Raw genomic sequence first — 118,950 nt, 5'->3', positions numbered from 1 at the left:
TCACAGAAAGTGCTACCATCTGGTGATAATCAGGTCCCCAAATAGAGTGAAGACAAACTATCTTCTGGGCCATCAGTATTAACACATGGGGTCCTCCACGGTGCCTCTGAGGTTGGAGCTAAGATACAGATAAGCAGGGGCAGCTTTTTCAAGAGAATGATCATCTAAAAGTCCCAAGAAAGGGAGACGATGGGAACAAGACGCTAGAGGTACTGTATGAGGATTTTCTAGGACAGACAGCTATGTTTGAGTCTCAGGCCGGCTTAGATATCTGTTTATTTACTGCCCTACTTACCTCTGGATAGAGTCCCAATGCCCCAACCCCTTTCTAAAGCCGTTCTTTTCTTCTCCCTGTTTCCTGGTCAGGAAAAAAGAAAAGCAAAAGCCAAACCCAGAGAACTATTGTCCTTCTTCCCCTTGGGTCAGGCTCCCCGCCGCAGCCCCTGAGTAGAAACATCAAGAGCTGGACAAATTGATTTTGCTCAATGTCATGGCCTCCGCTAGCCAACAGAGAACTAAGCTGCAGGACTTGAGGTTTTAGCCAAGAGGAGGAGTGGGGTGATGGGAGAAGGCAGGAGGGGGTGGAGGCCTTCTCTCAGAAACTGGCCAGTGTCTAGAGTCAGTTAGGCACTATGGGGCAAGGGGAGATGATGGAGGTTTAGGCAAACAAGCCCTCAACCTCCAGGAATCAAGTGAGCCAGGCCTCCGCCACTCACAGGGAACTGGAGGAGAAGGAAGTTGAAAGCTACAAACAAGAGTCCAGGATCACGGTGATGGAGGCCAAGGCTTGGGCAGAAGCCAGGAATGAGGATGACAATGAGTTCCTAACTCCGGAGCTCTACAGTCAGCTGCCTGGCACTATTCCTGAGGGTTGCAGCATCTTGAAAGCTCGGGAAATATACCAACATCCGGCCTCTAGAGGTAAAAAAAAAAAAGTGGCATCCTTAGTGAAATGGCTTCAAAATGCCAGTCTATAGACACTCACTGGTCAGAGACAAAAGTTCAGTGGGTGTGAGCACACGGGTACATACTTACACTCACACACTCACACACACACACACACACACACACACACACACGCACGCACGCACGCACCAAGTTTTTATATAGCTGTGTCAGTCAATATTCAAAGCACTGCCTTTTATTTTAATTTTTGAGATGGGGGTCCTCTCTACATAGCTCAGGCTAGCCTGAAACTTGGTATGTAGTCCAGGCTGTCCTTGTCTGCCTCAGCCTCCCAAGTGCTGGGAGTATATGTATATATGAGGGCATCGCCAAGTCTGGCTTGAGAACTTCCTTTTATCCTGTGTATGCCTTCCTATTTCTTTCTTTTCTTTTTTTTTTTTTTTTGAGACAGGGTTTCTCTGTATTGTTTTGGAGACTGTCCTGGAATTCATTCTGTAGACCAGGCTGGCCTCAAACTCACAGAGATCCGCCTGCCTCTGCCTCCTGAGTGCTGGGATTAAAGGCAACGCCCGGCTTGTCTTCTTATTTCTCTACTAGATAACGATGGCAATAGCACAGAGTAGATTTATACTTCTTTTCCCCCTCCTCCTCTTCCATTGTTGTTTCAGGACAGGGTTTTTCTGTGTAGTCCTGGCTGTCCTGTCACTCGCTCTGTAGACCAGACTATCCTGGAACTCAGCGATCTGCCTGTCTCTGCCTCAAGAGGGCTGGGACTAAAGGTGAGCACTATGTCTAGTCTTCTCTTCTGTTTCAAAAATGGGTCAGTGAGAAGCCAGGCGTTGGTGGCGCATGCCTTTAATCCCAGCACTCGGGAGGCAGAGGCAGGTGGATCTCTGTGAGTTGGAGACCAGCCTTCAAAGCCACAGAGAAACCCTCTCTCAAACCTCCCCCCCCAAAAAAAATGGGTCAGTGAGATGGCTCGGCAGGGAAAGGGGCTTTGTCAACAAACCATGATCTGAGTTTGATTCCCAGGTTCCTCCATGGTGGGAAGAAACAACAGACAAATGACAGTTGTCCTGTGAACTCCAGACTCATGTAGAGATAAGTGCTAGAGCGCGCGCACGCGCACGCGCGCGCACGCACACACACACACACACACACACGCAATAAATAAATAAATAAAAGTTCAATCAAGTAAATTGAATTAGTGTTTCTTTGTCATGTATATACTTGGCAAAGTGGACAGAGTACCTATAGTATGGCTATTCTCCAGCAGGGGTTGTCAGCCTGGACACAAAGCTACTGTGTGCAAGGTCCCCAGTTCAATACCCAACACTGAAAACTGAGTTCTAGGACACTTGGGCGAATCCCTCCTCCTAATTTCTGGAGACTATTAATGAAGTGATGACCACCACGAAGTGTTCAGTCAGACTTGGAGCCATCATTTTTTCCATTTAGATTTTCAAATTTTGGAAAAGAATCCATAAATAGCATACCCAGACAAATTTGAATCTCAGATTATTATGTGCATATCACAGCTATAATAAGACACATGCTTTTGTGGTGTTTTTTTGTTTTTTCAAGACAGTTTTTGTAGCCTTGGCTGTTCTGGAACTCACTCTGTAGACCAGGCTGGCTTCAAACTGCCTGTTTCTCCCTTCCGAGTGCTGGGATTAAAGGTGTGCACCACCACTGCCCGTCCTGAAATTCAATTTTTAAAAAATTCTTATTAGTATTATGTATCTAATGTATATGAATGCCTTGCCTGCATGTATGTCTGTGCACCACGTGTGTCTGGTGCCCTCAGAGGTCAGAAGAGAGCACTAGGAACCGGAGTTATAAATGACTGTAAGCCACCATGTGGGTGCTGGGAATCGAACCCGGGGGCCCTGAAACAGCAGCCAGTGCCCCTGACTGCTGAGACATTTCTCCAGCTCCTGAAATTATATATATATATATATATATATATATATATATATATATATATTTTTTTTTTTTTTTTTTTTTTGGTTTTTCGAGGCAGGGTTTCTCTGTATTGTTTTGGAGGCTTTCCTGGAACTCGCTTTGTAGACCAGGCTAGCCTCGAACTCACAGAGATCCGCCTGCCTCTGCCTCCCAAGTGCTGGGGTTAAAGGCCTGCACAACCAACGCCCGGCTCTGAAATTATAATTTAACTGGGGGACCCTCTGCTTTGTCCGGCAGCCCTCATCTGAAAAGACGGTTTCCCTTTTTTACTAAATCGTAACTGTTGTTCACAACGCGACGAGCTGTGTGATTTCATCGAGCCCACCTCCAGATGTTCGGAGGTAAGAATTATGCAATCCCTTTCGGAGTCTATTAAAAATGATGGAGAATAAGCTGTACGAACTAGCTCTCCCTAAGGTGTGCTATCGTCGTTCCCAGTCCCAGCCCCAGAGGCCCGGGACTACATATCCCACAATGCCACACGGCGTCTCCTCGCCATTACCTCATTCCCCGTCGCTCGCACCAATCCCAGGCTCTCTAGGGGTGTGGTAGCCGGCCGTCCTCGCGACTTTTGCCGTACCCTTCTGCCGGGCGATTCCTGTCGCGAGACTTCCTGCTCTTCTGCCGCTCCCTTTACCGTCGCCTTAGCCGGGGACTCGGACCCAGCCTCTTCCCCCACCCGGTCACCGGCCCCGGCTCCACCGAGGCCTCGGTCCCCCAGCCCCGCCTCGCCGCCGCCATGGCGGACCCTAAATACGCCGACCTCCCCGGCATTGTGAGTACAGGGCCGGGCCCGGCTCCCCAGACCGCGCCCCCGATCTCCCAAGGACCCCCAACAGAAACCAGCCCGCCAGCCCTCCCGCTGGCGGCCCCTTCTCCGCCCCAGCGGTTACTGCCGCTCGCCCATCGATGGCTGCAGCACCTTCCGGACTGCTGACCCGACTGGGCCGGGCCGTTGGACTCCACGTCTGGCCCCCATTTTACGGCAGTAGCCGGTTTCTCCGCCCAGGAATCGCCTCCGGGCGCCCGCCACTTGTGCTTGAGTGTTTGTATCATCCATGTCAACACTGCCCCTGGTCGCCCCAAATGTCCTGATTGCCCACCCCCGCATCCTTGCTCCAGCCATACTCGCCAGGCCACTTGATGAGGGCCTTCATCTCGCCAGGGAAGAGGTTACTGTCGCAGAAAACCTTGTGCCAGTGGGGAGCTCTGTCCCTTGGGAGCACCTGTGCCTGCTCCTCAGGCACTAGGGGGCATTTAGGATTCGGTGGTGTTGGCCCTGTCCGTCTGCATTCTCAAGGTTGGGGGATTGGCCCATAGGACCTTGGGAGCTAAGGACCTGAGTCACTCAACCCCTATAGCAGTGAGGTGGTATGCAGGACAAAACAGTTACCGAGGACGGGCCTCTCAATCGGGCACCTTTTCACATTGGTCCTTTGTCCCAGGTCCCAGTGTGTCCCTGTGTTTGGCCCGCTGAGTTGTGGGAGCTGGCACACTGTTGACAGGGGAAGTGGAGAACGGCAGCATCCTTGAATCACTGTCGGGGCTTTGCATTAGCTTGCTCGTAGGAAATGGGGACAAGAGGTGAACGCTGGGATTAGTGAGATTGGGTCCTCACTGCTTCTACCTGCAGGCCAGGAACGAGCCAGATGTTTATGAAACCAGCGACCTCCCTGAAGATGATCAAGCCGAGTTCGATGCGGTAAGACTATGTGCTGCCTCAGGACCCCTCTCCCCCAAATAGGCCTTTTCCTTCTCTGGCAAGCCACAGCAATAAGTGAGTATGCCAACCCCAGCCTGGGTGGTATGTAGGTCTCAGGGCTTTCAAAGGCCTTGCTGAGGGGGCAGCCACCAACGAACAATGCCAGAAAGGAGGGGCATGCCAGTGGGACTACAACTAACAAGACCTGCTAATAAAACCCAAGTCTTAGGTTTTCTAAATACAATTGAAATATCTCAAAACAGCTACTTTCCGGATTAGTGATTAATTAGGTTCTAATCCATGCTTGAACATTAATAAACAGCTTAAGGTTGGAGTAGGTAGGCCTTTTTGTTTTAGAATATATTTCACTCAGTGCATTCTGATTAGTGCTTGCCAGGAACTTGAATTTCAACTACTAATAGCCATTATGCAAAGTGTAAACAAATGACTTGGAGACTTCAGACAAGTAAGAGGCCTGGTTAGACCAAAGTGATTTTAAAGGAAAACATAAATCTTCTAATCAGTGGAGAAAAGACCTAGGTTTGCTCAGTGAGCTCTGAGGAGTCCACGTGGACCATGTTAAGCAGGAAGGAAATTATTTTATATCCTTTAACGGCTTATGTTCGTTCTGTTGTGATTTTTGCCCAGTGCAGAGGAAGAGGCACCCCTGCCTAAGGAGCCCTTGACTAATGTGACAATTAGGATGCGTACAGGAAATAGGGGAGGAGTTAGGATACATGTGGGTAACATAAGAAGAAGCCTATTGGGAATGAACAGAACTAAGTATAGTGCTATGGAGACAAAGGCCCAGCAATGACTTGAATAGATCATGGTTTTTTATTTCCAAAGAAAGTTGAGCTGGGCCCACACGGATGCTGTGAGACCTCAGGGGGGTGTGGCCAGAAGTCATGGGGACGTCTCAGCAGGCCCAGTACGTGTGTGTGTGTGTGTGTGTGTGTGTGTGTGTGTGTGTGTGTGTAGTCCCGTGGCCGTGTCTGCGGGGCCGCGTAGTTGTGGGGAATGTTGGTTGCTGGCTTTTATGAGGATGTGGCTTGGTGTACTCACTTATGCCTAGTTTTACTCTCCCCTGGGGAGTGTCTCCTGCACTGTGGGAATAGCTTCTCTGCCCTTCCCTCAGCAGTGTGCTTTGTGGCTTCTGTATTGGCTAGCATGTCAGTCCACCGTCCCTCCTCCCCCCAGCTTCCGTATCTGGAGGTACCTGAATGGAAACCTGTCCCTCCAAGAGGTGTCATAGTTAACCCTGTCCTCATAGAGTAGGAACGTATGTGATGAGGAGTTCCTGTACTACATCAATCAAAGATGGCTCAAAACCTGCCTATAAAATATCAAGGCCCCAAAGGGGAGATAGTGAATAGAACACTGTCCCTTTTCGCTTACTGGGATGCAAGTGCACAGTAGTACCGCAGCAACCGTGTCTCCAAACAACAAATGCATCATTGTTTTCTTTTTGGAGTAGAGAGGTAGCTCTTAATCATAAGAAGACAGTGTCCATTATAGGCGTGATGGGCCCTGAATTTAAAGCTCCTATTGGCCCCTTTTCCTCACTGAGCCTGAGCAGCCTATTGCTGTAGCAGCTAATGACTGTAGAGGGAGGACACCCAGAGTTTGTTTCCTGCAGCATATTGCCCAGGAAGCAAGCATCTGTGAAAGGGCCTGGGAGCCGGATGGTACACTCTGGTGATTTGAAGCTGCTCTCATCGCCATGGCTCACCTCAGGGGTCAGAGAGGAGTATATGTGGAGACCTTCAGTCCTTCAGGAGCCCGAAGAGCCAAGTTATTTCCTGATGTCAGCTAATGTCTCTGGCCTCCACATGTCCCTGTGGGCCTTAGGAAGGCAGCTTTCGGGAAGTGAGCTGCATAATGGCTCTGCTGCCGCTCATAACACTGACGTAAATTGCAACATGAGGAGCCCCGCAGCTGGAGGCCTCACCTACCTGGAACTGTGGCTGTCAGGCTTGGGTGCTGGCTGGAAGCCTGCTCATTTCTCATCTCAGCCTCTGCTGGAATCTCCAGATTGTTCTCAGCTTTAATTTTATTTGTATTTAAATTAGGTCGTGCATGCATGGAATTTAAAAAAAGAACATTTAAGGCCATGTAGTGAAAAAAATCTCCCACCACTGCCTGTCACTCAGTAGTCTCTGAGGACAGCCAATATGGCCAAGTTGTAAATAATTTGGGGGATCTGCAAAAGCTAATTTACTTTTTATTTTAATTTTTGAGACAGGATCTTGTTATCTCACCCTTTCTGGCCTAGAGCTCCCTTTGTAGACCAGGTTGGTCTAGAATTCAGAGATCTACCTGTCTTTTTCTCTGCTTCCCAAGTACTGGGATTAAAGGCATTTGCCACCACTCCCAGCTTCCTGGCGTTAATTTAAAGGAGTATCAAGTAGAATGGCCCGTCAGAATCTTTAACCTTCCTCTGATTTCTCTACTGCCAAAAAAAGTTACCGTGGAAGGAAATAATATTCTTTAGACCTTGATTGCTAGTTTGACTTCACCATTAAAGTGTTAGGATTCCCATAGTGTGAAGGGTGGGTGGGGCAGGAAAGAAGTGGGAGATTTGGTTTGTTTGTTTTTTTCCAGAGGATCCCAGTTTTTCTTCTATTCCTTGAAAACAGTTTTAACAGGAAGCAAACTCCTTTACAGCAGGAATGGGCCGGAAAACAGCAGAGGCTAGCAGCCCTTCCCTTCACAGTATGGGGAGCTCCATCTCAGCCACTCCTGGGTTGGTTAAAACAATGTTTGGAAAGTTACTTCCCAAATGGAATGCCCTCCCCTGGGCCCACAGCCTGCCTTGGGTCTGTCCTCTGTACAGCATTCCGCTCCTGGCTGAAGCAAAGAAAATTCAGAAAGCCACAGTAGAGCAGGACCCAGTTTTCCCTGTGTAATAGGAAGGAGGGGTTCCTGAGTCTCGTTAATGGGGCCCCAAGGGGCTGTCAGAGTATCACAGAACATGCTTGATTGTGTTTATTGACTGTTGGTGCACTTGAACTTACCCGAGTTTTTCCTAATGCTTCCCCTTCCTCCCTCCTCACCACCCTGCCTGGACACTAGTTTGCACAAGTAAGGCCACTCGATGCTCCTTCTCTGCATGCTGTTCTTCTGCCCTCCTGCATGGATGCTCCCTGCTTTGCTATCATTGTAGCTAATTGTTTCAAAGTCCAATGAGTCCCTCTGTGGCCTGGCTGACCTTACGTCTAGAGATCATTAATTAACCAAAGTAGAAACACAACTGATGCACGAATCATTGTGAATCATTGTCTCTTCACCTTGTGAGGTCTGCAGAATAAAACTGGAATGAAGGGGGAGTAGAAACATGGCGGCCTTTAGACGTGAGGGTGTAAGACTTGACGGGTTGCAAGAAAGATTTTTATGAACTTGCCTTCCGCCATTTTTGACAAAGGTGGTGAACAAAGGGGAAAGCCAAACCCCACCCCACTTGGTAGTTGTTTGCTAATAACTGGAAGAGAAGGCACTCATTTTAATATTCTCCTGTGCCAGACCCTGGAGAAAAAGCAGAGTGGGAGGTGATATATGCAGGGTTAGGTGATCATTTGGGTCATTTCCGAGCCTTTGTTTCCGTCTTTTAAAATGAATGGGTGGTCAGCATTACGTTGGCCCATCCTGGACAGTTTTATTCTACAGCTCTCTCCGTGTTTCTCGTCACCATGGTTCTGAAGTCCCCCTGGCTCAAGTATTGGCATAGGTCCTGAGCAACCTCAGAGGTGGTCACCTTCCCTGTCTGATTTAGAACCTGGCTTATTCTCTGAGGCACAGCCACTAACAACCGTCTACTAGGTCAGCTGGTACCCAGGCTCAGAGCACCTAGAATTTTCTAATTTTGGTGGTATATTAAATTTCTATGGTAACTTACTACTCCATGTTATAGGAATTATGCCCTAAGCCTCACCATCCCCCAACCTACTCATAGCATAGACTTGATATGTACTGTGTCTGTCTGCCCCTGTCCTGCCCTTCCCTTGTGGTGTAAATTTAACTTCATGGCCCATTGTCTTTCTCCCTCTCCTTGAGTTTCTCCCATGCTACTCTGAGCTTGCTGAGACCAAGTCAGACACAGGTATAATACCTGATTCTCTTGCGTGCACATGTCACCTGTGGGTACACATGCCTACTTGTGTACAGTGACATCTTAGAACCTGGAGTCACTTCACATGTGGGCTAAAATAAAAGGAGCCATGCCTGGGTTGTATTCTGGGTTTGTCCAGTGTATCTGGATGAACCGTTGGGAAGGCCCCTCTGTCATTCACCATGAGTTTTCTATATGGATAATGGCGGACAGCCCCCTACCTGTCCATCCACCCACCCCTCAGTGCTAAACAGGCAGAGCACACCATTGGAGTTTCCCTCCTGGCAATACGGAACCCACCTGTCTGGCTGGACATAGAGCCTTGTCTCTGTGGCCTGGACTGAAGTAAGACTGTTTTGAAGTGTTCTCATCCTTCCCCGTGTCCAGCTCGTGAGTCTGTGATCATGTCTGGCAGCTGTGGATCTTGGGCTCTTCTGGGCTCTTGTGCTGTCAAAGAGTGGCAGAATCACCTTGCGTCATTCAGAGCTGTAGCCGGCCGAGTGCATTGCCAACCATTCAAACAGAGAAGGCAGGCTTCAGCCCTATGAACTAGTAAGGGAAATCCCCCCTTGACAACTATGGGCCCCCAGTTGGTGACAGACCACCAGAGGCATCACATTCTGCCATTTCTGCAGCTTCTCCCTGCACTTTTCCTGTTTTACGCCAGCCTGTAGCATCTAACTGCTCATGCCCCAGCCACTCCTGTACGACCGCTGTCAAGTGGCAAAGCCTCATGACATCTTCACCTCCAGAGAGGAAAGGGTCTCGTGGTCTTCTTTCTCTTGGGGCATACTCTGAGCTCAGCAAAAATTCTTGGCCCCCAAATTTTGCTAGGCTTCCCTGGGGCCCTATGGCACAGTATTTGAAGACTGTCATGTAGTGCATGTGACAATTGCTAATAACAATTTTGTCTTTTTTTTCCCCCTCCCTCATCCCTGTTCCCCACACCCTTTCCTTTTTAACCCTTGATTTTCTCACCTCTGGGGAAACCACAAGGAGCTGGTAAGAAGCCCTGCCTTCCATCTGCTTTCTAACGGGGTGTGCTGTGATGGGCAGCTGTCCTCTGTCCTTTTGTCTCCCCTGAATCTTTGGACTTCTAGCCTGTCTCACACTCAGCACCCTTTCCTGTCTCACAAGTGTCTGTGGTGGCGTGGCAGATCTTTGAGATACTGGTGGACTAGGTGCCGCCTGAAGAACATCATGGATCCAGCCTGGCCCTCCTGGGGCCACTGCCCAGAGAGGTGTTGAGAAGATGCGGCGTCGGGTGGTCCTCCTGGCCCAGGACAGTACTCAGAACCACTGAGACTTCCTTCCCTCCTTAGTACTGATCCTTTGTTGCTCCTGTCTTCCCTGCTTAAGAGCAGAAACCAGAGAGTAGCCTCTCCCTGGCGGAGCATCCATCAGCAAGGGCCGAGTGGGTGTGGGCTGTGATTTGACTATCCTTATTCTTCAGATTATGCCCCCCCTGCCTTTTTCTTTCTTTTCTGTGTATGTAGTACCAGAGGTCAAACTTGGGGCTTAAGCATGCTAGCTTGACACTCCACCACTTGGTACATCCAGCCCTTCATTCTCCTTTTTTTAAATTAAGATAGAGTCTCACTATGTAGACCAGCCTGACCTGGAACTGACTGTGCCTCCTGGGTGCCTGGATTAAAGGCATGTGCTACCACATCAGGCCATCTTCTTTTTAAGAAAATTTTTTGGTCTGGCTTTCGTTTTTTTTAACAGAGTCTTGTTTTGTGACCCTCAGTGGCCTGCAACTCACCACTCCCCCCCCCCACTTGAGCCTCCCAAGTACCAGGCCCAGTTTGTATTTTTATTGTATATAACTTATTTTATTAATTCATTTCTTTGGAGACAAGGCCTCACTGTGTAGCTCTGGATGTCCTGGAACTCACAGAAATCCACCTGCCTCTGCCTCCCGAGTACTGGGATTAAAGGTTACAGCACCCATCTCCTGGCCTTATTTTTATTTTTTGAGACAGGGTCTTGCTATACCACTTTCTAGTCCAGCTGGACATGGTTACCCTGCTGGGATCACAAGCATGTGCCACTATGCTTGTGTAAAAAGGAAATTTCTACCTTGTTGGCTCTTATAGAGAGAGGTGGCATGCTTCCGGAGTCCGTGTCATAGGAGGCGCTTGCCTTCCTTGAGCAGGCATCCTCAGACAGTTTAGAGACCAGAAGCCACTGAGGACTTGAGAGGGAAAGAGGGTGGCTGGAATCCACAGGTCTCTCTTCCATAGGACTTGTGTGGGGGCCACTGAGCCCTTTTGTTTTCCCTTGCTGTGAGACTCCTGCCCTCCCTTCTGCCTAGCAGTTGCCTGAAGAAAAGGTAGAGAAGGGACCTGCTGCTTCCTTATCACGAGGTCCCAGTCCTGAGAGCTGCCACCCACTCCTGTGACTCAGCAGAGGTGAAGGACACAGCCTCCTCTAGCTGTTGCTTTCTCTCCAGTCCTGTTCCTCCTCCTCCCTGCTCCCCACATACCCCCACACAGCAGAGGTTCTGTCTGGGATACAGATAGCAGTGCCTGGGTAGTTAGCGTTACCCCAGAACAATTACTTTAAATCAGCACCTAAGAAATGGGCCTGGCCCTTGTTTTTCCCCAAGAAAGAACGACGGAAAGCTTTTCTAAGGAACTCTAATGTGTAGCTAGAGTGTTGAGTCCCTTTGCCCAGATTCAGGAATGAGGCCTGGCTTTGCCTTCCTTCTGTGGAATAGGGAGGTGTTAACCCCTAACAAAACAACACTTCTAGGTCCTCCCTTCAGCAGCCTAGTGGTCTTCCCTGGTTGGAAGAGGGACGCTTATCCTGAGTGTCATCTTGATGCAGTTATTGGAAAGCAAGCTAATGTGTAAGGAGAGAGCCTCTGCCTCAGGTCTAGGGTACCGACGTCCCCGCTCTGCTGAGTCCCCTACTTGAGTGCTTGGGTGCAGCAGAGTCTGGGAGAAGAGCAGATGACACACTGATTTATGATGGGAGCTGTGCTCTCTCCATTGCCCAAGGTGCTCCAGGGAAGCAACCGCTTCTGCCCATTAGTTATAAGGTAACCCTTAAAACATAACCCACTGAGCCCTTGAAGGAGAGCCCTGAACCGTCTGACTCACAGTTGCCAGCAACCAGGCTTCTAGGCACACCCTCTGCCAACCTGCATTTACATCTGAGAGCTGGTGTCCTACCTTTAGCAAGAGTAAAGCCTGCAGTTTTACACTCGGAGTGTTGGCCTTGCTGGCGGCTTTCCTTCCTCCCTTCCAGCAAGGATGGGGAGTCAGCTTTCTGTGCACTTGCTCTGCCATGAAAGGAGACTTACTCTTGGGATGGGAAGTTAAGGGAAGTCAGGATGGTTTCTTTCCCTGAGTGCATGGTGTGTGCCGGATACCTGGGAGGGGTGGAGGGGGGGTGGCTTGTATATATAGAGTGGGTGGGGGAGGTTACACTGCCTCTTTCCTAGCTAAACCAGGGTGCTAATATTTATACTGCTGAGGCTCCAGCTTCATCAGGAAGCCCACCCTGTGTGGGCAGCATGGAATGGAACCACCCTTCTTTCCCCTTGAAAAATAGGGCCCTGTGTCTTCGTAGTCTGGGGTCATTATGGGATAGTGCAGTGCTGAGGTGGGAATGGGGCTCCCCCTGACCTGAACCCCTGTCCCCTCAGGAGGAGCTGACCAGCACCAGTGTGGAACACATTATTGTCAACCCCAATGCTGCCTATGACAAGTTCAAGGACAAGAGAGTGGGGACAAAGGGGCTCGGTGAGCCTGGGCAGACATTGGGTGGGAATCCTAGAGAACAAACATAAGTGGTTTCCTGTCCTCAGCACTCAGTGAGTGTGTCCCGTCCCCACCCCCCACCCCGTGTCCATCCCCTTCCCCTCCCCCCCTGCCCATAGTCACCTAGGTCTGTAACTGCAGTGGGCCTAGGCCAGGAACTCAGGCCAGGCTTCTTTTCTTGGCAGATTTCTCGGATCGCATTGGGAAAACCAAAAGGACAGGATATGAATCTGGAGACTACGAGATGGTTTGTAGTCTGTGTTGGTGCATGTGGGGTGGTGAGCTGGGGAGGGAGGAAGGGTAAGTTTTGTTTTGTGGTTTGTTTTTTTGTTTTTTGTTTTTTGGAGACAGGATTTCTCTGTATTGTTTTGGAGGCTGTCCTGGATGGAACTCACTCTGTAGACCAGGGTGGCCTCGAACTCACAGAGATCCGCCTGCCTCTGCCTCCCGAGTGCTGGGATTAAAGGTGTGCGCCACCAACGCCCGGCTTGTGGCTTGTTTTTTTAAGAGTTATTTACTTTTTATTCTGTACATATAAGTGTTTGCATATATGTATGTGCACCATGTGTGTGCCTGATGTCTGGAGAGACCAGAAGAGAATATAGGATCCCTTAGAAATAGGGTTACAGATGGTTGTGATCTGCCATGTGGGTGCTGGACTGAACTCTGGCCTTCTGTGAGAGGAGCCAATGCTCTCAACTGCTTAGCTTAGGGGAGATAATCTTGTTCTGAGTTTATCCGGTTGAGTTCCTGAGGAACCAAGCAGGATACAGTTCAGGGTGTGTCCCGTCCCCCCCCCCCAATGGATGCTGTCTGGAGTCTCCAGGCCTCTGGCCATTCCCCTTTCTTCTGTGCTAGGGCACCAAGAAGTCAGGAGTTGGCCAGATGCCTTCTGATGTAGGTCTAAGATTTGGATCAGTTCTCAAAGCCCCATCTAGTGGGAGACATAGCATCTTCTGTGCTTACTCTGTAGCTTGGAGAAGGTCTAGGCGTGAAGGAGACCCCACAGCAGAAGTACCAGCGACTCCTGTACGAAGTCCAAGAGCTGACGGCTGAGGTGGAGAAGGTCAAGGTAACTGTGCACCCCTAAACTGTGGACTTTGAGGGTGAGCTACAAATCTATATTTAATGCTGGTTAATTCAGTCTGCTGTGGCAGAAGAGATGGCTCAGAGGTTAAGAGCACTGGCTGCTCTTCCAGAGGACCTGAGTTCAGTTCCCAGCACCCACATAGCAGCTGTTAACTGACTGTACCTGGAGATGTAGAGGATCTGACACCCTCACATAGACATACGTTCAGACACAACACCAATGTACATAAAATTAAAAAAAATTTTTTTTCAATCTGTGGTTGTAAACTCCATCCTTGGAGTATGGCAGAGGACTGGAAGTATTAAGAGTACTGGCTGTGTCAGGGTGGCCGAGTGGTCTAGGGTGCCAGATTCAAGCTCAACTTTCTCAAAAAAAAAAAAAAAGTACTGGCTGCTCCTCCAGAGGACACAGGTTCAGTTCCCAGCAACCACATAGGTCCTAGGAGTTGTCTGAACTCCAGTCCCAGGGAATCTGATGCCCCCTTTAACACCCATGGTCACTGCACGAATTTGGTACAGGGACACACATACAGTTGCAGCACCCATATACATACATGCATATGTGCATGCATACATACATACATAAATCCACCTGGCCAGAGCTTTACTTGAGGGTGCTTTCCTGATTCACTGCTGCTGCCCTCACTAGCGCTTCTTTTCCTGTCAGACAGCAGTGAAGGAGTCCGCCACCGAGGAGAAGCTGACCCCTGTGGTGCTAGCCAGACAGCTGGCAGCTCTGAAGCAGCAGCTGGTGGCTGCCCACCTGGAGAAGTTGCTGGGACCAGATGCCGCCATTAACCTCACTGACCCAGATGGAGCCCTGGCTAAGTGAGCACCCTCCTTGTGGAGAGCCATTGCTGAGGGGAACTGTGGAGGACCTCAGCCAGGCACAGACAGCAGCAGGAGGCGGGAGGAGTTAGGAGGCAGAGGAGACGAGTAGTCCTCATCCCCAGGTCATGCTGTTAATGTTCTCCTGACCCAGGCGCTTACTGCTGCAGCTGGAAGCAACAAAGAACAGCAAAGGGGCTTTAGGGGAAAGGGCCACAGGTGGGACCCCCCCAGACAGCAGCCTGGTCACTTACGAACTACACTCTCGGCCTGAACAGGACAAGTTTTCGCAAGCTGCCAAAGTAAGTATAGTGTCCCTTTGGAGGATCAGGCCTGGGGACAGTTCTGGGGATGCCTTGATTCCCCTTGAAGTCTCACTCTCCTTGTCTCCCTTGCATATCTGTTTTTTGAGGCAGGGTCTCATATAGCATAGGCTAACTTGAACTCAGTACCTCCCAAGTGGTCCATCTAATTCAAATTTAAATTTAAAACTGTGACTAGGGATGTGTTCCAGGAAAGGAGTTCCTCAGAGCAGGAAAGCAGGGGCTGGGGGTGGGCATGGGGGGAACCTCACCTCCTCCTTCTCCATAGGTTGCAGAACTTGAGAAGCGCCTGACAGAGCTGGAGGCCACTGTCCGCTGTGACCAGGATGCTCAGGTCAGGGACTGTCCCTCAGGTCCAGTGCTCCCCAGAATCTGAGGGGTCAGCTAGGGGGTGTCAGCTGGAGCCAGGAGTGATGGAAGAAGGCAGTTAATCCTATGAGGTATGAAGACGCTGATTTCTCTCCTCTGTTTCCCATCAGAATCCCCTCTCTGCAGGTCTACAGGGAGCCTGCCTTATGGTGAGTGTGCGAAGAGCTGGAATGTTGGGATTCCAGGGGTGATGGGAATGAATTACTTGGGAGAAGTACTTTGGGGGTCTATAGTGGTATATTAATTAGCTCCTGTGAAATACATCAGACCTTTTCCTAGTCTGATTCTTTTTCTGGTGACGCTTGTGCAAACCCTTCCCCCACCCTCTAGGAAACTGTAGAACTGTTGCAGGCCAAGGTAAATGCCCTGGACCTTGCAGTTCTGGACCAAGTAGAGGCTCGGCTGCAGGTATGGAGTGGAGTACCACCTGGATTCTAAGTAGCCGGGACTTTGGAAGCCCTGGGTGTCCACTCACCCTTAACCACCTGTGCTTTCAGAGTGTCCTGGGAAAGGTGAACGAGATTGCCAAGCACAAAGCCTCTGTGGAGGATGCAGACACACAGAGCAAGGTCAGGGAGACCCTCCCAGCGCTATGCAAACCCTGCTCCCCCAGGGGCCTCCTCTGAGTGCTAACATCAGTGTGAAGACTTAGCAGAGTCTCGGGTCTTACCAGTTAAGAGAAAGTCAAGGCAGTATTTCTCTTCCTGATCAGTCTGTGACCTCAGCATCCTTTCTGGGCCTTGTCTTCTTCCAGGTGCACCAGCTTTATGAAACCACACAGCGCTGGAGCCCCATTGCCTCCACCCTCCCCGAGCTGGTACAGAGACTAGTCACCATCAAGCAGCTGCATGAGCAAGGTGTGAGCTACTCCCTAGGCATGGGATCCTCTGTGCCCCTCTCAGCCTGGCCTCTGCGCTCAGCCGAGCCCCTCTTCGCTTCTCTTGTAGCTATGCAGTTTGGTCAGCTCCTGACACACTTGGACACCACTCAGCAGATGATTGCCAGTTCCCTGAAGGACAACGCCGCTCTGCTGACCCAGGTGTGCCAATCTTTTGTCCCACCGAAGACCTCAGAGATTCTCTAGCCCTGCCTCAGGTGGCTTTGTCTTAGGCCTTTGAATGTCCATTCTGCTTTCCTAGTCTTAGGACCTTTGTGCCCAATCAAGTTGACTCAACCGCACAACTAAACAAGCCTTGCTGCTTTAGACTCCAGGTGCTGGGATTAGGCCTGAGCACAGCCTGCTTTAGTTTCACCTTTGTTATGCATCTTTTGGTTCCTAGTGGTCGGTCTCTCTCTCTCTCTCTCTCTCTCTCTCTCTCTCTCTCTCTCTCTCTCTCTCTCTCTCTCTCTCTCTCTCTCTCTCTCTCTCTCTCTCTCTCTCTCTCTCTCTCTCTGTCTCTCTCCTCTCTCTGTCTCTCTCCTCTCTCTCTCTCTCTCTCTCTCTCTCTTTCTTTCTTTCTTTTGGCTTTTTGAGACAGGGTTTCTCTGTGTAGCCCTGGCTGTCCTGGAACTTACTCTGGAGACCAGACTGTCCTCAGACTCAACAGAGATCTGCCTTCCAAGTGCTGGATTAAAGGTGTGTGCCACACTAGGTGTTGATGGCTCACACCTTTAATCCCAGAACTCGGGAGGCAGAGGAAGGGGGTCTCTGAGTTTGACTTCAGACAATTGTGAGCTTCTCACGTCCCGATGTTTGCACATTAAACGCATTATTCACTAAATCGCCCCCAACCCTGTTTCTTTTGAGATTATTGGATTTTATATGTAGGAGTGTGTGCTGACGCTGTGGAGGTCAGAAGTGTCAGATCCCCTTCAACTGAAGTTACAGATGGTTATGAACCACCATGTGGGTGCTGAGACCTGAACCTAGGTCCTCTAAGAGCATCCAGGGCTCTTAACTGCTGCACTCTCTCCAGCCCCAGACAATGCTTAGCACATAGCTAGTGCTCAGTTCCTATTGGACAGACTATTCTTCCAGCTATAGGGAGGTCAGCATCACAGGCCACTGTCAAAACAAACAAGCCCAGTGTGGTGGCTTAGGCCTTCCTTTAATCCTAGTACACTTCCAAGACAGAGCCAGGCAGACTTCTGAATATGATGCCAGCCTGGTCACCGTAGTGAGTTCCAGAATTTACATGAGACCCAGTCTCAAAATAAATAAACGAAATGAATGGGGAAAAGAAAAGGCCAGATATGGTGTTGCACACCTTTAATCCCAGCACTCAAGGCAGAGGAAGGGAGGTCTCTTGGGTTTGAGGCCAGCCTGCTCTACATAGCTAGTTCCAGGACTGCAAGGGCTCTGTGTGTGTTTATTTTCCCTCTGGGTTTCTAAAATTCTGAACCAGTGAAAGTCTTAGTTGTTGGTTATCCTTTCATAAAACAAGTTAACAGCTCTGAAGGCAGAATGAGTAGGGATTCTTAGTCATGCAGCCCCTGACTAAGTCCACAGTACTCTGAGGGTACGTTGGAAACTGCTGCTATAAACATTCCTTCCTTCTACACACCCACCCACAACCTGAGACCCAAAGTTGTGACTCCATTTCTTTCTTTACTGTGTCCTGGAACTCGCTCTGTACACTGGGCTGGCCGCATTCTCCTGCCCCTGCCTCTACCTCACGAGTTTTGGGCTTACATGCCTGGTTTATGCTTGTTAGGCAAGCACTCCACCAACTGAGATATTGTATGTCTTAGCTGCTCCCATTTCTTTTTCTGTTAAAGAGAATTTCTTCTGGACACTCTTTATCACCAGACCAAACAAAAGTAAGACTTCTCTTCCCCCTTTGCAGGTGCAGAAAACTATTCGTGAGAACTTGGCCACAGTTGAGGGGAACTTTGCCAGCATCGATGAGCGAATGAAGCAGCTGGGGAAGTGAGCACTTGGGGAGCTGGAGAACAAACGGGGTAACCCTTGCCCGAGCTTGGTGAGAAGCTTCCACGGGGCTGCCCTTCGTCATAACTCACAGCCCCTTCCCACTGCACAAAGGGCAAGGGTTCTTCTTGCATGTGGGTGTAGACCCCTCCCTGCCCTGACGAATAGCGTGGTCGCTGGGGCTTTAGATGGGAGCCTGTCCTCAGGCTCAGTGGATGAGGATGTGGGCCCAGCCACATGCCAGCTCATGTCCAGTAACTGCTTCGCCTGGTGTGGGGAGGACTGGACCCCGTCCTCTAACACAGCTTCTGTGGTTGGCTGTAATACTGTACAACTGTTTGTGACCATTAAATACTGTTGTACTGTGGAGCCTCTGCTGTGTTTCCTGAGTTTCCAAGAGGTAGCACTGAGCCAGACATGCAGAGCACAACAGCCTAAGCCACACTATTCCAACGCTGTTTCAGCTGCAATCGTTCTTACCAAAGAACTAAATAAAAATGAGTACAGAGTCAGTACCAGAGTTTCAAAATATTCTCATCTGTTAAATTAAGAGTGTCTCCCATAGAAAAGCAGTGGAGGCCCCACAGGGCAAGTACAAAACAGAATTAAAACTCCCAAGGGTCTTGTCTTTACAAAAAGGCAGGAGGCAGCCCCTGGACAGCTGGTCGTGCTGGCCGCTCCGGTTGGACCACGTTGCATAATCCTCAGTCGCATCATCATCACCACGTCTCTGAGCGTTTTGATGGGGAGAAGGGGCAGTGTAGTGTGTATGGGAGGAGAGATCCGAAAGGTCCTCCGTGCCCCTTACCCCTTCCTACATCCCAGAGGAAAGCGGAGGGAACCTGGCTACACTTTGAAATGAGGCTGTGTGTTTCAATCCTGGGGTCAGGGGTCAGAGGGGTCTGTGCTTTGAGCAACCTGAGCCAGAGGCAGAGGGGTGCTAGAGGGTGCTAGAGGGTGTGGGAAGATGCATGGTGCTTATTGCTTTGTACCTTTCACTGGGAAGGAGGCAGCAGCCAACAGTAGCTCAAAGGTTTGTAAACTGAGCCTGCTGGCTTTAAGAAGGGAGGCAATGAAGTCGAATTAAATATAAAAGAGTCATTTGTGCAAAAATAACTTAAACAAATAAAAGACCTGGGGAAGGGATGTTCCCCTTAGCGCCTGATGGGGAGAGGGCCATATACCACCCCCCCCAGGCCTCTTCAGTGACATGGCTTTGGGGGGGAGGGGTGAGCTTCCCTACCCCCTGCAATGGCTCAGGATGGGATTTGTAGGGGAAGGGGTTGCATTTGTGCTCTGAGTGGGGAGTAGTGCCCCCACCCACTGTCCACAGGTGCACGTGGCTGGCAGGGGCTCCCAAGGCTCAGCACTCAGCTCTCCCCAGTCAGGGTCAGATCCAGCTCCAGGTATGGCTGCTATGGGGCCAGTTTCCTCCTCTTATTTTTGGCAGGACGTCCAGGGCGGGCCCGGGGAGGCAGAGGGACAGCTGCCTGTACAAGAGAAGTTAAGAGAAGTGGCCATTAGCTAAGGTAACAGGGGTCTTGTTCCTACACCATCTCCCTCTTGGCTCATCTCCCCATGCCTCTAACCACGCATCCATCCCGGCCCACACTCACTCGGGTTGTAGGGCTGGGTTCCAAGGTAACGTCCTGGCGGGAGCTACTGCTGTTCCGGGCAGGGCTGCAATAAGGGCACAGATGATCAGGAACAGCTCCCAAGCACCAGGTGAATTTCAGAAGGCTGGGTGAGAAACTGTCTACATTTGGATAGTAAAGGCATAATATCCTTATTCATATTCATATTCAAATATCTGCCAGTTTTGAAAACCAAGCCACTATTTGGGGCCAGGGGGTATAGCTCAAAGGTAGAACACTTGGCCTAACATGCACAAAGCCCTGGGTTTGGTCCCCAACACCACAAAAGTAAAATGACACCAAGCCACTATGTGGACATTTCTATAGTCCCAACAGAGAGGTGGCACGGGGGTGAGCCTCACACTCACTTGTATTTTCTCCTCCGGCCACGACGAGACTTTCTGACTGTCCCCGGGGCCACCTGAGGAGAGACGGACAGTGTGCATGGGAGAGTAAGAGCTCTGCACTGGTGCCGGAGCCTGAGCCTTCATCGTCCTTCTTACCTTCAGGTCCTCAGAGTGGGGCCCAGGAAGGGGTGGATCCTTGGGCTCAGCGCCCCCTTCAGCTAGCTCCCCATTATGCTGCCAGTGGTGGGTCCTTCTTGGGGACCGTTCCATTTGTCCATTGAAGCCCCCACGTGTCCCCCACTTGAGGGCCAGTCGGCCAGGCTCTCGGCGGCTGCCAGGCTTTCGGCCTCTGCCTGGCCTGGTCTCACCATTAATGCCCCTAAGTCCCCCTCCTCCCCTCCGGCCCCGTTTCCCTGACCCCCTCCCAGTGAGCAGCTCAGGGACTGGGGGGTCAGGAGAACCATGGGGTGGGGCTAAGGCACTGAGGGGAGGCCGGGCAGGCTCCGGTTCGAGGGCTGAGGCAGGACTCTCGGGGGGCAGACAGGGGGCATCTGGCTGCTCTGGAGGGATCTGCTGGCAAAAACATCTTCATTTCAACAAAAGTCCTCTGTCGTCGTTGTTGGAAAACCTTCCCAGCTTTAAGGACATTTTCTCCTGACAGACCCACCCACACCTGCTCACCTGGAGACTCTGTAGCAGGCAGGCTAGGGGACTAGAAGTCTCTGACAGGGAGGGAGGAGCTCCCCCCCCAGGGAGGAGCTGCAGTCCTAACTGGCTGGAAAGAAGAGGGCCAGGAGGCTGCAGCAGGCTGGGGAGGGGTCCAGGGCTGCTGGTCAGTGAAGACAGATCACCTGTTGAGAGGCTGTGGTCAGGGGCTCTCCCTAGACAGACAGAGCTGGGTTTCACCCCATGGTCAGTTTCTTCCCAGTTTTGACTGCTCTCTCTCACCACTCACCCAGCAGGCTGGCACTCAGCAGAGGGCTGAGAAGTTGGGGGGGGTCTCCCTGAGTTGGAGGGGGCCTTGCCCAGAGTGGAGGCCCCCGGGTCAGTAGTTGCCGTGGTGACACTGGAGGTAGGTGGTCCAGGTTGGGGGGCACTCAGGACACAGGGCTAAGAAGAAGAGGATTACAGCATGCGGTAGTGTCTGACTGAAACCTCCAGTGAGGCAGGCCACGCACGCTCACGAAATACAGACTCCCTCTTGTACCCACCCTGCCCCCTGCCGAGAAAGTCCTCCCTAGGGGCCTCAAGGAAGACCTCCCATCCTCATTTACCCCTCCTTCTGCCCCCACCAACTCATACCCTAGGCCTTACCTGGGGGGGTGTCCCCGAGGGGGGGTCCAGGCTGGCAGCCAGCAGCGCAGAATTTAAAGCTATGAGGGTAGGGGGGGCCGAAAGTGGGGGGAATAGTAGGGGGGGCAGGTCTCCCAAACCTGAAAATGGCTCCCCACTTGGACCCCCGGCCACCTCTGCAGATCCTTCCCCGTCTCCAGCTGTGGGGCCCAGGGCCAACAGGGGCAGAAAAGAAGCAAGAAGATTGCTGGGGGGTGCGGGAGGGGGCAGGAGGTCTGCAGGGGGTGGCGAAAGCAAAGAAGCCACCAAAAGCGAAGGCCCTTCGGGCTCGCCCGGGGCTAAGGGAGGGCCAGGTCCCCCTGGTGGGGGCAGCAGAGGCTCAGGGGGAGGCTGTCCTCCCCCCAGCCAGCACACCAAATAAACTGTGGCTAAGTAAAGGAGAAGGTGGAGGCTGTCCCAGACTCAGAGGGAGAGGCAAGGCTCCCAGCATCCCTGGGAAGCCAGTGCCACTGAGTGCCAAGCCCTGCTCGGGACTGGGGAAAGGGAAAGCCTCCCCACCAGCCAAGGGAGGCAGAGGGCAGGCTGGGCCTGCCCCCATCCCCAGCCCATCAGATGGGCTTTGAAGCACAGGACTGGGGACTACAGGGGCTTTGGAGGCAGCTGGTGGGGCAGGGGCACCTGTAAAAGAAAAGAAACCCAGCTCCAGGGAAGCCTCTTCCTAGAGCCAACCTCCCCGACACAAGCCTCCCCCAAGAGCGCTGTAAACTTTCCCCACAGTGCCCCAGATGACTACACCCACGCTCAGAAACCCCACAGCACTCACCTGGCACACTGCTGAGGCTGCCACTGGTGGTCCCAGGCACAGAGGGCTGAATGGGGTGCCTGGGCTGGGGAGGGCTCCCTGAGGAGAGGGTTGGGGGAGGAGGAAGGTGTGCATCTGACCCCAAAAGGTTAAAGCTTCCGTCAGAGTGGGAAGGGTCAGGGGTGGGGAGTCCCAGCAGGGACAGCACAGAAGGGAGAATAGGTTGGGACGGCTCTGGGAGAGGAAAGGCCTGGGGGACAGGAGCAGGGGCCCGAGGACGGCTCCGTCTAGGGGTCTGAGGGCCTCCCCCTTCTAGCAATCGCAAGACAGTTGGGGGCCGGCGAGGACGACGCTGAGAGGGCCGGGGTGATGAGTGGGAAGCTGAGGGTGCCTGGGCACGGGGCCTTCGGCCCTGTAAAGTGCTGGGAGGGGGCAGCGGGGGGTGCTGTGCCTTGGCCGCTGCAGAGAGTAGGCTGCTAGCCAGGAATGGGGGTGCCCCAGGCCCCTCCACTGCGGGGGCCCCTCCCAAGGATCCCAGGACCAAGGGCAGGTGCATAGTGGCTGAAGACACTGGTGGCTGAGTGGAGGGACCAGGGGGACCAGGGGGAGCTGGGAGATTATTGCTTGGGGGCAGGGGAGGAGGTGTTAAGGCATCACTACAGTGGAAGAGAGGAGAGTCTGAAGGTGGTGAGCAGGAGGCCTGAGGGGCTGGAGGAGAGCTCAGGTCAGAGGGCACCAGGTTGGAGCGGAGAGATGCTCTCCAGTTGTATGAGGGAGCATTGAGGCTGATAGCAGGTGGAGGAGGAGGGGCTGGAGAAGGAGCATTGCCTCTTGGGAGGAAACAAGGGCTGCTGCCGCCCCCAGAGGGAACTGGATCAGGAAGCCGTGGTGGTGGGAAGAGCCCTGCAGGGCCTGTTAGAGGGGGGAAGGACTGCGGAGCTGAAGGGGGTTCTTGGGGCAGGGAGCCAGGACCCCCATTAAGAGGAGTTGTAGGAGGAACTCGACAAGGAGGGCGGACAGAGGGGGGCCCTGGGGACACAGTGTGGAACATTTGGGGGCTTGCTCCCTCTCCTGCAATAAATGAGAAAGGAAGAGTCAGCTTGTGGGTCCCTACCACGAATGTTCTCCAGCCCCAACTCCCCCAGGTCTCCAAGCCTGTGTCTCACCAGGCAGCTCCCCACCAGCCACTCCCAAGCCCTCAGATTTCCTCACTCTCCTCTAAAGTGGCAGAAAAACTCACCAGGAGAAGAGTGTGAGCAGGTGGTCTCCATGCTGCGGTACAGAGTTGCCATGGCAACAGCTTTCCGCCTGTGGTTGCACAGCTTGGTCATGTCCTCCTCTGATGCGGGCCCCACCCCAGCCCCACCCGGGGTCACCGGGGCCAAAGGGTCAAAGTTGAAAACCTGTAAGGTAGGAAGCATGGACAGAGACACTGAGGGGGTGGAATCTTAATAAGGTACCATGGTCAGTAATTTGGATTAAGTCTCCTGGCTTATGTCTATAGGGACAGATGCCAGGACTCTGACCTTGGGGACATTGAGTGGACACTCCAGACCGCACTTGCAGGTCCCATCGCTGAGGAGGTAGCTCCGGGTTTGCTCCAAGGAAGACAGCTCTGTGCCACTTGGGCTGGGGAAAGGACAGAGTCATGGGTATGGGGTTAACTGTCAGCCAGTTTGAAGGAACTTCCTACAGTGCAGTTAAATGCTTTCCTGGGAAGCACAAGGCATAAGTGATGTGAGAAGAGACAAAGAGTGAATGACTTCAAAGACCCAGAGACTGAGGGGACAGACGAGAACAAGGGCGCAGACACTCAAGTTTTGAGAGGGGTGAGGGAAGGAAAACTCAAGCAAGCAAAGGGCAACCGGGCTAGGACAACTCCAGGGTCCCTGAGAAGTCATACCTGACATAGAACACAGCACCTTCTCGCACACAGCGCTGCCAACCGATGGGGACAGATGTGGCCACAGGGCCCCCAGCTCTGTCTGCTCCACTGCTCTCATTGCCCCCATTCATTGTGTGTAATCAGCTCCCGTGCGCCTGGTAACACAGACATGCATGTGGCACCAGCGTGACTCAACTGGGCTGGGTACCTGAGGGAGAGCTCCAGGGAGGCAAAGGCGGTGGGAGACCCAAGGAAACTCAGGATCCTGAGTGGCAAAGGGAGCCCCCACGAGGAGCTGGGAGGGAGGAAGCCTCGGCCTGCCGCGCCACCATGGCTACCTGAACATCTCTGCAAACATTGTGGGATCCAGTCTAGAGCCGGGGCCACCAGCTTAGCCCACACCTGCAACACAAGGAAAGGGAACGGCCTCTCAATAAAGCACCACTGCCCAGAACACGCAAGCAAGGGTCCATAAATAACATGCCGTGTGCCTAAGGACCTCGGGTTTGCTGGCCATGTCCACAAATGTCCTCTCCAAGTCCAGTTCCCTAAGGACCAAAGGAGTTCAGTGCCTCAACTCCCAAGGACCACAAAATCATACCCTAAGTTTCCTGACATATGAAGGACCAGTTCCCTTTGTCTAGGGACAGAAGACTTCAACAGGAGTGTGGGCTAATTCCCATAATGCCAGGCCACTAGGAAGTTTCCCAGTGTCTGGCCACTGCTGTCTCCTCCCCCAGAAAGATCATATAAAAAGTACAGATTGCCCCACAGGTCACCAAGCAATTGCCCAACTGCCTGGCAGGGTGGTACCAGCGGACACCCCCCCACCCCGTGCCCACTCCGTCAGACAATCTCAGATCTAATTCATTTGGAGCTCCAGAGAGGCTGGAACCAAAGCCCTGCCTTCCTCCAGGATCCCGAGACGCTCCTGGTCCTCTCTCATGTCGAAGAAAAGGGGACCCATAATGAACCCCTGGCTTCCAATGAGCAACAAGAAGTATTCTCTGACACATAGGGATGACCCTCAGCCCTGCAAGCGTCCTCACCAACCTCACCATCGCTCCCACCGCACACTGACGGCTTCCAAACTTTCCCTCTCATAACAAGGCGCCCTGTCACCCAGACTGCTTCCTTCAGCTTGGGGAGGAGGGGAAGGCAGGCGCACGAAGTAGGAAGGAACTTGGGGAGAGGGCGGGTGGAGGGTGGGCGAAGCACCGGAGGGAGGGAGGTCAGCAAGGCACAAGTCAGGCACCGAGGGGGAGAAACGGCGGGGGCAGGTGAGGGTGAGGGGCCGTGGATGGGGCCGGGGGAAGGGGCCGGGAGGACGGACGGACGCGGAGGGGGCAGAGGGTAGGGACAGAAGGGGAGGAGAGAGCGGGGAGGGGGAGGGGCGGGGGGGCCGGGCCCCGCACTCACCGCGGCCCATGGTTCGGCTGGCCCCGCCCTGCGCAGTCGCGGCCCAGAGGGTGAGTGGGAGGGGGGTGGGAGGTGGGTCGGTGGAGCCCGAGCCTCCGGTACGGCCCCGGCCGGTCTTAGCAGGAAGCGCCGCCGCCGCCGCCGCCGCGGATCACCGAGCGGCCTCCCGCGCATGCGCCATAGGGGCCAGGGGCAGCCCTGGGGATTCCGTTCCCAGAAGGCACCGCGCAAGCTGCTACCGCCGCCGCCGCCGCCGCCGCCGCCGCCGCCACTGCCGCCGCCGCCGCCGCCGCCGCCGCTGCCCGGACGGGAGAGGGGCGGGGCCGGGCCCCCGCCCAGCGGACAGCAGCGAGCCAACAGGAGGGGACGCAGTGCGCATGCGGGAGCGCGCCTACCCCTCCCCCACAACCCCCCATTAATCCCCAAGAGAACAAACACCCCACGCGGCCGCCGCCCCCCCCCCCCTCCGCGGAAGGATCTGGGCCTCTTCCCAGCCACTGGTGGCCAATCCCGGTCCTCCCTGGGGAGGGGCCCCTTCCGAAGCCACAATCTGTTGGGGGAGCCAGGAATGTCAGGTCCGGGAGGGGCCAACCCTAAAAGATGAAAGTCGCGACTTGCCCTGCCCCGCCCCAGAGGCTTCCCGGGTAGTGTGCCGAGACTTGACCCGCCTCTCCAGGTCAACATGTCACAACACGACCTCTGCCTGTCAAGTCACATGACCCCTGCCTGTCACTGACAACCTGGTCCGTCTCGAGGCCAGGAGAGACCATCTGGTTCAACCCACCCCCACCTTTGCCAACAGAAGGGCAGACGAGGGTCTGCAGCAAAGGGGCAGTCTGGCTGGCCAAGGACCTGTCACTGTCGCACCCTCCAATAGCAACCGGTGCTGGTGCAGTTTCTGCTCAAACTCTGGCTTGCCTCTCTGAGCTCATGACAGACTGTGCTAGGCCACCACATGGCCTGTTTTCATGGCACAAAATACACGTTTCGCAAGGTGTTTTCTACTTTCGTTCGAGTTGCCCCCACAGTGGTCTTTCCCTCCACGACTCGTTCTTTAATTTACATGTTAAGGTAGAATTTGTGTTCCCTCTGGTAACCCAGTCCAGGGCAGGCATGCGCTCAACTGCATGAACGTCCCAGTTCCTGCTATAGGTCATGACCCCCAGACTCCTAGAGGCCAGCTGCTCAGCGGGAGTCACAGGACTTGCTGTCGGGGAGAAGGGAAAGGGTGGGCGCCGAGCAGGGGTGGGATAAGTAGGGAGTGGGACTCGGGTGCACGCTACAAAGAACTGGAATTGTGGCGTGCAATGGGCGACTCAGAAACAAACGCCAAAGGTGCTCCCCCGAAACAAACGGGTGGACTACCATGGAAATGCCAGGACCTCAGCCTCTGGGAAGCGTTACGAGGTTAAAAGAGGTGAGACCCCTTCTAAAAGGCTGGAGAAGATGTCAGTCCAGGTGGGACTAAAGGAAACTTTAGCGCGGTTCCAGGGCCTCGCACGCATTAGCTGGGAGGGGCCGGGGAAGCTGGGAGTCTGGATGGAGGAGCAAGGTGGAGGTGACGGAGGTGGGTGGGCAGAGCCGCAGCTCCTGGGCAGACAAGTTCAGGAAGGACAGCCGTTGGGGCCGTTGGATACTGGGAGCTGGCGCTCCGCCCTCTTCCCTCTCACCCCCCCCCGCACCTCCCACCACCATCGGCGGCCCCTGCGCGTGGGCGCGCGCGCAGACACCGGTTGCCAAACATTGCATCATCCCCACCTCCGTCATCCCTCCCTTGCATTTTCCTTCGCCCGCCTGCACGCGCGCGCTTGCGCGCGCGCATGACTCACCTCCTCCGTGGAGCCTCGTGACCCAAAGCCACTTCCGGGTCCAAGACAACGTAGGCTCTCCAGCCAGAGGGCGTGGCCGCGGGGCTCCTGAGTGGCGGATGTGATTGGTGGGGCGGGGCCAGTGCCAGCGTGCCGCTTTCTGATTGGCAGGCTCCTGGGCCCCGCCCCAGGAGGAGGGGACAGATCCGCGTAAAATATCTTCACGCGGCGCTCCAGAGGTCAGTAGCGTGAGTCTCACACTTCGGTTATATCATGTTGAAGATGAACGGGTGGCAGCGACAGAGCCAAAATAAAAGCCGGGACCTGAGGAGCGAGGCGAGTACCGACGCCATTTACCCCTTCCCTCCCCATCCTCGCCAGCATGGCTAGTCCATAAAGTTGGGGGCGACTGCTCTGGAGGATGTAGCCCCACCCCTTTCATAGTGGCCCTGTAGACGGAGGGAGGGATGATGAAGGCGGGGAATCCCCGACCCTGGAGTGGTGTTTACATGACCCCTCTTCAGAGATTGCATCATCGTTCCCCTGCCTCGTTGGTCTGTGCCGTTAGGCAGAGGGACTCCAGTTGTCCTCCCGAGATCCATCCTCCTCCTCTGTACGACGAACTGCGGGCCATCTTAGGCCTGTCCAGGAGAAGGCGGGGCAGCAGGACACACCCCCATATAGAGGATTCTGGCATTTCCACAGCTTCATTACCCCCGGCTCTCCGAAGCGTCTGGGGAGCCAGCATAGTCACCTTAGTCGCTGACCCTAAGGTTCGAGAGAATCCTAAAACTGACAGACTTTTGCGGGGGGGGGAGGGGGGAGCTGGTGGGAGGAGCACAGATGGGTTTTCTCTTATTTCCCCATAGGCTTCTATACAAGAGAGCAGCCCGGATCTTTAACCGTGGGACATTGTTTGGGCTCTCTCCAGGGTCTTGTGCTGCTCGCAGGATTGAGTTCTGTCTCTTTCCCCAGTCCGCGCCTCACTAATCTCTGTAACCATTGCGTCAGGCCAGCCCACTGTTTGTCTCTGCGCCCTCTGACCTGGGGCTCCACTGCTGATGAAAGCCAGGCCTCACACACTGGAAGACCGAGGGAGTTTCCCCTAGAGGACAGCTCTGCAGAGAAACACTCAGGGCAATATTGCATCTCCAGTCCCTAGAGATGGGCAGCACTCGCTATCCATTCTCTGTAAGGGAAATTGGAGGAGTGGCTTTTTCCCTATTCATTCCTAACAAATGCTTAATAAACATCAACTGTGTGCCAAGCATTTGAGGACCCAGGATATATTAGGAGCAAAAGATAAAACTGCTCTCAATTCAGCCTACATTTCTGCAGAAAGCAAGAGCTGACAAATAGAGAGTGCTCGGGATTGTGGGTAATCAGGATTTGCCTCACTGGGGTTTAAAATAAAAGATCCAGAGAAGGCAAGCCTGTGAGCCATGCAGATAGAGTGAACGAGCTTTCCAAAAGGAACGGTGGGAGCAGAAGGGTTAAGATAAAGCATGCCTGGTACAACAGGACAATGGGCTGGATGGGAGTGAACATGAGAGGGAAACCACTGGAGAGATCAGGGCAGAGGAATGAAATAAGGCCCAGTGTCATGGCATATGTATTTAATTCCAACACTCAGACAGGGGCAGGCAAATCTGAGTTAGGAAGCAGCCAGGGCTACATAGTGAGACCTTGACTCAATAAATGAATACAAAAATAAAGGGATGGGGATGTAGCTCGATGGTAGACTGCTTGCCTAGTTTATAGAGGGCTCTATGGTCAACCCCCAAATGTGAAACTAAAGTAATAGAACAGAAATGGGGGATCTCGCCGGGCATTGGTGGCACATGCCTTTAATCCCAGCACTGGGAAGGCAGAGGCAGGCAGATCTTTGTGAGTTCGAGGCCAGCATGGTCTACAGAGCAAGTTCCAGAACAGCCTCCAAAACAATACAGAGAAACCCTGTCTCAAAAAAAGAAAAAGAAAGAAATGGGGGAATCTCACTATAGTATGGCGAATGTCTTTAATCCCAGCACTCAGGAGGCAGAGGCAGGTGGATCTCTGTGAGTTCAAGGCCAGCCTGGTCTACAGAGTTAGTTCCAGGACCCTGTCTTGAAAGAGAGAGGAAATACTAGGCTTTAGGGAAGAAAGAAAATACTCAGGCTTTAGGTACTAACAAGATGCATTAAAGCTGCCCGTTCTACACTGAGTTGTGGGGTTAGAGGAGGAAGCAAGGACACCTTGGAAAGAAAAGACCAGCAGGAGAGTGTTGTAAATGTCTATCAGGCATTGGAGATTGGCGTATAGCAAGTGCCACTCTATTTTTCTCTTCCCTGTAGTGCAGCCCTCACTCTGGCAGATTTGAGGTCTAGCTGGAATTTAGAGAAAGCTTAGTTGGCTGGGACTTTGCTATTATGTAATCAGGACAAATGTCAGAAACTAAAAATAAAATCAAGCTTGCTTCTGTCCTTGAAATTGGCGTATACTTGTGTGTGTGTGTGCACAAAAAAAATTACAGCCTGGTCTACAGAGCTAGTTTTAGGACAGCCAGAGTTACACCCTGTCTTGAAAAAAAAAAAGGGGGGGACTAGAGAAGGAGCAATGAGTAAAAGGCTAGAGGTAAAGAACCTGTTTCCTTGTCTTCAAACAGTAAACATGTATCTCTGTTCTCCACAGTGTTCCAGAAGGAAGTGTATCTTCATACATCACCATACCTGAAAGCAGGTAAACTTCACTAACTCCCTTCTCAAAGTCAACTCCCAGGGCTGCTCAGGGAGGCTTTTCTGAGACAGTAGTTAAGATTTTATTTCAGCAAGCTTTTGCTGTCAGACTGTGTCTTTATCTCACCCCATTAACAATATTTTTAGAGCATTTCCCAATGAAAGTAGGCTCTCATAGCCAGTCTCAACAATGGCAATTGGTTTGTCTTTACGATTCACAGTCCATACCAAGGTTAGACAAACCCCAAGGACCTTTTGCCCAAGCTTCCCACACAAGAGAAAGGAACACAAATGGCTTGGTAATTGTTCCTGGAATTCACCAGTTTTCCCAAGTGAGTTGAATACTTCTACTGTAATCTTCTACTGTAATCCCGTAAGACTATATATGCATAGCCAAGTGTAATGTCTCATTCCTGTAATCTCAGAATTTGAGAGGCAGAGGCAAGAGGTTCATAAAGTTGAAGGCCAGCCTGAGCTATCTATAGTAAGACCTTATCTCAATAAAATGTATGCTCTTAGGAGCTGGAGACATGGCTTGGTGGTTAAGAGCACTAGCTGCTCTTGTAGAGGACCCAGGTTCAAATCCCAGCACCCCCATGGCAGCTTAAAACCAATTATGACTCTAGTTCCCAGGGAACTCATTCCCTCATCTGGCTTCTGTGTTTACCAGGAACACACACAGCACAAACATACATGCAGGCACTTACACATACGTATACACAGTCAAGTAAATACATCTTTGAAAAAAGAATGTATGTTCAGGCTAGACTGAGGGTATAGTTCAGTATTTGGGTATGAGGCACTGGGTTTGATTGATCCCCAAGAGCACACACAAAAATGTATTTCATGTTTTTTTTTTAGTCCTGGTAGTGTGGTATATTAGCGTAAATACAAGGCTCTGTTTCAATTCCTAGCACAACAAATAATGACAAAACGAAAACAAAAATGGAAGTAGAGGCTGAAGAGAAGATTCATCAGTGATGCACACTTGCTCTTCCAGTAGACCTGAACTGGGTTCTGGTATCCACATTGGTGGCTCACAACTGCTGAACTCCAGCTCCAGGAGACCTAGGCCTCTGGCCTCACAGACACTGCACTCATATGGGCATATGCATACACATAAAACAAGCTTTTTATAGAGACTAGGTTGTAGAAAGATTACTAAGTAACATTTTATTTATATTTATTGATTTTAGGGGTGTTTATTATTTTGGTTTTCATTTCTCTGTGTAGCCCTGTCTATACCATTACCTGAGTCTGTAGACCAGGCTGGCCTCAAACTCAGCGATCCTGCTGCCTCAGCCTCCAGAGTGCTGGGATTAAACACCACTGCCTGGTGGCAGGTCTCGCTTTTTTTAATTACATTTATTTTGTGTTGTGGGATGCTAGCCATAGTGTACATGGATCATTTCTGGGAGTCAGTTCTTTTCCCTTACTAGGTGACTTTGGTGAACGCAAACCCCCATTGCTAGGTTTGGTTGGTGGCAGGCACTTCTAGTTATTCAGCCATTTCCCGTCCCTACATTTACTTTCTGTGCTGCCTGTGTGCAGTGGTGTGTATGTGGAGGTCAGAGGACACCTGTGGGAGTTGGTTTTCCCCCACCCATCCCCTGCCAATGTGACTTCCAAGGATTGACAGTCCATGCCCCTACCTGACCCACAAGTCTAGTAAATTTTAAATCCAGTGTTTTAAAACAGGAATGAGATTGGCTCACCGACCGTGACAAGAAGAACCTTTACCCTGTGTGTTCTTTTCTAGAACCCAGTCCAACTACAGACATGGCAGCTGAGTCCCTGCCATTCACCTTGGAGACGGTGTCCAGCTGGGAGCTGGAAGCGTGGTATGAGGATCTGCAGGAGGTGCTGTCCTCGGATGAAAATGGGGGTCCCTATAGCTCATCCCTTGGAAAGGAAGAGGTGAGTGAGAATACTAGTCTTTTTTTTGTTGTTTTTTTGTTTTTTTTTCGAGACAGGGTTTCTCTGTGGCTTTGGAGGCTGTCCTGGAACTAGCTCTTGTAGACCAGGCTGGTCTCGAACTCACAGAGATCCGCCTGCCTCTGCCTCCCGAGTGCGCCACCAACGCCCGTCGAGAATACTAGACTTAAAATGGGCAAGCAGGGGGCTGGAGAGGTGGCTCAGTGGTTAAGAGCAGTGACTGATCTTTCAGAGGACCCCGGTTCAATTCCCAGCACCCACGTGACAGCTAAAAACTGTCTATAACTCTAAGATCTGACACTCTCACACAGACATACATGTAGGCAAAACATCAATGTATATAATAAAATAAGAGTAAATAAATTTTTAAAGGGCAATGGTACACAGTGTGTACCATTCAACGTCTCCAGTCCCCTCAGGCCATAAGCTTCATACCTGTTTGGTCACCTCATCCATCAGCATTTGTATCTGCTGTGGCCCAGCTGCTGTAATCCCTGGTGCACACCTGTAATCCCAGCAGTTGCCAAATGGGGGCAAGAGGCTCAGTTCATGGCCAGCCTTAGCTTGGTGAGTTTGAGTCTAGCCTGTTTCAAAGCACAAGCAATAAACCCCACAAAACTGGAGAGTATGTTCGCCTCTCCACAACTAATACCTATCGCCCTTTCTCCACTTCCTTAAAGGGGGAGTCAAAAACCTTCACTACCCTAGACCCTGCATCCCTAGCTTGGCTGACTGAGGAGCCGGGGCCAGCAGAGGTCACAAGCAGCTCCCAGAGCCCCCACTCTCCAGATTCCAGTCAGAGCTGTATGGCTCAGGAGGAAGAGGAAGATCAAGGACGAACCAGGAAACGGAAACAGAGTGGTCAGTGCCCAGCCCGGGCTGGGAAGCAGCGCATGAAGGAGAAAGAACAGGAGAACGAGAGGAAAGTGGCTCAGCTAGCTGAGGAGAACGAGCGGCTCAAGCAGGAAATCGAGCGCCTGACCAGAGAGGTAGAGGCCACTCGTCGCGCTCTGATCGACCGCATGGTAAATCTGCAACAAGTATGAACAATTGGGACTATCATTCCCCAACTTGAGTGACATCCTGTCTCTCCTGGACCATCATGTCAATGCCAAGGATGCTGGGTAGGGAGAACAAAGGTCTCAGCTTGTGTGTATATATATTGTAGATTCTTTATTATTTTATTGTCTGTACCCGGTAAAGTGACTTTGTATAAACATGGCCTCTCACTTTTTCTTCTTGCCTTTAGGAGTTTCAATGGGTTTCCCCTCAGCCAAAGCCAACTGTTTCTTTAGATCCAAGAGTTTAGTCACCTGTGCAGCAACCTGGTTCTTGTCTGCCTTTTGTGCTTTCAGTTCTCGGACTATATTGCCCTGAGAGAGGAATAGGAGATGAGGGGACCACAGTGTACCATTCAACATCTCCAGTCCCCTCAGGCCATAAGCTTCATACCTGTTTGGTCACCTCATCCATCAGCATTTGTATCTGCTGTGGCCCAGCTGCTGTAACTTCCTCCACAACTGCTGGCTTGGGGGATCCTTTAGCCTGGAGAAGAGCAGTAGAATTACTACTTGCTGCCATAAATCCCTCTGGCATCCAGTTTTACACAACAGCTCAGAGAAAATGGTTAGGTTACCTTTAACTCCAAGGACTCTGCTAGCTAAGATGGGAAAGAAAAGCCCAAGTGAGGAAGCAGTGAGGCCATAGGTGGGAGGGATGAGTGAGGGAGACTTGGAGATTAAGGTGGACGGAGACCAAAGGTGGAAGAGATGAGTGGAGGCAACTTGGGGAGATTAGGGTGGCGCTGACATGTTTGCAGGGAAGGCACAGTCTAGCTTTCTTACCTGACCTCCTCCAAAGCGCTGCCTCAAACTTTCAATCTGGTCATTTTCCAGTTTTTGGAACAAAGGACTGACCTGGGGAAACACATGCCAGAATCAATCAATCACTGATAACTCTACCACACCAGAGACCCCACCCTTCCTGACACTGAGAGATCCCAGTTGTTTTACAAGAAATAGGAGTGGAACACTGAGCAAGTATCTGGCAGCTTTAGCAGAGTGGGAAGCAAATGGATACTGAGAACACAGAGGGTTAGGTTAGTGAATACGTTTGTCATCTAGTGTCAGAGAAAATGGCTGTGAACACCAAGACGTGGTCATCGTGGTCACCGTCAACTGTTTGTGTAAGTGCCACTCCCTGGCTTCTGGTATGAACAGCAATAAGGATACACAGGCAGTTCTGTACCTTTCCTAGGATACACGGGCAGTTCTGTACCTTTCATAGGAAGCCTGAGTGCAGAACTGGGGAAGGACTTTAGAACAGCTGGGTTAGGGTTAGGTTAGCCAGAGATGTTTAGGTCAAAGGCAGCACTGTAAAAATAAGAACTTTAATAGGCTATCTCCATCAAGATTAATAAGACCTACTGTGCCAATTTGATGACCTGCTGGTAAGGTACAAATGAAGTTTGTGGCAAGGATGCGGCAGGCTGGAGGTGGAAGCTGTAGCTGAGTCTGGATGGTGGCGCTAACTGTGGGCATGTAAGGCTGGAGCATGACAGATAGCAAGGCAGCTATGTTTACTGCCACACCTGTCACTGTGCCTGCCCGCTGCCTGAGGAAAAAGAGAGAAGTCAAAGCCACCAAGAAGACAGCATGTCATGTGATCTTTATAGCCAGTCATAGCTCCTGAACACACCTGTCCACTCCACTTCCTTTAATCCGTTTCCAGGGCTCATTCACTTGAATGTATTGGTTGCCATGTCGAGATATAGTAAGGATACTGCGCAAGGCATCTCGGATCCTGGGAAGGGAGGAGGCAAAGTACATGGACTGCCAACCGTAGCAGCACACCACTATCATAACTGTGCTGGAAGTTACTTACCGAACCTTTTCCAGCAGCTGGTGATAGTGCTGGAGTTCCCAGGAGATGTGGGCCAGCAGGCGTCTGTCATCCTGGGTAAGCACCATCTCAGGCACGCAGCCCCCCGAAAAACTTAGACACAAACATGCCAGCCCTTGGGGGGGGGGGGGGAGAAAAGACAAAGTTATTGCCCAGTTTCCTGAGAGAAATTTCATCCGACTTCCATAGCTCTTCAAGCTTGGGCCAGCCAGATGGCTCAGCAGATAAAGGGTGCCTCCAAGCCCGATGACTTGAGTTCAGTCCCTGGAATTCACATGGTGGAAGGAAGAACTGACTCAGAGGCTTACGCTGGTTTTCACTGCACAGTCGACCTCACACACAAACAGAAAATAGATGTCAAAAATAAAAACCAGACTTCATCCTTGCGGCATTCTTGTGCAAGTCCAACTATTCTTGACCCCTCAAACTAGCAGTAAAGCTTAAATTCTGCATTCTCTCTCTCCTAAAAACATGATTCTGCAAGCAAAAAAATAATTCATTTTTAGAGGTACATATTCAAGCCGCGTGTGGTGGCCCACGCCTTTAATCCCAGCACTAGCACTCAGGAGGCAGAGGCAAGAGGATCTCTTGAGTTTGAGGCCACTCTGATGTACAGGGTGAGTTCCAGGACAGCCTCCAAAGCCACAGAGAAACCCTATCTCAGAAAAACCAAACCAAACAAAGAAATACATATTGAGAGTTACCGAATTGAAGTATATTATAAGCTAACAGATACTCTAATGAAGGCTGCTAAATGTGGATAAGGGTTGGGTTAAACGCCCAGCACTCTGAAGACTCTCTGGCTAACCACCTATCTACAGCTAAGGTGCCTCAAGAATACAGTTCAGTGTGTGGCCTGGCAGCCAGTTCCAATCCACAGGAGCAACTTCCCCACTTCCCTTCCTGTCAGCCCTCCCCCACTTAGTTCTCCTCATACTGTGTGGATCTTTCCTCCAGGTCCTTCCTACCTGTTGATGAAGTTACCCAGGTTGTTAAGCAGCTCAGAATTGTTTTTAATCATCATGTCTGTCCAGGAGAAGGCACTGTCCTGGCCCTCAGGCCGAATGTACAGCAGATAAAAGCGCCAGATGTCAGCAGGGATCCCTGTATCCTGGGCCATGTCTCCAAAAACTCCTACCCCCCGGCTCTTGGAGAATTTCCCATCCTCGTAATTCAGGTACTCTGCACAGAAGAGAAGGGTCCAGAATCCATCCTTCTTCACCCACTGCAGATTTCCCCTTCGCTTACACAGGTAACGGAGCTCCATGCCCCCATTCTGGACTCTTTCTCTGCTTATAATAGTTTTTTTAAAGATATATTTATGCCGGGCTTTGATGGCGCACGCCTTTAATCCCAGCAGTCGGGAGGCAGAGGCAGGCGGATCTCTGTGAGTTCGAGGCCAGCCTGGTCTACAAAGTGACTTCCAGGACAGCCTCCAAAGCCACAGAGAAACCCTGTCTCGACAAACCAAAAAAAAAAAAAATGTTCTTGCTTTCCTCTTTTGGACAGAACTCCCATGCTTTTAATTACTTCCTGTTTCATGTCAAGTCCTAAACTAAGACCTCCCCAGGCTCTTGCCAGTGCCGCCTCAGGCCTGATCCTCCCGTGTGCACTGACAGGCTGCCCACCTGTAGCAATGAGGTTCTTCACTAAGGTGTAGTTGTCCTCAGCTCCTAGGGCTGAACAAGGAAAGACTAAGCCATGGAAGGGAACGTTGTCTTTCGCCATGAACTGATAAAGGTCCACCTAGGAGAATACATTGGAAGAGATTGTCTGAACCTTCTAACTCTACGCCTCTTACATGCCCTGTCCCCACAGACAGGCTGAGGCCTGCTTACTTGTTCTGGATTCTTCCACCATCTCTCCCACTGGTCTGTATAGTTGGCTGTGATGGACAGGTAGCCAATGGTGGCGTCAAACCAGACATAAAATACCTTGGAAGGAAACAAACAGGAATGGATCCAAAGTCTCAGGCTGAGAGGAACACCACAGACCTTATAACCAGCTAGCCCATGGCAACCCTGAAGCTGAGTAACTTTACACGTAGGGACTAAGGGATAAAGGATATTTACCTTGTCCTCAAAACCTTCCAAAGGCACAGGCGTTCCCCACTTGAGGTCTCTGGTTATGCATCGTGGCTTGAGGCCATCTCGAAGCCAAGAACGAATAATAAACCGTGCATTGGGTGTCCAGTCACTGCCAGGCAATGTCTTCCCCAGCCAGTCTTCCAGTCGCTTTTCCAACTGAGATAACAGAAACGGAGGGGAGGGAGGGGGGCAGGACTGTCTCAAACAGGGCTGGCACCAAGGTGAGTCCAAACAGTTTCTAGACAGGGTTTCATATCAACAATGTGCTTGTTTACTTTTATTTATTTTGGTTTTTCGAGACAGGGTTTCTCTGTGGCTTTGGAGGCTGTCCTGGAACTAGCTCTTGTAGACCAGGCTGGCCTCGAACTCACAGGGATCCGCCTGCCTCTGTCTCCTGAGCGCTGGGATTAAAGGCGTGCGCCACTGCCCGGCTTGTTTATTTTATCATCTTCTGAAATACAGTCTTCCTATGATGTAGCTCAGGCTGGCCCCCTGGCTCTCCAGATGGACTGCTTCAGCCTCCTCAGTGTTGAGGAGCTGGGACTAACAGCATGCAGTCACCACACCCAGCTTGTGCCGGTTCCCCCAAAACCGGCTGTTGAATATAATGACTTGAACGCACCAGGCAAGAGCTCCACCATAAGTTTTGTTCCCCAGCTGGGAATTGAACTCAAGGCCTCTGGAAGAACAGTCAGTGCTTCTAACCTCTGAGCTATTTCTCCAGTCCTGTTCCCCAGCTGTTTAAATGTTTACTAGAAATAAAAATACTCTTCAGAGGGGCTGGAGAGATGGCTCAGAGGTTAAGAGCACTGATTCTTCTTCCAGGGGTCCTGAGTTCAATACCCAGCAACCACATGGTGGCTCACAACCATCTACAATTCAATCTGTCTGGTGCCCTCTTCTGGCATGTAGGCAGAACACTGTATATGTAATAAATAAATCTTAAAAAAAACTCTTCAGAGGGTCAAGTTTAGTTCTCAGCACCCACACTACCTACAACTGCAGCTCCAGGAGATCTGATGTCCTCTTGTGTCCTCCTTGGGCACCTACACAGACACAGACACACACGAGAAACAAACAAACAAACACTAACTTACCTTAGGTAAGTCCAGAAACAGGTGCCGAGAGGACCTCACCACGGGGCGTGACCGGCAGACTTTGCACTGCGGCTTCTGTAAAGGAAAATCCCAAAGATGGTAGAGTCCTGGTGGGAGCTGCAGGACTGAGGTGAGGGAAACTGTGGGCAAGCTGAGGGCATGATTAGCATCACAGCTCACCCCAGTCCATCCCCCCATACGTGGCCTCCTTGCAACACAGACTTATGTCTGCACACTGTAACATCTATCTGTTCCTGAGACTCAGGTCTCTGAGCTCACTCCATAGCAGACAGCCATTCTCAGCACAGGCTGGCTACAGAGCACCGTAGTGTACTCAGCGTGCAAGGGGAAAAGTGGAAGACACACCCCTCTCTTGGAGGTTAAGGAAAAGGTGGCGGGCCTTTGTAAAGCCAAATGGCAAGGAACAACAGACACTGAGAAACAACAGCAGAAGGGATTAACAGGTGAAGCCGATGAGTGGGCGCCTCCTGGTGAGTTCTGATCCAAGCTTCTTCGGTTTGGGTTGGCTTTTTGAGACAGGGTCTCTCTAGGTAGCTCTGGTTGTCCCAGAACTCAGTATGTAGACCAGGCTGAATCTGGTCTACGTCCAGAGACTCACCGGCCTCTGCCTCCCCAGTGCCTGGACTGGAGGAATGCCCAACTCTTTATTGTTTATGAGACAGGTCTCAAAAGCCTGAGGATGACCTCAAATCCCAGACCCCTCACACCTACCTCCTGAGGATGACCTCAAATCCCAGACCCCTCACACCTACTTCCTGAGGATGACTTCAAATCCCAGACCCCTCACACCTACTTCCTGAGGATGACCTCAAATCCCAGATCCCCTCACACCTACTTCCTGAGGATGACCTCAAATTCCAGATCCCCTCACACCTACTTCCTGAGGATGACCTCATATTCCAGATCCCCTCACACCTACTTCCTGAGAATGACCTCAAATCCCAGACCCCTCACACCTACCTCCTGAGGCTGGAACTGCAGGTGTGCACTACACTGCGTGGCTGAGCTAAGGGGGCTTGTTTTGATGTATTTATCTTGTGTGAGTGTGAACTCATGAAGGTCAGAGGAGCACTTTTTGAGATTCTGCTTTCCCTCCCACCATATGGGGTTCTGGGTTGCCAGGCTTGGCAACATTAAATGCTTTTACCTGCTCAGCCATCCTGCCAACCCTGACCCGAGGCCCTGAAGATGAAGCACAGTAACTGTCTCATGATATCTCTTCTGAAGTCCACTCTATTCCAACTGCTTCCTAAGACATCTACAGACATCTCAGCTTAGCAAAAGCACCTTGAGCTCCATGTCTCATTCTCTTAACCTTGCCTATGTCCACCATGGCACTACCATCCACCCATGCCCATCTTCCCATTGCCTATTACTAGGGCCAAAATCAAGATCTCACTCATGTTAGCCAACTATTCTACCACTAATCTACACCTCCAACACAAGTCGAGGACCTCAAGCCATCCATTACCCCAAAGCCATTATTTCCCCGTTTTTTTTTTAAGATTTATTTATTTATTACACATATAGTGTTTTTCCAGAAGAGGGCACCAGATTGAATTGTAGATGGTTGTGAGCCACCATGTGGTTGCTGGGAATTGAACTCAGGACCTCTGGAAGAGCAGTCAGTGCTCTTAACCTCTGAGCCATCTCTCCAGCCCTTCCCCGTTTCTTTGTACTAGTGACCTGGTATAGACTAGTTTAACATCATTTTTTTGTAGTCCAGCCTCCAGAGCTGTCTTCTCCTCACTCCTTTTATCCGTCCCATCAGTTTTTCACACACCAGCTTCCCACTTAGCTAGAGTAGTATCTGAACTTCCCCAAAGTCCCCATGTGAGATAAAGGCCTATCTTGTCCATTCCCTCATTCCCAGTCTATAACCGCCTATTAAAAAGACTCAACAACATTTGTTACATAACCAGATAGTATGTAAATCAACAAACGAGCAAACTTAGACTAGAAGTCAGAAGTATTTATGAGAAAAAGAACAATCTGCCAGGTGTGGAGACACACACCTTTAATCCTAATACTTGGGAGCTAAAGGCAGGCGCATTTCTGGAGGCCAGCCTGGACACACAGCAAGTTCTAGGATAGCCAGAATTACATAGAGAGACCCTGTCTCAAAAAGAAAAATGAGAGAAAATAAGAGTCATCTGAATGGGGGGGGGGGTTAGGGGGAGGGCACGAGAGTGGGGGAGGGAAAGGGAGAGGGACCTGGAACTGACTTGTGAAGCAACCTTGTTTCTTATCTAAATTTAAACTGAAAAATAATAAAAAGAAAAAAAAGTCATCTGAATCAGCACTATCAGACAGCCTAAAGTTCAAACCAACCTGTCTGTGTCCCAGCACCAAGTAACCACAGAGTGACTGCCTACACAGAAATTAGCAAAAGATCTTAGTTATTACAAACCCTGGCACACATGCTGACACACACATTTTTTTTTTCAAGACAGGCTTTCTCTGTAGCTTCGGAGACTGTCCTGGAACTAGTTCTTGTAGACCAGGCTGGTCTCAAACCCACAGAGATCCACCTGCCTCTGCCTCCCAAGTGCTGGGATTAAAGTATTTGATGAGAGCTCCATGCCAGTCAGGATACAATGAAATCCTGATTCAAAATAAATAAAATAAAAATTTTGAATGGACAGTGCCCTTTAAAAATAGTAAGTATGCCGAGAAGCTTCGGGGATGGCTAAAATCCAATGTCTCTGATGCGGTGTCTCAAAGCACCCGAATCATTTATGGAGGTTCTGTGATTGGAGCAACCTGGGAAGAGCTGGCAAGCCAGCCTGATGTGGACGGCTTTCTTGGGGTGGTGCTTCCCTCAAGCCTGAGTTTGTGGACATCACCAATGCCAAACAATAAGCACCAGCCTCCTCCCCAATCCTCCGCTAGGCCAGGACTAGGCTGTCCAGGAGCTTAGGCACTGCTCCCATCAGCCGAGTGCTTCTGATGTCATCTGCCCCGTGTTGTATCCTAATCCACACTGTACCTTCCCAAACCTTTTACACCTCCCTATAATGGTTGGGACCAGGCCAACCCTTTACCACTTACAATGAATGAAATAATGTCACCTATTTCACCAAGACGCCTTCCTGGCTGGGGGAGCTGAAGGAGGGGAACTAACTCTGTCCCTTCAGGCCCTTGCAAGGGCAGGAGAGTAAAGTCACCTTCCTTTTCCTTCTCAGCATTCACTAAGGCCAGCATCCTCTTGTTCTAAGGCCTGGGATGTCCCCTCTCCCATAGTGCCGAAGCCCTAGTACTGTGTTTACGTTTAAGGGAAATAAACACCTGGCCCTAAAAAAACTAGTAAGTGTGCACAACAGGGCCCACGGCTCCAATGGCACAGTGAGAGGGTCCCTGCCCATCAGAGCCCACGGCTCCCGCTGAACAGATACATAGTTGTTTCCTTTGGGGTCCCTTGAGCTCTTCCTCTTTTTTTTAAGATTTTATTTATTATGTGTACAGTGTTCTATCTGCATGTACCCCTGCAAGCCAGAAGAGGGCACCAGATCTCATTACAGATAAAATCAGTTTTGAGCCATCACGTGGTCCCTGGGAGGGGACTCAGGTCCTCTGGAAGAGCAGCCAGTGCTCTTAACCTCTGAGCCATCTCTCCAGCCCACTCTTCCTTTCTTACCTTGAGTTCAATGGCATTGATGAGCTTGCCACACTTGTCACACTGGTCACCTCGGGCCTCTTCATAGCCACAGAAGGGACACACACCTTCCACAAAGCGGTCAGCCAGGAAGCGCGCACACTGCTCACAGCGCAGCTGCTCGACAGTATCTTGCAGCACGAAACCCCGTGTCAGCAACCTCTGGAAGATGTCCTGGGTGATTCTAGCAAGGTCAGCAAGCAGGGGATGAGAAAGTAGAGCCAGGAGCATGGGCCCCTCCCCCTTCCTTTGCTGCTCTAGCCAAAGACCCAAACTCGTCAGGCAGAAGACCTCCCAGGATGAAGGCTACCTATTCCTAATTAGAGCCTCCTGGATGAGCCCAGAGCTCTCATAGTTCTAATGTCCACACTTCACACTACTTGACTCTATAGTTACGTGTTCTTTTGTTTTGCTTTCATTTGGTTTTGAGGTAGGTGTCACACAGCTGGCACTGACCACCATTTTGAACTCCTGGTCTTCCTCTGCCTCTCCAATGCTGCAATTACAAGCAGGTGACCATACCCAGCCTAGTCTTCCATGTTTGTATTCAGCACCATCCACTCACTGTCTATCTGTCTGCAGCCTCCATGAGGACTTTACCAGCCAGAGGAAGAATGGACTATGTGCTAGAAATATACATAGGCAGGGACTGTTTTCAACTACAAGGTGGGCTTGGTGGCAAACACCTATAATCCCAACCTTTGCAAATCTTAGGCCAGAGGAGTCCCACAAGTTTGAGACCAGTTTAGGCTGCACAGTTAGACCCTGCCTTACAAGAGTCCTTGGCAGCCAGAGAAGGGAAAGCCTAGGTGAATAGCAGGGATGTCCTTTCTCTTCCCTTCCCAAGGTGTTCCTTCAGACCCCAGCCCTGTGTGGTCCTCTGTAAACAAGATTTCAGGGCAATGTTCAGAACCCAAGCTCAGGAGTTAGTCCCTAGTCTGCCACCCTGGTCCTGTCTCTGGTTTCCTCATTTCCCCTAGTCTTAGCTTTCAGTCTGTTCCTGCCTCATTTTCGGGAACCTACTTGGTCTGGTGTGGAGTGGTGGTCCGACCAAAAGTATCGAAAGAGATACCAAACCAGCGGTAGATGTCAGCGTGGATGGCATGGTATTTGTCGCAGATTTCCTGTGGGGTAAGACCCTCTTCCATAGCCTTGGTCTCTGTCGCTGTACCATACTCATCTGTACCACACAGATAGAGGGTGTTCCACTGGCGCAGGCGACAGTACCTACAGGGACATACGGTGATTAAGGGAGGATTCCTCCAGCCCCTCCATGTCTCCCCAATTTCCTCCAGCCCCCTCCATGTCACCCCAATTTCCTCCAGCCCCTCCATGTCTCCCCAATTTCCTCCAGCCCCCTCCATGTCACCCCAATTTCCTCCAGCCCCTCCATGTCTCCCCATTCCCTCGGGTCCCACTGCCCCCCTCACTGGCCCCACCTTGCAAAGACATCAGCACTGAGCACACAGCCAATGATGTTCCCGAGATGGGGGACATTGTTGACATAAGGGAGGGCACTTGTTATGAGCACATTCCTCTCTCCAGCCACAGGCAACCTGGCAAAAAAGAAGAAACAGAATCGTCTACTGCAGAGATGCAGTATCATGAAAACAAAAGACTAAATCTAGAATACTGACAGACTAAATCAAGGTGCCTCAGATGCAAGTCTGTCCCTGCAGGGATCCACAGAGCTATAACCCTAGAGTTGCTGGTAGGGGCTGCCTAGTCAGTCAGCTTCATGCACTGCTTCAGTAGAGCATATACCAACAGCTTCCTCTCTCTCTCACGATTCCCTCAGGACGTGTCTGCCTATCATTCACTGTTCCCTTCCCAGTACCGACCTCTTCTTACCAAGTTCTGTGTCACTAGGACCCTCAGTCATACCTGAAACCACTACACCTGTTTTTTTTTTTCAAAACAGGGTTTCTCTGTGACTTTGGAGGCTGTCCTGGAACTAGCTCTTGTAGACCAGACTGGTCTCAGACTCACAGAGATCCACCTGCCTCTGCCTCCCAAGTGCTGGGATTAAAGGCATGTGCCACCACCGCCCAACCCCATTACAGTTTGTTATTCCCACATAGAGGTAGAGACAGGGGACCCTGGGACAAGCTGATTAGATAGACTGGCCAGAACCAGAAAGAAAACTCCAGCGTCAGGGTCAGCAGCAGACCCTGAGGTCTCAGTAAACAAAATCAAGAATGGTCAAGGAAAAGGCCCCCCCACACACACACACACACATGCACGCACGCACGCAAGCACACCTTCGTGCCTGCACAACCAATACTATCTTCAGATGCGATCACTTCTCCAAAACCATTTCTAGTCATGCCCCTCAATCCGCTGACTGAAGTCACACATCACCCTTTTTAATGCTTTACTGCCCTTGACAGCCAGCTGTACACATTCCCACTCCCACCTCCCCACTGCAAGCATTTCACCAAAGCTCCTGTCAACTCTCCAAAACTTTTCATTATAATCACTGACCCTGATTCCCCCACCTGTTCTTCCCAGTTGACGGCAGACAGCAATCACACAGTCTACCTCCTGCAGGGCACACTGCACAGCTGACTTCCTCCACAATCAGTAATTCCTCCTGCATTTCTTGACCTTTCTTCCCAAAACTGAATCCCATTACATCTTCTGCAGGGATCTTTCCCTAACCACTGGCCCTGCTGTCTTTGCTGCAACCTAAGTCCTCTCAGACTCTGAACTAAATTGTGTAGACTCTTTAAACTTCTCTCTTATCATGGGCATGCCAGCTACTGTGACAAACACGGACAAGTACACCCTGGGTTCGGACTATCATCCAGTCATCCCCCCTACTCCTAGGGATACTCCCAACATCTAGTGCACTACTGACGTCAAAGACAGTACCAAACTCCACAGATACTAGCTTCACCTATGTTAGTAAACTAGGCACAGCTTATACACAGTGTCAATAAATAGCAACAATGTAACAGTCCTAACAACAGGCCATAAAAAAAGTTACTTAAAACTCATGAATGGCCAGGAAGTGGTGTTGCCTGCCTTTAATTCCAGTATTTGGGAGGAGACAGAGGAGAACGGACCTCTGAGGTCAAAAGTGAGTTCCAAGACAGTCAGGGCTACTTGTGGATGGATTATCTCTGGAACTTTTCCTTTTAAAATTTTCAGACCTGGGCAAAACTTCGGCAGGCAGAAACTACAGAGAAGGAACTTGGTGTGTAACTGTGGACTGGGTTAGTACAGTGGTACAAGCAGAACTACAGAGAAGGAACCTGGTGTGTACCTGGGTTAGTATAGTGGTAGAGAACACAGCAGGGGCTTGAGGAAAAACAGTCGAAGGATACACATCCACTGCAGTATGTTTACATCTGCCTTCTCCCTCACACATAACCCACGCAGTAGTAAGACAACTTAATTTGCTTATGAAGTCTATCTGTACAGTACAGAAGACTGAACCTACAGCCTCATGCCAGGTGACTCCTCTTCTGTTTAGGCAGTTAGCCATGTCAGCCAATACAAACATGTAAAAAGTTTATCTCTTGGCACACATGGTGGCACACATCTCTAATCCTAGCACTTGGAGGCAGAGACCGAGCCCTGTGAGTTCCAAACCAGTATGGTCTACACCTTGAGTCCCAGGCCAGCCAAGGTTATACCTTTTCTCAAAGGGGATGGAGGATGGAGAGATAGGTGAGTGGTTAGTGTTTGCTGCTCTTTCAGAGGACCTGGGTTTAACTCCCAGCACCCACACAGTGGCTCATACTGTAACTCCAGTTCCAGGACATCAGAGGTCTCTTCTGACCTCCACACACATGCATGTGGTATATATAGTCAAAACACTCAGACAGGAAAACTTTTTGGAGTGGTGCAGGCATGCCACAGCACACATATGGAAATCAGAGGGCAACTGTGTAGGGTCCATCTTCTCTTTCCACCTTTACACGGGTTCTGGGAGTCAAACTCGGAACATCAGGCCTGTGCAAAAAAGTGGCTTGCCCACCAAGCCATCCTGCTGGTCCCTGACCTAGTAACACTTTTTAAGAGAGGCCTAGCTGTCTATGGCCACACCACACTGAACATGCTCCACCTTGTCTGCTCTCAGAAGCTAAGCAGGGTCAGGACTGGTTAGCACTTGGATAGGAGAAGAGAGGTCTAGCTTGGTAAGTGATGCACTTCTGTCATCCCTGCACTCAGGAGAGAGGCAAGAGAATAGAGAGTTCAATGTCATTTTCATTTGAGGCCAGATTGGGCTAAAACATATTTTAAAACAGAGGGGTCAGCCGGGCGTTGGTGGCGCACACCTTTGATCCCAGCACTCGGGAGGCAGAGGCAGGCAGATCTCTGTGAGTTCGAGGCCAGCCTGGTCTACAGAGTGAGTTCCAGGACAGCCTCCAAAGCCACAGAGAAACCCTGTCTCGAAAAACCAAAAAAAAAAAAAAAAAAAAAAACAGAAGGGTCAGCCAGGTGGTGCTGGTGGTGCTGGCGCACGCCTTTAGTCCCATCACTTTCAAGGCAGAGGCAGGTGGATCTCTGTGAATTCAAGGACAGCCTGGTCTATAGAGCGAGTTCCAGGACAGGCTCCCAAAGCTTCACAGAGAAACCCTGTCTTGGAAAAAACAAAACAAACAAACAATCCCCCCCAAAACAAACAACAAATAAAAAGAGAAGTTTTTGGTTCCATGATTTTTTTTCCTCACAGTGCTCTATTCTTTTCCTTCATAGAACTTACTTAAAGTTCACAAATACTTAACTGTTGGGTAATTTTGGGAACACCTTTCTACCCTGCTGGAATCAACATTCCATGAGTAAAGGTGCCTGCTGCTTCCCCAGCAACAATTTCCAGTTCTGAAACCAACCCCATTCTTGTCTACTCACACTGGATGCTGCTGGGGCTGAAGTGGCGGCAAGCTTCCCACACCCTTTTCCCAAGCAGTCACAGCCATGAGGATGTCCTCTTCTGACAGGGTAGCCAGCTCCTCCTCCTATGAAGAACGCATGAGGGCCCAGGTCAGAAAAACTCACTTCCTGCTCTCTAACAACTAAGCAGGCGGCCACAATCAACATCAGCCCCCTCGCCACCCCCTAGCTCCGCCTGTTCCAAACCTCAGGTTCATTGCTGATAGCCCTCCCCTCAGGAAGGCAGGGCTGAGGCTGCTTTTGGAGGTAGGGGCGCAGAGCCAGGACACCCTGCTGTTTCAGCACAGTCTCTGCAGCTCTCTGACATGGCTCCTGGGTACTCAGTGTCTGGAACCAGCTTTGTAGGGCGCTCAGTTCCTCTGTAGGCACAGCAAAAAGAAAAGACAAAGGAGATCAAGACTGGGCAGGCTGGAGTGCACCTCCTCTCCTTTGGTAGTTTCTTAAGGTACTGTCCCTAGCTCCTCCCATAGGCATATTCTGCTAGTTTCCCTGCCAAACTGTACCTATGAGTAAATACTCAATTTCCATTGCTCTATAGCCCTGTACCGAGCTCCTGGGATTGGGGATGAAGTAACATGTACAGTTCTTACCAGGGAGGTAATTTGGGTCTTGCAGTAACGGATATAGTGCTCCCCACAAAACAATGTCAGCGAGAGATTCTGTGTCCTGTTGGAGAAAGAGAAAAGTACACAGTTGAAGCATTCATGCGTTTCCCAGTAGTAATAGTGAATGTTTGCTTCTTTTTAAAGTAAAGTCTCACATAGCTTTAGCAGGTCTTGAACCTATGTAGCCAAAGATGACTTTGAACTTCTGATCCTCCTGCTTCTGCTTCCCAAGGGCTAGGAGAACAGGTGTGTGCCACCATATCCGGTGTTTACTTTCTATGTGCAAAGTACTAGGTGAGACAACGTATGTTTTCTAACATAACCCTCACAATAACTCTAAATAAGGCAGGAACTATTACTTCCAATTCACAAAGAAAAAAAAATCAAGTATTAGTTGTGACTTGCCTTTAATCCTACCACTTGGGAAACAGGCAGAGGCAGAGGATCTCTTGAGTTCCAGGCCAGCCTGGTCTATAGATCAAGTTCCAAACCAGCCAAGACTACACAGAGGAAAATAATAAGGATTACAAATTTAAGGGATGTGTCAAGGTTACACTGCTAATAATTGGTCATTGGGGTCTGAATACCATGTTCCCGCTTAAGTCCTATACCATAAGCCTTCCACAAACCACATACCAGGACCAACTCACCCCAACCAGGAATGGACAGTGTTGACGACTTAAGCTGTGATCAAGGTGAGTCAGAGCTCTCCGAAGTGGGCCGAGTATGTCTTCCCCTTTCTTGCCTTGAACCACTAAACAGTGCAGCGCAGCAGCCAAAACCGGCTAAGATGCAGGGAACAAGGGTCAGGATGTTCATGCAGAGGAAGACAGCCTGCCTCCCTCCCTGGCTCTGAATCCCACCTGAAGCTCTGTCGCCTCCCACTCTAGCCACTGATTGGTAAGGTCATCTTGCTCCCAGCCAGATAACAGAAAAAAATACCTGTCCAGGGAGAGAACAGAAGTTAAAACTGAAGGGTTCCTTTGTGTAGTTCATGTAGGAACCCTTGCTGAAACAGTGTTTGCAAATAAGGTCACCAAAAGGTCAGTGAAGCCCGCTAGGATCCAGCCACCTCCCCACACCAAGAACCAGTACTGACCGGCAGATTGCACTGGTGGAGAAGAGGTAGTTGCCGCTGTCTAGCTGCAAGACGGGGACCTTAGGTCGGCTCAGGAATGGCACCACACACTCTTGAGACAGGGGAAAATGAGTGTAAACGAGGGTAAGAAAGGAAATTACTTGACAACTTTACATTTTCGAAGACAGCAGCGCTAAGAGGGGGTGGGTCTGGAGTATGCTAGCGAGGCCAGCAAATGTTCAGTTGAGACGGCCAACTGGAAACAACAGGTGTAGTCAACACAGAGGAGATAGTATATAGGGTAGCGCTCCGGCCAAGAACCGGAACTGATCTGAGGCCACAACGGGAGAACAGCACTTAGAGGATCTGACAACTCTTTAAAGTCACCCAAAAAGTTGGCTGGGAGTAAGAACAGGTAAACGCGAAGGTCCGTGTGTGCACGTCTGTACCGAGGTCCCAGAAGAGGAGGACGGGGTCCCCGGGGGGAAAAAAAGGACGAAAGAGTAGGTGGAGATTCTCAGGAGCGAACGGGTTGGAGGCAACTGCATGACAGCTGGGAGAGCTCAAGAAGACGGCGGACTGGGAGGGGTCCTGGGAGAGTCTTGAGGATAGTTAAGGGAAGCAACTTATGAAAGAGGGATAGAGGAAAGAGAAGGGGATGGAGTGACCAAAAATAACGGAGCGTGATTGGGGGACGGGCACCGGAGCCCGGCGGACATGAGTGAGATGAACGCCGGCCGGCCGCCCTCACCCTCCGCCCACCAGGAGCAACTCGAGTACCTTCGGGGCCTACGGTGCTGATGAGCAGCTCCGCTCGGCCCCGGGCCCTCGCGGCCGCAGCCAGCACTGGCAGGCTCCCCGGGGAGCCCTCGCTCACGAACAGCCTCATCTCGCCTCGGAGCCCACGCTGATGCAACCGGAACCGGCCTCCCGCCGCCGGGTCAGGCCGCCGCTGCTAAGCATCTCGGGAAATGGAGTTCCGGGTCCCGACGCTAGCAGCCGGCTCCCGGGGAGTGGACTACATATACCATCATGCTTGATGAGGAAACAGGAAACGGTTACCAACGAGGCTCGGAAGCCAACGGTGGGAGGGGCTAGCGCGGCTCCGCGGGTCAGCCGCTCGGCAGAAGTCACGGCTCTAGAGCCAGCCGAGACGGGGACCACTGGCGGATTTTTCTAGTCTTGTGGTGATCGATAAATGGCGGTCACGGTTGCTGCTACTCGCATTCGCCGATTCAAACTATTACGAATAAGATTTAACTCGTGTGTGTTAGGGAAGGTGGGAGCGTGATTCAGCGTGCGTGTCGGGGGGTGGAGGACGTCTTTCGGGAGTCCTGCTGTCTGTCCACCATGTGTGTGGTTGTCGGGCTCGACCGCAAGGCACTTAGCCCCCGAGCCTCCTTGAAGCTGCTAACCAGTGTTTGTTCGGTTGGAATTTTTGTCGTTTGGGTTTGGGGTTTTGTTTTTTGGTTGGTTGGTTTCTCTCTGTAGACCAGGCTGGCCTCGAACTCAAGAGATCCGCCTGCCTCTGACTCCCAAGTGCTGGGGTTAAAGGTGTGTGTTACCACCCACATTAAGATACCTCTTATTTTACATATGTCCCTTCCGTTTAACTTTTGAAACCTCTCACTTCTCCTCAGTCTGACCTCATCTCCCTTTGCTGTGACTGCCTAGTTCTACATAAACTTCAGGCTAGTTTAATGTTATTTTTATATATTTTTGAAGACAGGAGAGGCTGTCACCTTGAACTAGTGTTACAGAAGGCTGTGCGCTGCCTGTCGCGTGTGCACTTGGAACCAGATCCCGGGTCCTCTGAATGGAAGAGAAGTGCTCCTTCACCTCCCTGCTACCTCTCCAGACCCTTGTGTGTTTGTGGTTTTTTTTTTTTTAATTAAAAAACGAACCAAAACCACACCTTTTTTTGATACTGGGTCTGTTAAAATCAGACTAGTTTTGAACTCAAAGAGATCCCACTGCCTTTGCCTTCTGAGTACTGGAATTAAGGGAGTGCCCCACCACATCCAACCGCCACTCCCACCCCATTCCCTTTTCTCCCATCTTTTAATTTTATTTGTATGCAGTGCTCATGGAGGCCAGAAGAGGGAGTCTGATCCCCAAACGCTGGGAATCAAAGCTCAGTCCTCTAAGGATGGCCAGTGATCTTCCCAGGCCTCCTCATTTACTTTTTGGATAGGTCTCTTGTGGCTTAGGGTAGCTTGCAATAGAGGATAACCCTGAAGTTCCGATCCTTTTGTCCCCACCTCCCCAGTGCTGGGATTACAAGAATAGGTGTGCCACCATGGTGCTGTGGAGTGAACCAGGGATTCACACATGCTGGCAAGCACTCTAACTAAACTACATTCCCAGTTCCTAAATTCTCTGCCGGGCAGTGGTGGCATGCTCCTTTAATCCCAGCAGTGGGGAGGCTGAGGCAGGCAGAGAGTTCGAGGCCATCCTGGTCCACAGAGTGAGTTCCAGGACAGCCAGGGCTACACCGTGAAACCTGTCTCAAAAAGCCAAAAATGATAAGGGGTATCTTATTTGCCTCTTAAAAAACTTAGTATGCGGAGCTGGAGAGATGGCTCAGAGGTTAAGAGCACTGACTGACTGGTCTACCAGAGATCCTGGGTTCAATTCCCAGCAACCACATGGTAGCTCACAACCACTTGTAATGAGATCTGGTGCCCTCTTCTGATCCGCAAGAACACATGAACACAGAGCACTATATACATAATAAATAAGTAAATCTTTAAAAAACCAGACCTCAGTATGTCTTCATGAGGTGAGGCACGCGTGGTCAGAAGACAACTTTGTGGAGTTGGGTCTCACTACCATTCAAATTTATTTGAGACAGGGTCTCTATATTATTTAGCTTGGGCTGTCCTGAAACTTGTTATTCGAATTAGGCTGGCCTGGAACTAAGAGAAATTCACCTGCCTCTGCGTCCCAAGAGCTGGGATCAAAAGCATGCACCATGGTGCTCATCTTCTATCTTTATGAGTGTCTTCAGGCTTCCACTGCAAGCACCTTTACCCAATAAGCCATCTTGCTGGCTTCTTATTCATCTTTGTATTCCCTTAAAAATAATATAGGGTGGCCAGGTATAGTAATACACACCTTTAATACCTCCACTCAGGAGGCAGAGACAGGTAGATCTCTGTGAATTCAAGGCCAGCCTGGTCTAGGTAGTGAGTTCCAGTCCAGGACAGGCTTCAAAACTACAAGAAACCCAGTTTCAAAAAAAATAATAATATAGGGTTGACATGTCTCTCACACCTATAATCCCAGCATTCAGGAGGCCCAGACAGAAGTTTGAGATCAGTTTAGGATACATAATGAACCTAAAAGCTAATCTGCCATACAAGGTGAAACACTTTCAACAAATACAACCAAAATAATAATAAATGGTGCTTGCTACCAAGCCTAATGGCTTGAATTCAATCCCCAGGACCCACAGAGTGGAGCCAGAATGCCTAAAGCTTTCCTCTGACCTACCCACAATCACACACACACATACACACACAAAGTGAATAAACAAATGTACAAAAAATAAAAGAGCCAGGCGTTGGTGGCGCACGCCTTTAATCCCAGCACTCCGGAGGCAGAGGCAGGTGGATCTCTGTGAGTTCGAGGCCATCCTGGTCTACAAAGCGAGTTCCAGGAGAGCCTCCAAAACAATACAGAGAAACCCTGTCTCGAAAAAAATAAATAAATAAAATAGCTGGAGAGATGACTCAGTGGTTAAGAGTGTGGACTGCAGAGGTCCCCTTGCAGAGGACCAGGGTCCATAACATTCACACTAAGCAACTCACAACTGCCTATAATTCTAGCCCCATGGAATATGATGCCCTCTTCTGGACTCCACAGGCACCTACACTCAAAAGCACATATCTTAACAGACACACACACACACTTTTTTTTTTAATTTTTCAAGATTCCAGACTTTTTTATGCAAGAGGATAGACTTGTTGGGAGGAATGGGCAGGCCTGTAATCCCAGCACACAGAAGGCAGAGGCAGGATTGAAGTGATTCAGGGTCAGTCTTAGGCTAGAGAGTGCTAGGCCATCTAGAGACATAAAGCAAGATCTGGAGTTCGAGGCCAGCCTGGTCTACAGAGTGAGTTCCAGGACAGCCTCCAAAACAATACAGAGAAACCCTGTCTCGAAAAACCAAAAAAAAAAAAAAGAAAGAAAAGCAAGATCTGTTTCAAACAGATAAAAACTATATGGGGGGGGCTGGAGCCATGGCTCACTGGTTAAAAGCACTTGTGCTTCCTTGCAGAGGGTCAGAGTTTGGTTCCCAGCACCCATATATATAAATCTAAAAAATTAAAAGAACCAGGCATTGTGATATATGCCCATGATTCCAAACTTGGAGGACAAGGGGATTAAGAGTTCAAGGTCATCATCACCTTCGTGGTCTGTTCAAGGCTAGCCTGGGCTACATGAGACCCGTCCCAAAATAATTCTTTTCTCCTTAAAATAATGTATGTGTATAGGTGTTTTGCTTGCATGTGTATCTGTGCACCGCCACATAAATAACTAGTGCCCCACAGAGGCCAGGAGAGGGTTGGAGTCCTTAGAACTGGAGTTACAAAGGGAAATGATAGGCTGCCTCGTATGGACTGAACAGCCACTGCTCTTAACTGCTGAGCCATCTCTCCAGCCCTAAATAACTTGTTTTGTTTTGTTTTTTGGGGCAGGGTTTCTCTGTGTAACAGCTCTGGCTGTCCTGGAATTCACTATGTAAACCAGGCTGGCCTCAAACTCACAGAAATTTTCCTGCCTCTGCTTCCTGAGTGCTGGGATTAAAGTCAGGACCACAGCCCTTTGAAAGGGGTCTGGCTATGTGGCTGATGGCTGCTGTACAACTCACTTTGTAGCTGCTTAAACCTCTGGAACTTGGCCTCCTGTCGCTTTAAAAAATAAACAAAACAAAAATAAACAAAAAGACTGGTGGTGATAGCGCAAATACAAGGACTAGAATATAGCCCAGTAAAAATCTTGTCTGCTATACAGAAGGCCCTGGGTTCAATCCAGCAAAGCTGGGGAGGAGATTTGTAAAAGCACAAATTTCAATGTTGGATAATCAGGTAAGTCGATGTGAATGTCGAGGAAACACACAAGAAGCTGCTGGGCTTCGGGCGTGCTCAATTGGGCACATGTTTCTCCAGCAGAGGCTTGTACTACCTCTACCACAGCGATTCTTATCATGGTGCCTTTTTTATTGCATGAGAGGGTGCATCAGCACGCATTTATCATCGTAATCAGCATGGTGGTGCCTATGTGTTAGCAAGGATTCAATGGATTTTTTTTTTTTTTTTGGTTTTTTCGAGACAGGGTTTCTCTGTGGCTTTGGAGGCTGTCCTGGAACTAGCTCTTGTAGACCAGGCTGGTCTCGAACTCACAAAGATCCGCCTGTCTCTGCCTCCCAAGTGCTGGGATTAAAGGCGTGCGCCACCAATGCCCGGCTTAGATACTTGTTTAAATCCAGCAGCTGGACACTGGTTCTTAAAAGGATTTGAATGGAAGGTTGACATGATCACTTGGGTACATACTGAAATTGTAGTACCTGTGTAAGACTTTGGGAGTTCTTGGGTAGACAGTGGATACGACCAGAGCTCCAGAGAAAGATCTGGGCTGGAGATACAGTGCTTAGCAGGATACAGAGGCCGTCTGAGAGAGTCTGATCACCCTCTGATGGAGCGAGGGTATGCAAAGGACACAGCTCAGATGGGGGGGACAGGGAAGGACACGGCCAGGGAAAGGGCAGTAGGGCCTTATACCATGGAAATGTCAAACGACTTAAGGATAGGCAAGTGCCCTCAAGGAGTGGGGTATACTTGGAAAAGGCGAGAAGTGAGGGAAGAGGAAGCAAAGAAGGCTTCGTGCAGTCAGTTTCAAGAAGCTGAGGAAGGCGGGGAGAAAAGGAGCTGAAGGAACGGCAGGAGAGACAGATTTGTGTGGTTTTGCTGCGCCTTTTCAGCCAGACTTTGACTAGTCAAACGGCTTAGACTGGCCTTCATCTCCGTTCCTCTCTCAGCCTCTCAAATGCTGAAATTTACAAGTATGAATCCACACTCTTTGTAGGTCACTGGAAACTTGAGAGCCTCGTTGAAGGAAATTTTTATAGGGACTTGGAAAAGTTGCAAAGTGGGTAAAAGTTATGGGCTGCTCTTGCAGAGGACCCAGGTTTGGTCCCCAGCACCCACATAGCAGCTCACAACCACATTAACTCCAGTTCCAGGGGATCTGGCACCCTCTTCTGGCCTCCATGGGGTTTTTCTGTGTATCCCTGACTGTCCTGGAACTCACTCTGTAGATCAGGCTGGCCTCAAACTCACAGAGATCTGATTGCCTCTGCCTTCCAAACACTAGAGCTAAAGGCATGCTCCAACACTGCCTGGCAAAGGGAAATAAAAATTCAATGTAGCCAGGTGTTGGTGGCACACACCTTTAATCCCAGCACTCAGGAGGCAGAGGCAGGTGGATCTCTGTGAGTTCAAGGCCAGCCTGGTCTACAGATCAAGTTCCAGGACAACCTCCAAAACAATACAGAGAAACCCTGTCTTGAAAAATAACAAATCCGCCTGCCTCTGCCTCCCCAGTGCTGGGATTAAAAGTGTGCGCCACCAACGCCCGGCCAGAGCATACCTTTAACCCTAGCATTTAGGAGAGAAGTAGGTGGGTCTTTGTGAGTTCAAGGTCATAGCAAGTTCCAGGACAGCCTGGAACTGGAAAATAAAAGTCAGGTGGTGGTGGCACATGCTTTTAATTCCAGCAGTCAGGAAGCAGAGGCAGGTGAGTGCTGGGATTAAAGGCGTGCGCCACCACACCCAGCACCTGTTGTGACATGTTGGTCATAACTAGTAAGTTCACTGTGTCATCATAAGGCCTGTCCCTCCTTAAGCTACTGATGGGGCTCATTCCCTGCCGTCATTTGTAGTTCCTGACAGCTCCTTCCACACAGCAGCAGGTGCCGGTCGGTTCTTGTTAATGGAAATAAAGCAGCTAGGAAGATGGCTGAGCACTTCAGGGCACTGGCTGCTCTTCCAGAAGACCTGGATTCAGTTCCCAGCACCCACATGACTGCTCACAACTGCCAGGAAGTCCAGATCCAGGGGATCCAACACCCTCTTCTGGACTCCTCAAGCACCAAACATCTGGATGGTGCAGACAGACATGTAAACAACACACAAGAATACAAATGAATAGAGCCCCACAGTAAACCTGGGGACCCCTCCAAAAGGCTGAGGCATAGAGGACCATACCCCCAAAATGTGTCCTAGATAGGATTAAAGGTGACACGAACCCTTCTTTCTCTTTACCTCTTTCTGTTTACCTCTCACTTGGTCTGTTTTCCTGCCTGCCTGCCTGCACAGGAAACACAAAGGTTCAGGTCTGAGGTGGTTGGTCACGGAAACAGAGGCCTGTGCAGACTTAATGGCTATTAAGTCATAACCTTTTATTAGTCATTTTCTCTTGTTCTTTTGCCTGTGTTCCCCCCCTCGGCCTGACTCCTCCTCCTCATGGTCTGTGTCCAGCTCAGGACTCCCACCCGCACCGGGGACCAACTCTTTCTGCCCCCGGAACTTCAGGTGACCTCCACAAGGTATTTAGAGGAAAAAATTAGCAAGCTCGGTCATCTTTTCTGATTTCCTGCCCTTCCCAACCATGTAGGCCTACTGACCACATCCTCTCGTACCTCATTTATACACTTCCTCAGACGCATCAATCACACAGTTCTCAGCCCCCAAACTCATGCTGCTCTCTCTACCCAGGGTGTCTGTTTAATCCTTTTCACTCCAGGGGTCCTGTCCTTGCACACACACACACACACACACACACACACACACACACACACGCACACATGACCCTCTGCATGGAGGCACCCACCCCTATTTCCTTCTGGAACTTCAACGCCCCTTTTTCCCACAGGTGACAGTGCTGACCACAATGCTCTCAGGCCAGTGGTGGCCCAGTATTTGGGGAAATCTAGGCCTGAGTCTACAAAGCCCTTCTCAGGGGCCCCAGCTCCGTGCCCTCTATCCCTTCACTTATATTGGAGCAGATGGCCGGCAGGTGTCTCTGGCTGAAGGTGACAGGTTCCTACTGCTTCGAAAGACCAACTCAGACTGGTGGTTGGCTAGGCGCCTGGGAGCGCCCCCCAGCTCCCGGCCCATCTTTGTTCCAGCAGCATACATGACAGAGGAATCACTCTCCTGCCCAAGACCAGCGGATGCTACCCACAGTGCGTCCCTCTGGAGTCCTGGTAAGCACACTGCAAGCTCTCCCCTTTGACCGTCCTGTCTCCCTGGCTTGAGTTGCAGTGGGTTTGCCTCCAGTTTCTGCTGCTGAGCCCCTCCTCTTGCTTTCCTTTAATAAGCCTCCGAGTTCACACACACCTGGTGGGAACCCCTTTATCCCCTCTAGCTCCAAGTTGTCTAGGTCTCAAGTCATTTCCGGTAGCCTTCCTCTGCATTCCTAGACAACTCAGCCAAGGCCCTAATCTGTCATCACCTGTCACTCCTGTCTATTTTTCCAGAGAGGAAGCTATTTCATGGCTCCTTGGAGGAAGTCTACCTGCCTCAGGAACCCTGGGTTACTTCTGAGCAGCCTCCTCCCTGTCCCCACAATATGTGCAGAAGTGTCAGCATGGCCCGTTTGAAGCCCTGCTTCCTGAAGCCCCTTGAGGAAGGACCGGGAGAAAGATCTCCCTCCCAGGAAGGCTCGGTGACAGAGGCCAGGGCTGTCATGGTGAGTTACAGTACTTCATCAGAGAGTGTCATCTACACTACAGCTGGGCCCTGTTCTGGCCACACTGGTGAGGGGGACAGACAGCTTCCATCCCTTAAAGGACTGAGGGCAGGAGAGGGTGACCTTAAATACAATGAGAGGCTGAGAAGACCCTGCACATACAGGAAGAGTGGCTACAAGAGAAGGAGGGGATTCGAGGAGAGCCAGTAGCACAGGCCCTGAGGGGACAGGAGGAACGCCCCGCCCACAGACTGCTTTCCTCAGGTTCTGACTCGTAGCCCAGGGCAAGGTTTGTCCTCTGTCCGGTAGGTCTTCAAGTCAGTACTCCAGCAAGTTCCTTCTAAAGTTACGTTTCTTGTTCAGTGCCCCCCCCTTTGTCAATGGCATTTTTGAGCCAGGGTCTCACTCTGTAACTGAGTTGGACTCCTTAGGTAGGCCAGACTAGCCTCAAACTCTTGTAATCCTCCTGCCTCAGCCTCCCAAATGCTGGACTTACAGGCCAGCCTGGCTCCTCCCCCTCCCTGTCTCGTGTGGATAAGAAAAAGGCCCTCTCTCACTCCCCCCATGCGTGGCCTCTCATGTCTTGGTGTCTTTTACTCTGAATGATGTGAGGAAGGGGCACTCTCTCCTCCCCACCCCCACCCCCAAAAGAAGTCTGTTCCCCTTTCCTGCAGCCCTGGGGCGGGGTTGCGTGGGGGAGGAGGGAAGTTGGCAACAGGAAGTGAGGAGAAGAGCAAAGAAGGCTGTGAGGGGAGAATTTTTAAAAAGCAGCCGGGGACTGGGGTTTCTACCCCTGCCCCAGGGTCGCCCTGGCCAGGAGCTGAACTGCCGGTGAGTAAATGGGAGAGAGATTGGGAGGGACAGGGCAGAATAACCACCTCCTCCTAACCCACTTCCCTGACAGACACGATCCCCTCCCCTCCTGTCAGAGCTCCCTGTGTATTGGAATCTGGTTGGCCTTTTCTGATGTCCAGGGTCCCTGTCCCAAAGACCTTGCATCCCCTCCCACTCCCCAAGGCTGGATGCCTGGGAGCAGCTCCCAACAGGACAGAACTCTATAGAAAAGGCTGTGTCTCTTTCTTCAGCTATCAGACCTCTGAGGCATGGACCCCAAGGAATTAGAATTGCCCCAGGAGCCTTATGCTGGGGAAGTAAAAGGCTGAGGTCCTGATACCAGCCAGAGAAGGAAGTTGTCCCCAGGAGGACAGTTCTTACAATTTGTCAGATCCTTGTGCCATAGAAACTGGAGCTGAGACAAAGATGGGACAGGACCACACTGCTCAGTTACCATCACCGTCCCCTCCCCCCAGACAGGGCCTCACTGTGTAGCCCTGGCTGTCCTGGAACTCACTTGGTAGTCCAAGCTGGCCTCGAACTCACAGGGATCCCCTCAACTGCTCCCTAGTGCTGAGATTAAGGTGTGCAGCCCCATGCCTGACTTCATGGTTCTCTCTTACCCTCTACTCAAACCTAAACCTCACGTTAGACCCCAAAAGCAGTATTGGGGGGGTCACTGGATTTATTTTTATGACTGAGCCACTTCTCAATGTGACCACATTGACTAGATAAAATTTTATGCGTATGGGTGGGTGTTTTGCCAGCATTCATGCCTGTGTACCATCATGCCGGCAGTGCCCACAGAGACCAGGAGAGGGCGTCAGATCTCCTGGGACTGGAGTTAGTTTTTAGCCCTAATGAAGGTGCTGAAAATCCAGCTGCACACCCCCTCCCTGCCGCTCCAAAGGCAGTCAGTGGTCTTAACCACTGAGCCATCTCTCCAGCCGCAGATAAATGGTTCTCTGCCCTTTAGCACTGTCTCTTCCATTGGGGACAAGTGGCAGTGCTAGCTTGCTAGAGCTGCCAGGACACAGGCTATAACAACCCCCAGTGACACCTGGACCTCATCTCTGGATGCCGCCCCTGTGTCACAGTCATATTCAAGACACCTGGTCCCTTCTGCTTGTCCCATTGTCCCTCAATCTCCTTTCCCGCATTTCTCTCCGGGGGCTCTCAGAAGGTGAGGAGAGAGACAAAACCATGAGAAGTGTTGAGCTGCTGAGGTACCATCCGGCTCTTGTTTTGTCGTCCCCCCAACCCAGACACCTGGCTCCATGGAACAGACAGAGACTCTGATTAGGGCCAGTGGCACCCTACAACCTCAGGAATGGCTCGATCCACAGGTGAGAACACCCCTGCGTCTCACGCATGCAAGGCGTTCTTCATTCATTACCCACTAACATTAGCCACACCCCTCTTCCTGTCGCAACTTAGGACCTCCAGACTGACGGTCCCTCCACCTGTCTCAATTCTCCCATCTTCAGGGTTTACCAAGCCCCAGCCGAGGCTCCCCATGGGAAGACCTGTCAGACCAGCGGGCAGCCCTGCCGTCCTGTCTGCCTCTGCCACACGTGGATGACCCCCACGTGAGTGCTTCCTGTCTCTGAATGCCAGGGTCCCTCTCGGCACCTGACCCCTGCTCCTCCAAGATACTTTCTTCTTTTCTGGATGCTTGCTCTTCACCCCCAAAACTTTAACGGACCTCACCCCTTGGACAGAGCCCTTGGTGGCTGTGGGTAGCACAGGGTGGCTTGCAGACAATACTCCAAACCTTTCCTAGGAGGAAAAGTCAGGCCTGATCAACATGACCAAGATTGCTCAAGGAGGGCGCAAACTCAGGTGAGGATTGAGGACTAGTGGCAGAGCTTAGGTTGCTAGAGCAATAAGCCAGGGGTCTGGGCTGTCGGATTTCACAGGGTAGAAGGCGACAGCAACGGTGCCGGGTAGCTCAGGCACTCCAGGTGAAATCTAAAACGACTTTTTAACTACTTCTACGCCTCCCCTCCCCCACAGGAAGAACTGGGGCCCGGCTTGGGTGGTGTTAACAGGCAACAGCCTTGTGTTCTACCGAGAGCGGCCGCCGCAGTCTGCGCCCTCCCAAGGCTGGGTGAGCATTGGCCAGGGGAGCAGCAAGGGGTTTGGGGATTACTGGTTTGCGCCTCGGGCCGACTGAGATGGGGGCGGCGAGGAAGGAAATGGAGAGGAAGGTAGCAGGAAGGAGGAAGCAGTTCACCTCCCCCACCTCCGCCCCGCCCCAAGAGGGAAGCGGTGAAGAAACAAACTGTTTAGCCTCAGTTTCTCCCATCGTTGCCAGGCGCCAGCTGGAAGCCGGCCGGAAAGTAGCGTGGACCTGCGCGGGGCTGCCCTGGCCAACGGGCGCCACCTGTCCAGCCGCCGCAACGTCCTGCACGTGAGCGCCTTCCCGCGCGCATCCCCAAGGACTTGGGGGACCTAGTGGGCGGGGTGACCCGAGGGCGCTCGTCCTCGCAGCGTTCCAGGCTCTCCTCGCTGACTCAAGCCTTTCCCCGCCCGACCCCAGATCCGGACGGTCCCAGGCCATGAGTTCCTGCTGCAGTCGGACGAGGAGCCAGAGCTGCGAGCCTGGCACCGCGCGCTACGGGCGGTCATCGAGCGGCTGGTTAGAAGGGTGCAGACCCCTGATGGGAAGGGGAGGGGCAAAGGGAAGGCGGTCTCCGGGTGCAGGCCTGAGCAGGACTCAGGCTGGAATGTGGGGGTGCCGATGTTCTCCCTTCCAACCTCCCACCCCGGCCGCGGGGCGTCTAGGACCGGGAGAACCCCCTGGAGCTGCGCCTGTCGGGCTCGGGACCCGCAGAGCTGGCGGAGCTGAGCGCCGGCGAGGATGACGAACTGGAGTCAGAGCCGGTGTCCAAGTCACTGATCCGGCTCAGCAGCCGCCGAGTTTCCAGTACGAAGTGGAGCTGAGCTGGGTGGGTTGGGGTACAGGGAAGGAGGGGTCCTCCGGCTGGGGCTCACGCCCCTTGGTGCGGCAGGTCGGAACGCAGAGGGCACCGAGCAGAAGAACCGCGTGCGCAACAAATTAAAGCGGCTGATCGCCAAGAGACCAACCTTACAGAGCCTTCAGGAGCGGGGCCTGTTCCGAGGTAGGCTGGGCTGGGCCAGCTGGGGCACTGCGCTATTCGAGCCGGCTGAATTTACTAGGGTTTCTGTTTTGTGTAGATTTTGGTTTTCGGGTTTTATTATTGTTGAAACAGCATCTCAGTATTTAATTTCAGGGTCTTCCTCAAACCTGGGCAGTCCTCCTGCCTCAGCCTCCTAAGTATTGTTGGGAGGACAGCTAAAACACACCACACTGGGTGATTTGGTTCACATCTTTAATCCCAGCGCTCAGGTTGAGGTCAGAGCCAGTTCCGGGACAGCCAGGGCTATACAGAGAAACCCTCTCTGGGAAAAAAAAAATAAAACAATAAATAAATAAAAATGAAAAGAAGTGCCGTGCTGGCCTGATAAAGTGTGCTTTCAGGATTTTGTATTCCCAATCTTTTTTTTTTTTTTTTTTTTGGTTTTTCGAGACAGGGTTTCTCTGTGGCTTTGGAGGCTGTCCTGGAACTCGCTCTGTAGACCAGGCTGGCCTTGAACTCACAGAGATCCGCCTGCCTCTGCCTCCCAAGTGCTGGGATTAAAGGCGTGTGCCACCAACGCCCGGCTGTATTCCCAATCTTATTAACTGAAACTCTAGTGAGCCCCAAAGTAGGACTTGCTGAGTCCCTGCTTTCCCCCTACTCATTATTTGAGGAGCAGATGGAGGGCGCCCTTGCCCCCCATGTGTCCAGCAGTTTTGAAGACCTTTACTGATGTCCCCCAATCCTCTGCAGACCAGGTGTTTGGTTGCCAGTTGGAGTCGCTGTGCCAAAGGGAAGGGGACACCGTGCCCAGCTTTGTCCGGCTTTGTGTTGAGACTGTGGATAAAAAAGGTTGTTTTTTCCAAAGACTTCAAAAATTTCCCCTTTCAAGTCCCAGGATCCATCCTCCCCACACACACACCTCCCCCCCCCCCCCGTCTCTGCCTTCCTACCCACCGATCCTTTTCTCCCTCAGATCACACGCGCACACATATCCTCATCTTCCCTGTGCCTCTCCTCCTAGGACTAGATGTCGATGGCATTTACCGGGTGAGCGGGAACCTGGCAGTGGTCCAGAAACTCCGCTTCCTGGTGGACAGAGGTGAGACGGCTGGGGAGGCGGGCAGTAGTGGATCTCAGAACAAGACCGGATCTGAGGGAAGGAGTGGGAACTGCACGTCTCAGCCGCTGGTCTCTTCTTGTGCATGTTACAGAACGGGCAGTAACTTCCGATGGGAGATACATGTTCCCGGAACAGCCTGGACAAGGTACTTATGTGGGAAGCCCCTCACACTCAAAAAAATTAACGTGTACACCCTCTTTGTATCCATGGGAACCCCCCCCATGTCCTTCCCCATCCTCTTCTATTGCCCTACTATGGGCCATCAACACATTGTTGTGACCTGTGTTGATTGGATTCCACCTAAATTCCCAACTCGACGTTTTGAGACTGGGTTTCTCTGGCTCTTCTGAGCCTGCAACTCAAGGAACCTCTTCGTCCTTCTAGAAGGCAAGTTAGATTTAGACAGTGCGGAATGGGATGATATCCATGTGGTCACCGGGGCCTTGAAGCTTTTTTTCCGGGAACTGCCACAGCCTCTGGTGCCTACACCATTGCTACCGCATTTTCGTGATGCCCTCGGTAAGAGTCAAGAGCTTCTGGCAGCATGCCTGACATGGGAGGAATTGTGTAGCAGAGAATGGAACAGAGGGTCCCTTCCATCCTTACTTACAAGGGGGGAAAGTGATTTGCATGCCAACTCTAGTTGTTTTGGAGGCGGAGGGGGAGAAATGTGTGTGAATGTTTATTAGCTGAAGAGAATTCTGAGTTACGCTCAAGCCACGTGAAAGTGGAGGGCTGTGGCTCAGCAGTAAATTGTGCGTTTACCGTATGCAAGGCTGTGGACTGAATCTCTTGTGCCGAGGTGGGGGTGGGGTGCTAGACAAGTGGCATTGACCATGGATGTGTGAAAGTGAAGCTGCCCACCCTGTGGATCACTCTCCCTAACCTCACTCCCTGTCCTTCCCATCGCTCTCTAGAATTCTCTGAGCCAGACCAGTGTCTCTCTGAAATAAAAAAATTAGTGGACTTGTTGCCGAAGCCCAACCGTGACACACTGCAGTACATTCTGGAGCATTTATGCAGGTCAGGAACTGAACAGCCTTGTTCATGCAGGGGAAGATGGATTGGGCGTTCTGTAGGGACTCTGATCATGTGTCCAAGTACACAGTAATACCAGGGATGCTAAGGGAGAAATAAGGGAATTCTGTCTTCCTTCCCTGGCCTTAGTCTCCCGCTGGGGCCAGGGTGACTTGTTTAGCTGAAGGCAAGCCTCTCGGGTTGTGAGCAGAGAGGACTCTGGGGTTGTCCCTGGAGCTGAGAACCGAGCAACTCTACCTGACCTGTGTCCTGAAGCTCTCTCCACGGGCCCATCTCTGCCCCTCTTTAGGTCTGCGCTTGTTCCTTCAGTCAGCATGTAGAGGGATCCCAGAGCAACCTCTGCCCTGCTCATACCTAACGGGGCCGCACTGGCTTGCAGTGGTGCTATACTGCTTTGTAGTGGGTAATGGCTATCACCCATCTCCCCTTTCCTCAGAGTGATCGCACACTCAGATGAGAACCGGATGACCGCCCACAACCTGGGAATCGTGTTTGGACCAACGCTGTTCCGCCCAGAGCAGGAGACCTCTGACATGACAGCCCACGTGTTCTACCCTGGGCAACTGATCCAGCTGATGCTCACCAACTTCGACAGCCTCTTCACCTGACCAGGGCTGGGAGAGCGAGGGGCAAGGACATCTCCCCTGATCTGTCAGCCAGTCTTCGGAGGCTTTGACAGCGTCTTCACCTGAAGGACATCTCCCACCATCTGCCAGCCGGTCTTTGGAGAGGGATGGCAGGTCTTCTGCTTTGAAGACATCCCGTAAGCCCTCTCTCAGATGATACTCTCCCACCTGAGCTTTTAGGTATGGGAGTTTTCTGGACAGGAAGGCGCATGAGGCCCGTGTCCCAAAGATGACCCATAAGGTACTTGTTCCCAGCATTCCTTTATTGTCAGGAAACTGTCATTATTATTAAAGTTTTCTCCTGGAACATATGTAAACTAAATACAGCTCCCCAGCCCAATCTTCCCATCCCTGGTCACCTCGTGTAGCCATCTAGGAAACATGATCCAGATGGGATTCCTTATCCTTTTAGACACTAGAGTTGAGGAATTGTGTCTCTCCTGGCAGAGACCCCAGTAAGACACTCATGTTGCCCACTGCCATGTTGGGGGTCCCAGAGGGAGGTGGGGTATTTTTAGAGCTGTCCCCTTGCTCATGGGTAGGAGGAGGACTCAACCCCTGGGCCTCATCCAGAATAGCCACGAAGTCCAGCTGAGTGCTGTTCAGGTCAAGAGAGTCCAGAGGGTTGGATACCTGCCCTTCAGGGGGCGGGTACAAGGCAGGGCCTGCTCCTAATCTGCCCACTTCAGGATGGCCACAGCTGGGGTTGACACCCCCTACCTTGAGAGGTCCATAGTAGGAGGGCAATGGGGGCAGAAGCCGGGGTGGGGCTGCTGCCGGCCTGTGGGAAGGCCTGTTTGCCCCCGCCACGAAAGTCTCATGGCATGGCGAAGGGGTGGGAAAGGAGCCAGCCTTGTGACTGGCCACAGCAGGTGCAAAGCCAGATCCATATGCAGCTGCCGGACCCTTGACAGGGCTCTGATTAACCTGGGAGCCCACCAGAAACTTGGAGTTGTGATATGGAGGCTCCTGGGCGGGGAGCCCTCCCCGGCCCTTGCCCTCCCACATCAATTCCTGTTGCGACTGAACGTAATTGCACACAAGCTGAGCTTTGAGCTGTCCTGTGGAATGAGAGGGGGGGTCAAAATCGAGGCCAGGCCTGTGTTCTGATGGGAGATAATCATGGGGAGATCGAAGGCAGGGACCCGCCTGGGGATACTGGGGAGGAGGGGGTTGGGAGTAATGGGGAAATGGGGGTTGTGGGCCTGGGGAGCCCTCAGTGGAGTGGGCATTGAGGCAGGGTGCCAGTCCAGCGGAGTTCGACCCCACCAGGCACCCTTGTTCTGGTTTTACCTGCACTTGTCCATAATGTTCAAGTCGGGGACACTGGCTATAGGCTGCAGTTGGAGCCTTAGTGCCAGGATACATCCCAGAATGGGAAGGAAAATCACTCCATGTTTCTGGCGTGGGGTCAGGATAGGAGACCTGCTGGGAACAGTGGCTAGGGCCATAGCTGGCCAGTGGACCAGGCCCACGAGGCAGGGACCCTGGGCCCCTAGCTCCATAGGGCTCAGCCGCCGTTCCCTCAGATCCCCCATATCCCAGCGAGTCAGCAGATGAAAAGTCCATGTACGGGTTCAGACCGTTGCCCATCATAGAGGCCCCGACCTCTGGCTCCTCCTGTAGCCCTCTAGTGTCCATAGCAACGTTCTCAGTGATGCTGGGGGGCTGTGGTGAATAGACAGAGGTAGGAAGGTGGGGGTCGAAGTTCCTTCCCGTTGCCACACTAGGGGGTGTGTGGACACATCCCAAGCTCTTAAACCGCTGAACTCTGACTGGAGCAGGGTGGTCAGCAGCCCGGGCTGGGTCACTGGCTCTCCGGGTGACCCCTGCATTGGGGTTGTATCCTGGGTACTCAGCTCGGCTTCTCCAAGAAGGTACAGGAAGACTCCCCATCCGATCCAGGCTGTGTGCCACAGCGGGTGGGGTACCACTCCCCCTGGCCGAAGCGTATCTGGCACGGAGCATGTAGTGCTGGGCAGGCGTGAGGCCAGGTAGGGAGGACACTCCGTTCTCTGGTGGGGATCCAGGCGGGAAAGGGGAGGCCAGGGAGGAGCGGCGGCTGACCGTGTAAGCGGAACTGATGCTGCTGGAACTGCTGCTGCGGTGGTCAAGGGAGCCTGGGGGGCCCAGCCGGCGACTCACGGGTGTGCCTGCAAACGACAAGAGAAAAAGCCCCTGTGGGTCCCACCTGCCTATCCAGCAGGGTAGCCTTGACCTGGAACCCCAAGGAAAAAGCATCCTAGTCTTCTTCGCCCCAACCATGCTGTGTGTCTCCTTTCGCCAAGGATCCCAGGCAGTTATTATCTAGTACACTGCTGCAGTTACAGGGATAATGTGCCACAGACGGACTGAACACTCTTGCTGCCCCAGGCTCCGCAGTGGTGGGGCTACAGGCGTACAACCGCCACGCCTACAATTCTCTGATCGAAGATTCTTCAAGGAACAGGACTTTTTCAGATGATAAAAAGATGCCATGTGAGCCGGGCAGTGGTGGCGCATGCCTTTAATCCCAGCACTCGGGAGGCAGAGGCAGGCCGGTCTCTGAGTTCGAGGCCAGGCAGGAATGACAGCCTCCAAAACAATACATAGAAACCCTGTCTCGTAAAACCAAAAAAAAAAAAAAAAAAGATGCCATGTGGCAACTCAAAGGGTGACCTCATCACCTCAGCTTCAGGACAGGTCCGCAGCTCAGCTCAGCAACACCTCCCACACCCAGGTCTCACCAGCATGGGTTAAACTGGGCAGTTTGAGACCCCGGGACCCTAATGGCCCGAGCTGATGCAGCTGATCCAGCCTGAGGTTCTCCAAGCGGTGAAGTGTGGAAAGTCCGGCGCCCGCGACACACGGTCCTTCATCCAAGCTGGACAAGTCCTCAGTGCTGCCCCCTGTGTTGCCGGTCATCTCCACGCCGCTGTCAGTATTGGCTGCGCTGCCTGCCGGGGAGTGGCCACTGCTGCAGGAGGACTGTGCTCCCGGACTCTGCTGAGGTTTCTGTGAGGGGGTTGAGAGCAGAGGGTGGTACCCGCCCCACCGGGGGAGTGGTTGAAGCCCGTGCCGCAGTGATGGCTGAGGGCAGTTAGGCAGGGGTGGAGAGGACCAAGCAGACAGGAAGTTAGGGAGAAAAGGGGATTCCCCACCAGCGAATGGAGTGTCCCCCTGCTGGAGTAAAGGCTCCAGGGCTCCAGTCCCCCTCAGTTCTATGACCTGACGATTTATCTTTGCCTGCTTGCTCTTTTGGAGGAAAAAAAAAAAGTATGCACACCTAAGGCTTGGAACTATATAGTTAAGTGCTACTTAAGAGCGAGTCCAGCGGGCGGTGGTGGCGCACGCCTTTAATCCCAGCACTCTGGAGGCAGAGTCAGGCGGATGTCTGTGAGTTTGAGGCCGGGCTGGACCGATAGCCTCCACAACAATACAGAGAAACCCTGTCTTGTAAAAACCAAAAAAAAAAAAAAAAAGGCGAGTCCATAGGGGGCTGAGGATTTGCTTAGTGGTGGAGAATTCGCTTACGTATGTTCATACTCCCAGAAGCACCCCCCCCCAAAGTGAATGTGTTGGACCAGTTAAACAAATGACAATTGTAACAGCATTCTTAGATCTAGAGTCTACGCCATGGAGCAACTCTGAAACTAGAGCTAGGCAGGCTGGCCACAGAAGACTGCATATAGAAGGGGATGCTTCTAGGAACAGGCTGGGAAGAGGAGAAGCAGGGCATGATGGGGTATGGAGGCAAGACTTTCTAGACTGGCTCACCATGACACCCTCGGGCACAGTCAATCTGCTCTCTTCCCTGGTGGGCCCTCCTTCCCTTTCCCGCTTGGGCTCCACCGTGGAAAGGGACGGTGCCCGTGGCAAAGGGCCGTCCCCTCGATGCCTCTTGGTCACATGGGCATCAGGACCATGCACCGTCTTGACATGTTTGCGGAGTGAGCTGGGATCCGTGTAGCGCTTGGTGCAGCCGGGCAGCTTGCATACATACGGCTTCTGTTGAGTAGCATTGCCCAGCCGGAAGGTCAAGGGAAGAAGGCAGAACACAAACAGAATGGGGAAAGCTACAAGACTGGTAAGCAGGGAGGACACAGCCTTCGAGCAAGAAAGGAACGAGAGCCCCTGGTGACTAAATCAGGAGACACTTAGAAAGGGTTAAGGAAACAGATGGTGTGGGCTTAAGAAAAATAAGATGATCCCCCCCCCAAGGCTGTGAGGCCACATAAATGCAGAAGTTGAAGGGTCAGGGGCTACTGTACACTGACCCTTTGGCTGGCTAGACCAAAGAGCGGCACTTTTCCCAAGTGTTTGTGGTATAAATCACACTATGGGGGAACTTGCCACTGGAGTGAGTCCTGGGTTAAAGGCCTCTTTACGAGGGGGGCGGGATTGCTTCAAAGGCAGCACGTGTGAGGAGTCTGTAGTTGGGGCATTCACCTCATTAGAGTGTGTCCGATTCTGGTGTTTGGCTCGGTCACTGGCGTTGCTGAAGGCCTTGCTGCAGCCTTCATGTTCACACATGTAAGGCTTTTCACCGGTATGCGACCGAAGGTGCGTCTTCAGGTTTTCAAGGCGTGAGTATGACTTCCGACACCCTTCAAACTGAGGGACAGGAAAGGGGTTGAGCAACGTTTCTCAGACAGGACACGGATATTTAAGGTTTACACCAGAGAATATAACTAAAAATGGGGGACATGGGAACCTCAGAGAATTTCAGGAGTTGGCCAGGCACAAGGACAGAGAAAGCTGGGAACCACTCAGGCAGGGCAGGGGACGGCCGGGAAGTAGGGAGCATCTGGGAGCAGGTCCCCCTGTACAGAGCTCAGACTGTCCTAAAGTGACATCATGAGTGTCCTACAACAATGATGCAGGGCCTGTCCACTAGGCAAGGTAGTAAGAGTACTAAGGGGCCCCGCAATAAGGAATTTATAAGTATGTTTTCATTTATTATTATTATTTTGGTTTTTTGAGACAGGGTTTCTCTGTGTAGCCTTGGCTATCCTGGAACTCACTCTGTAGACCAGGCTGGCCTCGAACTCACAGGGATCTGCCTGCCACACCTCCCGGGGGCTGAGATTAAAGGCATGCGCCACCATGCCCAGCATATGTTTTTATTTCTTTTAAAATCAAAGAGAAAATAGGTTTTTTTGATCCAAAACTTAATTTTGTTTTGTTAATTGTTTGCTATTTATTCATCTATGAGATAGAGTGTCATTGTGTCACCCTGACTAGCCTGGAACTCATCATGTAGACCAAACTGGCCTTGAACTCACAGAGATCCGCCTGCCTTTGCTGCCTAAGTGCTAGGATTAAGGGTATGTGCCATTAGGCCTGGTTTGTTTTTGCTTTTCTTTTGAGACCTGGCCTCAAACGCTTGATCCTCCTGCCTCAGCTTCCCAAGTGTTAGGGTTACAGACACATACCACTAAACCAAGAACATATTTTAGGGCCAGCAAGATGGCTCAGCGAGCAGAGGTGTGTGCGACCAAGCTAGCCAACCTGAGTTTGATTCCCCAGGACCCACATGATGGAAAGAGAGAACCAAGTTCTGCAAGTAGCCCTCTGACCTCCACGTACACACCTTGGAATGCAAGCCCCCCGCCCCGTAAAACGTAACTTAAAGCATTTTAATATATATCAATATGCTCATCTTTCTATCAGTGCAGTCTTCAGCAAGATGTTTAAACATCTGCTTACAAAGGAAGGGACGTTGAAGGCAGAAGTCTGCCTTGGACCCTACCTTGGTCTGGCACCAGTATGGGGAGGGACGGGTGCCTCACCGTGCACTTGTGTGGCTTCTCGCCCGTGTGTCTGCGCATGTGCACCACCAGCATGTACTGGGCTTTGAAGGGCCTCAGCTCCCTGGAGCAGCCCCCCCAGTGGCACACGAACTCCTTCCGCTCCCCATGGATATGTTCGCTGTTGATATGCTGAGGAGGGAGCAGATGAGGCTTTCTGGGGTTCCTGATACCACCCAAACCCGGGACATATCCCTTTCATTCAGCCCCATCCATCCTCCTCAGCTCTGCCTCCTGGGGGAGTTAAAGATCAGGGAGGCTGCACATCCCCCAGCCCAGGCCTTCTAGAGCAAAGCTACCCCAGACTGCAGGACTGAGCGTTGCCATCTCTGACCCCAGGACCTTTGAACCACCTGCCCTGCCCTCAGGCGGACCGTAATGACCCACTCAGTCTCCTACAGGCTCCCACCAACCACCCGTCACCCCCTGGGGCTCACATGCACCAGCTGCTCCTGGGAGTCAAACTCCTGACTGCAGCCATCCCAGCGACAGTCAGTCTCATACACAGATTCAGGCTCAGGTTTCTCCTCCAGGTCCTCCCGCCCATCCAGCATCCCCATCAGGGGATCCTAGGGCAAGGGAGACACTCTTAGGGTCTTGGGTGGCAAGTTTTGTCTTGCTCAGGTCCCACAGAGTGCCCTGCCTTACCTGTGTGCCTGTGGAATTGGGGCTAGACATGTCCCCTTCCAACGGCTCCTCGGGGCATTGGCCCACCAGCATGGCCAGCTCTGACTTCAGCTTCTCCAGGGGAAGAGGTGAGGGGAGTGAGGATGGAGTAGTCAGAGAAAGCATGCCAGGTTTTTCTGCCCTATGGGCCCCCACCCAATAGCAGGCTCCGGTGAGTGTGGAAGGACTTCCTCCACAGCCTGCACTGGCGAATGGGATGGACAGGAGTATGCTCCTCTGAGAAAGTCTGAGTCAACCTCTGCCTTCCTAGTATCAAAGGCTTCCTTCACCTGCCCCGCTGCTAGGTCTACCACCCACCTATCCTGGCTGGGGAAGCGAAGGACCATGGCAATGTGGAGAGCCCCCACCTGGCAGGTCTGCCGTGGTCCCCGGGACTGCGGATGCAACATCACTGCACCCCGAGTAGAGTCGTGTGGGACACAGGGCTGCACTCCACAGGAAGGCGACGTCCCTTTCTGGTGGCTCATCTGGGGTGGGAATCCTAGAGACGGGCTAGGTGAAGAGGAGGCTGTTATTTAAGACTGTCAGTCATCAGAGTCCTTGCTCTATTTTGTGGGCTTCTGGAAGGCTTGGTTGAGTAAGCCCCAGGGAGATTCTGGAAAGGATTCCAGTGCCTTGGGAGGGGTTAGGGATTCAAGTTGGGCTGGAGGCTTGACGGGCCTGAGTCTTCTAATGGGTTTCAGTACTTATTTTAGGGGTCTCTTAGTTTGAGGCTGGCAGCACCTCATGGTGCCAATGGAGAGATGGCCATAGGAGCCTCCCGGAGACGTGCAGCGCGAGTTGATGAGAGCCACAAGGGAGCTGGGTGAGGTACGGATGACAGTCTGCAGATCCAGGCTGGCATCAGACAGAGGTGAGATAGACAGTGCCCGCTTCTTTGTCAGTTTGACTGAGCTCCGGGGAGGAGGAAAGAGTGATCCTAGGGCAGGAGACAGGAGTAAGACACAGGAAAGGGGCTGAAGAGGCGGCTCAGTGCTTCAGAGCACTGACTGCTCTTCAGAGGACTTGAGTTTGGTTCCCAGCACCACCTATAACTCCAGCTCCAAGGATGCCCCACACATGTGCAAACCCACACAGACACAAACACATACACTACTAAATCACATGTGCAAACCCACACAGACACAAACACATACACTACTAAATCACATGTGCAAACCCACACAGACACAAACACATACACTACTAAATCACATGTGCAAACCCACACAGACACAAACACATACAGTATTAAATCACATGTGCAAACCCACACAGACACAAACACATACACTATTAAATCACGTGTGCAAACCCACACAGACACAAACACATACACTATTAAAAAAAAAACTTAGGTGGCCGGAGAGATGACTCAGAGGTTAAGAGTACTGGCTACTCTTCCAGAGCTCCTGAGTTCAATTCCCAGCAACCATATAGTGGCTCACAACCATCTGTAATGTGATCTGGTGCCCTCTTCTGGTGTGTAAGCAGACATGCAGGCAGAATGCTATACATAATAAATAAGTTAAAAAAATTTTTTAAAAAGAAAGATGCAGTGCCGGGCGTTGGTGGTGTACGCCTTTAATCCCAGCACTTGGGAGGCAGAGGCATGCGGATCTTTGTGAGTTCGAGACCAGCCTGGACTTCCAAGAGAGTTCCAGGACAGCCTCCAAAGCCACAGAGAAACCCTGTCTCGAAAAACCAAAAAAAAAAAAAAAAAAAAAAAAAAGATGCCGTAAAGATACATGTCTCCATGCATTCAGTATGTGGGGCCTGACTCAAAAAAGAAATTTTTTCTTTGTTTTGTTTTGTTTTTTGCCTTGCTCAACCTAGGACCTCTCGATGGCTCTCTGATCCCTGCCATTTCTGAACAATTCTTCCACTGAGCTCGGTCCTTGCCTTCCCACTTCCTCCTTCCAAACAATTCCCAGAGAGGGGAGAGAGATGGCCTGAGTCCTCACCCTCAGAACAGCCGTTGGTCTCTCTGGCAGACCCATAACCCTGGGGCCCTGATATAAAGTTGGCTTGGTGGCAAAAGGGCAAACCAGAAAATCCTAGAAAAGAGAGACAGCTGGAATGGGTCATTTGGATGGGGACACACGGGGCTTACCTTGAGACCCCACGTGAGATATGAGCCCCAGCTCCAAGCATGCAGGCATGGGGTCTCGAACTCCTCCTGTAGATAGGAAACTAGCATGGGGGAGGAATAAGGCTGAGAGGGATTCTAGGTGACAGAGATCTGCCAAACCCTCAAGGAAGGACTGGCAAACACACTCACCTTCGGTCCCCAGGCCGGGGACCCCTTGGCTGGGGAGGGGTCGGAGACAGCATGGCTCACCATAGCTATTGGCTTGTGGTGGAGTCATTGAGTTGAACATGGTGTCTCAGAGGCACACGAGGGCACTGCAGAAAGGAATGCAGGTTTGCCAAGTTATAACCATGGCGTGAAAAACTAGATAAACGGCCGTCACAGGCACAAAGCCGCAGCCAGCATGTCCCTTGTGTCCCTATCCTTTCTCTGAGGTCGGTTATGGAAATCAAGTTGAAAATAATGTCATTCAGCAGCGTAAAAAAAAAAAAAGTAAGAGCTCCAAGGCAGGCAGAGGCAGCCTGCCTGCCAGTCTTGGGATCTTTTGGGGGAACGGGGTAAGGGCCTCGTGGTCTGTGTATGCACACGGGGAAGTTATGGAGTAATTGATCCAACATAAATTCCAAGTGGTTTTTTTTTTTTTTTTTTTTTTTGTTTTGTTTTTTTTTTCGAGACAGGGTTTTTTCTCTGTGGCTTTGGAGGCTGTCCTGGAACTCACTTTGTAGACCAGGCTGGCCTCGAACTCACAGAGATCCGCCTGCCTCTGCCTCCCGAGTGCTGGGATTAAAGGCGTGCGCCACCAACGCCCGGCTCCAAGTGGTTTTAATGCCGTGATCCCTTCACTGCTTCTCGTTCTGGCCATGGCCAGCTTTGAAGAGTGACGGAGGAACACTGACTATGCCCAGGGCTGCTTGCTCGCTCTGTTTGAGCCTCAGTCCAAGAACGCGTATGCAATCTCCCCAGTGTCCAGTAGAGGGAGACCTCGCTTCAGTGCAGATTGGCTGGTGGGGCCAGAAGAGAACACAAGTGATCTGTCCTCTTAGCCCAGAGAACTGTGTGTGGGGAGGGAAAAGGGCTTCGCAGCAGAGCGTCTCCCGTCTGTTGAGTAAAAAGGATGGAGACTAAAGTCATTCTGCGGCGGTTTGAGTCTGGGCCCACCTAACCCTTCTGGTCTGGGCACGGGGGAGTGCATAGGGAAGGGCTTGATGAGGATGAGAAAACCAAGTTCTCTTGGAAAGGATCGAGACAGCAGGGCGAGGGTGCGAGGTCCAGTTTTCTTTCTCTCAGCCAGTTTTCACTCCACTCCACGTTTTTCCGTCTTCCGGGAGCGGAGGGTGGGGTGGGGCGGGGTGGGGTGGAGAACCACCGGGAGCGGGCCGGCCGGCGCGGTGGGTGATCCCGGGATGCTGGGATTTAGGGTGAGGGCGGGGCAAAGTGGGGAACGGAACCCGGACCCTACGACCCAGCCCAAGCGCTGCAGCCGGGGCTGTACCTATGCTAACTCCTCCTTTTCCAGCTGAGACCCGGATCCCGCATCCAAGACCTCCCAGCTCGACCTTGGCACTCACGTTGGGGGTGGGGGGGCACAGCTGGCTGGCAGCTGGATGAGGGGGCATGTGTCCTGCCTCCTCCGCTGTGACTCACTCAAGGCAAGAGGGAGGACCTGCAAACGACCCCCAGACACTAGATGCCCCCTCAGAGAAAGATGTCACTCTTGTTATCTTCCTGTCCCACTGCCGGACCACCCCAGGAGACACGGTGAAAAGGGGGCGACGGCCCTTCTCGCCCACGAAAGCCACAGCCTACACGCAAGCCTCCCCCTTCATCCTAGTAAAGAGGGCTTCAGCTAGCTTTTCCAGGTTGTTCTGGGCGGGATGGGGCAGGGAGCACTCGGAACTACCCTGCCAGAGACCCGAATCATCTTCAGTGTCTATTTTCCAGAGTCCTCTGCGTACCCCTGCTCCCCAACTCCCAGGAGCCGGCCCCACCCCCTTCTCCCGGTCCCGCCTTCCCCGCCCCCGTGCCTTCCCGGCCCACCCAAGTCGCCGCCGCAGGCTCCGGCTGCAGACGGCTCAGCTTCCCCCGCCCGCCCGGGGAGCCCAGAAAAGCGAGGGGGGGGTGACGGGTGGAACATTCTTCCCTTCTCTCTCTTTCTCTCTCTCTCAACACATCCTGAAAGCAGGCGGTGGCACCCGGGGTGGGGGGCACTATTGGAAAGTGGAGCCCCTATGGTGGAGTGGGAAAGAGGAACCCGGAACGTTCCCTACAGAGAAAGAAGTGCCCGAGTCCACACGGTGCGCAAGGAGAGGACACCTTGGACTCCTGAGTGTCTCAACCGGCCTCCTAAGGGTTAACCCCTATAGACCCCCGGGAACCCCCTAGTGACGTCAAGGGCGAGTCGGAGACGTCCGTCGGAGGGATGCCCAGGGAGATAATGGGGTGGGGGGTCCTTCCGAGCCCCGCCCCCTAGGGGAAAAAAATCACCCGCGTTCAAGAACTTTTCTCGTAGAAAACTGCCCATCCCTCTCCCTGCACTGGAGGGAGAGACCTATATCATAAAGTCCCGCTTCTCCAGGCGCCCAGAACCCTCGGTCTCTACGGAGTCCCCTTCCCTTCCTCCTGTCCCCAAAGCTAACTGTCCCGGCTTGATTGTTTCAGGGTCATGGGGCCTGAAAGAGGATTCAGAGCGGGGAGCAAGGGCAGGCAGGGTGGTCTAAGCCAGAGGAGGGGCCTCGGTCCCCAGCTCCCGTTTGGGCGGGGGGCCAGCGGGATACACAAGCTGGCAGTGGCCAGTGGTCCCGCTCTGCTCCAGCAGGGGTCTCCTGGCGCCTGGCTTCAGCTGCCCCGGTGGTCCCGAGGTCAGGGGGTCAAGACAAGGTCTCCCCAGCGCTCGCTCTTCCTCGGGGCCTGGCCCACAGTCCTTGGGACTAAGAAGCACAAATTTCCTACGTTTCCCCCCCCCCCAAGGCCTACACTACACGTTTGGAAACCCACCCAGCTTCCTTCCTCGTCCAAAAACACTCCTTTGCTCCCGAACCCAAGCCTCCACCGGGACATCTGTCACAACACGGGCCAAGAGTCCAATCCCAGCCGGGCCCTCAGTGATTTTGTTGCCTCCAACACTCCTGTTCCCACCACACTGAGCGCTTTCCAGCGGCGCCCAGACACGCACCTGGAGTCCCCTCTACCACGCAGACCTCCAGCTGGCCGTCCCAACCGCCTCTTCATGCCAACCTCAAGACAGGGAGGTATTCTAATAGGTGGGAGAGCGCAGACAAAGAGACCAGGGACAGACAGACGGCCAGAAGAAAAGGGAGAGAGGGAGGAAAAGTAGGCACGGATTAAAGCAAAAACGAGAAAAACATCCAAACTTCCTAATAGCTCACCCCAATCTCTCCCATCCCACATTGCCTCTGCTGCGCCCCAGGTTCCCTTGTGGGATGGGGTGAGTCCCTGAGCATCGGAGCATCTCCTCGGCCCCCTCCCCCATCGCTCCCAGGTGGTCTCCCCTTCTGCCCCCCCTCTCACCTCTGTCGGGGCGCAGGGCTCGGGATGCGCGATCCAGGGTTGGAAACTGGGCTGGGGGGTGTGCGGCGGGGAGGGGGGCGACAGGGTCACTGCAGCGCAGCTTCAGTGCCACCCCACCCCCCCAACCTGGCCCCCAGCCCTCCCGCCGGCCCAGCCCGCCGGGCCGCGAGCCGGGACCACCCGCGAGAAGCGCAAACTTTTTTTTCCCTTTTGCAAAAACTTTTTCTCGCTCCTGCCACCGGCGTGCCCCGGTCTTCCCGCTCACTCCCCTCCAATATCCTTCCTCCAGGCCGCTCTAGAAGGAAGATGAGGCGGGGTGGCTAGAAGTTAGAGAGGGGGTGCCGGGCTTATGGCACCCCCAGGACCCCCAGGATCCTCCCCCTCCCTTGAGGGACCCTATACTGCCTACCACCCCCCCCTCCCGAACACGCTGCTCTTGGTGCGCGGTAAATCCCGGCGCGGATCCCTGGACCGGCTGTCCACGAAGAGGACCTGAACCTGAGCCAGGAAAACTTTAGGGAAAATATTGCGCGGCCGGAGAGGGCGGCGGGGTGGGGTGGGGGGGCGCGGGGGATGGGGAGAAGCTCACCCCAGAAAGTTAACTTTGCAGGTAAGGCCGTTCACTCTGATTGGTCTTAACTGAGCCTTCTCCATGCTGTGGTCTACGGGCCAGCCTCACTCTTGGGATGGAACGTGGAGGATTTGGGAGAGTTGGGGTTTGGGCAAAAGGAGTTGGGTTGACTGCGGTAGAAAGTTTTTTTGGGGGGGGAGTGAGTGAGGTGCGGCCTAAGGAACTTGAGAAAGGATCATGGGCTGAAGCTGTAAGTGCCGGGTGTGTGTTCACAGATCACCGAAGAGGCTTCTGTCTAAAGGATCTCTCCAGGGAACCCCCATTCTCCATCTCCAGATTCTAGAGACTGCGGCCACCTCGACTCCGCTCTCTTTAAGGTTTCCTGCGCCCTCTGCTGGCCGTCCTCGCACATGGTACTCGCATTGCGCAGTCGAGTTGATTGCACTGGCGAATTTAAGGACATTTGACAGGTTCCCTTCAGCAAGGCCCATAAAAGCTCAGGGAGAGAGCAGCAGAAACCAGAAGGTCTAGTCCCTCAAGGTAGTGCCTGGCGGGGGAGTAGCCTGTCTCTTTGGATCTTTGTGACCTTGGGGACTGGACATAGGGGAGAGGACAGCTAGTTACGTTTCTCACCTGGGAGAGAAGCGAATGCTTGGTGGAGAAGGCAGTTTCTTCCCTCAAACAGATCTCTAGTGCCCAAGCCAAACTTCTTGGACCTGCAAGACAAGTGTGTTTAAAAAACGAACAAACTAGATGAAGCTAGGAACGAGTCTGAGACCTTACAAATGCAGGAAGCAATTGTGGGAGTGGGAACAGATAAGGAGCCAACCTGCCAATCCACATGACTGACAGGTTAATTCCATAGGCTGTACAAGGGACCCGAGGTCAGGGTGGACCCGTGACCACAGAGAAAGAAACAGAACTGCATATGTCATGTGACCCACCTTCCGTAGCTGGACAGTTATGGAACTTCTTGGTTTCAAGCCCACTCTATGGCCTTTTGAATTCTGTGGGAAGGGAATTGTTTCCGTGTTTTGGAGTCAGGCTCTTACTCGGGAGTCCTTGCTGCCTCAGTTTCCCAAGTGCTGGGATGTCAAGTACAAACCAGCACCCCAGTGTCCTGGCTGCTTTTGTGTGTCAACTTGACAGTAGTTGGAGGCATCATAGAGGAAGGGGCCTCAGGTGACATTTTCTCAACGAACGATGGATGGGGAGGTCCCATCCCTGGACTGGCGTTCCTGGGTTCTATAAGAAAGTGGACTGAGCAAGCTCCCCTCCATGGCCTCTGCATCAGCTCCTGCCTCCAGGATCCTGCCCTGTTTGAGTTTCTGTCCTGACTTCTTCAGTAATGAGCAGTGCTGAAGAGTAAGCCGAACAAACCCTTTCTTCCCCAACTTGCTTTATGGTGGTGGTGTTTTGTCACAGCAATAGAAACCCTAACTAAAACACCTAGTTTCCCCCAGATTTATTTTTCAAATTATTTTAATTTTGTTTGTTTATTTTGTTTTTCAAGACAGGGTTTCTCTGTATAGCCCTGGCTGTCCTGGAATTCACTCTGTAGACCACGTTGGCTTTAAACACACTGAGATCTACCTGCCTCTGCCTCCCAAGTGCTGGGATTAAAGGCATGTGCCATCACCGCCAGGCGTATTTAATTTTTTTTTTTTTTTTGGTTTTTCGAGACAGGGTTTCTCTGTGGCTTTGGAGGCTGCCCTGGAACTCTCTTGGTAGTCCAGGCTGGTCTCGAACTCACAGAGATCCGCCTGCCTCTGCCTCCCGAGTGCTGGGATTAAAGGCATGTGCCACCAACGCCCGGCTGTATTTAATTTTTTATATTAGTTTTTAATGTCTATTTATTTAAGTGTGTCTGAGTGTTTAGCCTGCATGCATATTTGTGTCCTACATGCATTTCTGGTGCCTGGGGAGGTCAGCGAGAATGTCAGGTCCTCTGCACCTGAAGTTTGGAAAGGTGGTGAGGGGCCCAGTGGGTGCTGGAAATTGAATTCAGGTCCTGTGGAGGTCAGTACTCTCAATCACTGAGCCGTCGCTCCAGCCCTGATGATGATTGATTGATTGATTTTTGAGACAGAGTCCCTCCATATTAGCCCTGACTGTCCTGGAATTCTCTATGTTGACCTGGTCTTGAACTCACAGAGAAACTCTGTCTGGGGATGGGGGGAACCTGTGCTAGCATGCCCAGGTTTCTAGCTTATTAAAAAAAAATTTTCTTTTGGTTTTTTGAGACAAGGTTTCTCTATATTGTTTTGGAGCCTGTCCTGGAACTCGCTCTGTAGACCAGAGTGGCCTCGAACTCACAGAGATCCGCCTGCCTCTGCCTCCCGAGTGGTGGGATTAAAGGCGTGCGCCACCAACGCCCGGCCCTTAAATTTTTACTTACTTTGCATCTTCGATTATTTTGTGTGCCTATAGCAGAGGGTGCACTTGAGCGCTGCTTTAGTCACTGTTTACTGTTATGAAGAGACACCGTGACCACTGCAACTCTTACAAGAGAAAGCATTTAATTAGGGCTGGCTTACAGTTTCAGAGGGTTAACCCGTTATCATCATGGCAGGGAGCTTGGTGCCAGGCATAGCTAGAGCAGTAGCTGAGAGCTACACCCTGATCCTCTGACAGAGGCACTGGGCTTGGCATGGGCTCACTGGCGGTGGTGGCAAAGCCTTTAATCCCAGCACTCCGGAGGCAGAGGCAGGAGGATCTCTGTGAGATCCTAGGCTAGCCTGGTCTACTGAACAAGTTCCAGGACAGCTTCTAAAGCTACAGAGAAACCCTGTCTTGAAGAACCAAAAGAAAAGAAGAAAACCAAAGAAAAAGAAAGAAAACTCAAAGTCCACCCCCAGTGACACCCTTCCTGCAACAGTGTCCCACACCTCCTAATCCTTATAATCCTTTCAAATAGTGCCACTCCCTGGTGACAAGACATCCAGCTATGAGTCTGAGGGAACCATTCTTTTGTTATTATTATTATTATTATTATTATTATTATTATTATTATTATTATTTACAGTGTTCTGCCTGCATGTACTCCTGCAGGCCAGAAGAGGGCACCAGGTGGGGGACAACTTGGAGAACTCAGACAACTGACTTAGTTACAGTCTGTTGCATGACCAAGGCAACTTACAACAGGAAGTGTTAACTTGGGGCTCACAGTTTCAGAGAGTGAGTCCATGACCATCGTGGTGGGCAGCATGGCAACAGGCAGGCAGGCAGGCATGACACCGAAGCAGCCCCTGAGAGCTACATCTTGAGACACAAGAGGAAGAGAGAACAAACTGGAAAAGGAAATGACAAGCACTTCTGAAACCTCAAAGTCTGCCACAGAGATGCATCTCCGATGCATCTCCTTTCACAAGGACGCTGTTGTGTAATATTTGTTCCCACGGACACTCCAGGACTTCTTTTTTTCTTTTTAATATTTACTTATTATGTATACAGCATTCTGCCTGCATGTATCCCTGCAGGCCAGAAGAAGGCACCAGATCTCATTACAGATGGTTGTGAGCCACCATGTGGTTGCTGGAAATTGAACTCAGGACCTCTGGTAGAGCAGCCAGTGTTCATATCCTCTGAGCCAACTCTCCAGCCCCCTCCAGGACTCCTTAAAAAACTTACATGTTGAATCAGAAAGCAGAGCCAGTGATTGGCTGACCGGAATTAGCCACAGATATGTTGGAGGACCAAGGGAAGCAGATAGAGAGGGACAGGAAGAGATAAAAGGGCCTTGGAGAGATTTCGATGGTTTTTCATCTGGGAAACAGAGTAGGCTCTGCTGATGGCTCCTCCACTGTGCTTTGGATTTAACAGGTTTTTATCGTAATTTCTGACTCTCTGTTATTATTGTTATTATTATTATTATTAATACTAGAACAATCCTTCCCAAAGAGTTCCACAAACTGGGACTAAGTATTCAAATAGATGAGCCCCTGGGGGATTTCACTCAACCCACACGACAGCTTGCACGAGTTGCTTCTCTCCAGGCAGCCTGTGGTGTAGCCAGGTACTCAGGCAGCAGCTGCCTTACATGCAGAGTCCTCATTGACTCTCCACCTTTTTTTTTTTTTCTGAGACAGGGTTTCTCTGTAGCTTTGGAGCCTGTCCTGAAAGTCCCTCTGTAGACCAGGCTGCCCTGAACTCACAGAGATCCGCCTGCCTCTGCCTCCAGAGTGCTGAGATTAAAGGCGTGCGTCACCAACGCCCAGCAGTTCTTTTTTGTTGTTGTTTGGTTGGTTTGGTTTTTGTTCTTTGTTTTTCAAAACAGGGTTTCTCTGTGTAGCCCTGGCTGTCCTGGAACTTGTTCTGTACTCCAGGCTGACCTTGAACTGAGAGATTTGCCTGCCTCTCCCTTTTGAATACTAGGAATGAAGGTGTGTGACGCCACCACCCTGTGGTAGAATATTGTTTTCAGGTGTGTGGCTTTGGTTTATGCTGCATTTGCTTAACTCTGTGAAGCTGTATTTCTCTGCCTGCCTAAAACACCTGGTGGTCTAATAAAGAGCTGAACCAATAGCAAGGAGGAGCAAGATAGGCGGGGCTGGCAGTGGAGAGGATAAATAGAAGGAGAAAGGCAGAAGAGGAGCAAGGAGAGAAAAAGGAGAGGAGGATTTCTCAGACCAGCCCTCCAGCCACCCGGTCATCTGGCACCCAGCGAACCAGCAGTCCACGGAGTGGGAAGGAAATTGAGATATACAATAGGAGTAAGAAAGATAAAAGCCCACAGGGAAAAGGCAGATGGGTTAATTTAAAGATAAGAAAAGCTGGCTAGAGCTGGGTGGTGGCCCAGCACTGGGGAGGCAGAGGCAGGCATATCTCTGTGAGTTCAAGACCATCCTGCTCTACAGAGCTAATTCCAGGACAGCCTCCAAAGCCACAGAGAAACCCTGTCTCAAAAAAACCAAATAATAATAATAATAGTAACAATAAAATAAAGAAATAGAAAAGCTGGCTAGAACAAGCCAAGCTAAAGCCGGACACTCACAACTAAGAATAAGCCTCCGTGTGTGATTTACTTGGGAACTGGGTGGTGGGCTCCCCAAAAGAGATTAAAAAAAGAAAGCAAAGAGGAAAAACATCTTAGTACACCATCCAGCTAGCCAGCCGTCTTTTTTTTTTTTTTTTTTTTGAGACAGGTTCTCTCTGTGTACTTGGTATGCATCGATTCAGGTAGCCTTCTCTCCAGTAATGAGGTCACAGATGTCTCCACCCAAGTATTTTACACAGGTACTGGTGAATCCAATACAAATCCTGTCTTGTGTGTCAGGATCTTCACCTAATGAACTGCCCCCAGCCTCTCTTAACTGAAGTAATTTTAGATTTATCTACTGGATTTTATGTGCATGAGTGTTTTGCTTGCACGCACGTATGTGTACAGCATACATGTCTGCTTCCTATGGAGGTCAGAAGAAGGTGCCAGGTTCCCTGGAGCTGGAGTTTCGATTGCTGAGCCACCAACCTCTGTCCTCTGTGAGCAACACTGTCTTTTTTTTTTTTTTCTTTTTTTTTCCGAGACAGGGTTCCTCTGTGGTTTTGGAGGCTGTCCTGGAACTCACTTGGTAGTCCAGGCTGGTCTCAAACTCACAGAGATCCGCCTGCCTCTGCCTCCCGAGTGCTGGGATTACAGGCGTATGCCACCACGGCCAGGCTCATTTTTACTTTTAATTGTAGGGTGTGTATATGTGAGTGTGGGCGCCCTTGAAGGTCAGAGCATTGGATCCACAGGGCTGGAGTTACAGATAGTTTGTGAGCCGCCTAACATGGGAGTTAGGAGTTGAAATCAAGTTCCATAGGTACTCTTAACTACTGAACCAACTCTCCAGTACCTTTTCCTTAATATTTGAGAAAAAGAATTGATACTCTTTTATGTGTGACTTCCATATATCAGTATTGTGTTAAAATTTAAAGGCGAGAAGTATGGTAATGAGAACACGTTGCTAGGTGTGATGATATATGCCTTAATTCCATCACTGAGGCAGGAGGATTAAGAGTTCCAGGCTAGAATGGGCTGTTTCAAAAACAAACAGCAACAACAAAAAGGTTTGTGGGGAAAGGCGGAGCGATGGCTCAGCCATTAGACACACGCATTTCTCTTACTGAGGCTCTGAGTTCTGCTCGGCACTCAGGGAGCAGATAACACAGAACAGGGTCTGTAACTCCAGTTCCAGGGAATCCAGCGCCCTCTCCTGACCTCCACAGGTACTGCACTGTATGCAGGCAGAAGACTCACATAAAATAAATACAATTTCTCTCCTTTTTTTTTTGTTTTCCCCCTGAGACACAATTTCTCTGTGTAACAGCCCTGGCTGTCCTGGACTTCACTCTGTAGACCAGGCTGGCCTCGAACTCACAGAGACTAGACCAAGCTTGCCTTGAAATCACAGAGATCTGCCTGCCCCTGCCTCCCGAGTGCTGGAGTTAAAAGCGTGCACCACCGGCCAGGCGTTGGTGGTGCACGCCTTTAATCCCAGCCCTCGGGAGGCAGAGGCAGGTGGATCTCTGTGAGTTCGAGGCCAGCCTGGTCTACAGAGTGAGTTCCAGGACAGCCTCCAAAGCAATACAGAGAAACCCTGTCTCGGGAAAAAAAAAAAAGCGTGCACCACCACGGCCCAACTATAAGTAAAAAATTTTAAAGGAGAGGAAGGAAAAGAATAGACAAGCTCCTAATCTCTCAGCAGTGATATAATCAGCTGTATCATCTAGCATGCTCTGGAAAACTCCACTGTGTGCATTTGTTTGCTTTGAGGCAGGATCTCAGTAGCTCAAGCCAGCCTAGAATTCACGGTCTTGAATTCTGGTGATCTTGAACTCATGATGATCCTCCTGCCTCAGTCTCATGAATGCTTTAATTATAAGTGCAAACCACCACACCCTGTCCACACTGTGCAACGCAAATGGCATCTTAGTATTATTATGAAAGTGCTTTCAAAACCTCTGAGAGAGGGCTTTGGGGACTTGCCAGAGGTCCTCAGAGCACCCTTTGTTTATGGCACTATTGCTTTTCTTTCTCGTTTTTATTAAGAAAATATAAATTATGTCTTCCATATGAGTCTTGTCCTCGAGGGGAAGCTAGGGAACTTCATGGGCCCAGCATCTCTTCTTACTAACATTCAATTCCCGTGACTCACCCCCTGCTACCTTGCTCATCTTCCTCTTGACACGGCTTCAACCAGGCAATAGACCCTGTTCTTAGCCTGCTTCTTCGCCCTCTCCCAACCTGCTGGGCCTTCTGCTTCCTACTGCATCACAAGAGGGATTTCCTTTCTGGGGAGAGACTAAGTAATTTTCCCCTGCCTCCATCTTTCCCTCCCATGACATCCCCTGCTGTCGTGGAACAGGGCTCAATGTAGGAAATGGTGCTGGCCAGACAGTCCCCTGGAGAGGAAACAGTTTACCCATCTGTCCACACTTGCAACAGCCTGAAATAGACGGGAATCTAGGGCAAGAAAATGCCCATGTGATTTCCATGGGGGTCAAACCCAGTCACACCGCCAGGTAGCCTGTTGGATGTCTGCATGGGTCGGCAAATCTCAAGCTTCCAGACACAGGAGTCTTTTGCCAGGGAACCTCCAACTTGATCCTTGAACTTCACTCAGAACCTCCAGGTCCTCTTGCTAGCTGCAGCCACAGGCCTCGACTACCATGTCTGGCACATCGGTCTTGACCACATTGCCGTCATGGTCGAGGTAGAGGAGTGAGAGAGGTCTTCGGGCAGTGGGGACACAGCAGGAAGAACCCGCAGGCCAGGGGTTGTTGGCTTTGAGCAGGCTGAAGACAGCTGAATGGAAGGAGGCAGCAATGCCAGGGCTGCCAGCCAGGTGTGGCGGGCACTGCCCGCTGCAATAATTCAGATGGTATCCTTCGGGCTGCAGGATCCAGTCCCGCCACCCCAGCTCCTGGAAGTCTACATAGTGGTCTCGCCTACAACATAAGGGGGTCTCAGGCGCACAGGTGGGGGTCCTCCTCCTGGCCCGGCCTGCTCCGGGTTCATTAGCTCGGATCTTAAGTTCCAAGAAGGGACGCAGCTGTCCCTCCGTGTCCAAGAGTCTGCGTGGCCGTGGAACGACAGTGCTGTTAGGGTCTGGGCGTCTGTAGTCCAGCTGGAGCTTCACGACTCCAGAATGCTCACTCCGCAGGCCGCTAGAGGGCAGAGTTAGGGCGTGCCAGCCCGAGGAAGTCATTCTGTGCTCGGCTAGGAAGGTGCGGGATCCCCGGCAGTTCCTGGTGCCGCAACGGAAGATCCTCAGGTAGAGCGAGCCAGGGAAGGACGGGGACACATGCAGCCAGAGGCGGGCGTGATACAGGTGGTGGGACCGAAGCGGGGACAGCTGGAAGGTGAGCATGCAGCGGTAGGTTGAAGTGGATTTGTCTGCTCGAACGATTAAAAAAAAAAAAAGCAAAGAAAAATGTGAACAGAGACAAAGCTTCCCTTTGACACTCCTGCACCCTGCCCAGCACCGTCCCTCACTCAGATCTCTGGGAAGAGCCTGTACTGTCTCACAACCATCCTTGTCCTCAGCTCCTCCTTCTCCTGCCACACCCCACTCCTCCTGCCTCTCTGGCAGGACTCCCCTCCTTCCTCCACTTGCCTGTCTCTTTCCCCTCACCCACCTACGATGGTGGCAAAGCTGATGACTTCCTCTTGGTTGCCAGGAGCCACGCTCCGGGGTTGCAGTCTCCGGAGAGCTCTGGCTAGTGCTGCCTGGGGCAGAGGGCGAGTTACTCTGGGACGGCTGGTCAGGTGCAGCCCCTCCAGGATTTGCTTCTTGGCCAGCTCCAGAACCAGAGCACGTTCTCCTTGGGGTGCCAGGGTCGGGCCCCCACAGGACGGGCATGCAGATCTTGTGCTCTGCAACCATGCCAATGCCCACAGTAGCACTGGCCAGAGCTGGACATCTGAAAGCCCCATGCTCCGAGTAGATGGCCCTGACTGAGTTGAGAGCTCCGGGTGGCAATTGAATAAGCCAAAGCGGGTGCAGCAGCAGGACAGACAGTGTCACAGCTTCTCTTGATAAAGGGCAGAGCTACTTGTCCTCCACGGCTGGGGCTCAGGATGCCTGAGAGTTCATCTGATGGGCAGCTATATTTGGCACTCACCACTCATAACTGACCACTGACCACTGAGCAGGGCCTCTTTAGAGCCAGCTGCTTGGGCTCCCTTACCTAGTGGTCAGCCAGCAGACCCAACCTCTGAGCCTTAGGATTGGCCAGCTGTGCTGCCCATCACAGCCCCTTTAGGGCGTGGAGGTCTTCCCTGGGCTCGAGTTTCACCATCTGGCTGTGGTGGCATGAGGTAGGGGTATGGGTGGGGGAGTACAATGTGGACACGCATGATGCAAGAAATAGGGAGATTTCATATGCTCAGTTCCCAAGGTCTGGGACCAGAGTAAGGACTCCATAGGAGTCAGGTGGGGATGGGCGACTCCTAACGCCTCCTGTCTTCCCAGTTTGCCCATGACTTCCGTAACAGTTTTGAGGCAGCCATGGGTACCAATGGTTAGTTCTCCGGGAATCTCCAGACAGAAGAATTCTGGCCTCCATTTCTAGGAAATAGGGTGAGAGTTTGGAAGGGGTGGTAGGAAAATTAGAGTCCTCTTTCTCAGGCCAAGGTGGCAGTGCCACGGCACATAGAAGTTACCTTTTGACCCTGCCTGTGCTGGCTGCCCAGAGTCCAACTGGGAGAGGGCCAGAGCAAGGGTGAGGACGTGCTTCTGCGATGCCTGGGGAAACCCAGAGAAGTGGGGGTAGCAGTGACACAAGCTGACAGCTCGGCAGGGCAGAGTCCATCGAGGCTGGCAGAGGGGCATGTGCTCTGCAGAGCCTGTGCCCAGTGACCACTTGTCTTCAGGGCCAACTGTAGGAGTTGGCCGGCTCTAAAGCATCCCAGGGGTGGTGCCAGGCCTCCGTCGGCGTGGTTGGAAAATGGGAAGCTTAAGGGATGTAGAGAACAGAGCAGGAAAGGCAAGGCAGCCTTAGCTCCTCATCGCCCAGCCGCCCAGCACTCTCCACTGGCTTTTGGTTTTGTGTGTGTAGTGTGTGTGCGTGTGCATGCATGCGCATGTGCGCGGAAGCTGGAGGACAGCCCTGGGTGCCACCCTCGGGAATATCACTCATCTACTTTAGTCTGGAACTCATCAGTTAGGCTAGACTGGTTGGTCACCGAATCCCAGGAAAACTGTCTTCTCTTTGTGCCTCCCCAACGCTGGGATCATGAGCTCGTGTTCCCATTTCTACCTGGAGACTGTAATGCAGGCCTTGTGCTTGCAAGGCCTAGCTTTACCTTCTGAGTCATCTCCCAGTCTCTGACTCCTTTCTCCCCTCCCCCACCACTCCCTAACCCCCCTACACACACACACACACACACACACACACACACACACACACACACACACACACACTTTCTATGTGTAGCCCTGGCTGTCCTCGAACTCATTCTGCAGACCAGGCTGCCCTCAAATCTGCTTGCCTCTGCCTCCTGAGTGTCAGTATTAAAGCCATGTGCCACTACTGCCTAGATTTTTCTTTCACGCCAGTCAGACTGGTTTTATTATTGTTGTTAATGTTTGTTTTGTTTTGTTTTTTGTCTTTTTTTTTTTTTTTTTTGGTTTTTCGAGACAGGGTTTCTCTATAGCTTTGGAGGCTGTCCTGGAACTCACTTTGTAGACCAGGCTGGCCTCGAACTCACAGAGATCCGCCTGCCTCTGCCTCCCGAGTGCTGGGATTAAAGGCGTGCGCCACCAACGCCCGACTTGTTTTTTGTCTTTTGAGATGAACTGTTTCTATGTTAGCTAGGTTGGCTAGTACTCCTAAGAGCAAGTCGATGATCCTTCTCCTGTCTCAGCCTCCTTAGTGGCAAGACTATGGTGAGTTGCTTTGTCTTGTCAGTGTTGTCTAAGTCAGACTCCCCTGTATTCTAGGCTGATTTATCACTCCCTCTGTAACCAAGGATGACCTTCAGTTCCCTGTGTCGATAAGGCTGACCTTCAGCTTCTGTTCTTAAGTACTGGGATTAAAGGTAAGAGCCGCCCACCACACCTGGCTTTTATTCCGTGCTGAGGGCTGAAACCAGGGTTTTGCACACGCTAGTCTAGTACCCTACCACTGAGCTGTGTAGCCAGCCATAAGGTGCATGCCTTTAAATGGGAGTGACCCTGTACCTCTGATTCAAGAGAGTGGTATCTGGCTAGATTTTTCTCCTCGGGCCCCAGTTTCGATAAGAAGCTGGGAGGCATTGGTGAGAAGGGTGTGAACAAAAGAGGTGTGATTTAGAGCCCCCCCACATCCCCATCTTCCTCTTCAGCTGGTGGGGCTGCCTGGAGAGTTCCAATTCTGGACCAGGGGAAAGGAAAGTTTTGAAGGCCTTGCCTCAGTACCACCGGCGTCCAGCATGTGGCAGTCCCACCACGGGACAGCAGCCTCTGGGCAGCAGCCATGACTCTCAGGGACAGGGTTGAGGCTTCTGGGGAGCCCAGGAATATGCCTCATGTTCTCCCTTACCATCCTGCTTCCCTCCCAGACAACGGGAAGGGGATGGCTCCTCGGCTCCACCACTGCCAGACAACAGAGGAAGTCCTGCACACTGCATCCCGGCCACCTTTGACACATGGCAATGGAGCCCGATGGTAGAGGCCTAGAAATCCAGGGTGCCATGGAGTGGAGAGGGGGGGGAGAAAGGATTAGGAGATGGTTCTGTCTGTCTGCATCTCTCCCCAGGCCTGGAAACACGCTGAAGACTTTTGGCCACTGCTTTCTGTAACTCTTGGTTCCTCTGTTGGTCACTGCAGGTGAGTGACAGCCTGATAGTCCCTGGGGGATCTGGATCATGAGACTGTAAGTGCCCACTTCTGGCGGTGCCTAGGAGGCCTTACTTGTTTGCGCCAGGAATTGGGCTCAGGGGACGTAGCAAAAAAATGGCTGTAGGAGGCACTGGTGCCACCTTTCCAACACCCTCCTGTCAGGCGCCCATGATTTCCCGTTTTTTCCCACCCCTTTGCTGTTGTGCCTGGCCTGGTCCTACCTCCCCACTGACACTTACATCAGAGCTTAGCTATAAATACGCTCTTAGCATCTTAGTCACTTTCCCAAGAAGTGCTTCCAGGTTATAAATACCCCGGCATCTGCCACACTGCCCGCCCGCCCGCCTTGCCACCAAGCTGGCTGGGGGCTGGGGGTAGCGACAGGCTTGAGAGGGGGGAAGGAAATAGAAGAGGCAGGGACACTGTTTCGCCCAAATGAGAACTTCCTGAAGGAGTCAAGAGGTAGGGGCTCAGGGAGAAAATGTTTAGGCGATGACAGGTTCCTCCATCCTCCCCACCCCCCTTTTTAAAACAAAAAACAGAAGCCAAAAAAAGAAAGTGAATAGCATGGAGCCCACGTTTATTTTTAAATATGCTGTTTTGTTCATCGTGATTTGCAGCATTCACTGTTTGAAAATCCTTCATTAAAATGCTGGCTTTCTCCATTGATGAATTGTTTGCCTTCACCTTAAAATTTTCCCATCCAGGAGAGTGCCTCACTGTACCAAGCTTACCCTGGCCTTGGGCCTGGGCACTGTCACCATGAGGGAGAAAATGGGGCTGAGACAGGGATGAGAGTGGGACACACGGGAAAGAGGGAGAGGAGACACCCTGAAACCTCTGTAGTCTCCCAGATAGAAACACCCTGAAACCGCTGTAGTCTCCCAGATAGAACGACTCCCACAGGCTGCTCGGGAAACCCCGCAGCTTAGGCTTGCAGCCCCCAAAAGGTCCCTTGCAGGCTTTCTCTTCTGTGTTTCCACGGCAGGGACCTCTTACCCTGGTAGGAAGGGATTATATGCTGAGCAAACACAGACATCACATTACTCAAAGGACACATGGGTTTTGCGCAAACCTGGCCTTGGGCTGCAGACGATATCGACCCCATGGTTCAGGGCTGTCCAGCCAAAGGGAGGGGACAGTGAGGAAAGAAGGACAAAGGTTGAAAGAGGACCAGATCTCAGCAAACGCTGCCCTCTCTGTCCTACGCCCTCTTCTTGCCCCACTTACGCTTCTGGGTGGGATTCATGTTTGAAGCTCTAGGAGTGGGTGAAAGGGAGGGGAACCAAAGTTCAACAACCAGCTCTGAGCATGCTCTGCCTCCCGCCCTGCGTGGCCAGGGCTGGCTTACCTGGTAATTGAATGCTGATCTGTCTCAGCTCTTGGAGTAAGAGTGAGATGAGATTCAGGCAACAGCTAGTTCATTATTAGCTGTGATACCGTTGGAAGATAGTTCTGGAAGGACGGAGGAAGATTAAGGAAGAGGAGGCAGCCTGGAGGAGGATGAGGCATGAAATGTCAGATGTATGGAACAACGAAGCTGGAGGGGATCATGTGAAGAGAAGGATCCCATTGTCTTGGGTGTCGGGAATGTCCCAGTAGGAGACAGGACATTTTGAGCTGCCTCAAGAGGACTTAGTGAAGGAGCCACAGGGTCATAGGTAGGGAGAAGAGACCCAACAAAAATAATGTTCAAGGCTGGACATGGTGGTGAAGGAGCTCTGTGATTTCTAGGCAAGCCTGCGCTACATAGCGAATCGGGGAAAAAAAAGGTGGGGGATCTTCAAACATAGGGGACCAGAAAAAGGGCAAGCCATCTGGGTTTTTTTATGCTGAAATAATGATATTGGAACCCCAAAACCTGGAGCCATGTGATATAGCACAACCACGGATACACAGAGTCACAATCTGCAAACAAGTGGGGAGTGGGAATAGGAAAATTTTTTTTGCTCCTTCCTTTCCTTTGTAACAAGGTGTGGTGATATATTATTTATGATCTAATAAAGACACTGAAGATCAGAATGCAAAGCCAGCCATAGCCATAGAAGCTGGGAAGTGATAGCACTTGGCACACACTCTTTTTTTTTTCGAGACAGGTTTCTCTGTATTGTTTTAGAGACTGTCTTGGAACTCACTCTGTAGATCGGGCTGGCCTCAAAGTCACAGAGATCCGCCTGCCTCTGCCTCCCAAGTGCTGGGATTCCCAGGACTCAGGAGACAGAGGTTGATGGATCTCTGTGAGTCCAAGACCAACCACCCTGGGCTACATGAGAGTGAATCAGTCTAAAAGAGAAACAGAGCTCACGCCTTTAATCCCAGCACTGGAGAGGTAGATAAGGAAGAAGCAAAGGGTCTCATGTGAGATTCAGTTCTAGGAGATTCAGTCTCCAGCCATGCTAAGGATTTGTGGAGCTAGGATCACCCCACTCCCAAAATCTGAGGTAGAGGTAAGAGCTAGTTGGCTGGCCACTTTGCTTCTCTGATCTTCAGCTTGAACCCCAATATCTGTCTCTGGGTTTTTATTATTCATGATACAACAAGGTCTTAACAGTGTAGCCCAGGCTAGCCTAAGAACTAGCTGACCTCAACCTGTAGGAAGCACCTTAAGTGTTGGGATTATAGGTGTGAGACCTTGTGCATGATGTAGTTTTCTGACCTTGTAACTCCCCAGCCTCTAGTCTCTAACCCGAGTCTCCCTTTGGTCAAATTCAGCTGGAAGCTAGAAGATAGGAGAGCTCGGATGATGTGGCCCTGGGGCAACAGCCTTCACAGGCAGAGGAAGACAGAACACTGGAGGCTACACAAACAGTATTAGTAGAGCGTTTGGGCAAGGGTCTCACTTTGGAAAACAGCCATCTGGTCAACCCAAGGAAGGGGTTCTTTGGAGCACCAGAGACTTCAAGGGAAGATGCTAGGGCATGTCATCATGGAGTGGGAGCCATTACTTGGCAGGGCAGGAAGCAGAGTAAATGACATCATTGGTTAAGGGTGAGCAAGGAGTAACTTTGCTGGGAACCAAACGATGTTGCTTGTGGTTGGCGGTGGATTAGCCCTTGGATGAAGGTTGGGAATGAGGGGTGTGATCAACCATGTCCCAAGAAAGAGGTGGTCATGGGTGTCTCTCTTTAGATGTAAGTCTCCTGGAGTCAACAGAGGGTGGTCTGCATGCTTAGAAAAGGTGGTTATGTGGACAGAGGAGGGAACATAGTCACGCCCTCCTTTTGAGGAAGGCCTTCTTTGTAAGATGCGTTTCCCTGCTCTACCTGAGGCTGCCTATATCACACATAAGCTAACTGCATCCACAGGCCTCTACCACCATGTCAGGTATGTCCGTTTTGACAATGTTGCTGTCCCTGTCATAGTAGAGCAAAGACAGAGGACGCCGAGCTGTGGGCACACAGCATGAGCCCCCTATGGTGGTGCCAGCAGCTGTGTTGGCTTTGAGTAGATTGAACACTGCGGTGTGAAAGGAGGCAGAGATGCCAGGCATGCCTGCCACATGTAGCGGGCACTGCCCAGTACAGAAGTTCATGGCATAGCCTTCAGGCTGGATGATCCAGTCATGCCAGCCAATCTCACGGAAGTCTACAAAGAACTCTTGTCGACAGCACATCCTGGACCCTCCCTGGCAGTTGATGCCTCGTCGGTGAACCCGACGCTTGTGTCCGGCTCTTACCCGGGCTGCCACAAACGGTCTGTGAGAAAACCCACCCAGGATGACTGAACGGTGGGCTGCCTGGCTTTCAGTTACCAGCTCCAGAGTCAGGTGCCCCTGGCTGCAAGCAGCCTGAGCTTCAGGCCCCAGGAGAAGCTGGTGCCAGCCACTGGCATCCACCTGCAGCGGGTACTGACTTGTCAAGGTGAGGTTGGTGTCATATTGCCTTAGCACAAGGACTCGCATATTCATGGTCTGAGTGGCATTGGAAGGGAGTTGCACAAAGAACATGAGGTGGGCCTGTTGGACCTCCAAGCCACCAGCAGTTCTGTCGGGGAAGTGGAAATCAAGACGAGTCTGGTTGACGCTGGAGAGGCCTGTGAACATAAGAAACCCTAGTCAAGTCATTGCAGCCTTCTACCTTTCTGTTCTCAGTATACCTTTTTTCCTCCCTTCTCTGAGACCATGGCTCACGTAGTCCAAACTAGACTTTCACCCTCATCTCTCACCTTCCCTACTAAGGTATCTTCTCCCTCCCTCCCTTCCTTCCTTCCTCCTCCTCCTCTTCTTTTTTGGTTTTTCAAGACAGGGTTTCTCTGTGTAGCCCTGGTTTTCGTTGAACTCACTCTGTAGACCAGGTTGGCCTCAAACTCAGAGATCCACCTGCCTCTGCCTCTTGAGTGCTGGGATTAAAGGCATGTGCCACCAAAGCCCAGCTCTTATAGATTCTGGACTTACAATGGTTTAGTCAGTGAGACATCAGCAAGCAGTTTGATAATGATTTACATACACTTAGATCTTGTGCTCTTCAGAACCAGACATTTTTTTTGGTTTTTCGAGACAGGGTTTCTCTGTATTGTTTTAGAGGCTGTCCTGGAAAACTCGCTCGGTAGACCAGGCTGGCCTCGAACTCACAGAGACCCGCCTGCCTCTGCCTCCGAGTGCTGGGATTGAAGGCATGCGCTACCAGTGCCCTGCTACGGCTCAGCAGTTAAGACCACTGGCTGCTCTTCCAGGGGACATGGGTTCAATTCTCAGCACCTACACAGCAGCTCACAACTGTCTAACTCCAGTTACCCTGCATCTGACACCTTCACACCAATGCACATAAAATAAAATTTAAATTATTTTTTAAAATATAAAAAATTTTGTTAGGGCTGAGGTGTAGTTCAAGTGGTAGAGCAGCTGCCTAGTATGTGTGATAACTGAGATTGATTGGCAGCAGCAAGACCATTTTATGTTGGTATATAATACTAACAAGTGACAGGAAAAGGAATGTGTATCAGAAGTGGGGTGCTACCACCATAACCTAAACCTAAAATTTGCAGCATTGACTTTGGGACTCAGTGGCAGGCAAAGTCTAGAAGGATAGAGAAAAGACTGTTAGCAAAGATGGAAGTGAGGAGGCTGCTGTGGAAGTTGGATGAAGAGGAGCTTGAGTTATGGGCTGTCTGTCACCTGTAGTATAACTTGGAAGCCAGAAACCATTTCTAAGTTGTGACTTCAGCTGGAGAGATTTCCTGGTAGAATGCTGAAAATGCCGATCGTCTTATTTTAGCTTCCTGTGATAAGGCATTTCAGGAGACATGAGTTGGAGGGAGGTCGGGGAGACAGAAAGCCAGGAGCAGTGGTTCACACCTGTAATTCTTGTAGAATTTGGGAGACTGAGGCAGGAGGATTGTTGTGAGTAGGAGGCCAACCTCTGGGCTACTTTGTTCTGGGGCAGCCTGGACTACAGAAGGAGGCCCTGGTTCAAAGAAACAAAACAACACACACACAACCCTACTCAGTTTCAAAGAAACAACAACAACACACACACACACACACACACACAAACCCTACTCAGTTTCAAAGAAACAAAACAACACACACACACACAACCCTACTCAGTTTCAAAGAAACAAAACAACAACATACACACACACACAACCCTACTCAGTTTCAAAGAAACAACAACACACACACACACAACCCTACTCAGTTTCAAAGAAACAACACACACACACACACACAACCCTACTCAGTTTCCTAGCAGAACTTAGAATACTTCTAAAAGGACTGGAAAGACTGAAAAATAAAATCATTTTTCCTTCCTTTTCTTTTGACTCTGTGGTTATTAAGGTCCTATTATTTGCCCAGTGGTGGTGGCGCACACCTTTAATCCCAGCACTTGGGAAGCAGAGGCAGACCAGTGCTACACAGAGAAACCCTGTTTCAAAAACCAAAAAAGAAAAAAGAAAGGGTCATGAGATGAAGGCCAGCAAGACCTATCAGAGAGCAGTGTTTATGGACCACTGGCTGCTCTGTGGCCCGTTCCCCCATACCCTCCTGAAGGGGAACGTCTGTGGTGTTACCCTGTCCTGGTCTTAGCCCCAGCATTGTGTTCAGTAGGTAGGGGGAAGATGTAAATTATTTATAGGACACGGGCAGTGGTGTGTTAGTAAACATTGAACAACTGGGATCCTTAAAAGCCCTGATTTGCAGTGATCAACAGTTCTCCAGAAAAATTCTTCCATGAGGTCCAATTTTAAGCTTCTAATGTGACATAACTGAACCCAGATATGTTCACCACCAGCTGTCATAGGCAGCATGTGCCAGTTTTAGGACAACACTGAAGATCCCTGAACCTTGAGAAAAGTACCTTAGCAGCCTCATGATTTAGACTCTTGATTTAGGTGATGAGATCCTAAGGTTATAACGGATGGAAATGTGACACGGGAGAATCAGGAGGGTGGTTGTCTTTTGTATGTGGGAGAGGGAAGGAAATGAATAGTTAGGGCCAGAGGATAGATTATGGTAGATTGCTATATTGGCAGCCCTCAATGAACACCTCCAGGTTTGCATGATTTTATCCTGTTCCACCCTCCAGTTTCCGGATTTAGCCGCAGTGACATGCTTTGTCCACGGGACAAAAGTAAGCAAAGTGTATGCAGAGGCTGGACAGTGGTTTACACTGCAATTGCCCTCTTGGAGCCCAGCCACCGTGTTTAAAGAGGGTTGGGCTAGAGTGATCGGAAGTTTCACGGAGAAAGATTCTTTTTCTTCTGCCCCCTCAAAATTCGTTTGTTGAAGCTGGGTCAGTAATTCCAGCATTTCAAGATGCTAAGACAAGAAGGTCAGGAGCGTTTGGACAATCTGAGCTATGTTCTAAGTTCCAAACCAGCTTGGGCTACGTAAGGAGACCCTGGCTCAAAAAAGAAAAAACAAATCGTGCTGAAATCCGGATGCCAAGGTGAGAGTATTAGGAGGTGGAGCCTTCGGGGAATTATTAGGTTATGGGGGTGGAGCCTCGGGGAGGTATTAGGTCATGGGGGTGGAGCCCCGGAGGGGGTATTCCTCTCCTGTTAGAAACTTCAGAGAGTTTCTTCTCTTTCGTTCCTGTGAAGATACAGAGAGGGGAGATCCTTGCTGGACAGGACGCTCCCTCCTACTCTTTGGCATCCTAAGCACTTTATATGTATTAACCTATTTACATCTCTAAGCTACGCTCTTATTATCCTCATTTACGGATGAGAAAACTGGCATTAACTAACCACCCAGGTCACTCAGCTGAAGTGTCTCTGCAGGGAGCCCAGGCTACATGGCTGCAGAGTTTGTGCTGGGTCTCCAGGAGGAGACTGGGTACCAGCCACCAGGGAGAGGGGTCAGGACCGGGTGGGGAGTGGCAAAACCCAGACCTAAGAGGGAACTTGCAGTGGCCTTGCGTTTTGTTTCCAAGTGCTAACATTTCCTCATCTTCTCTCTAGTGCTCTTCTCTGTGGAAGTAATTCTTTCCTCTACCCTTTATCCTTTTGTTGTTCTTTCCAAGGCAGGACTTCTCTGTGTAGCCTTGGCTGTCCTGGAACTCGCTCTGTAGACCAGGCTGGACTCAAACTCAAGAGATCTGCCTGTCTCTGCCTCCCGAGTGTTAGGATTAAAGACATGCACCATCTCACCAAGTTTACTGAATTTTTCAAAAAAATGTATTTAGTTAGTTTATTTGTGAGACAGGGTCTTGTCTATCACTGGCTGACCTTGAACTCAGAGATCTATCTCCCAGAGTGCTGGTATTAATAAAGGTGTGCGTTATCACACCTGGCCCAAGCCTGAGTTTCTTTACTCTTTCTGAGTACTGTTTGGCCTGGATCTAACGTGAGGACCTCAGGTATATAGGAGAGGTATTATAATCTTGCTGTTTTACCTCCTCACCTTTTACATCAACGGGTTACTCTTTTTTTGTTGTTGTTTTTTTTGTTTTTCGACACAGGGTTTCTCTGCTGCTCTGAAGGCTGTTCTGGAACTAGCTCTTGTAGACCAGGATGGCCTTGAACTCATAGAGACCCGCCTGCCTCTGCCTCCTGAGTGCTGGCATTAAAGGCATGCGCCACCACCTCGTGCGCCAGCCAACGAGTTACTCTTGAGGAAGAGAAGATACAAGTGATGGATCCTGGGGCCAGAGAAATCACAAATCCCCAATAACCAGCTCTTGGCTTGGGGAATGGGCAGGTTCACACTGGGAGGGTTATGGGCTCAGAGGGGGGGGGCAGAGGGGACAAAGACAAGCAGCTTCAGAAGAAGTGAAACTTAACAGCCCCCAGCTCCTACCAGGTGGATGTGACCTGTCATGGAGAACTGGGAGTGGGAACTCAGGATGCAGACGTAGACTGTGTGAGGCAGGAGCCGGATGGCTTGGGAGAGGCATTCACAGTGAAGCTGGGGAAGAGACTTTCTCTTTGCAGGGTGAGGTTTGGGGTCAGAGATGCCGGCCATGGACCTACCTGTCTCAGCAAAGCTGATGATCTCATATTCTTGTGTCGGGTCATGCTCCAGCACGGTTTCCTGTCGACGAGGCCCATGGAGGCGCTGCAGTGCGGTCTTCAGAGCCGCTCTGGACACAGGCCGACTCAGTGTGGGGCGCTGGCTGAGGTGCAGCTTGTTCAGGATGCTCTTCTTGGCCAAACTGAGAAGCAGCTCCCGCTGGCTCTCCAGGTCGAAGGCGGCTCCCCAACACGCTGGACATGGACCATCAGTTTGGAGGTTGGCCACGGTGCCTGGAGTCAGCAACAAAAAAACCAGGACCAAGGAGGAAGTCATTGCTGGAGGAAGTGCTCCTTGAAGGACACATATGGTGTTCAGGTTCTCGACATTAGTGGTCCCAGTTCTGTCCTGGCCACCAGGGACCCTGGGAGGAGTGTGCCTCTGGCTGGCATAACTCCTTTTTGCTAAAGATAGAGCAGCTAAATATCTGACCAGAAAAATGAACCCAGTACAGGTGGAACTTGGCAGAGTGTTCCAGTGTGTCTACAGTGACAGTACAGAGCGGGGGATGTGAGGAGAGACTAGGTTGTTTGGAGAGAGAGATGTCTGTTCCTTTGCTCCTTTTAGGAGATCGTTAACCAGACAAGCTGCCAGGCCTGGGGACAAAGGTTAGAGTTCTTCCTCTGCGAAGCCTGGGGGGAAAGAAAGGCTGTGAGCAGAACTTGTAAGGTGAAGTTACTTCAGGCACTGAGGCGGGCGATCAATAGAGCTCAGGCCCTCCAGAACTTCTCAAAATAAGTAAACAAATAAACAAAAGGTGACTCTTCATGTTTGTGTGTGCACGGTGGGTGTTTGGGTCAAATTCTCAGGTTTGCTTTGAACTTGCTATGAAGTAGAGGATGGTTTTGAACTCCTGTCTCCTCAAATCACAGCCATGTCTAATTAAAAGGGTGATTCTTTTTTGTCTTTAATAACTAAATAGAAATGTATCTATCTTCTATCTATCTGTCTGTCTGTCTATCTATCTATTTTGTTTTTTAAGACAGGGTTTCTTTGTGTGACAACTATGGCTGTCCTGGAACTGGCTCTGTAGACCAGGGTGACCCTGAAATCACAATGATCCTCCTGCCTCTGCCTCCCGAGTGCTAAGAGTAAAGATATGTGTCACCATGCTGGGCTAAAAGGGTGACTCTTAAAAAAAATAAAGCAGAAGTACTTCAGAGATTCATCTTCTTCCTCCTCGTTTTCTCCTTTTCCCCTTTGTCGCTCTGGAACCAGCTCTGTAGACCAGACTGCCTCTGCTTCCCAAGGGCGAGGATTAAAGGCAGGGATCACTATGCCCCAGCTCTTCTCTGCCTCTTAAAGTCCATGGCCCCCATCTTTTCCCCCTGGTGCTCTCAGCCCAATCTTCTTTGTTAGTTCTGGTAGGATTTTGCCTGTTGAGTCAAAGTTATCATCTGAAAGTTAAGGAAATGGGACAGAAATGTCCAAAAACAGATGTGTGTGCATATGCTATGTCAGAAACATAGATTGGTGTGTCAGAATCCTTAAAAAAAACAATAAATTTGCAAGCTATGTCAGTTTCATTGCCTGCAATTTACCAAGCAATCCCAGTTTCCCTTGATGGCACCCATGGCTGTTGTCGGCAGTCAACAGTTTCTTTTGCAGAGCCTTATTGAACATGGAGGCCAACAGCTGACACAGATACAAAGAATCACTGTAGGTGGTTTGATATTAATAAGCCAGCTGAAGAGCTTCTGGAGACTAGCAGAGCCTCAGGGGGTGAGCTAGAAGACACAGGATCACAGGGAAGCGAGAGGTAGGACTACGTGGAAAAGCGGATGGATGGAAGGAAATATAGACAGACAGATAGCCATGTAAGTGGGCTGCAGCAACCGATGGGAATGTACTGGCTGGCGTTCTCTGCCTATTGGTCCCTTGATGCATGTACCTGGTGGTCAGGTGACCAGCCTTTGAGGCCTCGTCACAGTGTTAGGTGGTCCTTCCTCTTATGGGTGTGGGTGTGTGGAGATTGTACTCTTCTTCCATAGTCTGGTGCACTCATTAAGTTTATGGGCCTGATCTTTCTATTTAAAACAATTTATCTAGTGTGTGCCTATGTGTGTGTCCCATGCACGTGGTGCCACTGGAATTGTGTAGAGATCTGTGAGCAACTTGCAGAAGTGTTTTTCTTTCCAACACTGCCCATTAGGCTTGGGAACAAGTACCTTTACCTGCTAAACCATCTTGTTGGCCCTTTAGTGCTTTTGTTTTGTTTTGTTTTGATTTGATTTTTTGAGACAGGGTTTCTCTGTATTGTTTTGGAGGCTGTCCTGGAACTTGCTTTGTAGACCAGGCTGGCCTCGAACTCACAGAGATCCTGCCTGCCTCTGCCTTCCGAGGGCTGGGATTAAAGGTGTGTGCCACCATGTCTGGCTTGCTTTTCAATTTTTATTTTTATGACTGTGTGTTTTGTTTACATGCATGTGTGCGGTAACTGTGGAGGCCAGAGATGGTATCAGATTCCTCTGGAGTTACAGCCAGTTGTGAGTTGCCATTTGGGTGCTGGGAACCAAACTTGGATCTTCTGAAAGAACAGCCAGTGCTTTCTGTAGACAGAATTTTCTGTCCTGCCTGGTCCCACAGCCATTTAGTTCCAAATAAACTCAAAGAGGCTTACATTAATTATAAACTGTTTGGTCTATTGCTCAAACTTATTACTAACTAGTTCTTTTTTTTTTTTTTTGGTTTTTCGAGACAGGGTTTCTCTGTATTGTTTTCGAGGCTGTCGGTCCAGCCTGGCCTCGAACTCACAGAGATCCGCCTGCCTCTGCGTCCCGAGTGCTGGGATTAAAGGCGTGCGCCACCACCGCCCGGCACTAACTAGTTCTTATGCCTTAAATTAACCCATAATTCTCATCTATGTTTAGCCACGAGCTTGGCACCTTTTCTCAGTAAGGCATTCTCATCTTGCTTCCTCAATGTCTGGCTGGTTGACTGTGTCTCTTCCCAGAATTCTCCTGGTCTGGTAGCCCCTTCTATACTTCCTGCCTGGCTATTGGCCAATCAGTGTTTTATTTTAAACCAATACAAGTGACAAATCTTTACAGTGTACAAGAGCATTATGCCACATAATTTCCCTTAATCCCAGCACTCTACAGATGGAGCTCCAGCACATCCAAGGCTGTTACACAGAGAAACTTCTGACTACAGCTTTTAACTGCTGCGCCACCTTTCCAGCCCCCTTCCAATGGTATAGTGTTTCCATGGGGATGCAGGGGCTGTTTTACTTGTTCTCCTGGTTTGTGCAGGTCAGGTGACCGTGCCTACAGACACAATGAGTTGCAGGTCATCCTGCCCCCGTATTTGCACTCAGGATGGAGTCAACCGCTGCTCTGTAAGATGGTGTCCCCCAGGACAAGACAGGGCCTGAAAGTCACTATTTCACAGCAACTCAGAGCGGGGCACAGCTTGGGCAACATGCCAACTCCCTAAGTCCTCAGTGGCAACACCAACCGTGGGGATTGGACCTGAGGTCTAGATTTTCTCACCTTTTGCAATCAGTTCTACCTAGGAAAAGAACTTCTGACGTTTCTCAGAATTCTTACCTCTGTCCTCTAAGAGTCCCAACCAGTGAGTCCCTGAGGAAGGAACTCTATTTCCACATGGGGAATTTACCTGGTTGGATGGAGGCGAGTAGCCTTTTAAAGCCAGGAGGCTTTGCCCATAATCTGACTCTTACTGTGGGATATGTTGTATGGTGGCATGGTGCCTCACACCTCTAACCATAGCACTCAGGAAGAACAGGGAGGCGTGGCCTTGTTGGAGGAGGTGTGTCACTATGGGCAGGCTTTGAGGTTTGAAAAGTCCATACCACTCTAATTAATGCTCCCTCTCCCTCCCTCCCTGCACCCTCCTTCTCCCTTTCTCCCTCCCTCTCTGCCTCCCTCCCCCTCCATCTCTCTCTCTCTCTCTCCCCTCTCTCCCCCTCGTGTTTGAAGATCAAGATATAAGCTCTCAGCTACAGCTTTCCACAATGGTAGACTCTACCCCTCTGAAATGGCAAGCCCCCAAAACAAACCCTTTCTTTCTTTATTTTAAAAAAAATTTTTTTTTTTGTTTTTTGAGACAGGGTTTCTCTGTATTGTTTTGGAGGCTGTCCTGGAACTCGCTCTGTAGACCAGGCTGGCCTCGAATTCACAGAGATCCACCTGCCTCTGCCTCCCGAGGGCTGGGATTAAAGGCATGCGCCACCACTGCCCGGCTCTTTTTTTTTTTTAAAGATTTATTTATTTATTGCATATACAGTGTTCTGTCTACATGCCAGAAGAGGGCACCAGATTGGATTATAGATGGTTGTGAGCCACCATGTGGTTGCTGGGAATTGAACTCAGGACCTGAGGAAGAACAGCCAATGCTCTTAACCTCTGAGCCATCTCTCCAGCCCCCAAACCCTCTCTTTTATAAATTGCCTTGGTCATAGTGATTTGGATTTTTTTTTTCGAGACAGGCTTTCTCTGTGACTTTGGAGGCTGCCCTGGAACTAGCTTTTGTACATCAGGCTGGTCTCGAACTCACAGAGATCTGCTTGCCTCTGCCTCCCGAGAGCTGGGATTAAGGTGTGCGACACCACCACCCAGCTTTGTTTTTTTCCCCCTTCATTTTGGCGTTTGTGAGATGAGGTCTTGCTGTGTAGCCTTGCCTGCCCTCAAACTTGAGTGCCTCCTCTTTCTTCTTGCTTCCCTCCCCCATCTACAGTTTCTTTTCTTCAGTCCTACATCTGTACTTCAGTTGGATTACTGTGCCTTGGATGTCCCTGTATATAGACACACGACAGTGCCTAATTCCCTGAGGAATAGGCAAATAATGGGCCTAGACTGCTACAGACTCCATTCTATGCACTATCCAAACCTTAGCTATTACTTCCTGGCCTCAGACTCACTGTGTAGCAGAGAATGACAGTGATCCCGACCCTGGTACCTCCACCTCTGAAGTGCTAAGATTACAGGCCTGCACCACTACACCTGACTTTTATTAGGATATTTGTAAAAGGAGTTCTTAATTGGCTTAGATAATAAAAGGCCAGGGTCAGACACACAGGGAAACGCTGAGAGATAAGAGAGAAGGAGCAAGCCACAGCACACCTTACCTTCCAAGCATCTCTTAAGAACTCCCTTTAAGCAGGGCGTTGGTGGTGCACGCCTTTAATCCCAGCACTCGGGACGCAGAGGCAGGCGGATCTCTGTGAGTTCGAGGCCAGCCTGGTCTACAGAGTGAGTTCCAGGACAGCCTCCAAACAATACAGAGAAACCCTGTCTCGAAAAACCAAAACAAAAACCAATCAAACAAACAAAAAACTTCCTTTACAGGAATTGCTATGTTGACCAAGCCACCGTTGAACGGTGTTTGCAGCTTCCTCAATAGTGGTGCCTGCTACCATGCCTAGCTTTCCAGCTATAGCTCCATTTGTTCATTCTTGAGACGGGGCCTGTCCTTATACATCTGGAATTTACTATGTCAGCCAAGCTGACTTCAGACTTGCGGGGGTTCTTCTGCCTCTGCCTCACCCCCCCCTTCCCACTCTGTAGTCCAGGCGGTCCTGGCGTGTGGGAGTGGGGGTGTTTAAAGGCCTGTACCACCACCACCACCACCACCACCCAGCTCTGCCTGTCCTTTGAGTTTGGGGATTACAAGGGTGTGCCACCATTCCCAGCGGCCAGTGTCAGTTTTGCTAGTGAAGAAAAATTCAGTTTGCTATCTGGGACTTGGTTTGAATTACTATGTCTCAGGTTTCCACATCTGGAAGACAGATGTAATAACTGTACATACTGTCCTGAAGACAGAGGAGATATTAGACACAGAAAGGTGCCTGGTCTTCAAATCCTGGCTATCATTGCTCCTGACATCAACTTGAAAACCTGGAACTTGACAGGCTTTGAAGTAAAGACAAACTGCATGCCTCTTTGAGGGGCTAGGGATATGGTGCAATGGTAAAGCCTCTATCTGGCACATACAGATTTCCACACGTAATACAGCAAAGAATCCTCATTACCCCTCACCTCTGTGACTCTGCTGAATCTCCTCCATTCCTCCCTGTCATACTAACAACATGCTCCTATGTATGTATGTATTTCTGCCAGTTGTGTTTGGCCCTATCTTATTTTTTAAGGCTAGCTGAAAGTTCACCTGCAGTTTCTCGGAGGGCTGGTCAGTACTTTTTACTTAAGAACTAACTGCTCTTTCTGTTTTCACAGCACACCAAGACCACTACAGTGGACTGTAATTAGTTTTTCTCCACCACAGTTCTTGTAACTGTTTAATGGTAACATTGGTTTAAGACTGAAAAAAAAAAAAAGCCGGGCGTTGGTGGCGCACGCCTTTAATCCTAGCACTTGGGAGGCAGAGGCAGGCGGATCTCTGAGTTCGAGGCCAGCCTAGTCTACAAGAGCTAGTTCCAGGACAGCCTCCAAAGCTACAGAGAAACCCTGTCTCAAAAAAAAAAAAAAAAAAAAAAAAAAAGACTGAAAAAAAAAAAAGAGATTCTGTCTGAGTGTTCTGCCTCTATGTGTGTATGTGCATCCTTTGAGTGCCTTGTGCTAAGGTAAAACGACCCCTGCAACTGGAGTTAGATGGTTGTGCGCTGCCTCGTGGTTGAGGGAACCAAACCCACACTCTCCTCATGAGCAATAAGTGCTGTTAACTGCTGAGCAGCGCCTCCAGCCCCTACATTGCTTGAGGGTCCTAAGTATATTGAGTCTACCTAGAGTAGACAAAATAGGGGAAGTTGATTTTTTGTTTTAGTTTTTCTGAGACAGGGTTTCTCTGGGTAGCCCTGGCTGTCCTGGAACTCATTCTGTAGGCCAGGCAGGCCTCCAACTCACAGAGATCCACCTGCCTCTGCCTCCTGAGTGCTGGGATTAAAGGTGTGCGCCACCACCACTCGGTTAAGGTTAGGTGAGGTTATTTAAGACGACTGTTCCAAAACAGAACTAACTGGACCTTTGAGAAGGCCTAAGCATGTGACTGTTGCTGGACATGGTGAGTTCAAGGCCAGCGTGGTCTACAGAGTGAGTTCCAAGGCAGTCAGGGTTACATAAAGATGGTCTAAAAAGATCCAAACCATTACCCCCCCCAAAAAAAAACTTTATTTTGGGTGCAGGAGTTGCAGTCCTAGCTGGCGGTGGTATGTGCCAGAAATACCAGCTCAAAGAAGACAGAAAAAGGACTGTGGAGTGAGAGCCCAAACTGGGCTACATAGTGAAATCTGCATAAGGTTACAAAGTGAGGCCAGCCTGGGCTACATGGTAAGGCCAGCTTGGGCTACCTAGCAGGACCCCCCCCACCCCGTCCCAAGTCCGCGTAAGCACTCTGCGCAGACCACAGCGGGCCTTGAGCGCCCGAGGCTCTAACCTCGAGCCCCTCAGAGAACGCTGGGAGCGAGCGAGCGAGCGACACAGGGGGCACCACCCGCGGCGGGAGCGCGCGCGCCACCCCGGAGGTGAGGGCGCGCGGATGAGCCAGCGGGCGAGCGGGCGAGCGAGCGTGCGAGCGCCCGCCCGCCAGTCCCGGAGAGGCGCACACAGGAAGCAGGGACGCGAGCAGCGCAGGACGCGCTGACGAACGCGCCGGACGTGGTGACGTAGCGCGCAGGCCGCAGCGGGGGGCGGACTCCGGGCCTTTCTTCCCCTTCTGCTTCTCCCCCTCCCCCCTTTTCTCCCTCTCCGGGTTTGGGCCCCCTTCTCTTCCCCTCTCCCCCCTCCTTCCCGAGCCCCTTTCCCCTCCCCCGCCCCGCTCCCCTGCCTCCCCGCCCGGCCCCGGGGAGACCGACCCCCCCTCCGAGAAGAGCCCGCCCCCAGAAGCGCGCCGCCGCCACCGCCGCCGCCGCCGCCGCCGCCGCGGGCCGTCGGGGCCGAGCCGCAGCCGAGCGGCCGTGGGCCCGGGCGGCGGGCGGAGACCGGGCGCCCTCCCCGCTCTGGCCCCCGTGAGGTGAGGCCACCTCCGGCCGGGGGGGCGGGCGGGCGGCGCGCGGGCAGGGGGCGTGGCGGGCGGGCCGGCGAGCCGCGGGTGGCGGGGCCGGGCCGCAGCCCCCGGGAAGGGTCGGTCGGCGCGAGCCCGAGTGCGAGCGTGCGAGCGTGCTGAGGGGGCCGCGGGCTCCGGGGGCGCGGGCGGCGGCGCCACCTGTGGCCTGTGCCGGGGCCCGGGCTGCGAGTGTGGCTGGGGACCTCGAGGCGCCGGAGTTGGAGTTGGCATGCGCCGGAAAGATGCTCTGCAGCCCCGAGAAGTTGGGCCTGCGCTGCGCTCACCACTCAGGCTTTCTCTCCACGCTGGTCGCGGCGAATCCGGTAGCCGCCGCGGACTGTTTGCCTCAAGTGAATTGTTTTGCATAGTGTTGACTGACCGAATCACAGTCTCCCACCCCAGAAGAGCTGCACTAAAACCGGAGGGAGAAGAGTGGGAAAGTTTAAATTCCGATCCTAGTTAGAACGGCCTTCTATGTATCTCCCCAACCCCCTAAAGGACTTGAGGAGTCAACAGTCTTAGCTGATGTTTGTAGGCGACCTGGAGGCTCGGGGCATGTGACACGCACCACTTAACATCACAGATTGCTAGCATTTTGTTGTGTTTTTAGATCGTTCAATTGACATGTTAGTCATTTGTGGCCCCTTTTCCAAATATATTTTTCCTTAGTTCAGTAAAGCTCAAGATAAAGGTTGAAGTAGATGTGAGGTAATGTTATTTCATTTCGCTTATTAGGTATATTTTTTGCTTGCCAGGTAGCTGTTTTCCACCATGATTTTGTTTTTTTTTTTTTGTTTTTTGTTTTTTTTGTTTTTCGAGACAGGGTTTCTCTGTGGCTTTGGAGGCTGTCCTGGAACTCGCTCTGTAGACCAGGCTGGCCTCGAACTCACAGAGATCCGCCTGCCTCTGCCTCCCGAGTGCTGGGATTAAAGGCATGCGCCACCAACGCCCGGCTTCCACCATGATTTCTAGAACCTTATGGAAGGAAGGGCTGATGAAATGTCAGCGAACGTTAAAATTTTAGGAGTTGAAATTCCAGCAGGGCAGAGGCAGGAGGATCTCTGCCAACCTGGCCTACACACACACACGCACGCACTCACTCACTCACACACACATGTGCACTAAATGAAACTTAAATTGATCACTGATGACACAGTGCTAACACTGGAGGATCAAGAGTTCAAAGTTAGCCTAGTCAGCCTGGGCTACAGGAGACCATGTCTGAATAAACAAACCAAACCAAAAATAAGACAAAAAATTTGCCCAATAAAAGCAGGTAGAAGCCGGGCGCACGCCTTTAATCCCAGCACTCGGGAGACAGAGGCAGGCGGATCTCTGTGAGTTCGAGGCCGGGCTGGACCGATAGCCTCCTAAACAATACAGAGAAACCCTGTCTCGTAAAAACCAAAAAAAAAAAAAAAAAAAAAAAAAAAAAGGCAGGTAGAAGTGGTATAGACCTGTAATCCCAGCACTAGGGATCTTGAGTTTGAGGCCAACTGAGAGTATAGGATTGAGTTCAAAGCTAGCCTGAATTCTGTAACAGAACCCTGTCTCAAAAATAAATCAACAGTAAAAGTAAATAAATGTGATAACAATAATATGCCTTGGGCTCAGGTTTTGGCTGTTATTGGAGTGCTTGCCTAGCGTGCACCAAGTCCTGGGCATCATTCCCCAGCATCTCCATACCCAGGATGGTCAGACGTTCCAGACCATCCTCCACTACATACACAATTTAAGGACAGCCTGAGATACAAGAGACCCTGTCTCCATAAACAAAAATGGATGTTGGCTTGTTTCATGGAAGGGAATCTGAAGAGGGTGGCTTCCTCTTTCTGGGTAAAACCTGGTTCTCCTAGTCTTTTTTTTTTTTTTTTTTTTTTTTTTTTTTTGTTTTTCGAGACAGGGTTTCTCTGTGGCTTTGGAGGCTGTCCTGGAACTCACTTGGTAGTCCAGGCTGGTCTCGAACTTACAGAGATCCGCCTGCCTCTGCCTCCCGAGTGCTGGGATTAAAGGCATGCGCCACCAACGCCCGGCTCTCCTAGTCTTTGTTAATGGAGACACAGTCTCAAACTCAAGGCAGAATTCCTGCCTTAGTCCTTGAGCCCTGGGATAACGTGTGCACCGTTATGTCCTGCTAAAACCTTTTCCTCTCACTCCAGGTCTACTTCACCATTCCCCCTGACTACACGCAGATCTGACCTGGGTTGTTGGTAGATCACTCTAGCACACTTCTGCCCAGAGACTCAGCACTTGTTTGGTGTTCTTAGGTCATCTTTCCCTTACAAAACTGCTCAGCCATCCTCTCACCTGTCTGAGGCTATTATTCAAGCAGCCCTAGAGGGCACATTCCCTTAGCTCTCTGAATGCAAAAGGATTTGTGTGACTCTTTCTTTGTCTCCTGACCTCTTGTCACCCTGTTACTTTCTGTAAGTTTTAGTCGCCTCTGTAAAACAAACAAACAAAAAAACCCAGAAAACTTGAGGAGGACAGATTTTTTCTTTTGTAAATTGCTGTGTCCTCTTCACTTTGCACATTGGACATGCAGTCAGTGCTCAACAGATTTACTGCTTGTTGACTGACTAGGTTAGAGGGCATGGTGGTGCCTGATCTGCCCAGGAACTCTTAGGCTCCATTGATCCCTCTGTTTCAGACTCCCAAACAGCTGGGGTTGCAGGCAAAGGCCACTTTATCTGGCTGTATTCTTGAGCTTTGCCTTGTAGTGAATTTCTGGAAAGATTTTCACTGGTATTCATTGGAAGGTAACATTTTCTCCTTGTCACCTCTTGGGATGTTTTCTGTTTGACAGAAAACAGGAGGGAATGTGAAATCTTTTGTGTGGCTAGTCTTTTTAAGATTTATGTGTATGTGTATGTACCACTTTTATGGTTGGTGTGTGCAGAGGCCAGGAGAGGACATAGGATCACCTGGAACTGAAGTTGAGACAGTTTCGAGTTGACATGTGGGTACTGAGAACCAAACCCAACTGTCTTCAAGAGCTACAGGTGCTTTTCCGTCTCCAGGCCTGTGTGGATGGTCTTAGGTCTGCTGTGAGACTCATAGCTGGTGAGACAAGCACATCTCAGCTCACAGAAGGCGATGGTCCTCCCACCTCTGTAGATACAACTTGAACTGAGCCAGGTGGGGGCGCACGCCTTTAATCCCAGCACTTCCAGGCAGAGGCAGAGGCAGACAGATCTCTGTGAGTTTGAGACCAGTCTGGTCTACAAGAGCTAGTTCCAGGACAGCCTACAAAGCCACAGAGAAACCCTGCCTCGAAAAACGAAACCAAAAAAAAGTTGAGCTGAAAACTGTAAAAATTGCTTTCTCTAACAGTGGGGGATTTGGTCTTAAAGAACACTCGCTCCCTTCCATAACATTTTTACCTGAATTCAGTAAATGTACATGGTTTAAGGGTAAAAGAGACAGGCTCCTGAGTGCTATGGGGATGTGCCTCATTTATTTCTTTTCTTCTTGGTTACCTTCTCTGACCTGGTTGGAGAGGTCTGGGTGAGATTGCTCTCAGGCAGTTCTTGGCTACTTCTCAGTTCAGGAAGGCAAAGGATAAGGTGTATTTTTAAAAGCACTTTGTAGGACTGTGGTGTCGAAGGTTTCGGCTTAAATATTTTCCGGGACTGTAAGCTAGCATGCCCATGAGAGAGCAGCTTGTTTGAGATGAAAGAATTGTCGATCTAGTAAGCATTTGACTAGATCTGGTTCTAATATTAATGTACAAGTAATAAAAGATCTGGTGTAGACAACCAGGAATTCAAAGTTATCTTTACTTAGTTCCAATCCAGCATGGGTTACCTGAGACCCTGTTTAAAAAAATTATTTAATTTTATGTGTGTGTGTGTGTGTGTGTGTGTGTGTGTGTGTGTGTGTGTGTGTGTTAGAGAACAACTTTCTATGGAGTGGGTTCCTGTCCACATGGGTTCCAGGGATGGAACTCAGCTGTCAGGCTAGTGAGACAAGTAAGTGCCTGTGTCTCTTGAGCCACTGGCTCAGCAAAAGATAGGTGTGTTGTCCCCGCCTCCCCCCACCCCCAACCACCAGACAGGGTTTCTCTGTGGCTTTTGAGGCTGTCCTAGAACTTGCTCTGTAGACCAGGCTGACGGACTCACAGAGATCCACCTGACTCTGCCTCCCGAGTGCTGGGATTAAAGGCACAACCACTGGGAAAAAGTAGATTTTTGAAGAAGGAAGAAAAGTGTTGTGTTTTGCTTATATTGTCCCGTCTGGTTCAAAGGAGAGAATGTTGTAGACTTATCTCATTTTGCTTTTAAGATTCTATATTTTTGAGACAGTTCTCTACTATGTAGCCCTGGCTAACCTGATAGCATATAGTTTATGCTGGCCTGGAATTCACAGAGATCCCCTGGCTCTGGCTCCCGAGTACTGAAATTAAAGACATGGACCACCACTCCCAGCCAAAGACTTTATGTCAAATTGTGTGTATGTGTAAGTTTATGCCCTGTGGCGGCCTGGAGAGGGCGTCCAGTACCTTGGAGCTGGAGTTGCCTGTGTCTGTGGTTGTGAGCCACTGCAATAGGTGCTGGGAACTCAGTTGTCAGCTTGTCCTTACTGTTTGGGTAGTGAGCCCCTTCTGTGCCGCTTTTTAAAGATGGGAAGGTTAAAAGGCCGTCATGAGGGCAGCCCATGTCTGCCCTTCTAGCACGCAGAAGGCAGAGCAGGAAGGTGAAGCTATCCTGGCTACATTGTTGAGTCCCTTTCTCAAAAACCAAAAGAGACAAAGGAGAGTGGGTTTGTAAAGAACTTTGTCCTTCTGTGGGATACATAACTAGAGCCATGGCTTCAAGATGTGTACATGGGTCCAGTTGGTGGAACTAATTTTAGATCTTCCTGTCCCATGGCCTGAGTATTTTCCTTGAGCTGTATCCTTCTTACCCTTTGTAGAAAATACTTTACTCGATGGTCTAAGTCAGGCGTTGGTGGTGCACGCCTTTAATGCCAGCACTCGGGAGCCAGAGGTAGGTGGATCTCTGTGAGTTCGAGGTCAGCCTGGTCTCCAGAGCGAGTTCCAGGACAGCCAGGGCTACACGGAGAAACCATGTCTTGAAAAACCAAAGAAACAAAACAAAACAAAACAAAAAAACTGATGGTGTAGTCTGGTTGTTGCTTTAGCAGTATAGCACTCTCCCTATCGCCCTGTATCTCCATTGATGGTACTCTGTCCATTCCTCTATTAAATGTCTTTATCCATTTATTTTTATAAATGCACAATTTAGAGATAATTTTTATTTTATGTATATTGACATTTTATCTGCATATACGTCTGTGTGAGGGTGTCAGATCTTGGAGTTACAGTTGTTAGCTGCCGAATGGATGCTGGAAATTAAACCCTGGTCTTTGGAAGAGCAGACAGTGCTTCTAACTGCTGAGCCACCTCTCTAGCCCCATGTCACTTTTTATTTTTATAAGTAGATACAAAAATGTTTTAAATTTGGCCTTTGTTTTGAGTTCCCTTGACATGTTTTCTTCTACACTTAAAGAAAGTCAGGCAAAAATCTGTTAATTATGGAAATAAGAATGTAGTGCAAATTTGTTTGGAGACAACCGCTCTGTGTAGCCCTGACTAGTCTTGATCCTTCTGCCTCAGCTTCCTGGGTGCTGGGATTACAGGACTGTGTACCATATATATAATACATAGAATTAAGTTGTTTTATCTTCATTAACTGCTTTTGTGCTGCCACTTTTGGTATATTGGTATATTCTATATCACAATGTCGTTTTGCTGCAGTTTGTTATTATATTGTGTGTATAAGGGATGTGTATGAGGTGTATTTGTGGTAATGTATATATGCCGTGGTTGTGTATGGAGGTTAGAGAGTAACAGGGAGAGTTGGTTATCCTGCCTCCTTTATGTGGGTTCTGGGAATTCAGTTCAGACTGTCAGATGCATTTACCTGCTAAGTCACCTTGCTGGTCCCCATTATTATTATTTCTGAGACAGCTTATCATGTAGCCCATACTGACCTCAGACTTGCTGTGTAACCAAGGATAACTTTCAACTTGTGATCCCCTGCATCAACTTCTCAAGCACAGAGGCTGTTTATGTGGTTCTGGGCCTTGAACCCAGGGCTTCAAGCATGCTAGGCAAGCACTGTGTCAGGTGAGTTGTGTCACCAGACCTGAAATACATGCTCGGTAATGACCAACAGCTGCGTTTCATAATCTTTGAAGCTCCTTTGTCTTTGCTAAAAGCTTGATTAGGGCAAGCGAGTTGGCCCAACAGGTAAAGGCTCTTCCTACTCTTACTCAAGTCTGGGAACCTGAATTTGATTCATGGAATCCACCTAAAGGTGATAGAGAAAGCTGACTTCATGGAATTTTCGTCCCTCCCCCCCACAATAGATGTTAAAAAAAAAGCACCCCCTCCCCCAAACTCAAATGAGCCTTAATGCCATACCAATGTTTATGTTAAAAATATAGGTTTGGAAAAGCCGAGCGTTGGTGGCGCACGCCTTTAATCCCAGCACTCAGGAGGCAGAGGCAGGCGGATCTCTGTGAGTTCGAGACCAGCCTGGACTACCGAGCGAGTTCCAGGACAGCCTCCAAAAGCCACAGAGAAACCCTGTCTCGAAAAACCAAAAAAAAAAATAAAAATAAAAAATATATATAAGTTTGGACTGGCTGTGACACACCTTTGATACCAGTAATTGGGAGGCAGATGCAGGCACATCTGTGTGAATTCAAGGCCAGCCTGGTCTATAGAGTGAGTTCCAGGACAGCCAGAGCTACATAGATAAACCCTGTATTAAACCTCTATCCCCAAATATGTATAAACTCATGGAAATGGGTTCTTATCCTAAGACATTCTTCCTGCAAACAGTACCACCTAGCTGTGTAAGCTGAAAACTTGGCTTGGACTTCCCTTACCCAGGCCTGGGTAGTCACTTCTGGAAGAGCCCTGATTCCTTCCTCAGTGGGAAATAGTTCATTCATGGGGAGATCACCTCTTATTGTTAGCTGTCCATCTGTTCTTACTGTTTTCATTTGATCAATGTTTTTTGTTTTTGATATGGGAGGGAGGATGAATTGCAGAGCTGTGTATGTTCTCAGATGTACTTAAGTAGTACAGTATCCAAACTAAATGACTTCTTAGGAGGTAGTGAGAGGGCTGCCCTTGGAGAGAGTGTGTGTGTTGTGTGCACATGTGCGTATGCATGTTTGTGTTAATATTTGGGAGGTGTTTCTCTCCTCTACCATTCTGGGCCTAGGGATTGGATTTAGATTATCAGGTTTGGCAGTAAGTGCTACCTGCTGAACCACTTCACTAGTGGTTCTGGGAACTGATCATGTTATCCAGAATTAGCTCCCTAGCCTTTAAAATTATGATGATGATGATGACGACAACGGGGTCTCACTATATAAAAAGCTTTGACTGGCCTGGAACTCGCTCTGTAGACCAGGCTGGCCTCGAACTCACAGAGATCCACCTGCCTCTGCCTCCTGAGTGCTGGGATTAAAGGTATGTAGAACTATAGAGACCTGGAGTATGGCTCCTTATGAGGGTTAATGTCCCAGAAAGTCCAAAATAGTGTTAGCCTTAGAACTGGGATCTGGAACTCTAAAATCACAAGTATTCTACCAGTTCCAGAATGTACTCATTTCTTATCTTTGCAAGAAATGACAAGTCAGCCAGGTTGTGGCGGCGGTTTCGCTCAAATACTCTAAAACCCTCTGTGGGAAAAATGCAGAATATCCTTTGGAAGTTGGAAAGGTGATGATTTCTTGAAGTCATAGATACCACTTTTTAAAAGATTTTTTTTTATGTTTCACTTACATGTATGTCTGTGCATCACTTGAGTGCCTGGTGCCAGAAGAGAATGTCAGGTCCCCTGACACTAAAGTTACAGGTGGTTATAAGTTGCCATGTAGCTTCTAGGAATCAAACCTGGGTCCTCTGGAATAGCAGCTAGTTCTCTTAACATCTGAGGCATCTCTCCAGCCGCCTTTAACATTCCTGCTTGAGGGAGGGTCTTAGTGTAACCTATGCTGGCCTTGAACCCTGATCTTCTTACATCAGCCTCCCCAGTGCTGGAAGTGTGAGCCACACCACGTGGCTCAGTATTTCAGTTAACACCGTTACTAACCTGCCAGTTGATTGTATGGCTTGGGTATCTCTGCCCATTTATGTGGTTGGCTGCTCTAGCATTACTAAAGAAATTAGCTGCCTGGCAACATAAAAGTACAGATATAAAAGTACAGATATTAAAATGAGTTGCACACCTTCCATCTATTTCTATTGCTTGGCTAAATTTAGAACTATATAGAGCTTCTGTAGAATTGCAATCTCGGGGGATTTTATAGTTAATATACAGTATTCAGTTTTTCAGAGTAAGGAAGGATATAGGTGGCTTCAGAATGATTTCTGTACTGTCACCCACATCACTTAATGAAGACACAGAGACCAGTAAAAAGTCAGAAGTGTTATGAGAATTTCATCTCATTGCCATGTTGCCGAAACCTTAGGGTCTGGTCTCAGTGTGGTGAAAGATTTTTTTCTCTCTCCCTCTCAGGTGAACTGCCAGAAGCTACCACTGTCCTTCCTCAGTGTCTCTCAAAATCATTCTTGATAAAGTTCTGATACTTCACCTGGATGGATGAGCTAGAGATCAGGTGAGCATCACACTGTTGCCTTATGGGTAAAGCTTATGATGTTTGCATTGTTTTCTGAGTTAGACTAGGGTTAATATTTGAGCAAGCAGAAATTTATCTGTGTACACACAGATAATGAAATGTGGAGATGTGATGTACATGTGTGCAGTGTCAACATAAGAAAAGCAGCTATAAGGAGTGAGAGCACTTTGTGTAAACAACTTAAATACAATTTAAAGTAGAATACAGTTTTACTTATAGTGAATGTGTTTAATATATCACTTGGTAGTTGAGAAAGTAATGCTATTATTACTTTATAGTAAGAAATTCTGGGAATATTTGAAAGTGCAAAAATTTATCATAAACTGAGGAGAAAAATTAATATAAATACAATGTTGTTACTGAGATCCTGAATTTATACACATGGTAAAATGTAAAAAAAAATAAAAATAAGGCCTCATTTTACTTTTTTTTGGTTTTTCGAGACAGGGTTTCTGTGTATTATTGTTTTGGAGGTTGTCCTGGAACTTGCTCTGTAGACCAGGCTGGCCTCGAACTCACAGAGATCCGCCTGCCTCTGCCTCTGCCTCCTGAGTGCTGGAATTAAAGGTGTGTGCCACCAACACCCAGCCTCATTTTACTCTTTTCAAAGTTATTATGGGGTTAAAGAGAGAGAGAGCTCAGTGGTTGAGAGCATTGACTGTTTTTCCAGAAGACCCAGTTTCAATTCCCAGAACCTACATGGTAGCTCACAACTGTCTGTAGTTCCAGGTGACCCAACACCTTCATCCAGAGATGCAGACATGTAAAACTGCCTTTTGTTCCAGAAGATCTGGGTTTGATTCCCAGCACCCACATGGTTGCTCACAGTAGTTTAACTCCAGTTTCAGGGGATATGACTCCTGGCCTCTGCAGGCAGTGCATGGACATGGTGTACAGACACACATGCAGGCAAAACATATGTGTATATCAAAAAGAATAACTATTTTGGAAAAAAAAGTACCAATAGAAAACAAATAAACCACCGGGTGTTGGTGGCGCACGCCTTTAATCCCAGCACTCGGGAGGCAGAGGCAGGCGGATCTCTGTGAGTTCGAGGCCAGCCTGGTCTACAAGAGCCTCGAAAAACCAAAAAAAAAAAGAAAAGAAAACAAATAAACCACAAAACCTATAATGGACATTAAGGAATTTTGGCTTATGTGGATTATATTTGTCGATATGGAACTTTATTAGGGATTAAAGCTAAGAAAACAATTTAAATATTGATTCATCAAATGTAACAATATACTTTTTTTGTTTTTCGAGGCAGGGTTTCTCTGTATTGTTTTGGAGGCTGTCCTGGAACTAGCTCTGTAGACCAGGCTGGCATCGAACTCACAGAGATCCGCTTGCCTCTGCCTTCCAAGGGCTGGGATTAAAGGCGTGCGCCACCAATGCCCGGCTAACAATACACTTCTTATATATTGATGATATGTGTACCTTCATGTGTTCATGTATACATAAGGATGTGTGTACCTGTACATGCACATCTAGAGGAGGCCAGAGATGAATGTGGAGTGTTCTCTATTCTACTCTTTAAAAAATTATTTATTTACTTATATTTTATGTATGAGTGCTTGGCTTGGCAACACGGGGCATCATGTTCTACTACAGATGGTTGTGAGCCACATGTGGTTACTGGAAACTGAACTCAGGACCTCTGGAAGAGCAGCCAGGGCTCTTAACCTTTTCTCTAGCCTCCTACCTTTTTTTTTTTTTTTAATTTTGTTTTAGTTATGTGTCTGTATGTGCTCATGAACACGTGTGTAGGTTCTGGGGAGACCAAAAAAAGGTGCTGGATCTCTGGAGCTGGCATACATGCTCTTGTGAGCCTCCTGATGTGGTACTGAGAGCCACACCTGTGTCAAGCAATGCGGGGAGGAGGGTAGACAACACATGCACTGAAGGACAGAAACAGTCACTCTTCCTTAACTGTGAGTTCCACATTCGTGGATTCAGCCAAATGTTCATTAAACACATTAGACATTCATTAAACATATTCGGGAAGGAGGCTAGGCATGGTAGAGCACACTTGCAGTCCCAGTACTGGGAGGCAGGGGCAAGTGGGGAGCTCTGTCTACATACAGTTTCAGGCTAACCAAGGCTAAATGATGAGACGATGTCTGTTAAACAAAATTCAGAAAAACAACTGCAGCTGTTCCAACTGTGTAGAGATGTTTCCCCTCGTTATCTTGTAATCAATATAGTATAACAACTATCTAGAGAATATTAGATATAATGTAGAAATGACTGAAAGATGTATGGCGCCCAAGTGGTGGTGTGTATCCCAGCATTTACAAGACTGTGCATTTAGTCAGGGTTGTATTGCTGTGAAGAGACACCATGACCACAGCAGCACTACAGAAGGAAAGCATTGAATTGGGGTGGCTCACAGTTTCAGAGGTTTAATGCATTGTTTAGACCCATGGCAGGTCGTGGAGGCATGCAGGCTGACATGGTGCTGAGAAGGAGCTGAGAGTGGAGGAGGAGCTACGTCCTGATTGCCTTGATTGTGCAGGCAGCAGGAAGTGATCTGTCTCACTGGGCGTGGCTTAAGTGTAGGAGACCTCAAAACCTGCCTTCACAGTCACACGCTTCTCCAACAAGACTACACCTCCATTAGTACCACTCCCTTTCGGGACCATTTGCTTTCAAACCATCACAGAAGCCAATCTAGGTTATATAGCAAAACCTTAAGTTTCCACCCCCACAAGGTATAGATGTACAGAGTATGCAGGTACACTCTTTTTTTTTTTTTTTTTTTTTTTTTTTGGTTTTTCGAGACAGGGTTTTTCTGTGGCTTTGGAGGCTGTCCTGGAGCCTCACAGAGATCCGCCTGCCTCTGCCTCCCGAGTGCTGGGATTAAGCAGGTACACTCTTTTTTTTTTTTTTTAAAGATTTATTTATTTATGATGCATATAGTATTCTGCCTGCATGTATGTCTGTTGGCCAGAAGAGGGCACCAGATCTCATTACAGATGGTTGTGAGCTACCATGTGGTTGCTGGGAACTGAACTCAGGACCTTTGGAAGAGAAGTCAGTGCTCTTAACCTCTGAGCCATCTCTCCAGCCCAAGCAGGTACACTCTTAATATAAAGGATTTGAGCATATTGAGGTTTTGGTTATCTATAGGAGCGAGAGGATATTGAGATATGACTATAAGATTATTAATTTTACTGTTTCACTATGGAAATTCTCTTTTTATTTTTATTACCTGTTGTGGTAGTACTTGAACTGAGAGTCTTCCATTTACTCTCAAGTACTGTACCACCGAAATACATCCCAATCCCTGTTTTAGTTTTTCTTAGTGAGACATTGAGCATGAATTCTAAATGGTCAGATGTAGAGGTTAATGCTGCAAGATCGGAGAAGCAAATGACCAGCCACTAGAGAGTTTTTACTTCTACCAATACTCAGACCAAAGGGGTGATCCTGTCCTCAGGCTGACTGCCTAGACTGCATTTGTGTCTACGAAACCTCAGCCTGCTCTGAGCTCTTGTCTTCTCCTGCCTTAAATTCCTCTCTCTGCCCAGCCATATCACTCCTGTCTCCACCTCCTTAGTGCTGGAATTAAAGATGTGTGATTCCCAAGTGCTGGGATCAAAGCTGTGAGCTCTGTTTCTCTTTTAGACAGATTCAATCTGGTGTGTGGCCTTGAATTTACAGAGACTGTCTGCCTCTGTCTCTAGATGCTGGGATTAAAGGTGTGTGCCACCCCTGCCTGGCCTCTATGGCTAACTAGTGTGGCTAGTTTGGCACTCTGATTTTCAGACAAGTTTTATTTGTTAGGTCATAAACAAAATATCACTACAGAGAAATTCCAGATTTTTTTCAATTGAAAGTATATAGGAATGAACATATCACTAATATATTTTTTTTTAAGCCAAGATCTCATGTAACCCAGGCTGGCTTTGAATTTATTATACATAGTTGAAGATTACCTTGGGCTTCTGTGTCCCAGTACTGGAATTGCAGACATGCACCACCACACTAGGCTTCGTGAGTGCTACAGAAGCACTCTGCCAGTGAGCTACATCCCCAGCCTCCATACCTTTGTTATTGGTCTCGTTATGTAGCCCAGGCTAGCCTTGAGATAACTATCCTCTTGTTTTCAATCCCAATGCTTGGATTACAGAGATATGCGGGCATGGCTGTTTTTGTTTTGTTTTGTTTGCAGTGGTAGCATATGGTTCACCACTAAGCTACTTCCCCAGCTCTGCTGTTACATTTTGATTAACGTTCCTACCTTGCCTTCTGTGAATTCAGTTACATTGGCCTGTGTGAAAAAGGCAAATAAAGGCGGTGGTGGCTTACACCTTTAATCCCAGCACTCGGGAGGCAGAGGCAGGCGGAGCTCTGTGAGTGTGAGGCCGGGCTGGACCGATAGCCTCCAAAACAATACAGAGAAACCCTGTCTCGTAAAAACCAAAAAAAAAAAAAAAAAAAAAAAAAAAAGCAAAGAAAAAGGCAAATAAAAGTAGGCCTGTAATTCCAGTGACTGGGGAGGTTGGAGTGGGAGGTTGGCAAGGTCAGGGCCAGCCTGGACAACTTAGTAAGAGCTTGTGTCAAAGTTAAAAATAGAAAGAGGCTGGTGAAGTATTTCAGTACGGTCTGGAGACATGGTTCAGCAATTAAGAATATTTGTTACTGTCCCCAGACACCTGACATACACAGTACATGCAGGTAAGACATGCATAAAACAAATGTAAAACCAAAATACTTAAGTGGTAAAGAACCTGTGTAGCATGCTCAGACCTTGGCTTCAATCCCCTACATCACCAAGACAAAATGGATGCATCTTAGTGTTGCTGTGAAACTAGTTTGACCTCTTAGATCTCCTGAGACCTCATTTTTTCCCCAGGGGTTAGAGTTAGGTTGGGGTTAGGGTTAGGGTTAGGGTTAGGGTTAGGGTTAGGGAAATGTTCTAGATGGAGGTTGTGTTGTATATTCAGAGATATTAAGGTGAATGAAAAATCAGAAATCCACCTGCCTCTGCCTCTCAGGTGCTGGGATTAAAGGTGTGTGCCACCATGCCTGGCATAAAAGCATAAGTTTTAAAGTTGATGGCACATAATTTATTTCTGAATTTATAGTTACAAACTCATGATGAGAAAAAAAATACTAGTCAGGTGAGATCACAAAAGTACCTTGCTAAGCAGTGTACAGATATTTTCTGACCAGTTTAAAAAAAAAAACCATTGAATGATTTTAGTGAGTTATGTATGTATATTGCCAGGTGTTGCCTGCCAAGATTATAGCATGTTTATATTTGCAGTGAACACTGTTGCTTTTTTGATGGTATGAAGGCCAGTGGGAAATGCTGAGGTCAGACACTAACTTGGTCATGGAGGCATAGAAGACTACACAGGCAGTGGTTGGTGTGGCTCCTGCAGGAGCACTGAGTGTAGTACATGCGTGTGTAGGCTGGATAGACTGGAATACAGTCACTGCTTCTACTGAGTCAGTGATGAGCGCTATTGAGACAGTTTTCTTTGGAAATAAAGCTACAGAACATCACAAGAGTGCTCCAGACTTTTGGGCATGAAAATGCATGCCTGTAATCCCAGCATTTGCAAGGCAGAAAGATAAGGGGATCATGAGTTTGAGGCTAGCCTGGTGTACAGGTTGCAAAAAAGGAACAATAATAATAATAATAATAATAATAACAAAGACAAAAATGAAAAAGAGAAATGTTCTAATTCTTACATAGATGGCTTCTCAAGGTAATCACTATTGACTTCTAGTGTTATTGCCTCTGTCCTCCCCTCCCCCCATTGAGGGTTTCTCTGTAACTGCCCTGGCCTAGAACTCACTCTATAGACCAGACTGGCCTCAAG

General features: G+C 50.5%; 9 protein-coding genes and 1 long non-coding RNA gene across 26 annotated transcripts in view; 5 read left to right on the top strand and 5 right to left on the bottom strand.

The window, feature by feature from the left end:
- The first annotated feature begins 3,405 nt into the window (after positions 1-3,405).
- Positions 3,406-18,298, top strand: Dctn2 (dynactin subunit 2). Of its 3 annotated transcripts, XM_005079756.4 has the most exons (16): positions 3,406-3,646; positions 4,505-4,573; positions 7,649-7,657; positions 9,678-9,683; positions 12,337-12,433; positions 12,637-12,698; positions 13,425-13,523; positions 14,208-14,368; positions 14,523-14,670; positions 14,960-15,025; positions 15,171-15,209; positions 15,391-15,468; positions 15,558-15,629; positions 15,815-15,917; positions 16,008-16,099; positions 17,847-18,298. In XM_005079756.4, the coding sequence occupies exons 1-16, from the start codon at positions 3,611-3,613 to the stop codon at positions 17,931-17,933; spliced, it is 1,224 nt and encodes a 407-aa protein (XP_005079813.1). In that variant the 5' UTR covers positions 3,406-3,610; the 3' UTR covers positions 17,934-18,298. The 3 variants fall into 3 exon arrangements, with proteins under 3 accessions (XP_005079813.1, XP_005079814.1, XP_005079815.1); XM_005079757.4 differs by lacking the exon at positions 7,649-7,657; XM_005079758.4 differs by lacking the exons at positions 7,649-7,657; positions 9,678-9,683 and having other exon boundaries at positions 3,407-3,646.
- Positions 18,299-18,445: 147 nt separating this feature from the next.
- On the bottom strand, positions 18,446-25,468 carry Mbd6 (methyl-CpG binding domain protein 6). The gene is given in 15 exon segments (XM_005079760.4): positions 18,446-19,419; positions 19,546-19,609; positions 19,932-19,984; positions 20,067-20,480; positions 20,592-20,761; positions 20,866-20,908; positions 20,910-21,020; positions 21,225-21,605; positions 21,607-21,881; positions 22,027-23,076; positions 23,246-23,408; positions 23,532-23,634; positions 23,909-24,045; positions 24,229-24,292; positions 25,310-25,468. Coding segments are annotated over 13 exon segments (3,015 nt in total). The 5' UTR covers positions 24,022-24,045; positions 24,229-24,292; positions 25,310-25,468; the 3' UTR covers positions 18,446-19,344.
- A 1,151-nt stretch (positions 25,469-26,619) lies between these two features.
- Ddit3 (DNA damage inducible transcript 3) lies at positions 26,620-32,983 on the top strand. 2 transcript variants are annotated; one of them, XM_040754758.1, is made up of 4 exons: positions 26,620-26,726; positions 29,788-29,835; positions 31,591-31,748; positions 32,447-32,983. In XM_040754758.1, the coding sequence occupies exons 3-4, from the start codon at positions 31,611-31,613 to the stop codon at positions 32,810-32,812; spliced, it is 504 nt and encodes a 167-aa protein (XP_040610692.1). In that variant the 5' UTR covers positions 26,620-26,726; positions 29,788-29,835; positions 31,591-31,610; the 3' UTR covers positions 32,813-32,983. The 2 variants fall into 2 exon arrangements, with proteins under 2 accessions (XP_040610692.1, XP_040610691.1); XM_040754757.1 differs by lacking the exon at positions 26,620-26,726 and adding an exon at positions 27,321-27,453.
- Positions 32,925-49,050, bottom strand: Mars1 (methionyl-tRNA synthetase 1). The gene is given in 23 exon segments (XM_040754756.1): positions 32,925-33,139; positions 33,219-33,311; positions 33,403-33,426; positions 33,611-33,682; positions 34,193-34,379; positions 34,464-34,568; positions 34,650-34,753; positions 34,755-34,782; positions 35,636-35,849; positions 36,296-36,413; positions 36,506-36,601; positions 36,740-36,910; positions 37,852-37,926; positions 41,510-41,711; positions 42,551-42,754; positions 42,967-43,083; positions 46,388-46,494; positions 46,616-46,788; positions 47,020-47,095; positions 47,685-47,819; positions 47,898-47,976; positions 48,134-48,224; positions 48,893-49,050. Coding segments are annotated over 23 exon segments (2,727 nt in total). The 5' UTR covers positions 49,002-49,050; the 3' UTR covers positions 32,925-32,992.
- Positions 49,051-56,053: 7,003 nt separating this feature from the next.
- On the top strand, positions 56,054-63,901 carry Arhgap9 (Rho GTPase activating protein 9). 3 transcript variants are annotated; one of them, XM_040754752.1, is made up of 16 exons: positions 56,054-56,384; positions 56,658-56,869; positions 58,969-59,049; positions 59,191-59,292; positions 59,487-59,545; positions 59,720-59,813; positions 60,021-60,116; positions 60,246-60,344; positions 60,491-60,632; positions 60,718-60,828; positions 61,561-61,659; positions 61,832-61,909; positions 62,022-62,075; positions 62,315-62,449; positions 62,848-62,953; positions 63,405-63,901. In XM_040754752.1, exons 1-16 carry the CDS (start codon positions 56,069-56,071, stop codon positions 63,574-63,576), a joined length of 1,956 nt encoding a protein of 651 aa, XP_040610686.1. In that variant the 5' UTR covers positions 56,054-56,068; the 3' UTR covers positions 63,577-63,901. The 3 variants fall into 3 exon arrangements, with proteins under 3 accessions (XP_040610686.1, XP_040610688.1, XP_040610687.1); XM_040754754.1 differs by lacking the exons at positions 56,054-56,384; positions 56,658-56,869 and adding an exon at positions 57,559-57,700; XM_040754753.1 differs by lacking the exons at positions 56,054-56,384; positions 56,658-56,869 and adding an exon at positions 57,596-57,700 and having other exon boundaries at positions 58,884-59,049.
- Positions 63,837-76,044, bottom strand: Gli1 (GLI family zinc finger 1). Of its 2 annotated transcripts, XM_040754749.1 has the most exons (13): positions 75,670-76,044; positions 75,314-75,394; positions 72,331-72,455; positions 72,014-72,106; positions 70,794-70,989; positions 70,418-70,562; positions 70,032-70,121; positions 69,821-69,952; positions 69,366-69,515; positions 68,023-68,187; positions 67,351-67,581; positions 66,321-66,588; positions 63,837-65,747 (listed from the first exon to the last, which is right to left on the bottom strand). In XM_040754749.1, the coding sequence occupies exons 3-13, from the start codon at positions 72,428-72,430 to the stop codon at positions 64,003-64,005; spliced, it is 3,315 nt and encodes a 1,104-aa protein (XP_040610683.1). In that variant the 5' UTR covers positions 72,431-72,455; positions 75,314-75,394; positions 75,670-76,044; the 3' UTR covers positions 63,837-64,002. The 2 variants fall into 2 exon arrangements, with proteins under 2 accessions (XP_040610683.1, XP_040610684.1); XM_040754750.1 differs by lacking the exon at positions 72,014-72,106.
- A 7,217-nt stretch (positions 76,045-83,261) lies between these two features.
- On the bottom strand, positions 83,262-85,400 carry Inhbe (inhibin subunit beta E). Its single transcript, XM_005079754.4, has 2 exons — positions 84,860-85,400; positions 83,262-84,617 (listed from the first exon to the last, which is right to left on the bottom strand). The coding sequence occupies exons 1-2, from the start codon at positions 85,155-85,157 to the stop codon at positions 83,863-83,865; spliced, it is 1,053 nt and encodes a 350-aa protein (XP_005079811.2). The 5' UTR covers positions 85,158-85,400; the 3' UTR covers positions 83,262-83,862.
- LOC121143259 lies at positions 84,450-88,713 on the top strand. Of its 2 annotated transcripts, XR_005880451.1 has the most exons (4): positions 84,450-84,583; positions 87,166-87,263; positions 87,765-87,870; positions 87,962-88,713. It is a non-coding gene; the product is annotated as an uncharacterized LOC121143259 (long non-coding RNA). The 2 variants fall into 2 exon arrangements; XR_005880450.1 differs by having other exon boundaries at positions 87,765-88,713.
- A 1,637-nt stretch (positions 88,714-90,350) lies between these two features.
- Inhbc (inhibin subunit beta C) lies at positions 90,351-97,386 on the bottom strand. The gene is made up of 2 exons (XM_005079753.4): positions 96,457-97,386; positions 90,351-92,076 (listed from the first exon to the last, which is right to left on the bottom strand). Exons 1-2 carry the CDS (start codon positions 96,770-96,772, stop codon positions 91,334-91,336), a joined length of 1,059 nt encoding a protein of 352 aa, XP_005079810.1. The 5' UTR covers positions 96,773-97,386; the 3' UTR covers positions 90,351-91,333.
- Positions 97,387-104,320: 6,934 nt separating this feature from the next.
- Positions 104,321-118,950, top strand: part of R3hdm2 (R3H domain containing 2) — a 103,475-nt gene continuing 88,845 nt past the window's right edge. For all 10 annotated transcript variants that reach the window (XM_040754748.1, XM_040754745.1, XM_040754747.1 and 7 more), the window contains exons 1-2: positions 104,321-104,422; positions 112,996-113,095. The gene's annotated coding sequence lies outside the window, so the exon portion shown is untranslated. The remainder of the gene's footprint in view (positions 104,423-112,995; positions 113,096-118,950) is intronic.

The sequence above is a fragment of the Mesocricetus auratus genome, unplaced genomic scaffold, assembly GCF_017639785.1.
Source record: "Mesocricetus auratus isolate SY011 unplaced genomic scaffold, BCM_Maur_2.0 Super-Scaffold_100011, whole genome shotgun sequence".
Classification (NCBI taxonomy): Eukaryota; Metazoa; Chordata; class Mammalia; order Rodentia; family Cricetidae; genus Mesocricetus; species Mesocricetus auratus.
Note: the sequence above shows the minus strand (reverse complement) of the source record. Positions and strands in the feature narration are given on the sequence as shown.

What these genes read in the sequence shown, in the direction of transcription:
- Inhbe (XM_005079754.4), bottom strand. Translation starts at nt 85,157, where the DNA reads ATGGGGCTTTCAGATGTCCAGCTCTGGCCAGTGCTACTGTGGGCATTG. An exon ending in CAGCTTTGCCACCATCGTAG is followed by an intron (nt 84,618 to 84,859) that starts GTGGGTGAGGGG and finishes TCGTTCGAGCAG; the next exon opens with ACAAATCCACTTCAACCTAC.
- Arhgap9 (XM_040754752.1), top strand. Translation starts at nt 56,069, where the DNA reads ATGCTCTCAGGCCAGTGGTGGCCCAGTATTTGGGGAAATCTAGGCCTG. An exon ending in GCCGCCGCAACGTCCTGCAC is followed by an intron (nt 60,117 to 60,245) that starts GTGAGCGCCTTC and finishes GCCCGACCCCAG; the next exon opens with ATCCGGACGGTCCCAGGCCA. An exon ending in CAGCAGCCGCCGAGTTTCCA is followed by an intron (nt 60,633 to 60,717) that starts GTACGAAGTGGA and finishes TTGGTGCGGCAG; the next exon opens with GTCGGAACGCAGAGGGCACC.
- Dctn2 (XM_005079756.4), top strand. Translation starts at nt 3,611, where the DNA reads ATGGCGGACCCTAAATACGCCGACCTCCCCGGCATT. An exon ending in AATCTGGAGACTACGAGATG is followed by an intron (nt 12,699 to 13,424) that starts GTTTGTAGTCTG and finishes CTTACTCTGTAG; the next exon opens with CTTGGAGAAGGTCTAGGCGT. An exon ending in AAGTAGAGGCTCGGCTGCAG is followed by an intron (nt 15,469 to 15,557) that starts GTATGGAGTGGA and finishes CTGTGCTTTCAG; the next exon opens with AGTGTCCTGGGAAAGGTGAA.
- Ddit3 (XM_040754758.1), top strand. Translation starts at nt 31,611, where the DNA reads ATGGCAGCTGAGTCCCTGCCATTCACCTTGGAGACGGTGTCCAGCTGG. An exon ending in CATCCCTTGGAAAGGAAGAG is followed by an intron (nt 31,749 to 32,446) that starts GTGAGTGAGAAT and finishes ACTTCCTTAAAG; the next exon opens with GGGGAGTCAAAAACCTTCAC.
- Inhbc (XM_005079753.4), bottom strand. Translation starts at nt 96,772, where the DNA reads ATGACTTCCTCCTTGGTCCTGGTTTTTTTGTTGCTGACTCCAGGCACC. An exon ending in CATCAGCTTTGCTGAGACAG is followed by an intron (nt 92,077 to 96,456) that starts GTAGGTCCATGG and finishes TTATGTTCACAG; the next exon opens with GCCTCTCCAGCGTCAACCAG.
- Gli1 (XM_040754749.1), bottom strand. Translation starts at nt 72,430, where the DNA reads ATGTTCAACTCAATGACTCCACCACAAGCCAATAGCTATGGTGAGCCA. An exon ending in GACCACGGCAGACCTGCCAG is followed by an intron (nt 70,122 to 70,417) that starts GTGGGGGCTCTC and finishes CCCCTGGAGAAG; the next exon opens with CTGAAGTCAGAGCTGGCCAT. An exon ending in CTGTGCCCGAGGGTGTCATG is followed by an intron (nt 66,589 to 67,350) that starts GTGAGCCAGTCT and finishes ACCCCCTCACAG; the next exon opens with AAACCTCAGCAGAGTCCGGG.